The 144179-nt window shown below is 39.5% G+C and overlaps 1 protein-coding gene, 2 long non-coding RNA genes and 1 other non-coding gene across 8 annotated transcripts in view; 2 read left to right on the top strand and 2 right to left on the bottom strand.

Annotated features, from left to right (window-relative positions):
- Positions 1 to 18481, bottom strand: part of RUNX1T1 (RUNX1 partner transcriptional co-repressor 1) — a 142490-nt gene extending 124009 nt beyond the window's left edge. Inside the window, exon 1 of one of the 5 annotated variants that reach the window (XM_086695083.1) lies at positions 17965 to 18481. Coding sequence is in view for 2 of the 5 variants with exons in the window: in XM_086695085.1 (XP_086551211.1) it covers positions 10294 to 10363 (70 nt within the window). In the remaining 3 variants the exon portion in view is untranslated. Of the gene's footprint in view, positions 1 to 9972; positions 10185 to 10293; positions 11508 to 17964 lie in introns of those variants that run through there. The other 4 variants (XM_086695086.1, XM_086695085.1, XM_086695084.1 and 1 more) reach the window with 4 other exon arrangements.
- Positions 18482 to 60114: 41633 nt separating this feature from the next.
- On the top strand, positions 60115 to 99345 carry LOC147571996 (uncharacterized). Its single transcript, XR_015246719.1, has 4 exons — positions 60115 to 60435; positions 71928 to 72006; positions 78632 to 78751; positions 98265 to 99345. It is a non-coding gene; the product is annotated as an uncharacterized LOC147571996 (long non-coding RNA).
- A 2606-nt stretch (positions 99346 to 101951) lies between these two features.
- On the top strand, positions 101952 to 125797 carry LOC147571995 (uncharacterized). The gene is made up of 5 exons (XR_015246739.1): positions 101952 to 102130; positions 107802 to 107971; positions 112459 to 113277; positions 115813 to 115936; positions 125486 to 125797. It is a non-coding gene; the product is annotated as an uncharacterized LOC147571995 (long non-coding RNA).
- Positions 107719 to 107825, bottom strand: LOC112859823 (U6 spliceosomal RNA). The gene has a single exon (XR_003223555.1). It is a non-coding gene; the product is annotated as a U6 spliceosomal RNA (small nuclear RNA).
- Positions 125798 to 144179: the final 18382 nt, after the last annotated feature.

The following is a 144179-nucleotide window of genomic DNA, read 5'->3' as shown; positions in this document are numbered from 1 at the left end:
CACATAATGTTCTGCTCCCGGCTTTTCCCACTTGACAATATATCTCAGGAATGATTCCACATCAACACATGTAAGTTGGTCTCATTTTTTTTAAACACTATAGATTGATTTTTATGCTGAAGTCCTTTTCTGACTGCCGGTGATTAATTCTTATCAAGCACAGTTGACAACAGAGGAAAAAAGTCTTACAAAATTCCACTCCGAGAGATTTTATAACAAAACCACAAACTCCAAATTTGGTTAAAGTTCAAAAAGTAAAAAGAGAACTACCAGTATGTTTTCAAATTAAATGATTCTGGACAAAACAAGGTGAAAGACCCCGAAGTAACATTATCTTGATGAACCCAGACCTAAAAGTGCTGAAATTGGTAGATTTTTGTTTTTGTTTCTCTCTTTTTTTAAATGTTTATTTATTTTTGAGACAGCGAGTGGGGGAGGGGCACGGGGGGGGGGGGGCAGAGGATCTGAAGTAGGCTCCGTGCTGACAGCACAGAGCCCGATGAAGAGCTTGAACCCATGAACCATGAGATCATGACCTGAGCCAAAGTAGGATGTTCAACCGACTGAGCCACCCAGGCTCCCCGTTGTTTCTTTCAATAACTAAAATCCCTTAAACAGGGAAGATGATTTGCAAGCAACTTAATCTTAAGGATTCAATACTGCCCTTTCACATGCAAAAGGGATTCCTCTACTTTTCCCATGTGGGGCCTCTATTTTCAAACAAAAAATTGTGGTCCTTCATATAATAGTATTGTGTTTACTATCTGCTGGTCAGAAAGCACATAAAGACAAGTTTCTAGTAACTCAGTAAAGTTTTAACACGTTTTTGTTCTTTTAAAGTGTTTCTGAAAATGTTATCGCATGAAATTATTTGGTCTACAGACGATTGGGGTACTGAATGAATGAATGTGGGTTCAAATAACTGTCAAGTAATGAGGGTTGAAATAACTCACTTCCCCTCCCAGGGAGTGTGTCCCCACAAAGTTTGGGGCACACTGGTTTGTGAGCATGCTTCGGCTCTTTCAGGGCCTCTTCCTGACTCCTTCCTCTGTTTCCCTGTCTTTTCTCCTCTATGTAACATTACAGTTGAATGAAGTTTCACAAATTATCCTGCAAATACAAGTTTGGTGTTCGAGAAATGTCAAATAGGTAGGTTGCTGTGCTAGAAAGTTAAGAGTCTGACCCAACCCACCTCACCACTTCTTATAACCCCGCATGGCCCAGAGGTACCTACAAAACGGAAGGGATCTCAGAACGGATTAAAATTCATGCAAGAAGCCAAAGCACAGGAGGGAGCTAAGTCCCAGAGAGATCAATAAACATCCTCCATGCGACAGCCACTTTGGAAGGAACACCTATCACTTCACAGCCCTGTCACCATTTTCCACAAGGGGCTAGACCACAGTATTCCCTGGGGCAGGGATACACCCCTGGGCTCTGAGTCTTCTCTCTGGAGGCTGAGACTCTGAGTCACATGACACTCAGTGTCTGTGAGGAGTAGAGAAGCTTCTCCTTAAACCACCGGAGTGATTCTAAATTCTGGCCAGAGAAATGCACTGGACACATAATGCAAGTTCTCTAAATCCACCCCTATATCCAAGTTCTAATGATTATTCCTTTGCAATGCCTCATCCATCTGCCTCCTCCTGTGTCCTACAGACCCAATCCTGATCATCCTGCTACAACATCTAAAATCTGAGTTGCTGCCACCGGCTTCCTGGCTGGTTCGCCTCCAGTCATTCCTCCACTCTGATCCGTCCGACTGGTCACTGTCGAACCAGCTCTTGAGAAACGCGACCTCACCCGGGTCCATGGTTTCGCCTTACCTAGCAGGACTTTTTGTTTTGTTTTTACTTTGGCTTTTGTGAGATCTACTTCCCCATGGCACCCTTTGTCCAAAAGAAGTCCAGCCAGAGAAATCTAACATATAGAGCAATTTGTTGTGAAAGCAGAATTTTTCTGGTTTCACGGTGCTAAGACAAATAAAAGGGTCTGAACCCGGGCCGGGCAGCTTTCGCGCCCCGTCCCACCCCGAGGACACAGTTTTAAAAACTTCTGGCTTGCTCGGAAGATAAAGCTTAAATCAAAATGCTTCACACCCAAGACATTTATGATCTGTTTATTTCCCAATCATCACCCATGGGTCCTTTTTGACACAGCCACGTTCTTTAATTTATTCTCTCTCCAGCCCCACTTACCCCACCCCGTTAGTCCTCCGAAAGCCTCTCCCACATCTGGGTTTCTGTACTCCACATCCCTACTTTGTAACCGCTCAGAATTCCATTGTGATGACTTCACTTTGATAAATCCTGTTTTAAGACAAGGTGAAATTCCAACTCGCCCCCTCCCCCCCCCCAAAAAAAAAATCTCATTTACTGGTGCATTTAATCGGTTAAGTCATGAAGGCTCACCAACTTAGGTAGCAGTTTTCTTTGACCTGAGTGGGTCTATCTTCAGTGGGACGTGAGCACGCACTGAGTTTCATGTACACCCACTCATGGATACCTACCACCTCGTTTTGCACATAGCAGGCATCCATTCAATATTTAGCAATTTATTACTCCCAACTGACAAGCCAGAGTGAATTTTTAATTTTCTTTCAGATACTCTAAAAGGGGTCATTAATAGGACTCCCCAAAGAGCCTATGTGTTTCTTTAAAAATAGGAAAATTTGGGAGCCCCTGGGCGGCTCAGTCAGTTGAATGTCCCACCCTTGATTTCAGCCTAAGTCGTGATCTCAGGATTCGTGAGATCAAGCCCCGAGTCGGGCTCTGCGCTGACAGCATGGAGCCTGCTCGGGATTCTCTCTTTCCCTCTCTCCCTCTCTCTCTCTCTCTCTCTCTGCCCCTCCCCCACTCATGAAACCTCTCTCTCTCAAAATAAATAAACAGTTTTTTAAAAAAATAGGAGAATTAGGTTTAATGGGTTGCTCATTTTGCTGCTCTTTCATTTATATTGTCCTCTGATATTTTATACCTGCTGCCTCTAGCCAAATCCAGGCTCACTTTTGGACAAGTCGACGGAGACTGATCACATCTATGTTCCATTTAGACCTGAATGGACCTACCTATCCTTATTCAATAAAAGGATGAGAATTTATGGTCCATGTTTGCTTCCCATCAGAGGTCAAACCCACATATGGCCAAATCCTCATTTCTAAATAAACCCAGCTATGGCCAAATCCTCATTTCTAAATAAACCCAGCTAGAGATGAGAATGAGAATGTGTGACAGGTACGCAAAAGGTAGTTGAGAATACTTGTCTGACACGTGGTAAAAGTTACAGAATCCTAAACGTCACTTAAAAAGAACACTTTCACGGGAAACAAGGATTACTATGTCAGTCTGATAAACACCACATTTCCAGTCCCAATATCATCTGCTGTTCTTCCCAGCTGTGTTTGCTCATCACTGTGTACATAACATATGCATAGATTCAGGAAATAAACTAGCAGTCTTTCATGACCTGTCTTACAGCTCACATCTTCCTAGATCCTGAGGTTAGGGAACGGGGCACAGTACATCTCGTTTTAAGCACACAGACCAACCAACTTTCTAAGACTTTGCATTTGAGGTGCAACTTGCACCACACGTGCAGCATCCACTGGGGGATGACCTTCCAGGTGCTGGTACTCGGTCTGCCCAACCGGATGTGCATTTGCAATGCTCTCTGCGACGCTGCTGTGCTGGTTCCCTGGCACCACAACTGTACCCCAGCATTTGCAGGTCCCACGACCTACCTTCTTTCCTAAGATCTCTCCGATCCCCTACCTGAGTGGCACAGGGGCGCTCCCCACAAGGTCTGGTGGCAAAGACTTCTCAAATACTCTTCATAATAGCATCAGACAGCTAGTTTTCCCTCCCCGTGCTCTACCGACCACCTCTAGCCCATCGCTGCGCTCGCACTGTTTCCTCTCCTATGATTAGCAGCCACCCAGCTCTTGTGCTTCTTTAGACAAACTGCCATGACATCTCATGACATTTTCTCTATTATTTCTCTGATGCAATGACCAATCCAGTCAAGTGAGGTACCAACCAAGAGCTCATACTTTTAAGGCATTCTCCTTGGTGGCCAAAAGAAGAAAAGCAAAATCACTTCGATTTGGCCTCCCACTGAACTCCGAATGCCAACACAAAAGTCTTCTACAACCAGCGAAGCGAAAGTAATTCGCGTGGCTTCCATTGCTAACAAACTTCCAAGTCTTGCCAATTGCAGATATTCCTAGTAAGCAGCAGAAGTTTCTACTGCCATCCTGGATGATGACAAAGTGCTCTCCTTCATCAAATCGTAAGTACGGGAATGCCATAGCTCCTAAGTTCCAAAGAAATCCAGCCCAGTTCCCTCATTGACAATTTCACAGATTAGGCTTAAACTTCTAATAATGCCTAAACTGTTGAAAAACTAAAGCAGGAAATCAAAGTGTTATTGGTAATAACTGGGCATTTAAAACCAATAGCAGACTGTTTCTTCAGACAATACAAATAAGGTAACTTCAGTCTTAGTTAAGAACTGATTCCTAACCAAATGATAATGTGCCCTTGTTCATTTAAGGAAGCTGTTACTTACCAAATTCTCTCCAAAAATGGTTTATAGAGGTCACTTTCTAAATTTCCAAGTGACTTAAGTCCACACCTTGAGACAGCAGGATACGGCGCATGCCTAGTAAGCACAACTAATCACCACCATGGTTTAGCTCCTAGCCCCTCACTCCTGCCGCCAAGCACCAAGTTCATCTTGTCCAGCAGCCATGAGGTAAAAGCATAAAGGCTGTTCTCCTTGAGCAAAACCTGAAATATTTAATTCCTTCTCACCGCATAAACAGACTCATTCCTCCATCATTCACCTCTTAAAAAGGTAGAGTAACAACTAAAATTTTACACAGTCATCTGAGATCCAGGATGGCTGTGGAAAAAATGTCTCCCTGTGCTCAATGCCACTTCTTTTCAATGGAGAAGAGCAAGGAGATAATGATGTTCTACACTGATTCTATTTCCCAGCCATATGGAGAGGAGATGCGCCCCCAGCTCCAAATGAAAAATTAAGAAATTTTTTCATTCACCTAACCATGGGAAATTCTTAAAAGCCTCCTCTCAGCATCACACACAAACTCATACATGAGAGAGTTGAGAAGCCTAAGGAACACTGAATCTGCCCTTCATCTTACTTCTGAAGAATTCACCTGAAGGCTGGAATGCATCCCAGGCTACACAGCAAAACAGTGACTGAGCTGGAAAGGGAAATCCAGTTTACCCATCCATCAGGGGAATGTATACACCATATCTTTCTTTTTATAATACAGAGCGTTTTACAGCACACAAGTATAGCTGCACACTCCAAATAGTGCAGAATCCCTCTCCTCTTAAGAAATGACTGGGAAGTTGGACCCGCCAAGTAGAAGATGTAGAGATCAAAATACAGTATGACCAAGTGTGATGGGCCAAGCCTCGGGGATGAGGGACATTGGGCAGAAGAGAGCTCCAGAGATCAATAAAGGGAATAACAACCTGATTCCTCTTGGCTTTGGTGTGGTGAAGGATGAGGGAACACAATTTAGTAAGGGAAAAGCCTGGATTAGGAGGTACTGAGGGATACAGACTGGCAAACACTTGGGCATATCCAAGGATGTCTATCAGCTAGTAGCCAACTCTGATTCCTAGGCTGGGGTGAGGGCATAAGAAAACAATGGGTGCACAGATCGTGGCTGCTGAGAAGCATATTAAGCCATGTAGTCAGAAAATAAGCCTCTAATTATTCAAACTTGGGAACAAAGCAGGTGATAAAGTTGGGAGACACAAGAAAATCTCGGGTTTCCATATTAAGGCAAAAGGTCTAGCCGGAAGAGCCACTAAGACATTTCCCAAGTGTTCGAAATGAAGTGATAGGCTGGTTTGTAATTGACTTAAAGTCAGTAATGACAACGTATGGGAAGGTTAACTCCAGGCTCACAGCAGATCTCTAATGTTTGTCAGTTCTTCTCTCTCCCAAGACCAACAACTAGGTGGTTGGTCAGTGCACACTCAGAAGTGGTCTAGGACCCAGCTGTTGAAAAATTAATGAATCTAGTCAATCACATTCCCTAAGGTACTTAGAGCTGCTGCGACTGTGGGACAAATGGGAAATTTCTACATCTGTGTCCTCATCCGACAAGATCTATATTCAAAAGGCCCTATTCACTCAACTGGTGATTTGCTTTAGAGAGCTTGACCAATGTGAAATCTCCAAAACAAATGCCTGCTTTATTCCCTCAGGAATTGTATTATAAGGTAATCTCAATTAGAGCTACCAAAGCAGTTTTTGTTTTGTTTTGTTTTGTTTGTAAGTAGATCCCTCACAGTCAGTGAAATTGCTAGTGGTTCTCAGCAGCACTGACCGTTTTCAACTCTGGCAAACAGGAGGGTCTCATGCCTTCAACCTCAACCATGGCGCATTGCTTTATCAGTGGCTCCGATGTAAGAGCCACTTTATAAAGCATGACCATTCTGAAGAGTCACAAGAAGCTTCCCCCTGTTGACGCCTTACAAGGTACAGAGGCTTCAACGCCGAAGGTGGCTTCAGCACAAAACAACTCGTTACAAGATCACATCCCTAACGCAGACACGTTTCTTTCTTATACTGATATGTGATTCGATACCATTTCTTGAGAGGGGCAAAGAACTTGGTGCTGTACCAGGGAATACACCCCCATGGCTGCCCAGGTCTCTGAAAGATTTGCCACACTTTGGCATCCAACTGGAAATGACATTTCTTAAAAGCATTATTCTTTGGCTGGTTACATACATGTGATCACAGGTACACACACTCAACACCTCTCCTACCTCTTCTTTGGAGTAGGCATTGCAGAAGAAACGCCGCCTTTGTTAATAGCCATCCTACTACTGTGTCCCCATGTCCGTCTTCCCCTTAATCCATTCTGGAGATACTCTGAGCTTAACTGTGAAGAGTGTGTCTGGCCATTCAAGTGTCAAGCCATAGCTCTAACTGATCCTATGGAATGATCACGTCTCCACCTGGACCAATTTCTCTAGCCTCAAGTCAAGCCAAGAGCAGTTGTGGACAGAGTCAATACTGAACCCGATCCAAATGTCATCAGTCTCCCTCCTACCTTAATTCTCTATGCCCAGTTTTACATGGAGAGCAATGCCATTCGTTTTCTTACTAAAGGGATGAAGTATTATTTTTATTATGATTATTTAAGATGTGTGAGGGTTTTCTTAATTAATATTAGATGATTTAAAAAGAACTTGTCTCTCCTAGAAATGTCACTGGTAGAATGCATCCAATTTTTCTCTAATGTGGTGCTTTCCCTGTCCATAAAACTTATTTGATTAGCAGTACTATAGAAGCTAAAGCTTTTGTATGCAGGCACTCAAGCATAATTTAATCATTTTATTTAAGCATGAAAAAAATGATTCTGAAAGCCCTGTTAGGTAAAATATCCCTGATTAGTTTAAACTTACATTTGCAGGTATATTAAAGGTGAAATAAATCACAGAATGCTCAGTATGCAACGGAATAGTGTTAACTTTGTTATAACAGCCAGCAGCAAGTTAAAAATTGTAGTACTGGAAAATGTAAGGAACAGATATCTCAACTTAAATAACTATATTTAAGCAGATTATTTAAAAACAAATTTTGTTTTGTGTGAACCCTTTTTATATTACCAGGATTTTCACCTATGGAAACCTCTTTCACAGTCAAACAAGATAAGGTCCTAATTGCATAATACCATTTATCTGCTGAGGCTAAAAGTGCCAACAAATGAAAATGCACATGAGGCAAGAGATTGTCAGAATAGAAAATTGTCTTTTTTTTTTTAATTTTTTTTTTGTTTTTTTGTTTTTAAATAACCCACTCACACTAACAAAAGACTGCAGTAGCTTCCAAATTATAGGCTGTTATTTTTAGTGGAAGTGGCTCAATATTCATATTGGAGCAGATGCAGCGGTTTAACAAAACAGCTCTTCAAATCCTGCACAAATTGAAAACAGGAAAACTGATTGCATTTTCTCTTATCACTTTCCTTTTCTGAATTGACACTTTTGGCCTTCTGAAAATTTACACATGGCTTTCATCTCAACAGCACCTGCTGATCAAATAGAAACCTAACATTTTCATGAAAATGGTATAAAGGACTAGTTTTGTTCTAAACACTGCAAAGGGCATCAGTCACCTACTTGATGGCAACAATTGCTGTGTATAAAGCATATTCACGATAGTTTTATATTTTCATTGAACTTTTTAAAAAATACGTTAAGTCCCTTCTGCTTTTTTCCCCATATTCACTTCTGTATGACTCAAATTTCTTTGACTCAGTTTTGCCTAATACTTAGTTGTGTTATGCAAAGACTATGTGAAGTGTATAAAAGGACAGATACTAAGAAGATAACGAAAATACTTACTATTTTCTCTGCCTCTGCTTGGAATATACACATATTTGTTTTTACTTATTACGGTCTACACCATGTATATGGGCATAAAATACATATACATCCCATTTTCGCTTTTGTACCCCCAAAAGAAAAGAGGAAACAAAAAAGTCGAAGTCAGGCCCTATTTTGGAAGGGGTCTTACATATTCTTTTATAGATACAGATTTAGCAGGTGCTCTAATGTCTGAGTGCCCCGGACTGGGGCAGCACAGTTAATACCCAAGCACAAGCTGGTAAACACCTACGTGATGTGACCAACTGCTCCCTGGAGTTATCTGAGACCAGGTAAAGATCAATCTTGAAAATGGGTATCCTTATATGTACTATGTGCAAAATTAATAGCTGGGCTGCAGCTCAGATTTTTAAACAAAAGTGTTCCACATGTTTCTCTGTGACACCCCATTCTGGGTAAAATTAAAGGTGCTCGTGAGACATGCTACCTGTCGGTTTCTTAGCCAAAAGAGCTCTACCCCTTCTGAAGGATTCCGTGTTGTCCATTCCCATTCTGCCTGGGTGATAAGGTAACCTGAAGGCAGAAATGACATACGGTAATGTATGTGCCACTCTGGCCAGTTGGTCTGTGAATTTCAGTGTTTCATCATGCTCACTGAGGCAACAGCAAACCTGAAATGTCAATATGCTCAGTCAATGGAAGTGAAATAATGGGTCTCTATTGTCTTACCCAATCGATCTGCCGCCTTCAACAAGGAAACATGCCCCCCCTGGCTTTAAACAAATTTTAATTAGGCTTTTAGTTACTGGATCATATTTACCTATGAAAACACCTATGTTGATGATGTGTAGGAGGCAAACGATAATTTCTTCACTTTTATCCATTTTAAGAACATTACAAAGTTGATACCGTAATTTTTTGAGAGACACTCTTGAGTCAATAAAACATTTTTTCACTCTTCTTTTTTTAAACCCACTCCAAGGAAAAAACTCCGTGTTTCAAATCCAAAATACAAATCTACCTAACAGAGTCAGAATGATGTTTTTTTTTCCTCTAAACCATGTTGAAACCACACCATAAAATCAACCAATTGCATATTAAAAGTAGCCTTCATTCCCTTTGCTCACTCATTCAAGTAGGCACCACCGTTAACATCAATCCAACACCCATTCAAAACAAGTCACACAAAACCAAACACGAAGGATCAATTCCAAAAGCCACTACCCTTTTTGCTCAGTTTATCAATCCTAAAACGAGGGGGTACGTGAAACTCCAGTTAAAATAAGGGAGATGGTAATGACAGCGGGGAGGGGTGGGGGATGAAGAGAGAATAAGACATTTAAGTCGTTCAGTTTCGCCTAAGTTCCACGGCCCTTCCCTGCACCACAAGAGAGACAGGCTCACCTTAAAATAAAAATTAAAATAAACTAATCAAGTTGTTAAGCAGCTTTTTTCTCTCCCCTCCTCATCTAAAGGCTTCAGCATTCAGTCAATAAATAATCTATTGTTCCCCCTTTATCGAGTCTCTTTAAACCTATTCAGACTGGCAAAACTAAACCCAATTAAAGATAAGGCTCTCCGGTAATCTCACCTCGGTGAGTCCTGTCTGGATAGCAGAGGTGATGGGAGATAGCGTCCAGGCCAGGACTGATGCCTCCTCCTCAACCCCACACAACAAAAGGCAGATTTCTCTTTCTCCCTCTGCTAATCTTTAAATGTAAATTCTCTCCGCCAGCTAAGAGGAGCGACAGATAACATGTTACATCTTCACTTCTCCTGGTCTTATCGACTTCTGAATCATTTGGAAAGGGAGAGAGGGAAAGAGAAAAGCAGCTTCCCCGCTCCCCCCACCCCCCCCTTCCCACCCCTCCTTCCTCCCCGCTCGCCTCCCCTCCCCGTTCACGGAGATTACCTTCTGGCAAAGGAGCGCAGGAGAGGCGGCCGCAGCCGAGGCGGCACCCAGACCGCGGCTTTGTATTCATTAAACACACATCGGAGCTTATCAGAAGTAAAAGGCTTGTCAGGATGGCACATTGTGTGTGAGTGAGTGTGTGAGCGCAGGAGGGAGAGGAGAGAAGCCAACGTGCATCAGGGTGATTACAATATCAGCAGGGCCCAGATGGAAGCAGGAAAATAAACAGAGGGTGCGTGTGAGACGGAGCGGGAGAGGGAGGAAAAGTGGGAGAGAGAGGGAGCGACGGAGAGGGGAAAGACACAGGCTGGAGGGAAGAAACCAAAAGGGATGGAGGGGGTGGCGGCTCAGGCCCCAGGATGGGGGGGGTGGCCAGTGGGCACAAGGTGCCCCAACGATGGCTGAGGGTGACAGCCAGCGCTGGGGGTTGCCTACAATCCCCAAAACTGCCCCCTCCTCCCAGAAAAAGGGAGGAATGCAGACTAGCAAACTGCATCGCCCAGGTTCCAGGGCCAGACTGTGACCGTTCTGGAGGTTCTGTCAAGGTCAGAAGGGATCAAGAGTCCTCTTTTTGGCAGAGCATAACAATGAGACATTCACCACCTCACCTCCATTCGAATTGCCACAATTTGCAAAACAAACCTATTTGAGCCCTCACAGCAGTTACTGCCGTCTTCCAGACCAACCTCAAGTGGAAGTTCTTGTCCCTTTCTTTGCGGGCCCCAGCACTCCTAAATTCCAGCCCTCCCCTACCCATGCCAATGGAGATGGACACAGATCTGAAATGTCTTTCCCTGGGCTTGAAAGTGTCCCAGCAGAAGACTTGTGCAGCCAGCATCCCTGTGATAAGAAGGACCACTTGTGATTGGTAGCTACAGGTGACTTAGACACCTGCTCCACCTCCAGAAATTGTGTTGGGGGAGGGGGTTCCCTATGTATACATCTGAGAGTCTATTTTGGAGGTGGGAATTTGAAATTGAGGCAATCAATCTCAGCCTGAGCTGCTTCACAGCTCTTCACCCACCCAGAGCCCGAGAATCAATCAGAGAACAAGCAAGAGCTAATGTTCCTCCGTCAGACCAGAGTTCACCCTCCACCCCAGCAGGGTCAGGAGGGAGATACACCTGAGTAGTCCCATGGGAGCCCCTTTTCACTTTTAAATGCACCCATCAGACAATCTGAACATCTGATCAGATCCTTAATGGAGTGCAGATAATGCAGCAAAGAAGGTTATTTTATTGGGGGAAGGGGGCGTATTTGGTTGTGTTGTATTTCAAGGCACTGAAGCTTGGTTAAGAAGCTCTCACTACAGTATGAAGAGAGCAAGTTCAGAATGAAGGAGCCAATAAACTGCATAATTATGCATGACATACACCGTAACCCCAGCCGCAGTGAAACTCCGGGTTATAACATAGCTTATATACGGATCTGGATAGAAAGGGACAAAACGGTAGCAGGGAGGGAAGCATAAGGCTACTTAGTAGAGAAAAACACAGAAAAGGAAGACAGTCTCTTAGAGACAAATTTGAGAAGAGGCATTGTTTCATCACCACTCCCCTGCAGAACACTTTGCCAAAAACCAGTTTCATGTGTGGTGGACCCCACCCCCACCCAACCCCATGCGCCCACCCCAAGAAAAGAATTAAGAAAAAATTTGACAGGTAAGGCAAAGTGAAAATAAGCTGGACATAGGTGGGGGGAAGGGCACGTGTGAAAAATCTTGTCATGCAATGAATGTCAGATAAAAAGGGGTCTGCCACAATCCTCCAGTAATCCAATAATGTGGAAAACCTCGTGGTTATCACTGAGACGAGAACAAGGTAATATTTCTCCATAAATCTTCAAAAAGTGGCCAGGTTCAGTAGTTAGAGAGGGGTGCAAGTGTAGGAAGTAAGCCATTTGGCAGGGCACCTTACAAAATCAAGTGAACTTTAAATGGGTGAAAATTGGTCATTCTGACATGTTTTAAGTTGAATAACAGATTTCTGGAGTATCATTTGAGTTCTCATAAAAGCTCACATTTCACCTTTTCTCTAGCTGTTACAGAAAACTGCATTCAGAATAACCAGACGCAATCACACATACCTTCCTCTTTATAACATTTTAGTTAGATCAATTTGGACACAGCCGACATGCAAATACCCGTAAAACCAACACAACTCTAGGAAGAAGACAAATACAACTTACAAATGCCCACTACATTTTTACAAGCTCCTGGGGGGACAAAATGCTATTTAGAAGAACAAAACAATGCACTCCTAGTTTCAAACCCAGAAAAGGCTTACTTTTTTTTTTTTTTTTTTAAGCATCCAAACACGAAAGGCAGGAAGAAAACTGTGCAAAACCTAATCTGCCAATGTTCTTATTCTGTACATGCACAGCACTCCTAGTACCACCTTGTTTGTTCATTGACTTTTGGCTCACAGTTCTAGAAAAGATCAACCAATTCTCAAATGGGAAGAATCCATGACTCTCTTCCAAAGCAAATACTTTGCTGCAAAGCGTTCAATTAAAAAAAAAAAAAAAAAAAAAAAAAAAAAAAAGAAGAAGAACGCCATACAATAATCAAGAAGCATAATCACAGAATCAGCGTACAACAGAAAGTGGTTCCTATAATCACAGCTGTCTTAAAGTCCAAGCTGGAGACCAGAAATCTTAATTTCAACTAGTTCTTTTCTTAATAATAGGTTACCTTCCTATAAGAGCAAGAAGTCCATCTGCCCCAGGCAGATAAGTTTGGGAGCATTAATTCAGATAAAAATCTAGCATTTTCTTTCTTTCTTTGAGTATGTGAATTCTAGTGTGCTATAATGTGAGAATTCCAACATATGACCATTATGGCATAATATCTCATTGCTCAGCTTGTCATTATTTCATTTGTAATTCTTATGTTAATTATGTTCATAATTACTATAAACAGATGTGGTAGACATTCATGTGACCTTTCATTGCAGAACGCATTCCTCACTTGTTTTGCTTTAATTTCTCATGGATGTGAAACAGAAATGCAGATAAAAGAAAAAAAGCTTTCTAATGTTCTAATGTCTTACGCACCTAAGTTAAAACAAAACCTCCCTTCTTCATCTGCATTTCAACACATTAGAATATTCTTAACATTTAAGCTGCTTTACAGCACATTTTTAAATTGTACACTGAACCTCACTGGTACTCACTAAATTGTAGCTGGGGATGGCAAACAAAGGCTAGCATCCATGCCTAAGTTGTTTGTCCTTTTTATTTTTATTTTTTTTTGAATATCAAAGGTTAATGCAGAATTGTGCTTCAAAACCAAGTGCCTAGCAGCTACATACCGATTTATTCACTCATAACTCAACCATCACCCTCTTTACATAAAACGCATTTACAATAAAATCAGTATGGATTTCATTAGCTGAAAACCTCCTCGAATTTCATTTCTTTGGCCCTAATCTATAATTAGTGTGGACAGACAGGTGCAAACCCTTCTCTTCTACAGATGGCCACTGGAAATGGTGCAAAGTAGCTCCTTCTGTTTAAACAACACAGAGATAACCTGCTCTGTCTTATCACTTACAATTACCTCCATTAAACTGAACTAATGTTTGCTTTAATAAAATGTTCACTGTTCTTTAAACATTATTTAGGAACTCTTATATTAATGGCTGTAAAAAAGTGAAGTTGGAAGGTGTCTCTTTGGGTAATAATAACTTATTCTGGATAAAATATTCCCAGTGATGGATAATACCAGGTTCACAAAGGTGTTTCAGTGGATTTAACGTTGTTCATTATTTTGCATAAATAGGGTCAAATATGATACTTTTAAAAGGCACTTAAGTGACAATTTAACAAGTGCGGGGTGAGGGGGGGGGACACATTTTTCCTCAAGTTTAGACGTATGACAGATTTAATTTTTTTCTTACAGATTTTAACTTGCTAGTAAAGAACATAACTTAAAATCCTGGGTTGCTTTCAAAGGATATTTATGTTCACTTTATTTTATGTATTTAACTTCTGATCGATGACTCTGAAAGTTGTATTAAGTTTATCATTTTTAAGCCACGTGTAAAAAATTAACTATGACTATAAGTGCACTCTGTAAGCACATGGTTAAAAATTACTCCGTTCCATAATAAATCACTTGTATGAAGCCAGAGATCACGTCTCCCTGCTTCTGCTATCAATAAAGCCTGCGGATCACTATATGAGGAATAAGGTGTCCATAAAACAAAAGAACTTTTAAACACCCAAACAGCAATAAATAGCTTTTCTCACTGAACTTACATAACTTACAGTAATAGACTCCAGTAAAATGCAACTGACTCGGGGTTTTTTTCACATGCAAATCCTGCAGGTGCCAATTTTTCAGACTGCTTTGCTATGAAGAGCTATGTTGCCTGCATAAAACCTCAATGAAGAAGGCTCCGTATTCAGTGCCTGTCAGCTGATGTTCATATCAAAGAAGTGAGAAACAGGATTTGACAGTGAAGAATGTCCTAAACTGACAACCACTGGCCAGCATTCCTATTGGAAGCATTTCTTTCTCGTGATCCCTTTTCAATGTTTAAAAAAAAAAAAAAAAATGAGTCTTTTTTTTGGCTAAGCTTCTATTTTCCAATAAAATAAATGATAATGGCATCTTACGTTTGTGTATTTCTTTGCAATTTTGAAAGGCTCTTTTCTCTGCAAACATGAAGACTAACCCCCTCGATGGGAGAGCTCATCATCCAATGCTGGCATTAAAAGCAAGATTTCACTTTTCTTCAGGAAGGACAAATTGTGAAAATATTAAAAAGCTGCAGTGCTGTGGCTGCAACCACACACTGCCCTACCCTCTCCAGCAACTTCCAATTGAATAGTGCAGTTTGCATTGTATTGCAAGTATAATGCCTCTTGTTAGGAAGGTCCTTTAAGAATCGTTTTTGAAAAATCAAATTAATAGCAAGTGTTAGTGGGTCACAGAGACCACGCTGACAAAGGAAAATATCATTTCAAAGACTTCTGGGCTGCTTTGAGTTGTCCAAACATTAAGGAAAAAATAGACCATTTTCCCCATTGCTTTTATTAGGTATGAACTGGACTAGGTGTGGAGAAATACACACTCAAATGCTCCCACTCAATATTTAGCTTTCCACATAAAGTGCTGTCTAAATGGTTTACAACAAAATTATTAATGCTTAAACAAAGGCTTTTAATATAAAGTTCTTCTCTTAGCATAAATCTTAGGTAAAGTCGGTTTTTAACATGCACCCAGAATGAGCCTGATTCCTGGGTTACTGGGTTGGAATTTTCTCTTTTGAAAGAATAAACCAAAGAAATACCAAATGTTAAATACAGTACAAGTAAATCAATGATAGTCTTCAAGTTCCTCAGCATCCATCCTGGCTGTAAGAAAAGCCTGGGTCAAACTAAGATTCCCTGATGAATCCTGGGTGAGATGATCAGACCTCCCTTAAAAAATAACAACCACTAAAAAAAAGGAAAGGAAACCAGACAGCCCTATCTATGCTATTTGAAAGCCCCTGTAATGTTAATACCAAATTAGACTTTCAGGAGAAATCAGGGGGAAAATCCACAGAAGTATGAATTTGCTTCTGTTTGTCCACATCACAGCTGACATAAACACCCAGGTTGGGGCTATGATGGTTTAAGAAACAATGGTGTTTGTTGACCTTTTCTAAGGAACTGTGTGACAGGAGAAACTGGGCAACAGCAGAATACTCACATGGTCAAGGCAAAACACAGCGATAAACTAAAAGGAGGCCCCCAACACTAACAAACCGTTTATCACAGAGAAGCTGGTCAATTTGTATTCTAGTGAGTGTGGGCTCACTGGGCACAGAACCAGTTCCACTCCTGTTTTATGCAAAGGGAGGGGGAAGATAATAAAAGCCACTGAGTGCACTTAAAAAGCATACAGATGTTTAAAAGGAGACTAGGAGAGGGGGAAAAAAAAACAAAACACAAAAACCTGTAAAACAGATTTCAGTTCACACAGAAGGTAGAAAGAAAATGCTTTGGTCAGCAACCCGACCTTTATCAGGGGATAAATCAATTTGCAGCAGCTGTGGACAGCCATTTATACACAGGCCCTGGGCAGATTAATTAAGGGAAGCGAAGTTAAAAATTCAAGGGGGCTCAGAGTTACATTAAGCACATGAAGTTGGTCTGAAGTGGCCTCTCCAGCTCTCCTGGTCCTCACTCCCTCGCCCTGGCCTCAGTGACTAGTCGTGCAGGACCCTCTCCACAAGGAATACTAGCTATTCCTTAAAGCGACATTCTGCAGGTTCCCTCAGGGAGCAGCAGCCAGGCTGGGGCAAGCTGGGATTTGAGGTGCCCAATCTTTAAAAAAAAAAAAAAAAAAGGCTACGTTCTAAAGACTTCTCCCCTCTGCTCAGCAAGGAATAAGGAGATCGAGGGCTGCGAGGCTCCCCAGGCAAACCCTGCAAGCTGAAAGGCCTGGGGCGGAGGGGGTGGATACTATTTTTAGTAACAGTCTTGGTTCACATCCTACTTCCCGGCATCCCAGCACTCAAACTTTTCCAAGGGTTGACCGTCCTTACCAAGGGGAAAAAAAAAAAAAGGAAGAAAAGGAAGAAGAAAAGAAAATAAAGAAAGGAAAGGAAAAAAAAAGGAGGGGGTGTTCAAAAAATGGACTTAAGCGCTTTGGGCCGACACAACCGTCTCTGCTTAAGGCGTCCTGGCCAGCGCAAAGTCCGCCCCGGGAGAGGGGTCTGGGCGCGCCAACCAACCCAGTCCTTTAAGGTTCGCGGAGAGCGGTTGGCGGCGGGGCCCGGGCGCCTCACCAGACCGGCTTCTGGAAAACGAAAGGAATTCGCGGACGCGGCTCCCCGTCTGCGCTCCGCTGGGCAGCAGCCGCCCGGCACAAAGCTCTGCGCCCCGCTCGGGAGCCGCGAGGCCGAGTCGGGGATGCGAGGGGAGCCCCCCGCAAAGGGCGAGTGGCGAGGGCCCCAAGCGGAGGTCAAGGCAGGTGCGACGCTGCCCAGCGATCGCCGGCGATGGAGCCCCGGACCCGTCCGGGTGAGAGATGCCCGGTCGGGAGACTCCGCCCGCCCCCTACCCGGGGGCTTCCGGCTCGAGCACCCCAAACGCCCAGTAGTAACAGGGAAAGTTCTCAGGCGGGCGCAGGGCGCCCAGATGCCGCTAAAAACACCCGGACCACAGTCGCAGCCGGGTCTCAAAGTTAACACTCTGCCTCTCCTGCTCTTAGAGCTAAGTTTTCCACCATCGAAACATGCCTGTCCCTTCTAGTTAAAACCCCCCACGACGCTGGTTCAGGGCCACCTGCCAAACGCACCGTGGGCACCTTGACCAGTTGTTCTGTCCGGGGGTGGGGGGTGGGAGCTACGCAACATCTTCCTGCTTACATGCCGCTATGATGGAGGGGAAAGAAAAAAATATTTGTAAAAAAGACTGCGCGGGGAATCAAAGAGCGAAAATTGCATCCTTAGCTGACCCGTGAAGTTCAGTGTCATCTCCAACTGGAATCACCCACGATGTTCCCCTCGGCCCCGTGTGTAGTCCTACCCTAGCTGAGCGACAAGCACAGCCTGCAGCCTCTCGGCCGAATAATCCAAATGAAGATGACGGTCATCAGAATAATAATTAACCGTAATAGCCGGGGGCCCGTCCCCGCCGCCCGCCAGCCGGCCCAGCCCTCCCGCGGGCACTTACACTGCACTGGGCTGGAGAGTCCCACCATCCGCCACGGGCTCCGAGCTGCAAATAAAACTTCCCGTCGTCTCGGCCGGCCCGCGGGGCGAGGGGGCGAGGGCGCGGCGTTCCTTCCCCAGCGAGGCCAGAGTGTCCGCGGCCACTCGCCCACGCGCGCTCGCCTCGAGGCCGCGGAGTCGCCGGCGGAGCGCCTGCGGCCGTTCGGCGCTGCGCACTGTGAGCTGCGGTGCAAAAAGCCCGGGGTCGGGGACGCCAGCCAAACGCAGCCTCCACGCAGAACCCAAGACTTGCGGAGCTCCGCTCCCCTCCTCCCGCCTCCCTCCCTCCCTCCGCTTTTCTGTTGTTGCTGCTGTGGCAGACAAATGTGATGTGGGGCGCAGGGAATTGCCACTGTCACAGGCGGCGTCTGCGTCTGCCTCGCCCGCCCTCGCTCACTCTCGAGGAAGGCGACGCATTTATCTGCAGGGCGGCCGGGCGTCCGCCGGGGAGCAGGAGCGCCGCGCGCTGTGCGCAGAGAGCGCCCGCACCAGGCCGGCCCCGGCGCGCGCCCGCGCCCCGGGCGCCGCGGCCGCTCGGGAGGGAGGCGGCGGCGCGGCCGCTACCAGGTGCAGGGGGGAGGGCCCGCGGCGGGGTGGGGGGGGAAGTGGAGGTGGGAGACATCTGTGTCGTGCAGGGGTCACGGAGGTCAAGTATATGTTAACAATGGGCAGGCCCGGCTCGCTAGGGCGCGCGGGCGGGCGGCCTCCCTCCCAGCCTCGCCCTCTCCTGTGCAGGCTGGACGTGAGGCTGGCTCCCTAATGATGCCTTCCCGGGCCGCCTGCTCTCCGGCGGCCCGAGTGCCCTGCAGTAACCCAAGACGACCACTTTCCCCGGCCATCTGGAGCGCTCCTGGCTGCCCTGCCTGCGTCTCATCACTGGCTGGAGAGACAGCTCTGCTAGAAATCAAGCCACTCTCAGATCTCCTCTCTAATCCCCTTCTGTTAGCTGATTTCCAGACTGACTATTTGCCTTCGCATTAGATAATAGCCTTAGAGAAAACAATTATCATTTTCTTTTTTTTTCCTCTTTGTTTTTCTACTTCTCCCATAGTATACCGTTTAGAGGGGCCTCTTTCTATCTCACGTTTTGGTTGGATGTGTCCCCCTCCCCCAGACATTAATATCAATACTTGGGGGGGGGGGAGGGGAGAGAGTCCCAGAGGAAAAGATAGGGTGAAAGAATTTCAGATATTTCCAGAGTAAATAAATAATCTCTCAGTGAACAGGGCTGACAATTTGTTTGTACAGAGCAAAAAAGGGCTTGAATGATAATGAAAATATTAATATGTAGGTCAAATATGATCAGATAATGGCTTGCAATAAGTAAAATGAAATCTTTTAAAATTATTATGGAACGGTGCCACTACTGCAAATGTTATTATATTTAGTGCAACAATTTGAAATCCTACCCTAAACCATGTTCTTTTCCCAACTGGCCTACATCAATGTAGATTGTCCAATGTGCATGTTTCTAAATCTCATCTTTACAAAGGAAAAAAAAAAAATGCTTAAGATAGAGTCAGAGTGGCCTGATGCAGAGGGAACTGATGAGACATTCCTGGATGTTATTTTTTAAAGTGGTGCTCCAAATGTGTAATAGTGAGTAATATCCCTTCCCCCATCCTTTTAAACCCAGCTGGAGCTTCCAATTCTGAAGTCTTTTTAGACTCTACTAATTTTTAACAATTCATTTCCAGAAAACACTCATTGTTCATTCTGCCCTCTCCTTGGGACATTTGACTAATGAATTATAATGGATTAATGAATTGTAATGTTAAGTCTTGGTATTTGATATTATGATGCTGTTAATTTGAATCTCAAATTTTATCAAGTTGGACATTCTATATGAACTTCTGCATTACAGCTTTTTTTTTCACCCCTTGCAAATCTGAACCCCATTAATAATCTTAAGATATAAAATTTACATACACTACTGTAACACCTTTGTGTAGGAAATTATGTCAAAGCTTACTTATATTTTCTGTAGAGAAGCAAAAATATTTTGATATTTTATTATCCTATTACTTGTGTTCTTTCTTCTGCCCAAGTTGAAAATGAATGATTTGGATTCTGGAACAGTACATTTATCCTTATTAATAAAACATCTGAATCAGGAATGGTTCTTGTGAAATAGTGTTACTTCTAGAATCATATTTTAAAATTTAGAATTAAAGTAAATCAACAAGTTTTAGGATGTGAAAGATAGGGGAGAAATAAAATATACATATCATGCCATGCTTTTCTTCTCCCTGTAAATTGTGCCAGTGTAGGTGTGAAATTATAATAGAAATATTAAACTTCAAAATCAATGGACAGTAACTCATAGGAAATCAAAGCAGAGTTTTACATTTCCAGGCTAGATGCACAACACCGGGGTGTATATTTAAATCATGTTTTATAGGATTCTACAAGTCTTATAGGATCTTCCTTTATGCCAGTCATACCCCTGGAAAAACAGTAATCATTGATCTAGTTATATTTCTTTTTTTTTTTTAAAGAAATACCAATGTTTTCTACTCATTGATGTATTTGGCTTTACATCAGTAGGATATTTCACTAAATCTGAGGGTTTGTTGTTGTTTTTTTTTAATTCTGATAACAGCAGCTGAAGAACACACATCCTTGAGCTGATACAGAATGACGCAGTATATTCCTTAATCCCACTTCCCACACCCTTTACAAGCCTGTGTTCTACAAAACGTATAACATATTTTTCTAGAAGGTTTATCCTTGTATTATCTCCTAATTCCTTTATTTGGAGCAAATAAGTAACTATGGGGACCAGCTCGAGCATGTGGTGATTCTTAAATTGCAAAATCCAGGAAAATAAAACATCTTAAATGAAAAGGAAGGAGTTCATTGATATCTGTGGCGGGAGGGTGTGAATTACCTGGAAACAGTACAGGTCCACTAAAGATTTGCTTACTCTAGCCTTGGAGTAGGCGATACACATGATATAATATTCACAATACAAGAAACTATTAACTGATACATTTTTTTGAAACCAATTTGAGGAGACAGGGATCAGTATTAAGTCTTCCTATCTGCCACTCACAAAAGAGATCAAGTTTCTGTACCTTCAAGAGTGTTTAATTTGCTGCCCCCCCAAAATCATAAAAATAATTTTACAAAAAAAGATTATTTAGAAAAACAGACACCTACTAACCCTAATGAAACCATTAAATTGAAAAACAAAATGCACAATAATGTGTTCAACTGTAAAAAAGTCCTTTCTAGCAATTTTCTTTTTCTCACACTTTGGAACATTTTTTTCTCACATCATTAAATTTTCATTATTGTAAAGGTACCAAGTTCTTTCAATTTGCAGATTTTTTTTTCAGGAATGTTACCTAAAGGATGCTTTTTGTTTTCCCTTAGGCCAATCCTAAAAAAAAAAAAAAAAAAAAAAAAAAAAAAAAAGCTGAGGGCTTTCAATACACAATTCAGATGAGTGCTTATTACCTTCTTTAGAGATGTGTGATTCAACTCTCACAAAAAAAAAAAAATCCTATGCAAAATGTTAACAAGTACTTAATTAGCCCTTTTAAATTTTTTTCTTATAGATCTTAAAGTTTAAATGACTTCCAAGCTGTGATTTTCCGTACCTTGAAAAAGTCCTCCTGTTTGCATAGGTTGATGAAAATCCTTAATTGCCATGTTGCTTATTTCTAACAAAAAATTATTCTTCTATTTGTGAAAAAAATAGAGTATGATAAACATCAAGAATGGCAAGCAATAATTACATTTCCATAAATTTAGAACCTACCCACTCTTTGCCATATCTCTCCTTTTTCCTGTGTAATTCTATGTAGTTTACTTCCTTGAGCTTTGCATGGACAAGTTTTATTCCAAATCTTTTCAATTTTGGTGTTTAAATTGTTTAGGGTCTCATTTTAGGACACAGACAACAAATAAAAGAATAAACTTCAGGGATCCTTTTATTTTATTCTATAGTATAGGAATTAAGTCACATATCCTTACTATGCACTCAGTGTACATTATAAATACATTCGTGCTTGGGACGCTTTTAACCTAAGATGACAAGCAGACTTTTTTATGGAAAATGTATAAGTTAAACCAAAAATGGCTCTCATCATCCCTTCAAATAAACTGATTATTTGGTCTGACTTAGTTGCAAGCCTACAGACGATGAGTTTGATTTTTATTTATAATGGCTACGTATTCAGATTGTCATGTGTGTGTTTCTGTAGTGCTTTAAGACCAGTCTGCGCCCAAAAAGCCAAAGTTGCAGAATTTCAGTTATTTATTTAATTTGCAAAGTGAAGTTTATTTAACTTTGGAAATTTTCACAAAATAATTCATATCAGTGCTTCTTAAGTGAGTTGTACTCTTTAAATATTTAAATATTTGTATTTATCAGATTTTGACACACTAAAGGGGAGGAACGCATTTACTGCATATGAAAACACACATGCCATACATACATAAGCATTTTTCCATGCATAACTATCTATAATCTAGTAATTATCTCACGTGAGGTTTCGTAACTAATCCATGAAAAATAATGATGCCCCATAAAAATCTTATTCACGTGTTTCTAATTTGAATATTTTCCACCCCCATTTTTGAAGGTTGGTTTTTTAAATATCATAAGCCAGAATAAAATCGTATATCACTTCTCCCCTGCTGAAATTCTATATTCTCCATTTTTTCATGGACTGTGCCCAGAGAACTTATTTTTCCTCTTTTGCTGTATTTTTTTTTAAATTGGTGGTTACTCTGTATGATTCTCAATTAGGTGTGTATTACTGTGATCTAACTGCACAGGAGTCTTCGTTTTGTTCACTGAACAGTGCGTGGCACAAACTAGGTGCTCAACAAATATTTGTTGAATGAATGGATAAGATTTAAGTTTCATTACTTAGACGTCTTATCTACGTGAGTCAAAACACCACCAACTAGAGTCCTTTTTCACTGAATTATTATTAACCTAAGATTTTAACATTACCAATATTTTACATGAAGAAAATGTGGGCAACCAAAGAAAAAGGTCTTCCGTGTTGTTTTTTTTATGTGTATTTTGATACTGCTTGAAATAATGGGAAGTTTGATGTGAAACATATACATGCTTGTGTGTTTTTAACTGTTTACAAAATTCATGTAGATTCTGCAATAAACCACAAATATTTCTGAAATTTCAGTTTCCTTTCTACAATAAACTAGAACATACTAAAAAATACTATGGAAAGGAAACTGAAGCTAGAGGAATCCTAGAGATCAGTGACTCTTTCCTTCTAACCTCTTATAGGAGTTGAACTACGATGTATTCTTCAGTATATGCATTAATATGCAGTCAAAATTCACAAGCTGGTTCCTTTGTCTGGGGCATGTTCTCATTCTTTCACTTAATTATTGTATCATTGATAATTTATATAATCCAGACTGTTTAAATGGTATTTATATTTAGTAAAGAGTCATTTTTATATGCATATTTATGCCCTAGTTTTTCAGGATCACTGTATCTATGTCCACATTAAATCTACCCTTTAAAAGATGCATATGTTACAGTGTTTTAATCATCTTATTTTTCCTAATCCTTTAAAAACATCAACCTACGCCATAGAACACTCCAGTCATATGGGTCTGATGAATCCCATATCACCTCCTAAGACTGTTTTCATGCGGGAATCACTACATCACTGTAGTACATTCACCTCTAGGGAGAAAAACAGCAGCCAGCTGGCTCTCAGCACAGCAGTGAGAAGAGAAGAAATTTTTGGCCAACAAATCTGTAGCAAATATAAACTGCTGTTAATCATGTTTGGCATGAAGTTGTTTTGAAATGTTCGTACTTTTTTCTCAACAGGGCTGGCCACCAACTGAGAGACCCCCAGTGTCTCAGTAGAAGATGCTCGAAAGGGGGTCTCCATGGTCTGGGACCAATGAGATTCCCCTGCCTAAGTTCCCCCTAGATTTTATCTGTGCCTTGAGGAAATTATTTGATTCATGTACCCTTTACATTAGGTACCTGTAAAACCACAGGATTAGTGATGTCAACAACCCTGTTTGCCCTATATGCCTTGCCATTTGGTCCAACTTTCTTGAAGGGGGAAAATATTTACAAGATACAAACTTTTTCTTTGTTTTGATTTAATATGTTTTCAGAGGAAAAAAGTCACTTCTTTATTTTTGACTAAATATTCCTCATTTAATATTTTTATAACAAAAGCCTGTACGTATATACAATTATTTACAGTCTTATACATCTCATGGAAACTATACATTCTTTCAAACAGGAAAGGGCAAAGATATATATTTTTGACCAATGCATGTCAAATTTTAATGTCCTAAGCATCTGGGGAATTGTATTAAATTGCGGAATCTGGGTCAGTGGGTCCAGGGTGAGGCCTCAGATTCTGCATCTCTAACAAGCTGCCGGATAATGCCAATGATGCTGGCCCACACAGTCAGGAGCAAGGCTGCAGAGATTACTAGATGCACTGAGAACATCATACCTCACCATCCTCCTTATACACACAGAGCCTCACTTTTAAAGTTGGCACGAAAAGGGGCGCCTGGGTGGCGCAGTCGGTTGGGCGTCCGACTTCAGCCAGGTCACGATCTCGCGGTCCGTGGGTTCGAGCCCCGCGTCGGGCTCTGGGCTGATGGCTCAGAGCCTGGAGCCTGTTTCCGATTCTGTGTCTCCCTCTCTCTCTGCCCCTCCCCCGTTCATGCTCTGTCTCTCTCTGTCCCAAAAATAAATAAACGTTGAAAAAAAAATTTTAATAAAAAAAAAAAATAATAAAGTTGGCACGAAAGTCCACAGCATTCATGTGCTCACAAAATATACAGAGCATCATCCAGGACTCTGACTTCATGACAGGAGAAAAGCATCCTCATGTGTGAATAGGTTCCTCACATCCATCCCTGTTCTTCAGGTACCTGCAAACAACAGAGGCCCCTCATCAGATAGTCATAAACTAAGTAGTCACAAAACTGTATAAACAAACCTGGAAGCTCTTGAAAAGTTGAGCCGTTAGTGGGTAATATGGTTAGGTCACTTGTGACTCCTCCCTAAGGGGTCAGGGATAGCCATCCCTTGCCTGGGATTATATCTGCCTAGTGCAATGTCTAACTCAGAAAAGGTACTATAAACTAATGAATTCAAGGTGTGCAACTTATTACAATTTCCTTGTACACAGCCGTGAGCCGTTTCAATCCCCCTTTTCCTTTGGGTACACAAAGGGTCTTCACTCAGCCCGAGTCGTCTCAGCTCACCCACTTATAAAAGTAGTTAACTTCATCCTATTGACATGTTATGACAATCATGCCACAGTGCACTGGTTTAGCTGAAATATCTAATACTTTCAAAGTTGAATGACAGTTGAAGACTAATAAAAACAGAGAAATGTATATAGTTTTCATAAATGCAATCATGCAGACATTTCCATTTCTAAGCCTTCCCCTTGGGCCTTATAGGGCAGTTTTGCACATCGGGAAGAAGTCTAGGCCAGGTTAATTTCTTGTGATTCATTCCGAGCCTTTTGAGCTGGAGGAGGTTCCACTGAAAGTTCTTGAACAACTTATGTTCACTCTACCAGAATGCCACTTCCTTCGCCTTAAACGACGACAATGACAAAAACGACAGTTCTGGTAACCGGGAACTCTCGGTAGCAAGTCGTGGCTGCAAATCGGAACGAATCCATACTGTTCCCACCTCTTGCTACTGCCTCTAATACAGGAGGAGGATTTCTGCTTTTTTCTGAACAATAGATTTTAATCAAGAAGACTTATTAAAGACAGTTTTCATTCTTGTGATTACATTTCCAGTTCCAGAGACCTCTGCATTTCCACATGCACCACATATTTTCATAAATAGTCCACAATTCCCTTGGAGCTCTTTGGCATTCCAGTTTCCTCTAACCTCTTCTTAACATCTTCGCATGCATTTGTGTGTTCCATGCGTTCCTACACAGTCAGGATAACGTATTGCTTCGTACAGGTATTGTGTTAGAAAGCAGCTTCAAAGCATTCCCGCTCTCTGGGAATCAAGACTTTTAAAGGAACAAAGACAAATTAAGCTCAGTAACATATGTCTAACAAAAGATCTAGATATCTTACAGAAGTACTTAGAGTGGCAGGGTAAACAACCAGGCTGAGTTTGCTTTGAAGTTTAAATCATTGTTATTTTAATAGAGTGGGAAATTCATTTAGATAGTCGAATCTGATAGTTACCCAATTAAAGCTCTTTTTGTCTATGTTAATGTAATTTTAAATTTTTAGTTTTTGAAACCACACTTGCCAAAGAATTATTTGAAGATAGAAGCTGCTTCAGCAGTTGTCTTTTACAGGCACCTCATGAGTGACAGTAACTTGTTGATTAGACCGGTGTGTTATATAAAATTGTAAGCCAGCATCTTAATTTGATCAAGGTGCAAAGAACAGCAGTGCATTCAGCTTATTGCATTTAGTTTATGGGGATTCACTCTAAGGATATACAGGGAAATGTGGAAGGCAGGAAACTACACCCAAGCCTCACGGGAGAGAATACTCTCTAGAAGGATGTCTCTTGTTCTTCCTCTGCAACCTACCCTCTGCCCCGTTGACCCCTTGCCTAAATGTTATGAACTCATCATGACGCAGTGCTTTTCACCCCTCTTCAACTGCAGCTTTCACTACCAACCGATTCCCAACTGGTATCTTCGTCCTCTGTATTCACAGATTCTGCTCACTGGTTGCTTTGACTATTCTGTTTTCTAATAACTCGTGGCTTCTACTTATGGTCATGTCTGTGTCTTTCAACTTGGGTCCTGTTAGCTAACACACATTCTTCTGAAATGTAGAGTGAGATAGACAAAGAGAGGCAGACGGGAGGACTGATGGAATTGGTCAACCATGGGCTGTACTGTGGAGCCAGATGACTTCATTGGCTGGAGCCCATCTCGGGTCCAATCAGCTACGGTCAGGGCGGCAAGGTCCAGGGGACAACGTTCTTTAGAAGGAAATATACTGGACTCCTTCTAATACAGCCAAATAACATTAGGGGCTTTTGAGAACAAATAGGGTTATTTTAAACTAACTGTAGATATTTGCCTGATGGGAGCAAGGGGGAAAATGTAAATTAACACTGAGGACTAATTCTGAAATGAGTATCTTAGGAATTCTGACCATTCCTGGAAGGTTTTCGAGTTTGTATCCTGGTGTTCAGAATTTCCCCTTTAAAGACGGTCTGACATAAAAAGAGACCTTTGGCTTAGCAGTCTATGAGACCCGGAACTGGATTGCTTTTCTCCCACCGGTAAGCTGGGTGGCCTTAAGTTCCCGCGTCCTCACCTGGAAGTGCTTACCTCTCCAGGATGTCTATTCATCGTGCATTCCGTATTTCCCCAAGATAGATGTGAGCGGGTATCCAGTCTCGGTGTGAAGGATGGTGGGTTTTTAAAGTCATTTGCTGCTTCTTTTTAGGGAAGGGAAACCTAAATGCTTTGCCTTTGGGCTTCTTTGCTCAATACATGGGATAGGAAATACAACGTAATTTTCATCTGCCATCTCTCTCCTTCCTGCACTGTTATCAAGAGCCGATTCTTTTTTATTGGCCATGATATTACCATGGCTATTAACCATGATATTAACCATGATATTACTATTGTTGTTGTTATTGTTATGATCATTATTATTAGACTTTGAGATGGGAAATGTAAATGATATATAAGTGATGGGAGCAGAGGAAAGACATAGGTAGAAAAACATACAGTTTATACAGTGCATTTTGGTTACAATTTTCACTTTTTTAAGCCATTTACTCCAAAAATTAATGGTACATACTACATACACATCACTGTGCTAACAGTTGATAAAATGGAGAGCTGTATATAATAGATTTATGGTCACTTTGAATGGAACAGTTTTTTTTTTGTAAAAATATGTATTTATCCCCATGTGCATATACAATAAAAAAATATATGGAGGCGCCTGGATGGCTCAGTGGGTTGAGCGTCCAACTTTGGATCAAGTCATGACCTCACGGTTCATGGGCTTGAGCCCCGCGTCGGGCTCTGTGCTGACAGCTCAGAGCCTGGAGCCTGCTTTGGATTCTGTGCCTCCCTCTCTCTGCCCCTCCCCTGCTCACACTCTGTCTCTCTCTCTCAAAAATAAATGTAAAAAAAAAAAAAAAATTAAAAAAATATATGTAGTTACATGTACACTTACACATGTATATACTTAAAAATACCTAAATATATTCATAAGCCTAAACATAAACAGAATACGTGATTTTTTTTCACATCTGCAGTTTCTTTAAATCAAATTACATCTGACTTCTAATCCTCATCCCAACAGGTAGATGGGACATACAGGTGAGGGGGATTTTATTTCTCACTCCGTGTATTCTGCAGAAGTCTCTGAACCTTACTGAGAAAACATTTGAAGAAGCTAGTTCATTCTCTCATTCACACTGGTATCACTGAGGTTTCTCTCAGTCACACTGGCTTCTTGAAGTCCACAACTTGACACTGAGACCTTCCCGAGGGAACAAAAATATTTGCAAAGGTGGTGAACGCCCCCTCCCATCAGTTCATACTAGGTGCCGGGCTCTGTTCTAAATAGCACTTTCCAGGTATTACCTCATTCACTCCTAAAACAACAGTGCAAGAGAGGTACTATTATATCCCCAGGAAAATGAGCCCAGAGCTGGAGTAGCTGGTCTAAGTCCTCACGGCTCATAAATGGCAGAAGCAGGATTTGAACCCTGGTGGTCTGGGTTAACATAAGTCTGGTCCAGTCTCAAGGGTCTTGCCAGGGTTTCCTTTACTGCTTTAGAAGTCACAGTTCAACTCTCCGGGGTCAGGAGTTGTAAACACCATTGCAAATCTTGTTTCTCTTCCCCTAAACTTCTCAGGAAATTTCCAAGGGTAGAAAAAAAAATTAAAGAGAGTCTTCAAGTTCAGTTCCACAGAGATACAATTCTAAGAGCAAGACCCATGTGAAATCAAATGGCCAAGGACCGTGGCAGTCCGCTGAAATACGAGCTCTTTCTGCAGGATCACCAGTCTCCACGCTGGAACCTGAAGGAACTGTCTCCTCTTCCTTCAGGGAGTTGGCAGAATGCTGGTAAAACAACCACCGCTAACTAGTGGCTGCAAACCGGGGCAGAAAAAAAAGTCAAAGTTATTCCAGTGGAGGGAACAACATCTGCTCTTTCTGGTGGCCTTCTTAAGTCGGGGCGGGGGGGACCCCTGAGTTAGGGTTTAGAGTTACTTCCACTCTCAGGAAGGGAGGGAGGAGGGAGGAAGGAGGAGGGAGGGAGGAAGGAGGGAAGGAAGGAGGGAAGGAAAGAGGGAGGAAAGGAGGGAGGGAAGGAGAGGAGGGAGGGAAAGAGGGAGGGAAGGAGGGAATGTAAGGAAGGAAGGAAGGAAAAAAGGAAGGGAGGAAGGAAGGAGGGAGCAAAGAAGGAAGGAAGGAAGGAAGGGAGGTAGGAGGGAGGGAAGGAAGGAGGGAGGGAGGGAAGGAAAGAGAGAGGGAAGGAGGGAAGGGAGGAAGGAGGAAGGAAGGAAGGAGGGAAGGAGGAAGGAGGGAGGGAGGGAAGGAAGGAGGGAATGGAAGGGAGGAAGGAAGGAAGGAGCAAGGAAGGGAGGAAGGAAGGAAGGGAGGAAGAAAAAGAAAAGAAAAAGGAACAAAAAAGTCAAAGGAAAAAGGTTCAACTGCTCTCTGCTCAGGTGTTTAGAAAAAAATAGCAGAGAAAGGCCATAATGTGAGGGTTGTGTCTCCAGGTTCCCAGCCACCACACCTCCTGAGGGGGCCATTTGCCAGCATGCTGCACCCAAGGTGAGGATGTTTGAACTCTGAAGTCCTCCCCTCAGTAGGAGGAAACTCACCTTCAAAGCACTTACTTCCCCTCTAGAGAAAGCCATTCTGACTGCCTTAATCATCTCCCTTTGTTCTCCCTAACTGCCCAAGACAACTGCAGAAAGGGTCTAGGTCCTGTTTTCCCCTGGGCTGTGCCCTGCTCTTTCACTCACAAATGTTAGGCTTTAGGCCCCTGGATCCGACCTAACTGCTAACTGCGTGAACTAGGTACAGGGGAGAAACATGGAGGATGTATAGCCCACGTTGGTGCATGCTTAGGATTCGGTTGGTTTTTCTGTTTGTATTACTTCTCAATCACTACAATGTTACTTACTTTCCATAAAGTAGCAAATCTATTCCCTGTCTGCTGTTACTATTCTAGAACTGCTTCTTCCAGGGAAAAAAAAGTTAAGAGACTCAAATATCCTCAGAGATGTTACCTAGCATTTAGTCTCTTGAAAATGTACATATTAGCACTTAGAAATATAACATATTAAAAAAAAAAAAGATTAGCTGTCTAATTACAGATTTCACACATAATCTGTCAATTGGCTAAATATGTGCTGACTGTCATTAAGCTGTTCAGTGAAAGATGGGTAGAGGGCTGGCCTGCTGCTTCTCTCAGAAGTATGAGTTGTCTTTTAAAAGAGAAATTTTTGAGTAATATCCATATTCTCACTTTTCAAGGCGGCTTGTTAGCTCCCAATTCAACTTTCTTTTGAGCTGCTAATTTACGCTATGATGGTATTTGATTTATTTAAAAAAAAAAAAAAACCAACAAACTCACTGGCCCCCTTTCAGATTTATTAAATCAAAATCTGAAGCAATTGACTTTTGCAACTTCTTTCTTTTTTTTATTAAATTTTTTTTTCAATCTTTATTTATTTTTGAGAGAGAGAGAGAGAGAGAGAGAGAGAGAGCAAGCATAAGCAGGGGAGGAACAGAGAGAGAGAGAGGGAGGCACAGTACCTGAAACAGGTTTCAGGCTCTGAGCTGTCAGCACAGAGTCGGACATGGGGCTTGAACTCATGAACCATGAGATCATGACCTGAGCTGAAGTCGGACTGAGTCACCCAGGCGCCCGAAAATTTATTTCTAGTATCTCTTGCAGTGAATCCTTTGCTACAAGCATAGTATTCCTCCATTGGAAGCCTCTGAAATGTGAACCGTGGTCTTCAAGATCTGGTCCTGTCATTGGCCAACAGTGTAATCTGAGGTCACTCTTTTCATCTTTCTGGCTCTTAATTTTTGTGTCTGTAAAGTGATACAGTTGCTCTAGATCATCTCTAAACTCTTTCCCAAATCTATGTCCTGTGATGAGTCTATGTAGGACAATTCAAAAGCTTATGTCTCTGAGTCAGTTTGAGATTTGATAATAATAATGTACATTTTAACAGCCCCTCCACATCTTAAAATGCTTCCCCTTTATATATCTCACCTGAACCTGATAGTGTCGAAGATAGAAAGTGCAAGGATTACCCTGGTCATTTTACAGATGATAAAACAGGTTCAGGAAAATAAACATAAAATAAAATAAAATAAAATAAAATAAAATAAAATAAAATAAAATAAAATAAAATAAAATAAAATAAAATAAAATAAAATAAAATAAAATAAAATAAAATAAATTCTGGTGCCAGACCAGAATCTTGGTGTTCAGATAAATTACACCGTTTCATATTTACATGCATTTTTATCCGACCACAATCAAAATAACAATATAAAACCATAATGATCAAAAGTTCACTTTTGTCTCACGTGTTTCCAGGAACACTTGTAAAAACACAATTTTTAAAACTTTTTTTTTTTTTCAACGTTTTTTATTTATTTTTGGGACAGAGAGAGACAGAGCATGAACGGGGGAGGGGCAGAGAGAGAGGAAGACACAGAATCGGAAACAGGCTCCAGGCTCCGAGCCATCAGCCCGGAGCCCGACGCGGGGCTCGAACTCACGGACCGCGAGATCGTGACCTGGCTGAAGTCGGACGCCTAACCGACTGCGCCACCCAGGCGCCCCAAAACACAATTTTTAAAAAGTGGTGGTTATGTTTACAATATTGGCTTAAAGTTTTAAAATTCAGATTATGAGTTTTTCTTAACCACCACCCTCCCATCCCTTTGCCTATTCTTTGGCAACAAAGATAATATCATGTGCTTACCGAAATAGTTTCCCATTTTTTCCAGACCCACAGCTAAACTACATTTCCCAAGCTTGTTATAGACGGATTGGGACCTCAGGACTGAATTTTGGCTAAGGGAATATGAGTACGAGGGATGTACATCACTCCCAGAGGGCATCTGTTAACACTCCCTATGTTCCATCATCCATTCTTTTTCCTGATTCTGTGGTGACTTTGGAGGCCACAAGGGGAGGATAGCATGACTGTCACATGAAACAATTTGGCTCCTTCAAGGAATATAAGGAGCATTGCCCTACATTCCCAGTCCCAAACCCATCAATCCCATTGGACCATATCATCAGAGTTAAACTAGTAACTGTTAAAACTACTGAGATTTTGAGGGAGTTTGTTATAGCAGTTGAGCTATTCTGATTAGTAACCCTTTCATTTTAATGTTTATTTATTTTTGAGAGAGAGAGAGAGAGAGAGAGAGAGACCATGAATGTGGGAGGTGCAGAGAGAGAAACACACACAGAATCTGAAGCAGGCTCCAGGCTCTGAGCTGTCAGCACAGAGCCTGATGTGGGGCTTGAATTCACAAATGGTGAGATCATGACCTGAGCTGAAGTCAGCCGCTTAACCGATTGAGCCACCCAGGCGCCCCCAAAACACTCTTAAATTATGTATATTGTCTTTTTGAAAAAAAATTTTTTTAAAGATTTTATTTTTAAGTGACCTCTATGTCCAAGGTGGGGCTCAAACTCAGAACCCCGAGATCAGGAGTTGCATACTCCACCGACTGAGCCAGCCAGGCACCCCTGTATGTTGTTTTTCTACTTTTTTCTACTTATTTATTTACTTGTTTGTCTGTTTGTTTGTTTATTTGGGTATAGGTGACACACAATGTTACATTAGTTTCAGAGGTGCAATATGATCATTTGTGTCGCCTTAGAAGTGGTTTCTCTGCAAATTACACATCATCATTGACTCACTTACCTCCTCCCAAGGCAAAACAAATACCTTAGAACATTTCTTCAAGGATATTGTATACTATTGCTTTTGAATTTTAATATCCTCTCTATCTCTATCTGTATCTCTAGTACCTAGGTCTAGACAGAGATAGAAATATCTAGGCATAGATACTCAGGTCTTGGTAGAGATAGAGAGAGAGATGTAGAATATATATGTGCACACACAGAATACATGAACACATTTATACATATAAGCCCACAGACCTTATTGTTGGTTTATGTAATGAATATTCATTTTAGATTTGTCCACATATTTATCACTTTCATTGTTCTTTTATTCATTTCCATGACTGCAACCTTCTCTCTAATTTTCCTTCTGCCTAAAGAACATCCTTTGGAATTTTTTTTTAATGTTTATTTATTTTTGAGAGAGACAATGAGATGGGAGTGTGAGCAGGAGGGGCAGAGAGAGAGGGAGACACAGAATCCAATGCAGGTTCTAGGCTCTGAGCTATCAGCACAGAGCCCAACCCGGGGCTTGAACTCATGGACTGTGAGATCATGACCTGACCCAAAGTAGGATGCTTAACCAACCAAGCCACCTAGGTACCCCTGAGATGATGATGATGATGATGATGATGATGATGATGATTATAGGTCTACTGGTAGCAAAATGTATCTGCATTTCTGTTTTGTTTTGTTTTGTTTTGGTCAGGAAGTTTGTTTTTTCTCCCCAGCTTTATTGAGAAACAATTGACACATAACATCATGTAAATCTAAGGTAGAAGGGGCACCTGGGTGGCTCAGTCGGTAAAGCATGTGACTCTTTGATCTTGGGGTCATGAGTTTAAGCCCCATGTTGGGAGTAGAGCTTACTTAAAAAAAAAGAAAAGTGTACAGTGTGTTTGAAACATTTATAAATTGCAAAATGATTACCACCTTAGTATAAGGTATCACCTCCATCCTTTTACATAGTTACTATTTCTTTCTTGTGGTGAGAACATTCGAGATGACTCTCTTGGAAAAAAATCAAGTATTACTTGCTATACAGTATTACCAGCCATCATCACCAAGTTGTAGATTAGATCTCCAAACTTATTAGTCTTAAAACTGGAAGTTTGTTCCCTTTGACCGGTATGTTCCCATTTTTCTCACCCTCAACCCTGGTAGCCATTACTTGACTCTCTGTTAAAACTGAGTTTGTGTCTTTTAGCTTCCACCTGTAAGTGGTATTAGACAATATTTGTCTTTCTCTGACTTATTTAGCATAATGCCCTCAAGTTCTATCCAAGTTGTTACAGACAGCAGAATTTCCTCTTTTCTCACGGCTGAATAATATCTCGTTGTATGTGTGTACTACATCTTGTTTTCCATTTGTCCGTCGGTAAACACTTGGGTTTCCATATTTTGGTGAGTGTGACTGCTGTTGCAATGGGAGCACAGATCTTTTTCTAAGATCCTGATTTCAATTTCTTTGGATATATCCATGAGATCGTGACTTGAGCCGAGAGTCAGATGCTCAACCAACTGAGCCACCCAGGTGCCCCTCTCATTGTGATTTTGATTTGCATTTCCCTGATGACCCTGGGTATTAATGATGTGAAGCATGTTTTTGTATGTTGGCATTTGTATGTCTTCTTTGGAAAACTTTATTTAGTTTCTCTGCCCATTTTTTAAATTGGGGTATTGGTGTTTTTTGTATTGTATTTTGCTTGTTTTTCTTTTTCTTTCTTTCTTTCTTTCTTTCTTCTTCTTCTTCTTTTTTTTTTTTTGCTATTGAGTTATATTTGTTCTTTATATATTTTGGATATGAATCCTTAATCAGATATATGATTTACAAATCTCTCATTGAGTAGATTGCCTTTTCATTTTGTTGATTGTTTCTTTGTTGGGTAGAAGCTTTTTAGCTTGATGTATTCCCACTTGTTTATTTTTGGTTTCAACCTCTGTTCTTGAAGACTATAGAATTCCAGATTGGCACTTATTTTCTTTCATATATTTCTTTCCTTTTAATATATTCCTCTCACCTTTGACTTTCTTCGTTGCTGTTAGAAATCAACTCTCAACTGGTCTTTTCTCTCTGGCTACTTCTAGAAGTGTTCTCTTTGTCTTTCTCAATTTCCTTCCTTCCTCCTTTATTTCTTCTGCTGTTTTTATGCTTTCTGTTGTCCTTCCCCCACCCCCTTCTTCTTTTTTTCTTAAACTTCCTTTCTTTCCTTAATTTTGGATGTACATAAGCATGGATTTCTTCTTGTGTTTCCTACTTGAGATTTGTTAGACTTTTTGAATGTGCAGTTTCATTTCTTTCATTGGTCTTGAAAGATTCTCAGCCAGTACTTTGAAAATTATCGTTTCTTTTGCATGTTCTCTGTCTTACTTGGCTTTGGTTTTCCAAACAAATGTGTGTTAAAATGTTTTATTTCATTTTATTTAGGATTACACCTAAAGTATGTTACACTTTCATAGCATTCTCTGTCAACATTCCCTCTTCTGTATTATCCTTTCTTTCGACTTTCCATCTTTTCTTCTGGATAATAGCTTCTGATTGACCTTCCATTTCATCAATTCTCTCTTTAAGCTGTTTCTTACCTGTTGTAAAGCCCATTGATTGAGTTATTTTCTATTTACGATTCTTTCAAAATTTGTCTATAACACTTCAGTTTCTAGTTATATGTCAACATTTTCCATTTGAACTTTAATTGTATAATAAACGTGGTTGTTTTATGGTCTGTGCCTGATAATTTAGTGTCAGAAGTTGTTTTATGTCTCTTTCTGCTTATTATTTTACTGATTCTTGTTTGCATTCTTTTCTTTTCTCATGAGATTAGTTATTTTTGATTGTGTGATGAATGTTGTATTTGAAAACCAATTAGTAGAAATTATTTTGGACCAAGATGATCTTATCTTTCCCCAGAAAGGATTTTCATTCATTCCTATTAGTCACTGAGAGGCACCCGTCTGGGATCACCTTAATCCAGTTTAAGGATTTAGCATTTTCTCATCTCTTAAAACCTTGCTGTAGACAGTCAGAGAGCTACTTTGCTTCTGATTTATCCTTGTACTGGGAAGGCTCAGCCTTTGAGGTCAAAGTGAGTGTGCTAAGTTCCCAACCTTGATGGGCCCTGGACTACAACCAGTTTTATGAGCCAAAAGTTCACCTTGGACTTTCTGTTGACTTTTCTTGACTGACAAATTCGCACAGGATGAAAGCAGCCTCAAATGTCAGGTTTACTCTCTGAAGTAAGGTAGTAAGGTTCATCTTTTCTAAAATTTTAATCTGGCATGACTTGACTCTTGTTAGATCATGACGATTGATATAAGAAGTGGTATAGCTTGGGGGCACCTGGGTGGCTCAGTCAGTTAAGCATCAGACTTCAGCTCAGGCCATGATCTCACAGTCCGTGAGTTCGAGCCCTGCATCAGGCTCTGTGCTGACAGCTCAGAGCCTGGAGCCTGCTTTGGATTCGGTGTCTCCCTCTCTCTCTGCCCCTCCCCCACTCACACTCTGTCTCTCTCTCTCTCTCTCTCTCTGTCAAAAATAAATAAACATCAAAAAAATTAAAAAAAAAAAAGACGTGGTGTGGCTTAAAATGAACTCAGTTCTACCTTAGGCTGTGCCCTTATCTATACTTTCATGCTTTCCTCCAAAATTTGAGCCTTATGTAAATTTTTCTATGCATATTTCTAAGACCAATTTCAGGTCATTTTGTCATCTATCTTAATATCTATTAAAATAACATTAGAGGAGAGTATCTATTCATGGTGGATTTGAGATCAACAGTACTAACCAGAGGCACAATGATGGAGTGGTCGAGTGAGACTGGCATCAGAGAGACATGTATTTTACCTTAGCTTGACCATCTGACTGCTTGTGACCTTGGACAGGTTGCTTATTCTCTCTAAACCATAGTTCGTCTTTCATAAGGGCAAGTGAAGTCCAGTTTGCCAGACTCCTAGATGGTACTTGTGCTGCCGAAGTGCATTTCACTGACTTCAAGACTGGAAGGATGCGTTTGTGCTTCATAATCTTAAGAATATCTCAGAGTAAGAGCCTATTGGTTTAGCTATTATTTTACATTCTAAATTTAAGTGACTATTGAATCCTTCACAAGACCCAGATATGGATCTTCTATTGTAGTTTGAAATAGCCTTATTGGTTGGGTGTATAGGTAATGAGTTCCTTAAAAAGAGGTATAAAGGGGCTACACGCAAACAGAAATACCTGGCACTTAAGATGGATTGAATGACTGGGGCGCCTGGGTGGCTCAGTCGGTTAAGAATCCCACTTCAGCTCAGGTCACGATCTCACGGTTTGTGAGTTCGAGCCCTGCATTGGGAACTCCGGCTCACTGCTGTCAGCGCAGAGCCCTCTTCGGATCCACTCCCTCTGTCCCACCCCTGCTCCCACTCAAGCTCTCTCTCTCAAAAATAAATAAAACATCAAAAAGAGAGAGAGAGAGAGAGAGAGAGATGGATTAAAAGACTTAAAAGTTAACGGGTTTATATTTATTTCAAAAATCAGTCTTCGATTAAGGTCTTCTAGTGAATGTTAAGATGACTTAAGTTGCTCAAATTAACAGAAAATCTGATTCCTGTAATAGAGTAAGTCTTATGATTAAAGGGGGAAAAAAAAAAGAGTAAAAGGGCTATAGTTTCTTCCCTAAGTTTTTTGAGATAGTTAAGATGCAAACATTTATTTGTGCAGAGAAGCCGAAGTTACGAAGTTACAGATAGAGTTAAATGTAAGGGAGGAGTTCCATTTCAGAAGGAAGACTGTTTCTACTTTGTCATCTTTAGTTACAGCCTCTCTACAACAAAAGAACTGCCAAAAATTCTTGGGAACACCATTCCCGACTGAATAACCAGTAGGAAACAGAGCTCCATCCAAGGGAAGTAGTATCATAGGCTGCTGAGTCAAAGCCTTTCCTCTTAATTTTGTACCTGGGGTCTTTTCACACTTAAACCTCCACTCGCATTATGGTCCCTGACTCCAAGAAGCTCAAAGAGGACGTTCTGCCACACAGGATTTTTAAGATCGCTTATTTTCCCTCCCTTGCCCAACGCTCGCACACGTTTACGAAGCCACGGAAGCCTTCATCTAATACACAAATTCTACAAAATTCCCTAAAACACTTTATCCACACGTCCCCTCCCCCTCCACCCCCCCCCCCCCCAACTCTTCCTCTCTCTCACACGCACTTCTTTTCCATTTGGCTTGGAACCTCAACCAGGAAGCTAGGACGGCATTAGATACCATTTTAGAGTAACTTTGATGGTGAAATTAGTACTGTTGTTTTGGGTGGGAAGAGGCACCACCATGGCTGCGGGTGTGGCTATGACCTGGGAAGTTGTTGTTTCCTCCTGATTATCTGCTCCCAAACACAAGACTCTCCTGGTCCTCTGGCCTTGCTGAGATGTAGACAAGAAGCCTAAGAATCGTGCCCTGTTCGCGGATTCCTTATGCTTAATGTTGGTGATAGCCCAGGACTAGGAACCTGTGCTATCTATTCCTTAAGTCCTATTTCATGACTCACTTAACGAATTTGCTGAGCAGTTTCTTTGTTACGCATGCTTTGTTAAGATCTGAAGACGTGGTGTTAAACAGGACAAATTCATATTCTCATGGAATTGAACGTTTAAATAGAGGTTGGCAAGCTTTCTCTGTAGAGATCGAGAGGGCAAATATGTTCACCCATGGAGCCCTTACAGTCTCCGTCACAGCTACTCAGCTCCCCTCACGGGGACACAAAGGCGGTTGCAGACAACACAGAAGTGAGTGAGCGAGCTTGTGTTCTGACAACATCGCATGGACGGGCTCTGAAATTCGAGTCTTACATAACTTCCATGTGTCACAAAGTATCATTCTTGTACAGGGTGGGAGAGCATACCAGGGGCCCACCTGGATTGAGGGGTAGTAGCTGATGTTTGGGCTGAGGTGGAAAGGATGAATGGGAGTCAGTTGACTCATCCACTGCTCTGTGGCTTAGAAGCACTTTCTAAGAAACTTCTGTGGCAGAATGTAGGTTTTCAGTTTCTTGGTCCACCTCTCTACAATCCACTCAGACCTGTTGCCCCCTGTCTGTGCCTCACGGAATCTGGCTTTCTTCTCTTGTGTTGTTTTCTTTGCCAGAAAACGGCATTAATGTGTAAGATTTTGAATCACAGTTGGGACTTGAATAAAACCAGTTATCACGGCCTTTTAGATTTACAACATATTCTGAGGGACCATGAAATAATAAAGCTAAATTAGGAGTTGCACCCTGTAGAATACCAAAGATGCTAAATCTGATAATTTTTCTGTATACTTAGAACACTGGTCTCATGTGTTGTTGTTGTTTTTAATTTTTTTTTTTTTTGGTTTTGTTTTGTCAGCTGTTATTTGTCAGGTTATTAGCAGAAACTAATATGTGAAATGGGGAATTACTCTAACGCAGACCAAAGACACAAAATCCACACTAGACTACCTTTAAACCAATATTCAGGGGGAAATATGCTCATTTATTTTAATTCCCCCAGTGTTAGTGCTATATGCCATAGGCTTCCTGCCCACCTTAAAAACTGAGCATAATGAATCCTGGGGCAGGGAAATGAATCGACTTCATGGTTAGCATGAGTCTCCTAAAGTGCCTCTTGTGTCTACTTTTCATGACAGGGCTAGCTGCTTTTTGGCAATCAGCAAACTGCAGAAACAATTCTATCCAAAGTGAGTCATCGCTCCGGTGACCAGAAACGGGACTCTCCCTTGGGAGTCTCCTTCAGTTGTTGTGTGTGTTTCTTGCTGTTGTTGTGTTGGATCCTTTGAAATCATGCTTTTATGCGAAAATGCCACTGATCATTTTAGTCTTCAGACGATGCAGACGGGGCATGTGTCCTGGAAAGCCTTAGCCGCTGTCAGGCTAATCTGAAACTCGGCAACCTCAGTGAGGTGATTCTACTGAACACAACTGCTGGGCAGACAGAATCAGACACCGACCACAAATACCTATTTGCAAACAGTATGTCTTAACTTGTGGCACCTTAACCAGGCATCGTGATAGGCACTTAGGTATATTAGCTAATGAATCTTTACGACAAAATATCAAGGCAGAGGGTTATTGAAATGTAGTCATGAAGAGCAGAGACAGGGTTCGAGACCACCTAGTTGTGTCGGGCGGCAGTTTTGTGACCTTGGGCAGTAATTTAATGCTCTGTGCCTCAGTTTCTTCATCCGTACAGTAGGGGAGCTCAGGTGCGAAGTGTTCCCCTGACTTGCCCACACCCACAAAGGTAGTCAGAGAACTGAGATTTGAACTCAGTCCGCCTCAAGAGTCCTTGTGCTTCACAGCTATGTTATTTTCTCCCTCACTATCCCCCATGCTATTATTATCTATAATTAATGGTCTCAGCACAAGCCAAAGGAAATCCTTGCCAGGCACACAATGTGGGGTGTGTGCACATGGCCACAGGGAATTATTTTTAGTCACAATCACAGACAGGAAGAAAAACCACTGTGAGGATGAGGAACTTTGGATACAAAGTTATCAAGATCTACAACCTACACATTGGTTACCAAAAATTACCCCTCTCTCCCCTCCACAACCCACACCACATACCAGGGGACTAGGTGATTAAAATAGATTTGTGCCGAATAATTTATTGTTCATGAGAGCTTTTCCCTGAAGTGGAACCACAACAACAAACGCTTCGGATTTTAACTCAGAACTCTTAATCCGGACCCACTGACACCTAGAATACATTTGATCGGGTGTAGCGTTCATGAAGTCCTAGAAGATGAGTACCGTGTTTGGAGGTGTATAATTTCCTGTGTTTTTCTCAGGAGAGAAGCTATGATCACCATTAGTCCTTCTAGTCCAGTCACAGTTGTGGTTCCTCAGGAAGCCTGGGTAGCAGCTGGTTCATATGAGGTCCCTCCTTACTTTCTCTGCTTCCTGACTCTACTCCTGTGCCTGCTCATTCAAGAGGGCAGAGACATTTCATTTAGGATAAAAGTATCCAATACATATGCTCCATGTGTAATAAGCAGTTAGGGAGTGTTAGTTAAATCTAGATTGAAATGATGTTAGGATGTAGTTCAGGAGTTGGTCAACTGTCGCTGTTTACAACCTGTTTTTGTAAATAAAGTTTTATTGGAACACAGCCATACTCATACTCACTAATTTACATATTGCTTGTGCCCACTTTCCTACTACAAGGGCACACTTGAGTAGTTTTGACAGAGCTCATGGGCCTCGAGGTCTAAAATATTTACTATCTGGCCCTTTCCAGAAAATGCTTGCCAACCTCTGATGTAGTTGAAAGAATCTTGGCATCATAGTCAGGGTGAGCTTGAGGTCTGGCGCTTCTATTATGTGTATGACCTTGCACAAATCATTTAATTTTTAACCTCAGTTTTTCAGGTACAACAGGGGGATAACTCCCAGTCACTTCTTCTGCTTTCCACAGCTCTTATCATCAAGATCAAACACATTAATGAATGCAAGTGTTAAATGTGCATTATTTGTTTTATTAGAAGTAAGATCATCATCCGTAGGTTGTCCACACATGGTGACACATTATTTCTCAGAAAGGGGCAGAGAAAAATAATTTTGAAAAAGCAAACACAACAGCAAACACATACGATGCCACACAATTGTTACTCTTTGTGGAATTTCTCCCCAAAGCAACGGATGATTTCGTGTTAAGGTTTAGGGAGGAAAAACAAATGTTTCCTGAATAAATTGCCAAAAACTGAAATACTAAATAGAAATAACAAGCCCTAAATACATTTTCTCATTCAAATGTCTGTTCAGTTGAGATTTTGTCCTTGATTTTAGGCCTTGCTGTTCATGGTCAGAGACAAGGAAAGGCTGAGATAGTGTGGCTTATAAAATACGAGGAGGGTGAAATAGTAGAACTTTTCAGCTTTTGAATTTTAAAAGGCATCTTATATTTGTGACTATCTTTAACGAATGCTTGAAATTGAAAAAGAAAATGGTGTGGCCTCATGTACCAGTTTTTGTGAAAAAGGAATGATTGGTTTATCCATGATCTCATGTATCCGCTCAATAGCTGCTTAAGTTAAAGGAAAGTTTTGAATTTTCCTGAAAAAAAATTAAATAGTACCCTCTCTTCCCATAACTCAAGGATTACTAGAGAAATTTTAAAAAGTACTTTTTCTCTGTAGTGAATGATAGCATGATATAGTCTTTTAGTTTCATTGAAATAAATGAGTGGTGTTATTTCTCAATTATTTAGTTTTATTAATGATATGATATAGTTTTGAACCAAATAATGCTTTAAGTTACCTGCTTCTTCCCTGTTAGAAGAGTGGTACAAGAAGACCAAATCAGGGGGAGGGAATTCACCTCTGGGCAGTAAAGAGTTAGTAATCAAGGAGTTGACAGGGTGCTTGCAGATTTAAGCATTGCTTTTTTTTTTTTTTTTTTAAGTTTATTTATTTATTTTGAGATAGACAGAGTCAAACAGAGGAGGGGCAGAGAGAGGGGGACAGAGGATCTGAAGCGGGCTCTGTGCTGACAGCAGATAGCCTGATGCTGGGCTTGAACTCACAAACTGTGAGGTCGTGACCTGGGCCGAAGTTGGACGCTTAACGCCCGAGCCACCCAGGTGCTCCAAGACTTAAGCATTTCTGAAACAAATTCTACAAATATGAGCTAGATTACAACCAGATTGCAACTAAGTTAAAGCTAAATGCAAATACACAAAATAATTTTGATGTGATTACCAATTTCTACTTTCACCTGGAAGGGGGACCAATGTAACATACTGGGAAGAGACTGGGCTTGGCTCTTGTCTCCATCTTGAGAAATTTACCTATTGGAAGATAATAATATGTCATGAAGAACCTAAGGGAGGGGGTGCCCGGGTGGCTCAGTCAGTTAAGCTTCCAACTTCGGCTCAGGTCATGGTCTCACGGTTCATGGCTTCGGGCCCTGCGTCTGTCTCTGTGCTAACAGTTCAGAGCCTGGAATCTGCTTTGAATTCTGTGTCTCCTTCTCTCACTGCCCCTCCCCTGCTCGCATTCTGTCTCTCTCTCTCTCTCAAAAAATAAAATAAAATGTTAAAAAAAAAAAAAAAAAACAACCCAAGAATAGAAGGGAGGATTGGAGAACTACTCTCACATCTGACAAGTCTGAAGTCAGTACTTGAGGAGCAGAGAGCAGGACTCGACTGACAGCGTCCACGCCCTGCAGTGGGAACAAATTCCAGACGCTTTTCTCTGTCCTCACATTACTTGGTTCAAATGCAAGCCCCCGGAGAATGACTAGATACAGCTTGGCTTGCATGTCTAACCCTTGCACGTCTAACTAGGGGTAAGGCAGAACACTTTGATGGCCGCGCTCTGAGAGACAGCTAGACTCCGAAGGGGGCTGCTAGTGAAAGAAAACGATGTGGAGGTGGGGTCTCCAAAACAGTAACAGACACAGTCCTGCCTGCCTCCTCAGGTTGTTAAAGTATCAAATATGGCAACATATGTAAACTGTGCATCACAGAGGGTTCTACTTTAAAACAATGGCTGAAAAGTGGCCTCAATCTAGCCTCTTTTAACCAGCAGAAGGTGATGAAACATACCACCAAAGTGGGGAAAGAGACTTACACTCCCTTCAACTCAAGGCATAGCTAGATTTTGTTGCCTGGAACGGAAGCCACTCGAGCACAGCTAGAAAAGCATTCCTTACCATACTCTGTATCTGTCCCAGTGCCCCAAATCCATGCTGGATTCAACTAGACTATGTACGTACACAGCCACCCTCTTCTGGCTGAGTGCTGACTTCACGAAGACCGCAGTCGTGGTTTCCACCACCACTGCCATCTTCCCGCAGTCATTTAGAAATAGGAAGTCCCCCAGAACAACTGGGTGGGACGAAGGGGTCATGGGAACCTGGGACACAACTCTGAGAGACGGTGACCATTTGTTGCATTTTGTTGAGTTAGGAAATCGAGTTTTCCTGTAAGCAAGGCACTGTAAGCAATGGCGGAGGCGGAACACTCATAGTCCCACAAATTAGGAATTGTAGATTTTCTTCTGCTCCATCAACTTACAGCATCAGAGAATCAGGCAGTGGAAATGGAAGAGTGACAATCACCAGAAATCAGGGTGTAGAGAACATTAGCCAGTCTGTACTCCAACTATATAGGTCAGTAACGACGGCTTGACCAGCAGCAGGCAGAAAGCAGGGGGAACCAATTATTTGTTTTGTACCTACTGGATCTGGGAAGCTCTCCTTTCATTAACAACACATGAGGGTAAAGAATTGTGACCGTGGCCTGTGAAAACCGTTACAGAACCAGGCAGAGTTGACTTTTAGGACTGGTGAGGCGTTGTACTGAAAGTACTTTATGACTGGGGGGAAACATTGAGTACAAAAAGGGAAGCTAATCCAGAGAAAACAGCGGCAGAGCGGGCGTCTGAAAATGACCTATTGAAGGATCCCGAGGACATTTTAGAACATGGTTTGGCCTGAACGAAAAGCTCTGTATCCTATATAAATATGCAGTTTGCGCAGCAGGATCCCCTTCATACAATGTCGACATTTATAACCGATCTGTCTGCTCTGCTCTCTCTAGCTTTGGTTCCTGGGCAGGTGCTTCAGGACCCCTGCTTCCCCTCTTTCTAGCCATTCTTACCCCAGGCTCTGTGTAGGATTTTATTGGGTTGACTACCAGCACCCTTCAAGTGGTTCCATATGCCAACCCTGGCGTAACTACCCTTTCCGCTGATCCTTCACTGAGGGTTCCAAGTCTTTTCAGACTTTTAATCTGGGTTCCTGTGTCTTTTCCCCCTTGGCTGCTCGTGGCCTAATAGCCTTTCTTCCCCCCGTGGCTCTGTTTCATAGCCCTGCTCGAAAGCAGACGCTCTGGCTCCTTCCGCAGCGAACACTGCCAGTTTCATGGCATTTTCTTGCTGCTTTTGGCTGTAACTCTCAACTTTCCAAGGCCCAATTGTAAGACACCATGTGGGACAGACCCAAGAGGAGGGATGTGGTGGGTGGGGGAAGGGCATGTTGTGTAGCACACGTGAAACGAGACAGAATTTATTCTCAAGGCACAAGTCACATTTTTCTATCAGCTTGGTTTTTGCACAATTCAGATGTCAATTGATTAGAGCGAACACTTTCCCTGTGGGATGGGAAGAGTAGTTTTCAGTGGAGATTGTCCTTTTAAGGAATGAAATTCGAGGGGCCCCGCTTTCGGCAAACGCTCTGTCTTTAATCTTTGCTTCTGTTTACCTTCCAGTCGAGAGGCAAGCGGCCACCTCCCTGCACATCACCTTCCAGTTGTTTCCAACGGCCTCTGCAGTGCCCGCACTGTGTCCCTGATTTCCCATTTAGAAGGTGGACCGTTTAACTGTGAGAACAGGATACCCTTTTAATACACACATTTCCCTTTTTCCCTCTCCCCTCCCCCATAGGCAAAGTCCTCCCCAATGAAAGAGGCCCGGTGGATGGGTCGGTAATTTGAAAAATGAACATCAACTGACCAGGTCAGCTCTAAGAAGTAAGGGGGAGTACCCGCTGACTCTTTACTGCAAAGCAAAATGGAGTGAGAGTGTAGATCACCGCCGAAAGCACTGAGGAGGGTCAAGACGGAGAGCAGTGGTCAGCCTGCGTGATGTTAGGTGCACCCCTTCTCTGGGTAATAGCTTCATACCAGTGTTCTCAAGTGCAATGATTTTGCCTCTCCAGGGATGTTTGACAATGTCGGGAGGCATTTTTATCTGTCACAGGGGGGTATGGTACTACCATCTAGTGGGTAGAGGGCCAGTGGTGTTGCCAAATGCCCTATAATGCACAGAACAGCCCCCCGTAACAGAGAATTTTCACCCCAAATGTTCTTAGTGGTGAAGTTGATACACCCTCTTTGCCTACAGCCGTTTGCAACTATGATCAGGTCCTGAGAGACTTTATTGTTAGTCGCTTGGGAATAATGAATTAGATCATTTATCACTCACCCCTTAAGCCTAGAACAAAGCCAATTCTAAAGAGCAAAAAGTAAGTCATTTAACTTCTCGGTGGCCCAGTATATTTCTGACATTCTGTCATATTACTCCTTGGAGCCTACAGTGTCTCCTCTTGGTTTTCTGAAGTCAAAAGTACCTTCTAAGTTGATCCACTCAGATCCCATCTGGAAAGGAAAGAAAGAGACGTATAGCATCTCAGTTGTGTCTGTAACTCTCAACTTTCCAAGGCCCAATTGTAAGACACCATGTGGGACAGACCCAAGAGGAGGGATGTGGTGGGTGGGGGAAGGGTATGTTGTGTAGAACACGTGAAACGAGACTGAATTTATTCTCAAGGCACAAGTCACATTTTTCTATCAGTTTGGTTTTTGCACAATTCAGATGTCGATTGATTAAAGCGAACACTTCCCCTGTGGGATGGGAAGAATATTTTTCAGTGGATATTGTCCTGCTATAACCCAGTATGTCTATACTATGTCTGATACATACACACACACACACACACACACACACACACACACACACACGTGTGTGTATATGTTATATACTTTCTTCACTTCCCTGCCCCCACCCTGCCCCACAGACCTCATTCTCACCCTTATCTTCACCTCTGGCCATTGTTTTTCAATACTGTGTCCCACAAAGCAGACAGAGCCCCTTTCTGAGGTTGGTTCCAAAAAGAAGAAAACCTTTCAAAGGGACAGCGTGTGACATTTTAAGTCAGTCAGTCATCCCAGGTACAGAAACTCACAGGCTACGTGTTGTTCAGTATTAATGTGATTTCATTGTAATACCATGGCCAGTATTTTACCTTTACCATCTCAGTTCTTAATTAGGCAGAGGTACTATAAAAAAAATAGGAGAGACGATGTTTATAAATCCTTTTGAGACTTAAAAGGGTATTATTTAGAAATAAATATCCTTTGTAATTATTTTTATGGTTTCTACAACTAGGTCTAGTTTGTGGCTCTCTAACCCAAGGAGGGGATAGTGGGGCATCTGCTCTGAGTAAACAGAAGTTCACTGGATAAGCTACCAAGGTTATTGGTACATGGTGAGCAAAATCATCAGGTGGCAGGGTCTGCTTATCCTCTAGCCAAGACTCAGTGAATGCCATGACTTAGAACAAGATCTGCCTCCAGAGTACACATGTTCCCTGGAATTTGATTTTCCTTTATTTATTTGCCTATATTGAGAATTTCCTACTTTATGAACATAAGGGAAAGGAAGCAAAAATAATATGAAAACAGAGAGGGAGACAAACCATGAGAGAATCTTAAATACAGAGAACAAACTGAGGGTGGAGAGGGGGGGGATGGGCTAAATGGGTGATGGGCACTAAGGAGGACACTTGTCTGGATGAGCACTGGGTATTATACGACAGTGATGAATCGCTAAATTCTATTCCTGAAATCATGATTACACCACATGTTAACTGACCTGGATTTAAATTTTAAAAAATTAAAAATTAAAAAAAACAAAAATGAATTTCCTATTTTAATAATTAAGATACTGACGGTATAGGGCTGATAACTTAAATGTGTATATTTTATCATGACCTTTTTTATTCAAACTTGAGGTGAAGCACAGTAGCTCTGACCTCAGGATAAACTTGTTGGGGGGGGGTCCCATGCCCTAGGGTAAGTAATACCTCACTTCCTCCTCTCCCCCCGAAACTACATTCACCCCTGTTCCATCATCCTCCCGACCAGGTATTATGTAGGTAGGTGTGTTCACACTCAACAGTTGCCAAATGAATGAAATCAATCTCTACAAGCCACCCGCCCCCAACAAATATGCAATTAACTTACATCTATAGACTCACTGTAGTTTAGAATTACTATTTTGCTTTGATTTTGTTGCTCACAGTAAGTCTCTTCTTTGATAAGCAATAAGAGCTCAGATGAGACTATGTAGTGTAATGGAAATAACATTGGATGGGGAGATGACAATCTATCTCTGCTTGGTTATTCTCTAGCTCTGTGACCTCGGACAAGCCGTTTTACTTTGTGCCTTAGTCTCCTCATCTGTAGCATGGGTGAGATGGCCTCAAAAACTTCTACAGTGTTTCCAGATCCAAAACTCAAAAATCTATGACTTTGAGCAGGAGATGAAATGTAAGTTTCACAGAGATATGACAGATATTTATAACTATTGTTTCTTATAGAAGAAAACACTGCACAAGCCCTCAGTTATGTAGTATATCTAATTCATAGACACACACACACACACACACACACACACACACACACAATCCCAGATCTTGAGACAATTGGTTTCACTTAAATGTTCATCCATTTCTATGCCCTCCCCCAGCTCCACACCCATATTATGTTTATGACATAGTTTGAAGCTATTTGCCATGTGTCCACTAATGAAAATTTACAGAGGAGAGTGCTTTCTAGAATCTTACCCATTATGATTATGAAAATAAATTCTTCGGTTGTATAAAAAGACGCAAAAATAATGTGAGTTTTCCACGAGAAACTTCAAAGTCTGATGGAGGAAGAAGGCAGGATGTGGTTCTATTTGTTTAAAAGTGTTTAACTTTTTAGGTCCAAGGAGTGATATGAATACCAAAAGGAATGATTTCCAGGAGGAAGAGAAACTTTTGATGGTTGGCCTAATAAAATAAAACTACACATTAGTGAAACTGAATTCAAAGATGATTCCAACGCTGCTGCACACAGATGAGCCCTGTATCTGGATCGCATCCAAGCCCAACGGCTGCGCGCACTGTAACTACCATGTGTTATCTGCAAACCAGATCGTTTCTGTGCGGTAAAGACCAGCCAGCTTTCTTGGCCAAGCTGCTGCCATAAAACACACTACTGATTTGGTTTCTCGTGTTTTTTAAGGATATTACACTTTAATGCACGGTATACGTTGGGTCTCAAATTGTCCAGAGCGCTTGTCGCAAATGACTGGTTGATGAACGTTTTGCCAGAATCGGGTCACATTTTGTCAGGTTGTTTTGTGTCACTGCAAATCATTGCTTTACGATGAGGACACTTTTTTTTTTTTTTTTTTAACTTTAAATCTTATGTAAAAGAATACAAAGCGCAGTTAAACATTCTCATCAGGAATAATCTGCCTTTAACAATTTACATGCATCAGCTGCCTTTTGATATCGGCTGTGAAAAGCAAAAGCATCATGGGATCTCTTAAAAGAACCGGAAAACTAAATGTCAGAACTGCATTTTTTGCACTGGGCTAGAGAGATTCCCGCCTTGTATAAAATACCTACATTCCAACACCTAGTGTTTGCTTTGGAGACTTACAAAGAGTTAATACAGCTTGTTTGGCATCAGATATCGGTATAATGGGCTTTTACTGAAGTAATTAAAATTTGTTTATAATTAATACAGATGAATTGGTTTCTGCACAATAATAGTTAGGAGATTAACAAAGGCCACATTTTGGCAACAAGACTACATTCTTTTCCAAGTGCTGTGGGACCTTATCCAATGAATGTCTGTCCAATCCGGCTGATTCTTCAGAGATGCCATATGGCACGGCTATGCATTATGACTTTTTTTTTCTAAAAGGCAGCCATATGACATAACTGATCTTTAAAACGTTGTCAGAAGGCATTACCTGGGTAGGCTTCGAGCTGCTTTCCAAAAACTTAGCAAGCACAGGGGCTATTAATTATGAGCAAAAGAAATGTGCACGCGCACACTGGAAACTTGGCCTTCTTTCCTCTCTGGTCACAGCTGATCATGTCTCAAGCCGTCCTAACTGGGGAAGTAAGGAGTCTTCTTTTTCTCTCTCTCTCTCTCTCTCTTTTTTAAACTTAACAAAAGTGAAAAAAATTTTTCTTTAAAACACATTTTCATTATAAAATGTCTGTGTACTTGACCCTAACAGGCAAGTACCTGGCCACCTGTATGTCACTATATTTACTGATTTTCAACAACAACAACAACAACAACAATGCTATTTACAGCTAAAAATTTTAAAACAATGTTTAGGGTACCATGACTGAAAGAGAAAGAATTTTCTAGCTGTGGTGGCAGTTGATTTCTAGCTGACATCTACACCCTCTGTGTTCAATTTTGGATGGCAGAAAATGTAAATAGCTCAAATATTTTCTTTCTGATTTCCTCAGAAAATTAGTTTGTGCAAGGGGGAAACATCCATTTTAAACTTTCCATTTTCGTATGTGTGCTAAGAACAAGTTGATGCATTAGTTTCCATTTATAAATACCCTACTGAAATTTGCAGAATGGAGGGGGAGAAACAGGGAATCGAGAGGAAGTCAATTAAATCAGTGGGGTCCACGCAGCTAGGGCACCAGTGAGAACGTAAGTAAGTAAGACTGGGTGCTTACTCCCGCTAACCTACTGCTGCCATCTATCTATTCTGATATCATTTACTGGACCTCTCCATTTGCATCTCAAATTCAAGGTGAATTGAACTTGGACCCCCCTCAGTCTTTCTCTATCTCTATAAACAGCAACTCCATCCTTTTGGCAAATGAGTCCGAAAACCTTGCAGCCACCTTCGATGCCTTCTTCCTTCTCACCCCCGTCCAATCCACCAGCAGATTCTGTGAGCTCTAACCTCGAAACGTATTCTAACTTACCTTATTCCCCGCTACTTCCCCTGCTAGAAGCCTAGTCCTGGGCACTGCCATCTTTTCCCTCTGCCATTGTGCTAGTCTCCTGTTTCTCTGGTTCTGCCCCTCCACGCCTACAGTCTGTTTCTGTGACAGCAGCCCCAGTGACCTTGTCAAAGTAAATGTCAGACCATGTCAGTTCCCTGATCAAACTCCTCCCTCCACTGGCTTCCTAGCTCATTTTGAATAAAAGCCCTCACCAGGGCCTCCCAAACTGAGTCTCTTGTTTCTTTTCTAAACTCACCCCTACACTCTGCCTTGGCTCACCCCTGCTCCACACTCACTGGCCTCCAAAAGAGCATGGCGTAAGCATGCACCTTCTGCCTCAGGGCTTCTGCACCTACTATCTATTCTTTCAGTGATGTTTTGGGGTGGGGTCCAGCTGGCTTGTGAGAGTCAATGTTAAATTGTCATAGACTATGCCAGCCAGTTGTTAAGCCAGTGGTAGCTGGAAACCAGCCGAGGTGGAAATATTTACACCAAGGAAATCGGCAAACTCTAAAAATCAGATCTCCTCATCCCATGGAGAATCTGTTGTTAAACCCTGACCAGAATCCCACTGTATTCTCTCCTCCTGGAGTGTTGCTCCTTTTCTTCCTCACCTTCTTTAGGTCTCCACGCAAGACCTTGGAAGTGAGCCACTCTCAACTCCCTAGCTCTTATCTCTTCATTATTTTTCTCATTAACTGCTAATTTTGTAATTTTCGTATTTATTTATTTATATTTTATTGTCGGTCTGTGCAATAGATATGGAATGAATGCGCAAATTAATTGATTAACGATCAATATATCCTCTACTCTGCCAATAGCCAGATCATATCCATCAGAATTCTCCCTTACCATATATTGCCTGAAGTGCTAGTTTTTAAAACTATTTATTTCGACATAATTGATTTTATTTGAAATAATCTTAATCTCATAGAAGAGTTGCAAGAATAGTATTAAAAAAAACCTTGTACATCCTTCACTCAAATTCAATAGCTATTAACATTTTGCCACTTTTGATCTATGTTTCTTTCTAATGATCTATTCATCTAATTAAAAAAATTTTTTTTAATCTTTATTTTTTTATTTTTGAGAGAGAGACAGAGTGTGAGCAGGGGAGGAGCAGAGAGAGAGGGAGACACAGAATCCGAAGCAGGCTCCAGGCCCTGAGCTGTCAGCACAGTGCCCGATGCGGGACTCAAACTCACGAACCGTGAGATCACCACCTGAGCCGAAGTCAGATGCTCAACCGACTGAGCCACCCAGGCGCCCCTAATTTTTTGTTTTTAACCAGAATCACTTGAGGTATTTTGCCCACTTTATGAACATCTACCCATAAATGCTTTAGGTAGAATGTCCTCAGAAAAAGGCATATATATATATATATATATATATATATATACATATACACACACACACACACACACACATATATATATATATATATATATATAAAACCACAGAATTATGGTCAACTTCAGGAAATTTAATACTTACATATTTAATATAAACTCCATATTTAAATTTTGCCAATCATTCCCCAAATGTTCTTGTAACAATTTCTTCTCTCCAGTCCAGCAACGGAAGTTGTGTTCAGTTTTGTCTCTTTCTTCTTAAAATGGGACCCACACAAGATAGTCCTGAAACAGCTTCTCAGTTTTTATTTTTTTTGGTCTCTTGTGACCTTTTGGAAGAGTATAGGTCAGTCATCAATATAGACTGTCCTTCAGTTTAGGTTTGTCTGATATGTCCTCTCGATTAGATTCAGGTTATGCATTTTTAGCAGAAATACTGCATACGAGACATCATGACCTTCTTAGTGCCTCACACCAGGAGGCATACAGTAGCAATTTGTCCCCTTACTGATGACACTTTGATTGATTAGTTAATGTCTTGTCTGCGGGTTTCTTCACTATGAAGTTATCATTTTTCTCTTTGACAAATTTTTTTAACGTTTATTCATTTTAGGGAGACAGAGTGTGAGCAGGGGAGGGGCAGAGAGAGAGGGAGACACAGAATCCGAAGCGGGCTCCAGGCTCTGAGCTGTCGGCAGAGACCCCAACGTGGAACTCGAACTCACAGACCGTGAGATCATGACCTGAGCTGAAGTTGGACGCTTAACCAACGGAGCCACCCAGGTGCCCCATCATTTTTCTCTTTGTAACTAATAACTAACTTATAGAAAGATATTTTAAAGCTGTATAAATATCTTACACCTCTTCAAACTCCCATCCAGTTGTTTTACAATCTTTTGATGATTCTTGCGTTAATAAATTATCATTAGGATAAATGCAAAATAGTGATATATGTACATATATATACACACACACATATATATACACACACACACACATATATATATATATATATATATATATATATACATATATAAAGTTTATTTTGAGAGACAGAGAGAGAAAACTGGGGAGGGGCAGAGGCAGAGGGAGAGAGAGAATCCCAAGCAGACTTCGCACTCTCAGCGTGAAGCCCGATGCAGGGCTCAAACTCATGAACCGTGACATCGCGACCCAAGCTGAAACCAAGAGTTGGATGCTTAACTGACTGAGTCACCCAGGTGACCCAAAATAATAATTTTTTAAGTTATTTTTTTCTGGGGCACCTGGCTGACTCGGTTGGTAGAGCACATGACACTTCATCTTGGAGTCATGAGTTTAAGTCCCTGGTTGGGTGTAGAGTTTACTTTAAAAAGAAAGGTAAAAATCTCTTTTTTCTTCTGCTTCCATTATTTGGCATTTTACCACAAAGAAGACCTTTCCTTTTTCCTTTATTTATTATCAGTAAGAACGAATGGATTCTTACTTTATTTGATGGGTTCCAATCTATTATTGCCATTATTTATTTTGATCTAAAGTTGTCCTAGATGTGGTTGGTGGGAGCCCCTTAAAATTGGATCATGTGTCCCTTTGACATGTCCCATCTTTCTTTGGAGCACATTTTAGTATAACAAGATTTTTTAGGCTAATGTTGTGCTTTGCTGCCCTCACCCTGGAATCAGCCATTTTCAAAGGAATCTTGGTTCCTTTTATCCAGAGAATGGTACTTATTAACCAAGATAGGAGCCCTGGGTGTTTTCATTGTTACCAAGGTGTCATTCTTCTAAGTCTTTTTAGCAGACAGAACTTGGGGGAAAAGGAATTGTATATGAATCATATGTGTGTATGTACATGTAAATATATATATATATACACATATACACACAATTACACATATATACACATATATACACACACAATTACATATATATACACATACACATATGTTATATGTATGTAAATCACCAATATTTTTGGAACACACATTTTATGTGTGTGTGTGTGTGTGTGTGTGTGTGTGTGTAATGTGTGTGTATAAAATCATGAGTTAATGGTCTCTAATTCCAAATTAAGACCAAAGGGTTCTTCTTTATTTTCCATCACTGCGTATTTGTATCTCTCATAGTAAAAACCCTCTCTTTTAAGAATATTAACAATCTTAGTCTTTTGGTCAATCCTACAATACATAATAAAAAGAGTTTCAGAGTCACTACACCCATGCTTGTCTAGAAACAAAAATAAATCTTCTAAGTAGATTCCAAGGTTTGCTTAAAGTTCTTTTTGGCTTTTATAACGAAGATTTATAATTAAAGTACTGTGTTCAAAAGCTACTCAGATTATGTGTTTTTAAAAACTCCTTCAGGGCCGCCTGGGTGGCTCAGTCGGTTGAGCATCCGACTTCAGCTCAGGTCACGATCTCGCGGTCCGTGAGTTCGAGCCCCGCGTCGGGCTCTGGGCTGATGGCTCAGAGCCTGGAGCCTGCTTCCGATTCTGTGTCTCCCTCTCTCTCTGCCCCTCCCCCGTTCATGGTCTGGCTCTCTCTGTCTCAAAAATAAATAAATGTTAAAAAAAAAAATTTAAAAAAAAAAAAAAAAAAAAAAAAAAAAAATAAAAACTCCTTCAAGGTGGTTATATTGTTTATTTGAAATATAGTTGGGGTCTCTTGTTTTTGTGTGTATACAGTTTGGCATTGTTCCCCTCTCACCGTTGTTGGTTTAATTTTACATATTGAATATGTAAAACATCAATATGGCTCTAAAAGTCAAAACTGTACACAAAGGGTACTTGGAGAACTGGGGGTGTCTTTACTGTCCCTGTCACCCCATTCCCAACCACCCTTTGTGAGAAATCAGTTTCACTAGTTTCTGACTTATCCTTCCTGGGGTTTTGGGGTTTGTTTGCAAAAATAAACAAATGGGTACTTTTTTTCATTCTTTCTTCTTCCGTAAACAAAAGACAGCATGCTCCATGTACACTTTTTCACATTTTTCATTTTTTTGAAACAACACACACTAGAAATCACTCCAAGTCAGTTCACATAGGTCTTCTTCACTCTTTTTTTTATAACAACTGTATGATACTCCATGGTCTGTATGAATGATAGTTTACTCAAGCAATCTACTATTTATAGGTATGTGATGGCTTCTCATATTTTGCAATTATAAGCAATGCTATAATGATGAAGCACCAGATTTCCAGAGTTTGATTTTCTTATTTTAAGATCATTGATAACATGTGCAGAAGCTAAACCACGACTCCGACACTTATATTGCACTGTGAGTGTAATGCCCGGTTACACTATGCACTATGAAGACCTTAGAAAACAACAGCATCTACTCCCCGTGCAAGAGAGTGTGCATGGGTGTGTGGGTGTGAGTGGGGAACAACAGAGGCGGGATTGGGGGGCAGAACTAGGGCAGCTGGAAAGGCAGATTTCTTCTACTTCCGAGCTGAATTTAAGCCTGGTTTACGCTAGGTGTTTCATTCATTCAACAAACGCTTATAGGAAACTTGCCTTTTGCTAGGCATTCTTCAAAGCTCTGGAACACAGCAGTGGACAAGACGGACAAAGGTACTTTGGTTGCGGTTACCAGACTTACGGTTACCACAGGTGGGGGCGGGGCAGGAGTGGGTTCCTGGGTGAAGGTAGTCAAAAGGTACAAACTTCCAGGTATAAGTAAGGACCAGGAAATAGCATGTACTACATGATGTCTACAGTTAACACGGCTGTATGGTATGTTTGAAAGTTGTTGAAACTAGATCCCAAGGGTTCTCATCAAGGGAAAAAAAAATACTTGCTTCTTTCTTCCTTTCTTCCTCCCTCCCTCCCTCCTTTCTTTCTTCTTCCCTCTCTTCCTCTTTTTCTCTTTCTTTCTTTCTTCCTTTCTTATATATATATGAGATGATGGATGTTAACTAAGCTTACTGTGGTAATCATTTCACAACATATGATGGCCGAATCACTGCGCTACACATCTTAAACTTACAGTGTCGCATGTCAATTGTATCTCAATAAATTGGAGGGGACAAAAAGAGACAAAAACTGTGGCCTAATGGAGTTTGCATTCTGCTGTGGACACAAACAATAAATGAATACACCAACTGATAAACACATAATTTCAGAGCTGATCTATATGAAAAAGACAAAGTGACTCAGAGGAGGGAAGGAAACATTATTTTAGGTAGGGTGTCAGAGAATACCTTCTGTAGAGGTAAACTGAGCAGAGATAGGAGTGTTGTGAAAAAAAATATAAACAAACAAGCAACTTTGAACAAAAGTTTTGAAAAAGATTATTCCAGGCAGAGAAAACAACCAGAACAAAGGCACTGAAGGTGGGAATGCTCTCTGCTCTTAGTGGCTTCCAGGAACCTGAACTCAAATGAAGGAGAAGAGGGGTCTATGAGGAGGCAGGTGAATGATCATTTAGGGTAAGGATTTGGGTTTTGTTCTAGAAATATTGGCAAACCGTGTTTTTAAATGATCACCCTGGGTATCACGTGGAGAAATCTGCAAGGGGCAGAAGTGGACGCAGAGGTGAGGTCACTGTAGGTGAAAGATGGTGGCCTGGGGGTGCCTGGGTGGCTGGGTCAGTTAAGCGTCCGACTCCGCCTCGGGTCATGACCTCATGGTTTGTAAGTTCGAGCCTCGAATCGGGCTCTGTGCTGTCAGAGCACAGTCCTCTTCGAATCCTCTGTCCCCCTCTCTCTCTGCCCCTACCTTGCTCACATCCTCTGTCAAAAACAAGTAAAAACATTAAAAAAAAAAATTTTTTTTAAATATGGTGGCTGGGACTAGGGTGGGTACTGTGTGGGTAGTGAGAAATAATGATATTTAAGATAAACTTGTAAGGTAGAGCTCATGGAGAACTTGCTAATGGCTGGTGGAGGGGAAGAGAGAGAAATTAAAGACGACTTAGATTTTATCTCACCAAGCCTAGGTAGGGAATGATACAACTGTGTTCTTTTACAAGCCCTCGGGAGGTACAGCCCAGTCTCATAGATGTAGGTCATCACCGTGCTTGTTCATTAAAGCCTTGTCAATTTATTCCATCCTTGCCAGAGATAAAGAATTTTCTGAAAAGAGAGGCAAACATGTGAGCCATGAGCATCGACAGAAGAAAATCCTTCCCCAAATGAGCTATGCCAAAATCCAGGCCGCTTTGTAATGACTGAGGAATTAATTCATTCACTCTTATGTTTTTCCCCCCCTTTAGCCAATGAGTATTGACTGCCTGCTACATAGCAGGCCCTGTGCTGGGTGCATGTTGGGGGATATACTATCACAGATGTGGACCTGCCCCCAGACAGGTTAAGTCATCCTCCCAGCATAGTGGCGGTCAAATACCGGGAATTACAAACACTGGTTAATTCCAGTATCTGACCTACACTGCTCTCCATCTGTATTAATCTGAGATTTAGCATCTGATGGCAAAGAAATGTAAGGAATCAATTGATACTAAATGAGGGAAAGTATTTTTTTGCGGGTGGTGGTGATATTTGCTGTAACTGAAAACTGTTGCATTTCTAAGCATTATTTTGTGGAACTTACTAAGATTAAGAGTCCTCAAATTGATAAGCATTTTATGAAGGTTGGCCATGCTTTCTTCAGTATTTAACCTAAAAAAAAAAAAGAGGTGCAAATAAAAAAAAATTTAGGATGAGATTTTTTAAAAAAGACCTAACTGACCAGTAATAACCATTCCTGGTAAAGGCTTAGAAGATATTAAAATTCCTTGCTTTCGCAACAAATATTTAGTGTGGTTACAATAATTGAAAAGGCATGCCAGATTGCCTTCGAATATAAAAAGTTAGTGCTCATTGATATAGATGTTGATTCCACCATATATGTTCAGTTTGGGCTGTATGCAGGGCAGATCCTGGACTAAAGCAGCAGTTCTCAAAGTGTGGTTTTTGGATTAACAACATCAGCCTCACCTAGGAACGTGTTAGAGATGCATACTTTGGGGCCTCATCCTAGGGCTAGTATATCAGAAATTTGGGGAAGGGGGATGTAAGGGGGTGGCAATCTATGTTATAATAAACCCTCCAGGTAGTTTTGATACTTGATAAAGCTTGAGAATCACCAGACTAAAGGATGCATTTTCCATTCATTCGTTCAGCACATTTTCCTCGATTACTTACTATGTACCTGGTACTTTCCTAGGTACTAGGATATGGCAGGAAATAAGGCAAACTAGGTCCCTCCTGTCAAGGAGTAAGCATATTAGAACAGCTGGGACTAAATGGCGAAACACAAACTGCTTTAAATATTCAGAACAGAGGAAATTTAATACAGGAATTGGTTACACAGGAAACGGAAGAACTGTGAAGGCAACAGGCCCTGAGAGCGAGGCAGTCCAGAGATTAGCAACAGCAAGAAGTCGCTGTTACCCCTGGGCTGGAGCACAAAGGGAGATGGTGTTATCAGAGCTCAGGGGTCCAGGGCACCTGGCAGGTCTGCGGATAGGCAGCTGGAGGCACAGCGCAGGCAAGTGTCGCTTCAGACCCCAGGCCACCTGGGCAGAGAGGGATGGGGAAATATATCTTGACTTTTTTCTTCTTTCCACTGTCCCACCGGTTACTTCTAATTTTCTGAGCCCTGTAGGAAACCTGCTGGCAAAGGGGGCTGGCCTGTGCAGCCTGCAGGGGACGGCCTGGCAATACTGAGCGGAACAGAGAAGGCTGGAGAGCCAGGAGGACAAACAGCACAGCATTAGGGCACACACGTTCTAGGGGATTTAGAGTATTGCCCCCAATCCTCTGCCTAGGCTGTTCCTTGCACCTGTAATTGGCAGATGAAAGTTGAGAAATATTTTAAACTTGCGCAATATAGGAGAAGTCGGAGCAAATTAAAAACAAGGAGTACGGCAGGGAAAATAAAAGTTCCAATTTATTTTTTTTCTGTCATTGTAATACATTTGTATTCTCTTCTAAATGAATGAGATATTTAGCATGAAAAGATGTTCATGTGCAAATAGAATAGGTGGATTAATTATACCACATTTCCTATCAATTCATTTTTTAATACTGACTACAGTGATTTAAGCTTTCAAAAAGCTAAGCGCTCACACAAATCATGTCTCCAGAGACTGTGTGCTTTGTGCTGATCAATAATTATTCTGTTAATTATGGAGATATAGGGAAAATTAGGCCATTTATAATTCTGCATGCATAAGAACAACTCTTCAAAGCTGAAAATACCTTTCTGTTTAGGTTGGCTTAATGCTCTGGAAGATGATTAGACCACATCCTCAATTAATCTTTTGGCAAGTACAATTTTCTTATTTTTCTACCAAGCTTATTTTGCTTTGGGAAGACTAAAAACTAAAAATCACTATCAGCCCAAATATATATTTTTTCTCCTGTTGGGTTTCTCCCAACCTTTAAGACCTTTTCTGTGAAGGGATCTTTGATTCATCGAGTATTTAGTGCAGGCATCTCTGGTGCAAAATACTGTAGGGGGTAAAAATACTTTTCATAAGAATGAAGCTTGTACAGAGAGCAGTCTCCAAGCCTGGGTGTGAACAGTCTGCCGGCCAGATAGGCTGTACCTGTTAGATTTGTGACCTGGTTTTAATTAAATTATCTGAGTCCATTTCTTTCTTGGTAAAATGGGACTCATCATATCCATCTCACAAAAAGCTATGAGAATTTAAAAATGATATATATTTCTATAGGTCTGATGCTGTGTCTGGAATACAGTGAGTGAGTACACTTATAACAATAAGTGTTAGTTTCCTTCCTAAATATTCTGCATACTTTCCCTCTCCCTAGATAATTCTTTTTTTTTTTTTTTTTAATTTTTTAATGTTTATTTATTTTTGAGAGAGGGAGAGAGAGAGGTGAGGGGAGCAGAGAGAGAGGGAGACACAGAATCTGAAGCAGGCTCTAGGCTCTGAGCTGTGAGCACAGAGCCCGACCCGGGGCTCGAACCCAAGAACCGTGAGATCATGACCTGAGCTGAAGTCAGACACTCAACTGACTGAGCCACCCAGGCACCCCTGATAATGTCATTCTTTTATATTTGTTCTTTAATACCACCGAGCTCCCTCTGTACCTTTCTCACGGTCTTCCTATATTTTTCAACATCAGAATAGTTGACTGCCATTGGCAGTCATTGTGGAGAGAAAAATCTCTCTAGCTCACTCATATTGTACTTTGACATTGACTTTATTCATTCAAAGTATTTATTGAGGCTCTGTGTTCCAAGCACTCTTCCGATGGGTCCAAAGTTCTCCTAAAACAGACAAGATGTTTTCTCACTCAATTAGAAAGGTGTTTCAAGAACCATCTACTAAGTGTATATGACATGCCAAGTTTGTTCTAGCAGTGAGAATACAACAGGGGACAAACAAGTCTTTGCCCTCATGAAGCTGAAAAATTAGCAAAGACCAACCGATCGATTAATAGCCAATGCTAAAATACGCCGTGTAGCGATAAGAACTTGGAAGACAAATAAAGCAGGGTGAGGGCACTAGGGATGGCACGTGAAAACACGACTCTTAGGCAGAAAGCAGAATGAACAGGGGGAGTAAGCACCCCGAGCGTTGGCAAGACGAGAGGCTGTGGGCAGTGGAGAGGCCAAGTGCCATGACGAAATGCCAGGACACGGCTGGAAAAGAAGTGTGGAAAGAAGGGTGAGTAAGGAGCACAATGAGGACTGAGAGGCAGTGGGGCCAGTTCCAATTGGGCCGTGTGAACCAACATGAGCACTCTTCATCTTGTGAGAGATGAGGGGCGTTTCTGACTTATTTTCTAAGGAGCCCTCCGGCTGCCTGGTGGAAGAAGGTCTACAAGAGGGAGGCATGGAAGCAGAGAGGTGGCTCTCGGGGAACAGAACTGTGGCTCTGCTTTAGTAGTGTTGAAAGAAATGAGGAAGGTGCGGGTTCTGAATATATTTTCAAGATGTAGCCAATGGGATTTGCTGAAAATTGTAGATGGAGGGTGAGAGGAAGACAGAAGGCAGGGATGCCTTCAAGGGTTTTAATTTGAGCAATTGGAGAAAATCCCTTGCAGAGTGTAAACTCTGGTGGGGGAGGAAGGCACTGAACCAGTAAACCTACTGGAATGGCATTGACTAACCTGATGGGTGGTGGTGAAGGTGGGTCAGGCGGCCAGCGACACTTCTACAGAAAGTAGTATTTAGTCTGGGACCTGAAGGATGAGTGAGAGGTAGCGGGGGGAAGAGGAGAGTCTTCAGGGGGAGGGGAGGCAGTGGAGGGCACAGATGTCAACATATGCGGAGACCCTGACACAGACAAGAGCTTTATAACCATCTGACTGTAGAGTAGACTCAAGGGGGACCTAGCCTGGTTTGTTCATTTGTATCTCTTCTACCGACGCACAACTTTTGCCCAAGTCCACATATACCAAAGGTCTTTTGTTTGTTTGTTTCTCATTCAGGAAAATTCCAGTTTTAGCTTCTGGTTGTATAGCTGTCTTATGTTAAAAACCAGTAATTTTTACTTTGAGAAATTAAAAACAAATAAAGTTCAGAAAACAACAAAACACTCGCATGCCCATCATGCAGAATCAATAGCTAGTAACTAAATTGGTTTCCAGTCTTTCTTATTTTTAAGTTGTAATATTTTTTTTTTTTAGGATGTTAAAGATGTAAGTAGAATTAACATATAATGCTATATTCATTTCAGGCATACAGTATAATATGCATACAGTATAATGATTCAACAAGTCTATAAATCACTCAGTCCTCATCAAGATCCATATACTCTTAATTCCCTTTGTCTATTTTACCCATTCCATCCATGTCTTCCTGGCAACCACCGGTTTGTTTTCTGTATTTAAGCTTGTTTTTTTTTGTTTATCTCCATTTGTTTGTTTTGTTTCTTACATTGATTTCTTGGTTTACTCTTTATTTATTGACTTCTTAATACAGAATCTGTTTCTTAATATAGAATCGGTTTTCTCTCCTTACGCTTGCCACACATGGATCCATTCCGTTCCCCCGTGGACATTTGTCATTTAATATTTTTACTGTTATGATTCTATAAATGCTATTCACAACTGACCATAGGGTAAATCATATGTATTTTTCCTTTCCTGTACACTTTTGCTTTCCCTGAAGTTAATAACTACCCTTTTGTTTTGATTGTTTGCCTGATTTTTTTGTATATCTAATCACAAATCTGATCGCAGACTCTCATCCTGTTGCCTGAACTCATGGTTCAGGCACTTCAGATATTCTATCCATTTAATCTTCTGCTGGAATGACATCGGAGACCTTGGCCTGCTTCAGTCCTGGCTGGGGGTGTCCGCGTCTCGTGTAGAAGTGGTCTTCTGGGACCTCCTTCCACCACTATCCTAGGAGTTCCTTTCTCCTCCCTCCTCCTGTGGGTACCTGTCTCCCTGAACCTGATGTCCTCTTTGCTTTTGTTGTTGCTGTTGTTGTTGTTTTACTGCCTCGTTTGGATACTGCTAATCCTTAGTAGCACTGTGAGAAAGAAGGCACGAGCGACACATTTTTGATACCTTCTATGCTTTATTCTAGCCATTCGCTTGTTCCAGTTATCTGGGTGCCTCTTGCTATGCTGGAGGCTCTGTGAGGGCAGGGACTCTCCATTCTTCTTAGCGGTCCTCCGGGGCCAAGCCCAGCTCAACAATTAAATATAAGAACAAATTGGTGAAGTTTATAACATGTATGCTGGGTCCATCAGTATCATATGTTTGAAAACAAGTTGTGAAACTTAAATTATCATAGAGGCATTTCCAAATACTTGTACACATGGCATCGGGTTGACCAACTATACGGATACTTGAGCTTTTTGGCATTCATGTGGATGTTTGATGTTTAATAGTCCTCTAGGCCCATTGTCAGATCTTATTTTGGGGTTGAAAATTTCCATTTAGGTGCGTCTAATATATATCAATATATCTACACATATCTATATCTAAAATTAAAAAATAAAAATAGATTATATAAAATAAACACATAAGGAGTGCCTGGGTGGCTCAGTCAGTTAAGCTTCCGACTTCAGCTCAGGTCATGATCTCATGGTTCATGAGTTCAAGCCCTGCGTCGGGCTCTGTGCTGACAGCTCAGTGCCTGGAGCCTGCTTCAGATTTTCTCTCTCTCTCTCTCTCTCTCTGCCTCTTTTCCACTCATGCTCTCCCTCAAAAATAAGTATTAAAAAGAATAAAAAATAAAATAAAATAAACAAACAAAATGTAATTACATATATGCAATTAATATATAAAAATATAAATACAAAATATGTTACATAAAATTATATCATATAATGTAATTATATAGTATTAATACAATATAAAAAATATATGCAATTTTATATAAATGAATCAATGCCATTTCTGTTACTTTTTTACTGTTTTATTGTGGTAAAAAAATATATATGACAAAATTTGCATCTAATACTATTTTGAAGATCAGTCTTTAATGTAGAAGTTCGTGAATCTATGACTACCTGTGTCTGATAGGACTAATGAGGAACTCAGACCGAAATTCACAGGGCAATAATGGGGAAAAGATCTGTGCTTTTAAGAGTTTAGAAAGTTTTTTCCGATGTAAAGTCAGTATAAATCTGTGTTGCATAAAGTAATTGCATATGGTCAGGATGGGATACTACTAGATAAGAGTTAAAGCAATTATATATGTTATATGTTATATGTTACAAACCGAATAGAATTGTAATAGTAACCAAAAATTATTGGGCTATTAGTATCTGCTGACACAATGCTAAGTGTTTTACATATATTAAGTTTTTTTGCAAAAAAATTAGTTCTCATACAAATAGTGAATTAAATAGTACTGTTTTCCCCCTTTTTATATATGTGGCATTAGGCAAAAAGTACAAAGTTATGTAATATTAACTGGTCTGGCCAGGAGGTGAACCAAGGCAGTCACTCTAGAAACTGGACGACTCACTGCTAGGCCCTCCTGTCTGTACTGGAATCAATCTTCGCACTTTTGGAACGAGACCTTGATTTAGATTCAGAGTGTATTCAGTTTATTATTCAATTTAGAGTTGAGTTCTTATCTCAGCTATATCACTCACTAACTTTTTAAACTTGGCTTCAATCCACATGACCTCACACCAAAGGAACAGGGACAAATAATATCGATTTATGCTGAAAATTACATGTGGCAGTAAAGGATAGCCCGTTGTTTTTTTCCCTTAGGACTTTGAAATTCATCTCAGCATAAAAGATATCGTTCTATACCCAAGCACTAGTATGCCTAGGAAGACAGTATTCGAAATAAGAATTGACCATCAAAATCAGGAGAGCACCCCTGTCCTTTCAAAACTAGCATATATTAACTTTTTGCAGGAGTCGAGAGATACAAGATTCACAGACATCCAATTAACAGTCTAACAGGACAGAAACAGTTACAAAATTAATTACCTATGATTATCACACAAAAGGAGGTGATTACATTACTTGAGTGACAAAAAGGGAAGTGTTCAGCGAAGACACAAAAGCACCAGTGGAAATAAACTGATAAAAACAAGGTTACCCATGGTTCACATAGAAATAGCACGCTTTAGTTTCTGTGTTCACAGTAACATTAAAATGACGTGCTTTCCATTTTCTTAGGCATCAGTACATCTTTTCAAGGAACATATAGTTATCATTAAACCTTTGTTTTGCTTTTCCCTCGCTACATCTTATAAACATCCATCACTAGAGAAAAGTATAAAAGAAACAATCTAGTGGCAACTGAATCACATCAGAGGCATAATTAATATCTTCCCAACTCCTGCTAGTTCATTCAGATTCAGCTTAGAACCCTTTTCCTCACAAGCTTTGTTTAGCCTCCTTGATTATTAGGTGCCTCGTAAAATTATGTTCTCGGAGCACCCTGTATTTCCAGAGGAATTAAAATCATATACAGTTGCTCGCTTAATGTTTTGTCATACGGCCTGGAAGCTTGCTCCATAACCATGCGCCATATTGACTTAGTCAATGCCCTGGCCGGTGCCTGGCATCCCGAACACTCTAAAAACTTAGTTCTGTACTTGACACTTTACGCTAATTTGATGTACACCTTTTCTTGTCTCAGTCTCCTTTCCCCACTAACCTCCAGACCCTCGCATAGAGCACTTACTCTTAATACTCTTCAAAAAAACAAAAGGGAGAGAGTAAATCAGGAAAAGCTTTCATCTTTAGACACTGCCTCATCACTGACACAGTACCTTCCTCAAAAACATGTCACCTCCAAGCAAGTTTCTCGTCACTATATCACATTTACCAAGGGTCAGTCACGGGAAGAAGTCTATCATTGCTGTCAGCTTTTTATATTGTATTTTGCAAGTCTAGTACTCCAGAGGTTTCTTCATAGTATTTTCTCTGTAAATAAAGTGCATGGTCACTGGGTGGCCCATGTGACTTGGTTATTTTTTTCATTGGGTCCCTACTGATATTTGAAGGTAAATAAAGATATGGAATTCAGACTTGTGGCAAAGTCATACAGTAAAGAAATAATTAGAAAAAATGTTAAAATTTCTTTGCTCCCTCTTTAGCAAGGGAGAAATTAAAGAGTTGTCTGCCTTTGTTTTTGTCACTTTCTTCCCTCTCATTTTCTCTTGAGCTTGTTTTCATCAGGCTGTTATCCATTTCACTCCAGTTCAAGAACTCTTGTCAAATCACTAATGACTTCTGGCATTACCAGATTCCGCGTTCAATTCTCAGTCTTTATTTTACCTGAACTTCTTGGCCTGTGGCACAAATAATTCCTGAACCACTCTCTTTACCTAGCTTTGGGCCACCCCTAAGATATGGTGAACAGACCCCTTTTGGACCTCTTTCTTATGTACAAGATCTATTTGCCCAAGTGCCTAACTTTTCTACTTACAGATTATGTTTAAAACTGAACTCATGGTTTTCTCTCTGAAGTCTGCTCCTCTGTCGTGCTCTCCACCTCAGTTAGTCATAAACCTCAGAGTCACCCTTTGCTCCTCTCTTTTTTATTTAGCCTTATCTCAGCAAAGCCTGTTGTGTCTATTTGCAACACCTGTTTTTTGAATGTATTCTTTGATTACTACTTCCAGAATGCTCCTTGGTCCACACCAATGTCCTCTCTTATGCAAGGCTGTAGTCACTTCCTAACCGATCCTAATCCCCCTTTCTTCACCCACTACCCACCCCCACCTCCTCAGTCTATTCTCACAGCAACCAGAATGATCCTTTATACGTATAACTCATATTTTACTCCCGATTCAAAAATATTGTCATGGCTTCCTCCGAATAAAATCCAAGTGCTAACAATGACTTAGAAGGCCCTGTGTGATCTGACATCTATCTACCATTCTGACCTGAATTGTACGACTCTCATTGTTCTTCTTGTTTCGGACACATCAGACTCGCTCACATCTCAAAGCCTTCACATTTGTTCTTTCTGCTGGAATGCTCAGCTATTCCGAGGGCCCGCTCTCTCACTTCATTTAGATCCCTGCTCAAACATTACTTTCGTATCTAAAATAGCATCTCCTTGTCATTCTCTAGCCCCTCAGCAGCTTTAATCATCTTCACAGTATTTATTAATGCTTGATACTATGTTATTCTCTCTAATATGTTTGTTTGATGGTTGCCCATTTCCCCGATTAAATGTCAGCCCCATGACAGCAAAGGTTTTATTTTGTTCCCTGCATCCTCAGTGCCTAGAACAGAGTCTTGCAACAGAGTAGGTACCAAATAGTATTTACTGAATGCATAGATGAGGAAATATATAGAATGCTAGGAGTGGTGGTCATGTAATATACTTAAAGTACCGAAGAAATTGTCAGTGTTTTCATTCAACAGACCTATTCTGAGTGTCTATTATCTGTGACACTGTGCTGAGCAATAAAGCATGAAAAAAGATTCCTGTCCTCTGAGTTCTCATGGAGTCCATAGTGGTAAATATGGAAACATACCAGTCACTTTAGAAACAGGGACACAGTGTTCCCATTGAGATTTCTTATACTGGCCTTTCAGTTTTGTCCCATTGGTCATACTGGAATTACAGATTTTCAAGATACATTGGTCCCCTCATAGTCAACTAGGATGAAACCAGTCATTTGATTTCGTCCCCAGATGAAAGCAATTCCACTTGAAGGTCCCCTTGTGATTCCATTCAGGGTGGAGGCCGTGTCTAAAAAAATAAAGCCTTTGGAATATATCTGAGTTGTGTCAATAGTTCAGGTAGTCTTAAAACTTGATTTATTTATAAGCATTTTCTTTAGAAACAGATTTATCCACATCCATTTACTCTGCTATCATAGGGTTAACAGGTGTCACGATATTTATCTTAGAGATTAAAAAATGGTCAGGCAAATGCTTCCATATAACATCTACGTGAGGATAGTTTATATAGTTGTCACACCTGCTGTCTTAGTCATTTTGGGCTGTTCTAACAAAATATCAGTCTGGGTGGCCTACAAATCAGAAATTTATTTCTCATAGTTCTAGAGGCTGAGAAGTTCAAGATCGAGATGACAGTTGATTTGCTTCCTTGTAAGGACTCTTCCTGCCTTGCAGATGTCTGTCTTCTCGCTGTGTCCTCATATGGCATTTGCTCAATGCATGCCACCTAAGGGATGCGGAAAGAGAGACAGAAAGAGAAAAAAGAAGAGAGAGAGGCAGAAGGAGAGAAAGGAAGAGAGAGAGGCATAAGGAGAGGGAGAGGGAGAGAGAGAGATCTTCCTCTTCTTGTAAGGCCAATAATCCCATCACAAAGGTCCCAACTTTATGACCTATTCTTACCTTAATTACCTTCCAAAGGCCCCATCTCCAAACACCATCACATTGGGGGTTAAGGACTCAACATGTGGCTTTTGGAGGGACCCAGGCATTCAGTCCATAACATCATTTAGCACAATAAATGATGTTTATTGTATTAAGTAGAAATTACTGGTGTGCTGGTTGATGGGGAAGAGGCAGGAAGACAGGATCTGGAGACCCAGGAATTGCTGGGAATAGTGAGGGTTGAGGTCTGTCTAGGCTCCATGGGTTCAGAGCCCAGGGAAAGGATTCTAGAGTGGTCTAGCACAGGAAATCATGATAAGGCAGAGGGTAAGAATTCAGAGAGATAGCAGATAGCAGCACAGAAGACAGAAGGAGATGTGTTTTTGAAGCAAAGGTAATTAGTACCTGATGCAGCATAACCTTTATATGCAGCCTGCCTGCAGGCAGGGAAGTCCGTCCTCCAAGCGGCCAGTTGGGTTCCTGAGAGTAGAAGCTACTAAGTCACATAAAGGATGAGTTGTACATTACACTGGCTGGAGTGCAGGTCTGGGAACAGAAGTAAGGGCAAAAATGGACAGTTCTTACCTACGCTATAGCTGACTAGATAGCAGTTTATTTATTATATTTTCAAGCAACACCCATACTCTCAAATTCCACCAGCATCTCAAACATCCCAGCCATTAACCCCGAGCCTAAAACTATCTCGTAGGGAAAAACACTATGCTCAAGACCCAGGAACCAGGGGAAGGAAAAGATTTATGATGTGTCTCCTCTTTTCTTATTTCTTTTGACTTATTAATAAACTATAGAGAAAATCGGCCTCATCTTTGTCTATTCTACAATTCCTGCAGATTAGGAATGTGGTTTTAAGCAAACTATTAATTTTAACACAATTATATTTCAATAAAGCATTCTTGATTTCCCATGGAGTTTATTACAGTGGGGGGTTTACTTGAATTAAAAATAGTTTTGTGGCACCATTTGTCGCACTTTATAGTAGACTGAATTACACAATAGCAAGCAAACAGAGTGAGAGAGATCTGAAAAGTAATTTATCCACTCCGTGTTTGAATTCCTTCTGTAGTATCCTTGTCGCATTCTTCCCCATCCTGTGCTTGAACACCTCCAGTAATAGAGAACTCACTGTCTTCAAGGGCAGTTCATTTCATTTTTTTGGACAGTCCTGAATTTTACCAAGTTCTTTCTTATCCTGAGCCAAAATTTATCTGGAGCATTGGCCTAAAGTCAGTCCTGCCTCATGGCAGAGGTGCTAACATCACCCTACGTGCTAACTTGGATGTGCTTTTCTCCTACTCAGCTGCTTCCTCAATTTCCCAGTTTTCCTTTATTTTTGCTTCTTATTTTCTTTATTTTTGAGTTAAAGAAAAAAATGAGATGGAATTTTTGGACTATTTAGAAATGAATGATACTGATAGTATAAGCTGTGCCCTAAGATAATATAAATCATACACTAAGAGTTACTTGGGAAAATAAAAAGCCTTAAATGAATTTATTATTAAAAGGCAGAGATCAAAAATACATGGGTTAAGTATTAGACTCAGGAAACTAAATACAATCTAACAAAATATATCTAAGCAAGTAGAAGACAGAAATGAATGAAGATAAAAACAGAACTTAGTGACATAGAAAACAAAATGAATATTAGATTTGATCAATAATATCAGAGCTTTTTTTTAGATCAATACAATAGAAAACAAAATCTTTTTGTAGGCGTGTTAAAAGATAATGAGAGTGTGTGTGAGAGAAAACACAAGAGACATTAGTTAAAGACCGATAAGAGTTAGTATATTGTATGATTGGAGGAACGATTATAGAAAAAATGAAATGGTTAATCAAATATCTAATACTTAAGTAAATAACAGATCTTTATAAATGTTACCTGGCCATCACATCAAAGATGTGTTGTATTGTTTAAATTCTAAAGGGGCACCTGAATGACTCTGTCAGTTCAGTATCTGGCTTCAGCTTAGGTCATGATCTCCCATTTTGGGAGTTCAAGCCTCAAATCAGGCTGGCTGCTGTCAGCCTGTCCCCCTCTCTTTGTCGCTCCCCCGCATGCACTCTCCCAAAAATAAATATTAAAAAAATTTTTTTAAGTAAAAAAACCCTAAATTCTAAAGACGTAGAAGAGCATTGGAAAATATGGAAAACTGGCTAATAGAGTCCATGTGCATTACATAATCCTAACAAAGTCTAGATAAGGATAGTTCAATTAAAGATCAATATCCTTATTATTATAGAGGCAGAAATATTAAATAAAATTAATTAAATGCAGCAGTATATTAAAAGACTTAACATTATGATCAAGTAGAACATATTTCTAGAATATAAGATTGTTGAATATGCGTAATAGACTATCCACATTAACAGAATGAAGAATGATATACATATTAGGTAAAAGGAAACAAAAGGCTAAATCTTAAAAGAAAAACAATAAAACCCTCTAAAAGTATTATTTTTATGAACTTTGCAGAGAAAGGTACAGCTTTGTAAGACACAAAACCCAGGAGATAAAAAAAGAAAATATTCATAGATGTAAGTAAGCACAATTTAAGATCACTAATCATTAGGGAAATGCAAATCAAAGCCACAATGAAATATCACTTTACATGGATCAGACTGGCTTTATCAAAAAAGAGAAATAATGGTGAGATTGTGGAGGAAAGGAAACCCTTGTGCACTGTTGGTGGGAATGTAAATTGGTGAAAAACAGTATGGAGGTTCCTCAAAAAAAATTAAAAATAGAACTGCCATGTGATTCAGCAATTCTATGTCTGGGTATTTATTCAGAGAAAATGAAAACACCAATTTGAGGAGGTTTATGCACCCCTATGTTTATTGCAGCGTTATTTACAATAGCCAAGATATGGAAGCAACATAAGGGTCTATCAGTAGATGAATGGATGAAGAAGATGTGGTGTGTGTATATATAATATATATATAATATATATTATACACACACACACACACACACACACACACACACACACACACTGGAATGTTATTCAGTCACAAAAATAGTGAAATCTTGCCATTTGCCACAACATGAATGGACAAGAGAGTATTATGCGAAGTCAGACAGACAGGAAAAGGCATATTCCATATGGTTGTAATTATATGTGGGATCTAAAAAACAAAACAAACAAGCAAACAAACAAAGCAAAACAGAAGCAGACTCATAGATACAGGAAACAAACTGTTGGCTACCAGAGCAGGGACGATTGGGTGGGGGGTTGGGGGGGGGGTGGATGAAATAACTGAAGAGGATTAGGAAGAACAGCCTTTCAGTTATAAAATAAATGAGTCATGAGAATGTGAGGTACAAGATAGGGACTATGGTCAATAATATGGTAATAACTTTGTATGATGACAGACAGTAGCTAGACTTATTATGGAGATCATTTCATAATCTGAAAGAGTACTGAATCACTGTGATGTACACCTGAAACCAATAGGATACTGATGTCAATTATACTTTAGTAATAGTAATTAAAAAAAAACAACGTTTTATATATGTTGACCTTGGATCCAGTGACTTTGCGAAACTTACTCAATGATTCTGAAATTACCTTTTGGCATTTTTAGATCTTCTGTGATAAAGCAGTATCATTCTTTTCTTCCCCACCACATAAAAATAAATCTTTTGCAAGAGTTGTGTAATAGATCAAGAGAAAACATTTTTCCAACTTATACAAGTGGCAAGGTTAGTGTCCATAATATATAAAGAACATTTATGAATCAATAAGAAAAAATAACCAAAATTGGTTAACTGAGAATTTATGTAGAAATAAACACTACATATGTATTATAAACACATAAAAAGTTGCTCAAGCTCAGTGGAAACCAAGGAAATATAAATTAAAGTAACAATTTTGCAGGTACACTTTCTCATCCTTCGTAGGCATAGAGTTAACTGTTGTCAGAGCCTTAATATAATTGATAATTGTATGTGTCACTGGTAAGAGTATATATTGGAACAACTGTAGATGCTTATATGTTCTTGACCTAGAAATTCCATCTCTAGAAATCTGTTGTGAAAAAATATTTCCACATGTACATAAACATTGCAGCATCGGTTACAGCAGAAAAATATAAGGCACAATATAAAGGTGAACGATTAAATAAATTGTGATTCCTCTATACTATGGAAACTGATGCAATCGTTAAAAGTAATGAAATAGATACATGGAGAGATGGATGGAATTATAACAACAACAAAGGATAGTATGCACATTATGTTCATATTAATGCCGAATATATATGCAAATGTACACAAAATAACTGGAAGGATATGAATTAATGTAGCGAATATTTAGTGAATACTTACATTTACTAGTGATTGTTCTAAGGTACTGGTTTTATGGCAGTGACAAAAGAGGTAGATACCCACTACTTTGTTTATCTCTAGGGTACTGGACTGAGTACTGAAGAGGGACTTCCACTGTTATTCTACATGTTATTGGATTGTTTGAATTTCTTCTCGATTGGTATGTATTCATATGCTACTTTTATTTCTTTTTTTTCAATATATGAAATTTATTGTCAAATTGGTTTCCCTACAACACCCAGGGCTCATCCCAAAAGGTGCCCTCCTCTATACCCATCACCCTCCCTTCCACCCCCCATCAACCCTCAGTTTGTTTTCAGTTTTTAAGGAGTCTAACATATAAGATAAAAACGAGATAAAAACTAAATTCACATGTAGTCCTTATCCATTTGAATCTTCTAAGTCCATTGGCATGAAATTGAATAATTTGGTAATTATTGATAATTACATATTTAGATACTTTTGCATTCATATTTGCTGATTTATCTACCAGCAAGGGACTAAAATAGTGTTTATACACATACTAAAATTTTTAGGGTTAATATGTAGATTGCTTTCATCCAAACTGTGAAGGGAAACAATTGCAGCCACATCTAGAAATTGCTATCTGAAAGGCCGTATGGTGTTAGCAAACTTCAAAGAAACTCTTCATTTCTTTAGCTAGGGCATATATGGCAGCCAAAAAAAAAAAAAAAAAAAAAAAAAAAAAATATATATATATATATATATATATATATATATTTTGTGGGTGATACTTTAATTTGAGGAGGAAGAAAGAGCTTGCACAACTAATTTGAGATAAATCATTTTAAGCAGATGCATATTCATTCAAAACAAGTAATTATACCTGTGTTTATACAACATTTATAATTTATCTAGTTTCTTTGAGAATGATGTGCTCTGTCTCAGTTTATAGACTTAGTTTTATAGCCAATATTCTGCAGAATATGGTGTAACTTGCACTTCTAAGGCCTTTCTGTTTCCTTGTGTCAGTCATTATTAATCTGAATTGTTGAAGTAGGTATAAATAAGTCTAAAGGAAAAGGGAAGTTCTTCTTTGTCCCTATTGAGTTTGAGGTAGTCAGTTCGTAGGCTCTAGAACTCAGAAAAGTGGCTAAGAGGTGATATAACAATTTGGGAGTCTCTGATACCAAAATGGTAGCTGAAGCCTGATCATGAACGCAACACATAGCCGAGGAAGATAGTCCGAGGAAGATAGTGAGCAGAACAAGTTGATGATGAAAGCTGGGGATGTTAGAAGAAGGTGCATCCAGTAAAAGACAGAATCAGGAAAGAGGGGTGTCACCGACAATAGGAAGGAACATTGAAGTTGGTATCTACCTCTATGTATCTTTTAGATTGTTTCCATATCCTCTGAGTCATTACTTAGATATAAAAAGGTTCTGATGCAACTGTGCTAATCATATAACTGAGTCTCAACTCTTGGCTTATGTGTTTTGCTTGGTGGTATTTTATGATTCAATGAACTACTTGGTCAATTTGATAGCAACTAAAAATTAAAGAGGTTTAATTTACCTGTTTATGTAGTCACTTCAGTGTCCTACTTTTCTGTTGTTTTTTTTCTTTTAAGGATACCTGATGACTGTCACCTATCATATCTTCTAACTGAGCTATTCATTGTATATACATATCCTTCCTTAGTACAGATTTTGTGCTCTATTTGGCTGATGTCAAATTTTGGTTTGTATCATCTGCTTCCTAAGGAGATTAAAAAAAAATCCTAACGTTAAATATGTTGCTAACATTGATATAACTAAATCAATAAAGACACTAATATTTCCTGTATGCTATGCTGGTTTTAAAGGTGAGAAGAATTTGAAATGCTGATATGCTTCAGAATGGTAATATTAGGGGTGGTGGAATAATTCAGTTAAAATTAATTCAATTAGACACTTTTTTTTCAGAAAAGTGGGGTTATATTTTTTTTACAAGCTGATTTATGTGGTTTCAACAGAAATGATGAAATTAATCAAATGCTAAGTTTACTCTTTTTTTCATGCTACATAGATTCATTTGGTCTACAAAGGTTGTTTGGTTGAATTTACACAACTTTAGCAATGTGTGCATTAAAGCTGCATTTCCCCCGAATAAAGAGCTGATTTCTCAGGCCCTAAAACACACCAGGAGTTAAATACCACTTATCCAGTCAAATAAGAGGTATTTTTGAAGCATTACAAAAGGAGAGAATAGACAAATATTATGGTCCAATGATTCTGATAAATACAAACGATCCAAAACCTTCAATCCGAGAATCAAGTATAAGCAATGCCCAGTTTTCCTGAACTCCCTGGAGAAGAAATAATGGAAATAATTGTAATGCTGGAGAAAAGCTTAGCAAAAAGAGTCTAGCTAGGCTTCCTGTGCAAACTCTTGCAAAGACCAAAAAAAAAAAAAAAAAAAAAAAAAAAAAATCGCCGAATCTCACACATGGTGAATGCTGGAAGTTCTGATTGCTTATCTGAGCTCTCCAACCTTTGGCTACCTGCCCACCTTCAGGGCAGACCCTGTCATCCTTGGCATGAAACAGAATGAGGTGATCTGAACCTAGGAGTCTATTTCTTCCCTAGATGCATGTGTACGATTCCTATTAATTTTAATGAGAATTATGTTTGCACATCGAGGCAGGATAAATCCCTTTGGGAGGAATCTTGCCCTTGGATGCGAACGCGTAATTTCCATTAAAGGGACAAAACCCCAGGGGAACCATACATGGGCACCCGAGGGCAAGCTTTGACCCTCTGCATAAAAAACACTGCACAAATCACCGGGTCATCTTAAACATGTAGATGCCAAAAACATAAGAGGTAAGTGAGCATTTATTTAAGCCTGAATTTTCTATTCGGTTGCTGTGGATTTGTCAGAGAACTACCTTTAAAGTGTGATAATATAAAGAGGAGAGGCCACAAAACAACAGACTCTAGTCAGAATCAGGATATTATTAAAGAACAGTAACCAACATAAGGTGAATAGTATTTTTTTCTTTTTAAGAAATAATACAATTGGAACGAAAGAGCGAATGAAAACTGTGTTCATGAAGAAAGTAACCTACTTCACATACTCTTGCTTCTAAAAGAGACGTTGAAGATTATGGACAATTTAAATCTTTTCATCAGCGAATCTGGTGTGAAAACTTTTTAAGTGGCCCTAATATATAATGAATAATCTCAGGGCAGAGATCTGTTTGAAGGAGATATGATTGATGGTCTATCATTCCTAATTCACTGTTTATACTGGTAGCGAGCCTACTGGGAAAATACCTCATTCATCAGGGTATTAGTGAATTCAACCAACGTATGGCACCTTCATTTTAACAAACTAAAGGAGAAAAGCTAAATGGGGGAAATTGACAACCATCTCTGATTCTATGATAATGCAATTAGGCTGCTCCTCTCCAGAGCTTTTGCTAATTCACAAAACAGCTTCAGTCGGCAGGTCATAAATATATGATCATTTTTCACACTTTGAAAAGTAATGATGCCTTGACATGAATCAATAAATCTTGGTGAAGTCCTTTATACTTTTTATGTTCAGCATGCAAGTCAGTTTTAAAACTCATGTGTATTAAATCTGACTTGCTATCCAGCCTGTGTTTACATAATCTAATTTAACAAAGTCTCAAATAAACGTGTAAATGAAGTGTTTATAGTAAGCACAAGGAAAGTTTCCCTTTCATTGAGAAAGTGTGATATGGTGCATCAAACTATTTTAATTTGCACCCTGAAATACCCATATTTGCAAATGTGCCACATACAGAGAGCTGTTGCTCTTAAAATTTGGTAGTTTCTATATTGAGCTTTGCATGTTATGCTCAATAGATGAATAAAAAAAATTCTACTGCATATGACACAGTGTGTAATACATTATTTATCTAAAATGGATCCATTGCAAAACATCCAGAAAGCATTAATAACCATCTTCCAGGCCCCCCCCAAAAAAAATGTTTGTTCATCTTTCTAAAACAATTGCATAAAAATGTGTGGCAAACATATATACACGTATTAAGTAGGAAACACTCACAGCAGCACAACATTTTTCTAACAATCATAGTTCTGCACGCTCTATGGGGAATAGGAAGATGGACAGGCTAATGAATACAGCAGGTAGCAAGCAGTTGAGGTTTGCTTAAGAATGAATTATCAAACAGCTACAAATTGCCAATTTAAAGAGGTTATACCATACAGTACATAGCATTTTATTTTTTATTCCTGGAATGGTTGACAATTTTCCTGGATGAAAACTGAAATGATACTAAATCATAAATGTACCTGCTGTGCTGTCATTCCCATTAAACTCCCCCTTTGTTTTGTTTATTCACTGTTCATGGTTGCAAAAAATGATGTGCTTTATCACTGGGGTGGACAAAGCAGCACTTTCATCAAAGACCTGGGTGACAATATATTTTTAAATTAAAAAGAAAACAATCGGCGCTTGGCTCGTGAGTCTTTCACAGTCATTTGGAATTGCTGATGAAAATAAATATTACGTAGAAAATTGTTTTTGAAGTGTTCATGCATTCTGCTTCATCTTCATTATTTGATATTTGCTATGATGAGTAATTGATATGATAGACTATCTATAAATAGACTGTGTCTTCACAAGACAACATGGAGGGGGTGATGTGACTTCGATCCCACTGATGGAAATTTCCATTTTGTCTTGTGCCTGGTAAGTCTAGCCTTAAGCATACATATTCCCCACAGGCACTGTCGTACTGAGCGAAAGCGGGCAACGGTTAACACACATTATAGGTTCTTAAAAACTTGAGTTTTTGAAAACCAGATCATCAAATCACAAACCCTGTCATCGGGATACTTTGGCACTGGGTGTGAAGTGTAAGTGATGAATCACTGAATTCTACTTCTGAGGCCGAGATTACACTAGATGTTCACTAACTGGGATTTAAATGACAACTTGAGACAAACAAACAAAAAGTACACTTTGGGAAAGCCATCCTGAGAACTCCCTTCAAATGTTCATAGACACCACCTGGCACTTGACTACTAATATCAGGGAAAGATTTACATCCTTCAGATCCGCGCACAACACGTTGAGCTCTCTTGCATCGCTCGTTATAGTGGATCCTGGTTTGATGTGGGGTGAAATGGGCTGTTTCCTCCAAAATAACCACCTTTACTTCAAAACAGGCTGTGAAAAGGGATGCAAAACCACCTCAAAAATTATTGGACCGGATCCTGTGTCTCGCCCTCTAATTCTGACCGTGAGTCTGCTGGAGGCCTGGCATCCATTTTATGAAGGTTCTTGCGAGGAAAATATTTGGATTAATGATATAATTTAGTGACAATTTAGTGACAGTAGGTCTGACCTCAGCTGAGTGACAATAGAATTGAAAAAGTCAACCAGTGGGGGAGAAGCCACCGTGGCTGTTGGGGCAGCAGCAGGGAGGCTGCGGGGGTCACTCTGATTGGCATTGTCACTTTCCCCATTCATCAAGCAAGGCCAGACTTCCCGAATCATTTACCAGATGGGGCAGCTCGTCAGTTTAAACACCTGATATGAAGCCATCCGTCATCTGATAACACGATCGTTGGGCTGCAGCTGGCTGGGTGCTCTGCAGCCCGAGCGCACATGTGATGGACTGAAGCCAGGGAGGCAGGCTTAGCCGGGTTGCCCTCCCTTGATAGGATTTGCAGTCCTCCACTGGACCATGGAACAGGTGGAGGCTGAGAGAGAATGAAAAAATTACCATGTGTTGCAGGGATTAGAGCCTTACACACTCACCACTCCACTTGAATACCAATCAAAGCCAGACACCCCAACTGGAGTCAGGCTAACTTCAGGCCTGGCCATACAACAGAGAGCGAGAAGAGACGCAGAAAAACCTGGAAACCCTGGTTTCCTGCAGTGAAGAACGACTTTTCACATGGGTAACCTGCCTCATTTTTTTTTTTTCCCCAAACCCAATGGCCAGAGATGAGATTTGTCGCTAAAATTCAACTTTCTTTTTCTTTTCCTTCCTCAAAAAATAAATAAACAAATAAACAAACAAACAAAACAAGCATCTTGAGCATTTTTAAAAGGGGGGGGAGAAAGAGTAATCTCTAGGGAATCATCACAGATCCTGTTATTTTGTGCTCACCATGGAGAGAACTAATGGAACAAAGAAATCAGACAAAGGGACAAATTACGCGCACTTACGCTGAGAGTGTTTACTGCATGTGAAATATAATTACGCTGATTTAAAACGTTCACTGCTTAAATGGGCGTGAGCTTGCTGGAGTAAGGACCAACCCCTCAATGGAGAACGGGGCTTGTGCTAAATTCCAAGGTGGCACGGCAAATCGGGCCGTGCACAAGGGTGGCCTCATTTCTCACCCTGGTGGACCACTCTGTGAAGCCGTCCCTTTTTTGGTGAAAATCGAAATCCCTCAATTGGAGAGTCTATCACTGAGATAACAAGTTAACTAGCGAAGACTTAATCCTCTTATGGCTGTAGGGGAGTAATATAAAGAAGTTTATTCTGCTTAGCATATGACACCCCTCATTGTCATAATTCCTAGTGAGGGTCTCTTCCAGCTTATTTCCTGCTCTTCATCAGCAGTGAACAAGCTCGCTCGCTCTCTCTGTCTCAGATGACCGACTTGGCGTGTCCGCCCGAAGCGACTTTGTGCGTCCAAGCAACCTCTCCACGGACATGATTTTGCAGCTGTGAGGGGGTGGGGCCATTTCTGAGGCCCAGTCTCCATGTAGTTTTCACTTCCTTGTTTCACGTTTGCTGTTCAAGGTACGTTGTCTCTTGCCCTGAGACGCACCATGGAAGCGCCTGTCTGCTCCGACTTGGATGGGACCTTTAGACGATTATTTAAACATATATGAAGACAGAAAAAAACACGAAACCCACAGGACAGCCAATCTCCTAAAGCCGTGTGAGAAGTTTTACTTTCTTCTTTCTTCACTCATATTTATAGTTAAGTTTTATGCCCAAATAGTGAACGGAGAATGTCACAAAGATGTTACTGAGCAGAAATAGGGAACGACGAGTAAGAATTTAAGGAGCATATGTGGTTCAGAGAGAGAACGTGGAGAGGAAAGAGCGGAGGTTGGAAGTCAGACCGACCTGTGTGCAGACCTTAGTATTGCTGGGATTTGCTAGGTAGCTTCAGACGAATTATCTTCTTTGAACTAGAACGTTTTGATCTGTGAAAAGTGGTTATTTAATATACTTTTTGTATCGCTCATGTTTAGCCATTGCAGTCTCTGTACAGTGGTATATCACCGTGCTTTTAATTCTCATGCGTATGGTTTTTTACTTGTTTTCATTAATGGTTTCCATTATTAAATATCTTTCTCAGTTATCTTAACAGTTAAACACAGTACTGAATTTAAATAGTTAACAGTGCTCCACACGCAGGGGGATCTCTATTAATAATAGCTGCTATTTTGCTCTATACACATTGTATGAATAACAATGAGACAATTTATCCGTAATAGGCAGCAAAACTTTTGCAGTTTTAGTTCAGTAACACTCATTAAGGGTTTACTTTGTGCCACTTGTCATGCCTGGGATTAGAAACATAAAAAGACACTTACGGGCACCTGGGTGGCTCAGTCTGTTAAGCGTCCAACGCTTGATTTCGGCTCAGGTCGTGATCTCATGGTCGTGAGACTGAACCCCACGTCAGGCTCCACGCTGAGCACGGAGCCTGCTTAAGATTCTGTCTCCGTCTGTCCCTCTTTCTCACTGGTGGACTCTCTCTCTCTCTCTTTAAAAAAAAAAAAAAAGACACTTAAGACATAGTGCTTCTCCTTCAGGCATCTAAGCCAAGGAGGTTAAAGTTACACAAGGAAAACTTCTTTTCACGGTACACTTTTATTGCTTTTAAAGGTCCGATCAGCCCTTGTAGAACTTAAATCACAAATTCTTCCCCACATATTGGTGTAACACATAAAATGGGCCTAACACTGCTTGGGTCAACATAAAAAATTTTCACATCTTGAGCATATATTAGAAAAGAGACGGTTTAATGATTAAAATAGTATATTCTTTTGGTCTGCGGTTCATAACGATTAACTTTACAAACACTTGAAAACGTAAAAATGCAGTCTACTGTGCGAGGCACAAAGAATGCGGAGTTAAATAAGGTGGAGTTTTGCAATTAGCTGAGGTGACAGACATAAAGATAATTGTTATATGATATGAAATATGCTATAAAAGATTTGTAATAAATGCAAGGAGAAAGCAGAGTGAAAATAATTAATTTTGTGTAGGGCATATGGTCATCAGGGAAATCTTTGTAGGGGAAATAATATTTGAATAATGAGTAGGATTGAAAAGAGGCAAAGTTCATTCTAGGCTGAGAGACTAGCACAAAGGCCCTGGGGGACTTCTAACAATGCAAAGAGCATTTCGTTTATTCATTCAACAAATGTTTCAAAACAAATATTTATCGACTTTTATACAAATGGCCCTGTGAATTTACACTTTGAAGCACTCCTTAGTTCCAAATACACAGCGATGATAGATAAAATTTTTAAAGTAAAATTTAAAAAGATACAGCTGTACTAAAAACAATAAAGTAAAGCAAGTGTCTCTGTGGAACAGATACAACATAGAAACGATTGGTGGTCGGCAGAGGCACAGATGAGGGAACAGGCCCGACTCTCTCTGGGCACAAAGCCTGGTAGTTGATGCTTGTGGAGTAAATTGCTCCCTGTGAGGTTGGTAGAAAGAAGAACCAAGCTCACTAATTGAAATCAGGGCTGGGTGAGAAGCCACTCTCTTGTGAAAGGGGGAAAAAAAATCTGGGCTCATATGAAACTGTGGAAGACAGAAGAAAAAAAAACACAGGCTTGTGACCAGAAAAGGAATTGAGCCCCCAGATGACTTTGTGACAGCAACTGCTTTATAGTATCTAGTCTTCAATGTAAGTTGTGGCCTTCGGGCATCTTGGTGGCTTGAGCGGTTAAGTACCTGACTCCTGGTTTCGGCTTGAGTCGTGATCTCATGGTTTGTGAGTCGGAACCCCGCGTTGGGCTCCAGGCTGACAGCTCAGAGCCTGCTTAGGATTCTCTTTCTCTCTCTGCCCCTCCCCTGCTCATTCTCTCTGTCAAAATAAATAAATAAAAACTCAAAGAAATAAAAAAGATGTGGCTTTGATATGAGGGATTTGGGGGACAGAGTAAAAGCACCACAAAACTAGACATAGAGGAATAAACAGAGAAAGGAATCCTGGAGACCACTGATGGCTCCTGAAACCCCAGGGAGAAGGAAAAAAAAAAAAACCCCTATTATTAAAAAAGTAGTCAAGAAAATAAAAACCTTGTATATTAATTCAGTACATAAGAGTTAATGTAGTAGGACAACCTGATAAGTAGCTTAAAATAAATATGCTTAGGATGTTCAGGGAGATGACTAAAGGAATAACATCCATAAAGAACAAAGAAATAATTAAATAAAACCCAGGATAAAAGGAAACAAAAAAAGAGCTGGATATGAAAAAGAGTTAGTTAAAAATTCTGAAAATGAATACGATAGGCAGTGAAATTAAAAACTCTACAGGTGGAAAACACTCTGAAGTTTTTTTTTTTTTTAATGTTTATTTATTTTTGAGAGAGAGAGAGAGACAGAGTGTGAGCAGAGGAAGGTGGAGAGAGAGGGAGACACAGAATCTGAAGCAGGCTCCAGGCTCTGAGCTGTCAGCACACAGCCTGACGTGGGGCTCAAACTCACGAACTATGAGATCATGACCTCAGCTAAAGTCAGATGCTTAAAGACCAAGCTACCCAGATGCCCCTGAATACACTCTAGGTTAGACACAGGCAAGGAAGAATTAGTAAATTGGAAGAGAGTAATAAATAATTCACCCAGAAAACAGTGGTGTTAGAGATGAGAAGTATATATATGAAAGAATATTTAAGAACCTGGAGAATACAAGGAGAGGCTCCTGTATACATCTAACAACAGTTGCAGAAAGAAAAGAATACATTGCAGCAAATGCAAAGGAAGAATAACTCTCAGAGAAAAACTTCTCAGAAACAGTATATGTCAGAGATGCACCAATATAATCAGTTTAGGAAAAATAACTACCAACATAGAATTTTATACCTAATTGAATTATCATTTAATATTGAGGTCAAAATGAAGACATTTCAGGCATACAAAGACTAAGAGAGATTGCAACAATCAGATACCAAAACAACCACCAAGCAGGAGGGATAATTTTGAGCCAAAATTTGAGCAAATGAGTAAATTCAATAATATACTAATTGGAAAATACAATGTATGTGTGTACAAAATATAAAATAGGGGTGGTTAATGTGTAGCCAGAGTTAAGGGCTTTGTGATCTGAGCAAAAATAATTTTGAATAATTTCAGACTTAAAAAAATTTTATTTTATTTTTAAAAAATGTTTATGTATTTTGAGAAAGAGAGAGAGAGCACAAGGGGGTGAGGGGCAGAAAGATAGAGAATCTTTATTTGAGAGAACTCATGCTGAATGTGGAAGCTTACATGGGGCTCAATCCCATGATGGCGAGATCATGACCTGAGCCGCTATCAAGAGTTGGATGCTTAGGGGCGCCTGGGTGGCTCAGTCGGTTAAGCCTCCGACTTCGACTCAGGTCACGATCTTGCGGTCCATGAGTTCAAGCCCCACGTCGGGCTCTGGGCTGACAGCTCAGAGCCTGGAGCCTGCTTCCGATTCTGTGTCTCCCTCTCTCTCTGCCCCTCCCCCATTCATGCTCTGTCTCTCTCTGTCTCAAAAATAAATAAACGTTAAAAAAAAAATTAAAAAAAAAAAGAGTTGGATGCTTAACTGACTGAGCCACCCAGGCACCCCAATTTTAGACTTACAAGAAAAAAATTCCATTGCTGCTCAGAGTGAGTAGGCCCTTTTTCAGAAGTAGCCTATATTCAATAACTGGTTGATGTGGGAATACAAAAGTCTGGTTTATTTGCCCCAGAATTGGACAACTCTGAAGTGTCATCCAACTTCATAACACTTCATGGGATCTGCTGAGGTCTATGCTACAAATGCATCTCACTTCAACTTTCCTCCTGCCCTGTGCTGCTTTCCTTTCTACTTATAGAACTTCTCAAAAACTCTTCGGCATGCAAATCTCTGTCTCTGAGTCTGTTTCCAGGGAGCCTGACATAGGACCATTGGGGATGGGAAGTGGTCCCAGGAAGCAGACTCTACAATGGGAAATTAAAGCTGGATTACTTCCTGACCAGCTGACAGTGAGAACTCCGTCACTGCTGGTCCGTGGAGTCCTGATATCTCCAGGCTGATGTAGCAGTGAAAGAATTAAATTTCTTTCCGGTGATGACCCTGGATTTGATACTAGTAGAAAAGAACACACTGGCAAGAATAATATCTCAGGAGTTAAGAGATTTAAGGGAAGTAGTAAGTAACTATCTGGACCATGGAACTAGATGGCTTTTGCCATCAGCGAGAAGAAAGCACAGTGCTTGGTAGGCCTTCTTGCATTCTGGAGGAAGCGTATTTCACACTTGAGAAAATTGCTGTGATTTATTTACCAAGTCGGGCCCAGGAAGGAAAAGGTTCTGCAGCAGGTCTAGGCTGTGGGGCAAGCGGTCTGGCCACATGGACCACTTAACCTTCATATAACCTTGCAAGTCCAATGGTATTAAAGCTGTCTGTGGTACGAAAAGTCTCTCGAATTTAAGGCAAGCCCCAATAGGAAATCACAACCAAGATTCCTAAGTTTTCAGAGGGAGGCCATGACCTCTGCCGAAGTGAAACTATACTCCACTTTAAAAATAGCCCCTGGAGTGTTCCTGAGTCCTGATGAGAAGAAGCATCTGATCATGGAAACTCAAATAACCAAGTGATCAGAGCTGACTCTTATGAGCTGTGTTCTGTAAGAGCCATCATGATATAAGGTCAGGAAGGTTCCGTGCAATCCATTAATAATGTGGAAAGAGGATCAGACAAGATTGGGGCCAGAACTACAGGAAGCCTTCAACAGCACGTGGCCCAGGACTCCGTATCATCCGCTATGTATGGCTACACGGTGGGGGGGAAGGAGAAGAAAGGTGAGGAAGAAGGAGAAAGGTCAAGCATAAGTTAGGGATGAATTGACTTTCTATGTGGGTTAAAGTTAAAAGTGGACTATTCAGGAGTGGCCCTAAAAGAGCGTTGTGTGAGGAGATCCTCCCAATGGGAAGAGCTTTGAGTGGAACATCTGTTTCGTGTGGAAAGTGAAGTAACGCAACAAAGAGTATACATGGACTTATGAACAGTGATGAATGGTTTGGCTAGTTGCCCAGGAACCTGGGAGGACGGAGACTGGAGGGTCGAGGAGAAGGAATTCGGGAGAAGAAGCATGTGCCTGGACTTAGGGAAACTGGCATGAGTATCTTTACATGACAATTAGTATGGAACAGAGAATATCCAACATGAAAGAGAGGAACCAGCAGCCAGAATGACTCAGCGATTTTGTTTTGGCCAGAAGCTGTCGTCATTAGCTAATCCATTGCTGCAACAGTGGGCTTCTGAATGGAGCAGCCATAGGGGCAGGGATAGAGTCCATGCAAATGGACTCCCACCCGCCAAACTTGATCCAGCTACTGCTATGGCCAAGGTGTAATCTGCCACCACAGCGACCAAAGCTGAGCCCATTTTTGCGCTATGTCTTAAAGAGACCAACTTGCTTTTTGATTACATGGGTCCCTATCTTGCCTAGGAGGGGCAGCATTTCATTTTGGCTAGAATTGACATATCTTCTGGGTAGAGTTTATCCTTCCTGTCCTTAGATTCTCAGATGATATAGATTGTCTAATTCGGTGAAACAGTATCACACAAATCGCCTCACAACAATGCATCCATTTTGTAGCAAGTGTGGGTGTAGCACATGGGATCCGTGGGATCCATGATCCTATCGCATTCTGCCCCTCCCAAAAGCTGGTAAAGCAATGAACAGTATTGCCAAATATTTTTCCTTGTATGGATATGTATTATAACTTGTGATATCTCTGTTTTATTGCCATTTGTAGCAACTCTTCTATGAACATTCGTGTACAGGTCTTTATGTAGACATTTGTTTTTGTTTCTCAAGGGTAAAGGCCTAGAAGTGTAATCGCTGGGTTTTAGGGTAGGTAAATATTTAACTTTATATGGAACTACCAAATTGTTTTCCAAAGCAGCTGTACTATTTTACATTCCTAAGAACAATGTACAAAAGTTCCAGTTACTTCATACTTTTCTAGGATTTGGTCTGGTCTGTTTTTGTTTTTGTTTTTAATTGTCATTCTAGTAGAGATACAGTGCCTTTTCATTGTGTTTTTAATTTGTACTTCTGTAATGAATGATGGTGTTGAGCATCATTTTATGTGCATATTTGCTATCCACACTTCTTGAATGAACTGTCTGTTCAAATCTTTTGACTATTGAAGACATTTTTTGGTCTACTTATCAGTGAATTGTAGGAGTTCTTCATATATTCTAGATTTAAGTCGTTGATCAGATATTTATTTTTCAAATATTTTCTCAGTTTGTGTCTTCTATTTTTCTTTTCTTTTTAAAAAATTATTTATTTTTTTGAGAGAGAGAGAGAGAGAGAGAGAGAGAGAGCATGAGCAAGAGAGGGGCAGAGAGAGAGGGAGAAAGAGAATCCCAAGTAGGCTTTACACTGTCAGCATAGAGCCCAAGGTGGGGCTTGATCCCATGAACTGTGAGATCATGACCTGAGCCCAAATCAAGAGTCTAATGTTAGCTGACTGAGCCAACCAGGCACCCCAATCTTCTAATTTTCTTAGCAGTGTATTTTGAAAAGTAGTTTTAAATTTTGAGGAATTCCAATTTATCCATTTTTTTTTTTTTATGATTTGCATTTTTTGTGCAAACTAAGAAATTATTGCCTAACCTAACATACATTTTTCTCCTGTGTTTTCTTCCAGAAGTTTTATGGTTTTAGGTTATACATTTAGGACTATAATCCTTTTTAAGCTAAATATTTTGTATGGTATTAAGTAAGGGTTTAAGTTCACTTTTTTTGGCATATAGATGTTCTATTACCATTTGTTAAAAACAATATTATTTCTCCATAAAGAGATTAACTTATGTATATAGATAATTTTGTGTATCTTATTATACATCTTATGTATATAGATGACCTAAAACAATTAAAAAAATAAATAATAAACTGTGTTATATTAGTACAGTTTTAGATTTACAGAATAATTGAACAGATTGTACATAGACTTCCATATACCTACCTACTCCTACCCCTTGTGTACATGCAGAGTTTGGTTTATTATTAACATTTTGCTTTAATGTGGTATATTTGTTATAATGAATGAACCAATATTGATTTTTTTTTTTTTTATCTTGAGAGAGTATGCATGAGCAGGGGAGAGGCAGAGAGAGAGGGAGAGAGTATCTTAAGCAGGTTCCATACCCAGCACAGAGCCTGACATAAGTCTTGATGGCACAACCATGAGATCATGACCTGAGCCAAAATCAGGAGTCAGACTGAGCCACCCAGGCACCCCAATATATTATTATTAAGTATAGTTGATAGTTATGTTAAGATCCTCTCTTTGTGTTGTACAGTTCTCTGGGATTTGAATTAATAAATAACTTCAAGTAATTATTAATTATTTAAAAACAATTTGCATAATGACATATATTCATCACTATAGTTTCATTTATGCCATCTGTATATCTTCTTTGGTGAAGTGTCTATTCTGATCGCTTACCCATCTTTTAAACTGGGTGGCTTTGTTTTCTAATTATTGTTCAGTTTAGAAAGTTCTCTGTATATTCTGAATACAAGTCCCTTTCTGGATATAATGTTTTACAAATATTTTCTCTAATATCTTCACCATTTCTTAGCTGAAGTTTTTAACTAAGTTCTTAAAGGTCTTAAACTAAGTTTTTCTGTCAAAAATTTAAAGTAACTACTAAAAGAAATGAAATCAATAGCTTCCAAATCATATAGAAACTAAACAGCATTAGAAAGTATTAATGATCCATAAGTGGAAGAATGTTAGAGAAAAAATGCAAATACAAAATATTAATTGGAAAGCAAAAAATGGAAAAAATAGAAATACGGCCAAGTATGTCAATCACAAGTATAAACATATTCAACTCTCTTATTAAAAGAGTCTAGTCTAGTATCAAAGTCCAGTCTCAAACTAGACTAAAAATGTGTTACTGAGAACATATAGAAGAATTAATAATCAAGAAATGGAACAAATAGTTGAGTATGTACTCTGAAAATCATAACCAAAATAAAGTTATTCTAGAAATATTAATATCAGACCAAAGAGAATATAGCATGCATTCCTGAAATGCAAAAATGATTTCCCACCAGAAACAAGTGCATTCACACAACACATCATATTTCCAGATTAAAGAGGAAAAAAATGTAAATATATGAATGGACACATAAGCATTTGACAAAATTCAACATTTAAGTATAGTCAAATAATAGGCCGTAGTTAAAATCAATTAACTAGAGAGAAAAGCATTCCAACATGGATATATTTTGCAAATGTGATGTTGAACAAAAATGTTCTAAAATAACATCTATTATCTGATACCATTTATATAAGGTGTAATTACTTATTAAATCAGTATCATCCTGTATACGGATATATGATCTATTATATTAAAAAAGTATAAAAATATCTTCAGGAAAAATAAACATTGTATTCATAATAGCTTTTACCTCTGGAAGGGGGAGAGTATTCAGAAGGTTTGAGCTTTATTTGTGATATATGCAATCAAAAGCAGAGGCAAAACAACAAGTAGTATTTATTGAATTCCCAATTTTGAAGACATTTTCTAGGCACTGAAGATACTGGGATGAGTGGGTCATGACCTCTGTTTTCAAAGTACTCTCATTTCAGGAGAGGGACATAGTTGCACCTAAAATGGAGACTCTAAGGAAGGCCCTCGTTGATTTTCATCTGAATTACCCCAACAATAATTCTGTTAAAAGCTCCACATACGTCCGCTTGAGAGATCTGGGTAGCATATAGGGGCATTCCTAATACAACTGCACATAAAGCATCCACTTGTTGTTCATGTTAGGAGAAAAATATAAATCTTAAGTTTACTTCCTAGTAAAAGATAGTACATTGTGTAGAGTGCTTCATGAGACCATCAGTCCAGCGATAACAGACCAGATCATTCCTTCCCTGTCCCCTCTTCGAATCCAGGCAAACGCCCTGGTATTCAGTACAAAAAGTTTCCCTAGTGAAGTTAGCCTATAACTGGCTTGTAACTGTAAGAGAATTAAGTTGAGAACCAGAGAAGAAGGCAGGACGGATAGGAGCTGGGAACAGAATCCAGGAGGCAGAAATGGAGACAGGATCAATGATACTCAGCACTGGGAGAGATTCCCATTCACAGGACTGTAAGGTAAAAAAAGAGAAAAAGAAAAAGAAAAAGAAAAAAAGAGAAAAAAAAATCATTGTAAACCTCTTCATGCCACATATAAAGAAAATCTACCTCTTTATCTAGTGAAACATCGATTCTTTCTCATAGTTAATTGCTCTAAATTAAATAAAATGTTTCTCAGAAACAAGATGAAATACATTTAGATATTTTCCTATACATTTGGAATGCTCTAAAAAGCCATTTACAGCCCTTAAAATGATTGGCTCCATTTCTACTTCCTGTTCTGTAAATGAACCAGAATCAATAAAATATTTTATGGTTCTGAATATATTTAGTAAAATGGTTCCTCCCAAACAACACATACTTATGCCTAATATTCAAATTTATTTTATGTTCAACCTACTTAAAATGAAATGTAAGCTGCAATGAGGACCCAGGTAGTGATATAAATACAAAGAGTAGATGGGCCATCTCTAATATATTTCAGAACAGGTTTTCTAGTATTGACTCAACATTCAACATACCTGAACAAAGAAGTTATACGTAACTTCCTTTTGCAAGATAATTAAGAATTAAAGTACAAGTGAAGGTATGTTTTAGTCAATTACCTCCGGAATTTTCAAAAAAAGGTATATGTTTGTTTATAATGATAAGCAGAAAAATTCTGAAGCCAAATATTTTACTTTTGGTAGTCCAAAGTTATGCTTTTTAATCTTAGAAGATGATTATGCCTTTTAATCATGGAAGAAATTTCAAGAAAGCTGGTGGTGGGGGGGTAATATAGATGAAAAAATAGCAAATGGCTTGTGATCCATGGTAAAAAAAAAAAGTCTTTCAACAAGCATACAATATTTGAAGAAGTCTAAGTGAAATTTTTATGTGTTTTTCTTTTTAATGTAGAGTAACATAGGTATAGAGGGCAGTGTAATTAGTTACCTTTTAAATAAAATTTATCAGATAAATATTTCTTATGTATTTGGTGGGTCTTAAAAATCCATGTATGGACTCAAATGAAAGGTTACAGAATTTGGGATTGTTTGGTCTGGATATTAGAAGGATAAAGGATTACTATCAGAAGAACATTCTCTATCTCCACAGAGGACAAAGCAAGAGGAAATGAGCTTAAACTGTTTTTTTGTTTGTTTGTTTTTTTTCAACATTTATTTATTTTTGGGACAGAGAGAGACACAGCATGAACGGGGGAGGGGCAGAGAGAGAGGGAGACACAGAATCAGAAACAGGCTCCAGGCTCTGAGCCATCAGCCCAGAGCCCGACGCAGGGCTCGAACCCACGGACCGTGAGATCATGACCTGGCTGAAGTCGGACGCTTAACCGACTGCACCACCCAGGCGCCCTGAGCTTAAACTGTTTTAAAAGAAGGTGAGTCAACATGGCTATACCTTCAAGATCATTCTGACTGAGTTCACCAGTTAACAGAGTTCCACCTAAATGACTGATTGGATCAATTCAGCAAACAATCCATCAGCTAGTTATTTTGGCAAAGAATGCAAATGCAAAGCCTTTGATTAGAAGGAAGTACTCCTTTAATTAAACATTAGGACATAAATTCAAGTAAGATTATAGACTCTATCCCTAAAGGTCTTTCAAATTAAAGTAGACAGCTCTATAGATTGAATGGTTTAATCAGTCAATGAATATTTATTTAGTACCTACTTCATTCTTAACATTGAACTATTGAAAACAAGGGACTTAGATAAGAGAATCAATTGAAATAACGGACAGTCTGTTACAGAATGAGTTTTGTCCCCCCAAAAGATATGTCAAAGTTTTCATCCCCAGTACCTGTGAATGTGACCTTCTTTGGAAAGAGGGTCTTTGCAGCTGTAATTAGACTAAGATGACATCTTAAGGCTAGGCCCCAATCCAATATAACTGGTGTCTTTATAAGAAGAGAAGACAGAGACAAAGAGGGAAGGTGGCCATATGAAGACAAGAAGGAGAAGGCCATATAAATATGAAGACAGAAACTGGAGGCATGCACGTATAAGACAGAATGCCAAAGATGATTGGCATCCCCCAGGAGCTAGGAAATAGGCAAGGAAAAGATTCTTTCTCAGAAAAAACCAATCTGGCTGACACTTGGACTTTGAACTTCTAGCCTTCCAGAACTGTGGGATAATAAATTGCTGTTGTTTTAAGCCACCCGGTTTGTGGTACTTTGCTATGGCGGCTCTAGGAAATGAATACACAGTTTTTTTGTTTTTAAGTTTGCTCATTTGTCTGTAAATGTGGCTAGTATTTTTGGGATTTTTTTGTTTTTACAGCTTATTTATTTATTTTTAGAGAGAGAGAGAGAGAGCGCAAGTGGGGAAGGGGCAGAGAGAGAGAGAGAGAGAGGGAGACAGACATGTGGGGCTCAAACTCATGAACCATGAGATATTGACCTGAGTCGAAGTCAGACCCACTTAACCAACTGAACCCACCCAGGCATCCCAGTGAATACAGTTTTAAATTACTTTTTCTGTTACATTAAAATACAGTATAATCTGTTATTTTATTTTAAAAAATGTTTAATGGTTATTGATTTTTGAGAGAGAGAGAGAGAGAGAGAATGAGCAGGGGAAGGGCAGAGAGAGAGGGAGACACAGAATCTGAAGCAGCCTCCAGGCTCTGAGCTGTCAGCACAGAGCCCAGTGCAGGGCTCAAACTCACGAGCCATGAGATCATGACCTGAGCCAAAGTCAGATGCTTAACCGACTGAGCCACCCAGGCACCCCAAGTATAATCTTTTATAAGTCATTGACTTATTCTTTTTTTGAACTGATTTTTAAAAACCAGCTTTATTGGCATATAGTTCACATATGATACCATTTACCCATTTGATAATATTAATAATAAATATTATTTAATAAATATTGGTCTGGAAACTAAAACTACTGGAAGAAAACATAGGTGAAAATCTTTTCGATATTGGTCTGGCAATGGTTTTTTTGAATATGGCAACAAAACACCGACCACAAAAGCAAAAATAAATAAGGTTGCATCAAACTAAAAAGCTTTTGCACAAGAAAGGAAACAATCGACAGAGTAAAGAGACAATGCATGGAATGGGAGAAAATATTTGCAAACCATACATCTGATAAGGAGTTCATATACAAATATATAAGGAGCTAAAACAATGCAGTAGCAAGGAAATAAATAACCCAGTGAAAAAAATGGGCGAAGGACCTGAATAGACAGTTTTCAAAAGAATATATATAATGGCCAAGAGGTATATAAAAAGGCATTCAATATCACTGATCACAAGGAAAGGCAAATCCAAATCACAATGAGTCATCACCCCATGCCTCTTCAAATGGCTTTTTCAAAAATATAAACAACAACAAAACAAAAAACCAAGTGTTGGTGACAATGTGGGGGAGAAAAAGAATCCTTGTGCACTGTTAGTAGGAATTGGTACTTTCATTTTGGAAAACAGTATGGAGGTTCCTCAAAAGATTAAAAATATAGCTATTGCATGATCTGGCAACCCAACCTCCCAGTATATTCTAAAGGGAATGAAATTGGTATCTGGAAGAGATATGTTCAATGCAGCATTATTCATAATAGACGTGAAATGGTCTACCTAAGCATTGACATATGAATGGATCAAGAAAATGTGGTATGTATAGAGATGGAATATTATTCAGCCTTAAAAAACAAAGAAAGCTTGCCATTTATGACAACAAGGATGAGACCAGAGAGCATTATGCTAAAGGGAAATAAGCCGGACACAGAAATACAAGTACTGCATGATCTCACTTACTTGTGGAATCTGAAAAAGTCGAATTCATCCAAACAGAGAACAGAATGGTGGTAATCAGGGATGGGGGGGTGGGGAGAAATGGAGAAAAGTTCATCAGAGAATGTAAAGTTTCAGGTTTGCAAAATGAATACATTCTGGAGATCTAACATACAGTGTGATGGCTGCACTTAATTATACTGTTTTGTTTACTTAAAATTTGCTAAGAGAGTAGATTTTAACTTTTCTCTCACACTCACAGAAAGCTCTGTGATGTGATGAACATGTTAATTATTTCGATTGTGGTAATCATTTTATAATGTATATGTATATTATTTTATTTTTTTAATTTTTTTTAACGTTTATTTATTTTTGAGACAGAGAGAGACAGAGCATGAACAGGGGAGGGTCAGAAGAGAGGGAGACACAGAATCGGAAACAGGCTCCAGGCTCTGAGCAGTCAGCACAGAGCCCGACTCGGGGCTCAAACTCACATACCGTGAGATCGTGACCTGAGCCGAAATCGGACGCTTAACCGACTGAGCCACCCAGGCGCCCCTGTATATGTATTTTAAAACATCACACTGTACACCTTAAAAAAAGTATACAGCTAAGTAGATTTTAGTATATTGACAAAATTGTGCAACTATCACCACAATCTAAGTTTAAACATTTTAAAAATCATTTTTTAAGTTTATTTATTTATTTTCAGAGAGAGAGAGAGAGAGAGAGAGAGACCGAGCATGGGGGAGGGACAGAGAGGAAGAATTCCAAGCAGGCTCTGCACTGTGCAGAGTTGCTTAACCGACTGAGCCACCCGGACGGTCCCTAAATTTAGAATATTTTTAATATCCCCGTGCTTCCTCATTCCTCTCCTCCAGTCACTGGAAACAAGTCTACTTTCTGTCTCTGTGGCTTTTACCTATTCTGGAAATTTCACGTAAATGGAATCCTATTTGGTTTTTCGTTACTGGCTTCTTTCAATTAGCCAAACGTGTTCCAGACTTACCCGTACCGTCACATGTATCAGCACTTTAGTTTTTATTTCCAAACGACATTCTCCTGTATGGAAACACAACTTTTGTTTCCTCATTCATCAATTAACGAACACTGAATTTGTTTCCCCCTTTTGGCTGTTGTGAATAATGCCGGTACGAACATTTGTGCGAGCGTTTGCGGGGACGTGGGTTTCATTTCTCTTGGGTATAGGCCTGGAAGTAGATTGCCAGGTCCTGTGGTAACTCTTTGTTGAGCCTTTTGAAGAAGTGAAAACTGTTTTTCTAAAGTGGCATTTCATATTTTCACCAGCAAATACAAGAATTCTAAATATGTTCTGAGTATTATCTTGCACATTCCTTATAGCAACCCACGAGGTGGGTACTGTTTATTGCCACCTTGTAGGGCAGAGTACATGGAGGTATAGACCGGTTGAGTAAATCATCCAGCCTCACAATTTCCTCAGACCCCTTCTGAATGAGTAGGTTTCTGAAACTCCCTCTCTACGTCCCCCCACCCATTCTCCAGGACAAAACAGCCTCTTCTTCTCAATACATCTTTTGAAGGCATCTCGGCTGTTCGTTCTCTGAACACTATGTCGTAAAGAGGATTCTGGGTGAGAGGGTACCACTGTCCACGACAGTGTTCGAGGCAGGAAGACGGGGAAGTGTTCCAGGGCAGACATGGGAATATGAGGTCCCAAATTGCTTTTATTTTTTCCTCTTGACTTTGTTTTATTCGGACATTTTGTAAGACTCAGAAGATAATGTATTTCTTCAAGACAGTAAGGTTGACTTCTCACTGGATCTAGGAGGAAACCATGCCGCCAGACCAGCATGAGCAAGATCCATGATACTTACCTGACCAAACTATGAATTAAGTAGTATTCCTTAGGGGTTTGTGTGGGTTGGAATAACAAGGAAAGCAATTCATTTCTAACATTATGAAAACAAAGAGTAAACAGATACCGTGTCTATCTTCAAAGGCTAGTGAAAATGGAAGCAACGGTGATTTCCATCCTGATGTGAATGACCATGTAGCTTGAAGTACGGTAAAGTCTCTTAGGATTCCTTTAGCAGTACGCGTTTATAGTTTTTCTAAGAATGCTGTAGCAAATTACCGCTAACTCCAGTAGCTTAGAGTAACAGAAATTTATTCTCTCACAAGAGACTAGAAGTCCAGAAATAAGGTGTCAGCAGGATATGTTGTCTCTCTTCTCACTTCTGGTGGTTGTGGGTCATCCCAGCCATGCCTTAGCTTGCAGCAGCATGACTTTACTCTCTGCCTCCATCATGACAAGGAACCTTCTTCCTTATGTGTATCTGTGTCTTCACATGATGTTTCTTCTCCTGCACGACTCTTTCTGGATCTCTTTTTTCTCTTCTGTCTCTCTCTCTCTCTCTTTTTTTTTTTTTTTTTTGAGAGAGAGAGACAGAGAGAGAGAGAGAGGGAGCAAACACGGGAGGGGCAGAGGAAGAAGGAGAGGGAGTCTTAAGCAGGCTCCACGTCTAGCATGGAGCTTAACGCTCACTACCGTGAGATCATGACCTGAGCCGAAATCAAGAGTTTCTGACTTAGCCACCCAGGCACCCCTGTGTCTCTTCTTTTCTAATATGGACACCAGTCAGATTGGAATAAGGGTCCATCCTACTCCAGAGTGACCTCATCTGAATATGTATCTTAATTACATCTGCAAGGATTTGGACCTATTTCCAAATAAGGTCACACTCACAGGTACCAGGAGTTGGATTTTCAACCTATCTTTTAGGGAGGACACAATTCAACCCACAACACAGTAGATTAGTGTCAATAATTTACTCCACTGGGACTAGTACTCCAGTAGTACATTCCACTAGTATTCGTTCCTGATGATCTTTTGGACTTAGGTATTTGTAGTATGATTAAAAGGCACTGCTAAGGTATTATGGCAAATATTGATCATTATACATTCCAATCCCTATAAATTCCTATCTCCTTTGAATTTTTTTAATGTTTATTTCTGAGAGAGAGAGAGACAGAGCATGAGCAGGGGAGGGCCAGAGAGAGAGGGAGACACAGAGTCGGAAGCAGGCTCCAGGCTCTGAGCTGTCAGCACAGAGCCCCATGCAGGGCTTGAACCCACGAACCGTGAGATCATGACCTGAGCCGAAGTCGGATGCTCAACCGACTGAGCCACCCACGCACCCCCCCCCATCTCCTTTGAACTAGAGGCAACCAATTTTTAACGTTTATTTATTTTTGGGACAGAGAAAGACAGAGCATGAACGGGGGAGGGGCAGAGAGAGAGGGAGACACAGAATCGGAAACAGGCTCCAGGCTCCGAGCCATCAGCCCAGAGCCGGGGCTCGAACTCACGGACCGCGAGATCGTGACCTGGCTGAAGTCGGAAGCTTAACCGACTGCGCCACCCAGGCGCCCCAAGAGGCAACCAATTTTTAAAATTCTGATTCTGATAATTCTGCCTTCACTCAGTGTATTTGTGGGAACTTCTATTTCAAAAGTGACGTAAGGGATAGTAAATTATTCCAAATCATGGCATGTGTTTATTCTTTGAAGAGGTAGTATGCTGTGGTGAAGAAAGTAGCTAGACCTAGTTGGCTAAAAACTGGGTTTTAAACTTACTGGTGAAGTGACATTGTTCAGCTATAGCTATTTGCTCCAAGCAGAGGAGAACTGGAAAGTCTTGTCTGCAGAGTCATGCTCAGTGAGTCTCAACCATAAAGTTTCACTGTTAAAATGCAGAAAGCTGGTCTGTCTTCATCTCCTGGTCCGTCCACTGACCGGCAGTGGCCAGGACACATCACCATTTGAATCCGGTGACCCTGTATGAAGAGAAGTGTTTGATCTAAGAGTCCCTGAGAGGTAGTGCCTGACAGAATTTCGCGGGTCTCCGGGTCCAAGAGGAAGTCTCCCTTCCTTGGTGTCTCTCAATTCTCATAGATCCTTTTGCCACCACGGTGTGTTTTCAGTCAATCAAATCTCTTTACCTGTATGCACAGCCATTATTTCCAAAGTTGCCATGGCAGGGGTGCTCTGACACACACCGGGCCCAGGAACACCTATCCTTCTGATCTCTCTATGCCTTCTGGAGAGTAGAGCAAGCATTGCCTCCGTTGCCTTTTGCAGATGGTTCGGGGAGGGGGTTAGAATGTGGGGCTGGTGGCCAACCTCCCAGATGTGAATTGTCTCCATCCCATCCTGCAAGGAGGTCGGACAGTTTACTTACCCACCCCGTGCTTCAGTGTGCTCAGCTGTAGAAGGTGGTAATAATAGTACCTACCTCATGCGTTGCCATAAGGAATGTGCAAGATAATACTCAGAACATTTCCTGGCTCTGCTCCGCAAATGCTTACAAATACAGCAATTTATAGTAATTGTTGTAATCACAGCTCAACCTCCGCTCTTCTCTATTTTTCTTCTCTTACCCCCAGATCTCCATTCTTAGGTCCTTCTGTGTTTGACCCTCAACTTGAGATTGGAGAACCACAGGACTGGATTCTGGGTACCCAAGTCCAGCCAGCATTATCGTTGCCTGTTTTACCACAGTTGGCTCCTAACCCACCTCGTTACCTATCTTGACCTCCTGTGATTCTTTTTCCACAAAGGAGAGTCATTTTCTAAAACATGAAGCACATCATACTATATCTCTGCTTAAAATCCTCCAGTGGCTTCCCAACATATTTTGTTTGTTTTGTTTGTTTTTGGTTTCAGGAGTAGAGTTCAGTGATTTGTCACTTGCATATGGCACCAAGTGCTCATCACAAGTGCCCTCCTTAATACCTATCACCCATCTAGCCCATCTGCCACCCACTTCCCTCCAGCAACCTTCAGTTTGTTCTCTATGGTTAAGAGTCTCTTGTGGTTTGTTTCCCTTTCTTCTCCCTGCCCCCTTCCCATATGTTCATCTGTTTTGTTTCTCAAATTCTACATGTGAGTAAAATCATACGGTATTTGTCTTTCTGATTGACTTATTTCACTCAGCATAATACATTCTAGCGCCACCCACCTCATTGCAAATGGCAAGATTTCATTTTTTTTGATGGCTGAGTAATATTTCACTATCGATATCGATAATGATATAGATATATACAACATCTTCTTTATCCATTCATCACCCAATAGACACTGAACTGTTTCCGTAGTTTGGCTATTGTAGATAATGCTGCTATAAACATTGGGGCGCATGTACCCCACTGAATCTTTATTTTTGTATTCTTTGGGTAAATACCTAAATGTGCAATTGCTGGATCATAGCAATTTAGTTTTTTTAGGAACCTCCATAGTGTTTCCCACAGTGGTTGCCTCAGTTTGCATTCCCACCGACAGTACAAGAGCATTTCCCTTTCTCCCCATCCTCCCCGACACCTGTTGTTTCTTGTGTTGTTAATTTTAGCCATTCTGACAGGTGTGAGGTGGTATCTCATCCAATGCATTTAAACTCTCAACTTCTCACCTTTGTTTACAGATCCTTATGCATCTGGCCTCTTCAGTCATTGGGACCTCATGTCACCTGAGCGTTCCAAGCTCACTGTATCTAAGTACACTTGTGACAGCTCTCCTGTCTGCCTAGAAGGCTCACCCTCATGCCACTTCCTGTCACCTCATCTTAAGAGGCCTTTCGTGGCCTACTAATTCAAAATTCACATCCTGTCAAATCAACCTACTGAAATTCTCTTCATTGCACATATCACCTTCAGTGCTTTCCTTCCGCTTATTTATTTGTACTGCTTACCTCTCCTCATTTGAATGTAAGCTCAGTTAGAATAGTAGCTTTCCTTGTCCTGTTTAGTGTTCTATTTCCTTCACCCAGAACAGTTCCTGGCACATAGTAGTTACTCAGTAAAGTTGGTTGTTAGATTAATACTAATACTAACATTACTTTCTGTCTCAGTAGATGCACATTCTTTCCAAAGGAAACTCCATCTTTTTATGGGAATGGTGACATTTACTTACCACACACCTTATTATTTAGATTAGATACAAAAAACAGTCTTGCCCTTAGTATAAGGACAGGTTTTTTTTGTTAATGAATAGCCCCTACAGGTGGAGAACAATCATGGTAAGTGGGCAAGGGTGATGAGGCATGTAAGGTCACATACCCAAATGTCCCATACTGAAGAAATTTTCCTAAAGCACCATTACATCATCTTTTTAAGCAATGAATATTTCGTGTTCTATTCCATACTACCTAATTTTTGTTTTAATTTATAATTTCTCTAAAAAAGTTCAGGTAAAAATAACATTCTGGGATGATAAACTAAATTGTTAGTAGCACAAAGTAATTATTCAATTAATATTAATTAATTTTCTTTTATTATCTTCCATTCCAGAGACCATGCCTTTGAGAAACAGTGAGACATCAGTCAACGTGGTACATTTGTACATGGATAGAGAAAGTCTGGAATAAATTAGCAGCATCAATAACTTCTGGCAAAGGGATGAGATAAGCACATGAAGAGATACTTCAAATTTTTGTTCTACTTACTTCTGTGTAGTTTGGATTTTTAAAAAAAAACTTAAAAAAAATCTCCATGCGGTCCTTATGTTATTAAAAACAAACTAACGGAAGCAAGGAAATAAAAGGATGAAAATTCCACACTTTTTCATTAAAGTAAACATGAGGAAATTTGGAGAAATTTTAGAGTGATACAAGACAATAGTTTAAGAAATGACTATGTTTTGAATTGGCACCGACATCAGTTTTTCGTTTCTAAAGTGCAGCTCTGAGGATTAAAAAAAATAAACAACTTGCTGTTCATAGCAGCCACAGTTTATTTGGAAAAAAAGATCTAAAAATATAGCTAATTAGTAAGTTATTTATAGCATATTAAGATGAGTAGAAGAAATGATTAATTTCTGTAATAATATTTTGGTTGTGACTATCAGAACATCAAGTGGCTTAACTGAAACGGCAAAAGAAAAATTCCACAAATGAGAACATTTTAGAACTAAAGGAAATTAGTTGCAAGTAAAGGTTTGACTGTGTTCAGACAGTTGTATGTTTTCCAGTGTGTGCTTGGATTAAGTAATGCACGTGAAAACCAACAACATGACAGTGGGATTGTATCATTTTCTTAACAGTTTTATCTAATGTTGTCACGTTTTAGCATTTTAATTTTATTATTTAATTATTTTTTAATTTTTAATCTTTATTTTTGAGAGAGACAGACAGAGCGAGAGAGAGGGAGAGGCAGTGTGAGCAGGGGAGAAACAGAGAGAGGGAAACACAGAATCTGAAGCAGGCTCCAGGCTCTGAGCTGTCAGCACAGAGTCCGACACTGAGCTCGAACTCGCAAACCGCGAGTTCATGACCTGAGTCAAAGTCCAACGCTTAACCGACTGAGCCACCCAGGAGCCCCTGGAATTTAGCATTTTTTAAATACATGAAAAATTTAAGAATTTGCATTTATTTTTATGTTGCTTATTTTTGTCTTACTTTTGTAATCAAATAACTTATACTAAAATTAACACATAAGAATTGAGGATAAAATTATCTATCTCACATGCTTTGTCTTTATTCTTTTTCTTTTATTGTCTTAATTTTTGTTCTAATTTTTCACTTTGTTTTTATGTTTTCAAGCCACGCTTTTCTCTTTTTGTCCTTTTCTTTATGCTACTTCTAGTAATTATACTTTTTAAAAAGTGAGATGGATCATTTTGGGGATGAGTAAAACATTCCAATTTGGGATTCGATTCCAAATTTCCAATGAACGTGTGTAGAAAAATATTCAGGTTATTTTTTCAATTTGAATACAGTAATCTATGTGGAAACCTAATGGGGACAGATGCTCTGAAAAATGGTTACATTTACATTCAAGATTAGAGTCTCCTGAAGAATAGAAAATAAAAGATCTTTGTGAAGCATTTCAAAATCAAAGACAAAGCAGAAATCATGCAATTAGATATAGGAAAGCATATGAAGATGTTCAAGTTCAATAATACAGTCTGGTTAAAATTAAAGAGAAGGAAAGTATGATCAATAAAGCTTAAGTGTATAATTCAGCCATCAATTTCTATCTTGTTTCCAAATTTCAAATTGCTAATAAAATTATTATGATATCATTATCACAATGTTAAGTAATTACAAACCCCACAAATTATATATAAAAATGATTATTAAAATATGTAATAATAAAGTCATTATTCTTGTGTGTAGGTAAAATATAATGATTGCTTTTTGAATTCAGGGTATAATAAATGTCATGGTGTGATCAATGATAGTACAGGATCAAAGTTTGAGATGAGGTCAATAAAACCACAAACAACCTTACATTATTTTCAGTGGATTTCTACACACGATGACAAAACAGCTGTGCTTCAAGCCTGCCTTTACAACAAATTATGAATAGGCATGAAAACAATGACAATTACTGTAGCTATAAAAGGATCCATGGCCCATAGATGTTTAAATTGTTCCATATCACTTAGGTTGATATATAAAATCTCGTGTTATCAAGAGGGCAGTAAAATTAGCCCTACTATCATAGATGAGTTAATACTTGGAATGTTTAAATGATGTGCCCAAGTCAAATAACCAGCTATTAAATAAAGAAGAAAGGGCATGTAAGTCTACTCCATGAGGCAACTGAGGAGATAAGATGTTGCATAAGCCGTAAAGTTTGGAGGCATCTCTAACTTTTAATAAATGTTAAATAAAAGAAATATATGCAAAACGGTTAATAACCAAATGAGATTGAAAGGCTCATAATGAAAACCAGCTACTCTGTTTTCTACCTTCCCCACCCCTTTTGACACCCCTTCCCTGACCACTTCCTGCTCCAGGTACCGTTCCCCAAAAGCAACTACTTTTAATTATTTAGCTGTTTCTTCTGTTAGTTACACTAAGGCTCAACAGTATAAAAAAAAACAAGTAACCGAAATAATGCATATAGCAACCAACTCTATTACCAAGTCTTAAATGTTTCAGAAACACAGAAACTTAGTGCCATCAGTGAGAATATCAACGGTCATTTTATAGAAGTGCTAATCAATAGATTTTTGTGAGAGGAAATGATGGACAACAGACCTTTTTTGTATATAGGATTTTGTGGTCAGCTCTTTTTATTTTCACTGAAGACAAAAGTCATCTCTATAATATCATGGTATTCAGAGAGAATTATGTTGGCGTATGCTTTGAGTAGGATGGTCTCAACAGCAAAGTAGCATCTGCCCAATAAAATGTTCCCTTGAAGCATCCTTTGGCAATCTTTGTCTTGGCAAAGGCAGTCCTCTGGTCATGTTACCTGGCGTTGGTCTTTTGAGGACAACAGAGTTAGTGGATGCAGGCTCTGAACCCAGCCTTTGTACATGCCTCGTGATGGGCAGGGACTGGATGAAATCTGTTCACAGAGAGCTGTCAGTTGTCCGGTGGGTACCTATGGGATCTATCAAGCATCACAGCAAATTCTGCCTTATACTGTCAATGCTTTACGTTATCTCCAAAGTTGCATCTTTCTTTAACTAGTATCTGGTGGGATAGAGATAGCCTTTCAGAGGCTAGGTGTTATCTCCTATAAGCTGTCGTATTTTTATTGCTTGCCTTGAAATGTTAAGGGGCAAGAAGTATGAAGAAGCCGTCATTTATTATTTTTATGACAATATATTAAACTGGATTATTAATGCCCATCTTATTTTCATAATCATATGCTAAAAAATGGATTGTCAAGGTGTAGATACACCCAGAGATCATGGAATTTAAAAAAAGGAGATTCCTTCATCTCAGATGCTACTCCTGAAGTGTCCAACTATTTCCTTCCCTGTACTGAAGTGGAACAAGGAAAGCTAGACCTGCTTAAATGATGCTATAAAGACTGCTTAAGTAATTGGATACATTGTCAGTGGCTGTCAGGAAGAAGGTCGTAGAATACCACACTCAGTGGCTCTTTATCTGGGTTCAGCGATAAATGCCAGCTCAGTTCACTCAGTCAGCTTGCCTCCCTAATGATATGCTGAAGCATTAAAAATGGATTTCTTCTTTGTCAATAGTACATCATGTATATCTAAAATGAGTGGCAGTTTTCCACTCTAATTTGGTCCTTAGAATTTTCTTTTTCTTTCTCTCTCTCTCTCTCTCTCTCTCTTTTTTTTTAGGAAGTTGGTACATGAACTTGGTTTGTGACACAGCTATAGCTCTACAGATTTTCAGTTTTGAAAAGTAGAGGGGTATCACAGAAAGATGAGTAGCCAGAATCTTTGGGTGAGTACTTGGCTATTAACAACTGTGGAAACCAGTTAATTAGTCATTTCTCTGCAGCTCAGTTTCCTCAGCTGTACGTGTGCAATTAAAATATCTTCCTGATGGTGCTGTGAGGATTAAATAGAATAATGTAGGTACAAAACACAGTAGGTCCTCAGAATATGCTTATCTGATTCTAGATAATAATGCTTTTAAAAATAAAAAAAAATGATTCTCTGATGTTCAGTTGACATTTTCCTGGTTGAAAATGATCTATGTAAATTAGATCTAAACAATAACAATGGTTGGAGGCTATGGACCAACAGGAACACTCATTTAATGCTGATGAGAGTGAAAATCGGTTCAATCACTTTGGAAATATTCTGCTATTACCTAAAGAATGTGACTAGCACGGAGTCCAGTAGTTCTAATCTTAGTTATACTTCCTCAGCCAGAGATATTCTTGTTATATGTACCTGGAGACATAATTTAAACATGATTTTAGGAGCACTGTTTGTAGCAGAAAGAAAACTATAAACAATCCACATATCTCTGAACAACAGATTGACAAACAGTAGAATGAATAAGCTTTTTAAAGGGGAACTTCATGTGTTTAAAGCAACATGAAAGGATCTCACAAACATAATATTAATCCAAAAGGCAAGTTAGAAAGATATACAATGTATACAGTGTTCCATTTTATATAAAGTGCAACAACACACAAAACCAAAACAGCATAGTTTAGACTATCTATCTATCTATCTATCTATCTATCTATCTATCTAATCATCTATCATGTATCTATGCATCTATGATGAAACCGTACAGCAAAACAAGGGAATGCTTAATATAAGGTTTAGGATAGTGATTACTTTTGGTAGGGAAGGAAGGTGATGCAACTGGGAAGAGATACCAAGGTCACTTCTTAACAAACTGGTTTCAGTCCTTTTTTAAAAAATCTGCAATTGCCTCTCTTTTACTTTCATTTTTAAAAAAGCCTTACTTTTTAAGAGCAGTTTTAGGTTCACAGTAAAATTGAAAGGAAGTTTCAGAGATTCCCCAGGTAGTTTTTGCTTCCACACATGGATAGCCTCTTCGTTATCAACATCTCTCACCAAAATGGTACATTGGCTACAATTGTTAAATCTATATCAACACATCATAATCATCGAGAGTCCACAGTTTACATTGTGGTTCATTTTTGATGTTGCACATTCTATGGATTTGGGCAAATGTACAATGACATGTATTCACCATCACTGTATCATACAGAGTACTTTTCCTTCCCTAAAAATTTTCTGTGCCTTTCTTGCTTATCCCTTTCTGTCCCTCACTCCCCCAAATCCTGGCAAACACTGATCATTTCACTGTCTTCATAGTTTTTCTGACCTTTTCCAGAATGTCATACAGTTGGGACCATACTGTATGTAGCCTTTCCAGCTTGGTTTTTTTTTAATCTATGTAATATGCATTTAAGTTTCTTCTGTGTCTTTTTATGGTTTCAGAGCTCATTTTTTTCTAGTATTGAATAATATTCCATTGTCTGGTTGTACCACCTTTTATTTATTCACTTACCTACTGAAAAATATCTTGGTTGCTTCTAAGTGTTGGCAGTTATGAGCGAAACTGTTACAAACATCTATACCTTTGTATGGACTTAAGTTTTCATTTCCTTTGAGTAAATGCCAAGGACTATGATGGCTGGATTGTATAGTAAGTGTATGATTGCTTTTGTAAGAAACTAGCAAACTGTCTTCCAAAGTGGTTGTGCTGTTTTGCATTTCTACCAGTGGTGAATGAGAGTTACTCCACATCCCCGCCAGCATGTGGTGTTGTCAATTTAATCTATTTTAGTTTTTCTGTTAACAAATTAGCACAAAGTGGAAGGTTTAAGACAATTGAAATTTATTCTCTCTCCATTCTGGCAGTCAGAAGTCCAAAATCTATGTATCAGCAGAGTTCTTTCCTTCTGGAGGCTTTAAAAAAAATTTTTTTTTAATGTTTATTTATTTTTGAGAGAGAGAGAGAAACCCCGAGCATGAGCGAGCATGAGCGGGGGGAGAGGCAGAGAGAGAGGAGAGTGGGAAGGGGGAAAGAGAGAGGAGAGTGGGGGGGGGCAGAGAGAAGGAGAATGGGGGAGCAAAGAGAGAGGAGGGTGGGAGGGAGGGGCAGAGAGAGAGAGGAGAGTGGGGGGGAGGGGTAGAGAGAGAATTGGAAGCAGGTTCCAGGCTCTGAGCTGTCAGCACAGAACCCAGTGCAGGGCTCGAACCCACAAACTGGGAGATCATGACCTGAGCCAAAGTTTGATGCCTAACCGACTGAGCCACCCAGGCACCCCATCCTACTGGAGGCTTTAAGAGAGATCTGTCCCATGCCTCTCTTTTAGCGCTGGTGGTAATTCTTGGCATTGCTTAGCTGGTGTGTGCCTCAACCCAATCTCTGTCTCCATTTTCACATGGTCTTCTCTGAAAGTCTATATTCTCCTTTTCTGTCTTTCACGAAGACATATGTCATTGAATTTAGGGTCCACTCAACTCCAGGATGATCTCCTCTCAAGATCCTTAGCTTAATTAATCACATTTGCCAAGACCCTTTCTAAAATAGTCCCATTTACAGGTTCTAGGTAAATGTATCTCTTTGAGCGTCCATTATTCAACCCACTACAGTAGTTGTACATTTTATTGTTATTCCGTGAGTATAACAGACATGTTGATTCCTTTGGGTGTTTGATATATTTTTCAACAAAAGTAAATATGCTTAAAATAAAAAAGCGAAAAAAAGAAAATAGAGAAAAAATGTTCTAATGCCAATTGTGTGATTACGTTGTCTTCCCAAGTTGACAGCATAAAATAGAATTTTCTCAGTAAAGAAGTATTTTCCTAACATTTTGAAGTAAAATATGTTGTTTATATATTCATATTTATATACATGTATATACATATTACATATTGAATTCTCAATAGAGTCAATTTCGAAATGTACTGAAGCTGAGTTTTCTATTCCTACATATATCCTATTAGAAATAACATTAAGCCTGATGTTATGCTTGAGATTCTTTTTAATTTTGACGGTTAAAGTTCTGGATTCAAAGAATAAAGCATTAAATAAAAATTTTAAGTTGATTTATGAGTAGTTTCTTCTGATACCATTGGGCACTTCATGAAAGAGGAAAAAGAAAGGATCATCTAAAAGCAAAAGGTTCATCCTGACTGATAGCATAAGAAATACATGGCTATCATATTGACCACTAATTTCTAAAATATTAATAACCCATGTTGGAAGTGATGTGAATATACAGTCACCTTTTTCATTACTGGGAGGAGTGTGGTTTATCATCATCTTTCCAGAATGAAACTTGGCAGTGTATATCAGGAAGCTTACAAGTATTTTTATGCCCTTTGACCTAATAATCTACTTATAGGAGTTTCTATTGAAGAAATAAGCAAATATTCGTCTAGATTTATACAAACATATTTAATAGAGGATCATTAACCATAGTATAAAACTGGAAATAACTTAATTTTCCAGAAATAGGATGAGTAGTCACTACCCTTTCCAGTTTCTATTACCATGTAGAAAACTGTCCCCCGACCGAGTGGCCTAAAATAAAAATACGTTATTACATCTCACGATTTTGTGTTCGAAGCGCACAGTTAGATTGTACTGTCTCTGCTCCATCATGTCTGAGGCTTCAGGGGGGTTCACCTAAAAGCTAGGAGCCGAATGGAAGAGCTGGGCGTGTCTCTTTCTCTCTACAACATCTACACGTACCTAGTTTGGGCTTCTCCATACCCGGGTGGGCTCAGCATAGCTGGCCATTCACGCGGCAACGCAAGAGTTCACTACTGCGTTTTACAAGAGGAAAAAACGGAAACTTTGGTTTCTCATGGCTTGCTTGGAATCTGGAAGAGCGTCTGTCACTTCCACCATATTCTCCTGGTCAAAGCAGTTAGAGAGCCTATCCATATTCATGGGGAGGGGACACAGGCCCTAACTTCTGATGGAAGGAACGTCAAAGAATGTGTGTCAGTCTTCAAATTTTCGCATTTGACGATAAAATCGCAACCAGTTAAAAGTATTGCACTGCTAGTTGTTGGAAAACAAAGAGGGTAATCATTCTGAAGAATATGTCTTGGTTGTAATTATAAGAGAAATCAGCTGATTTCCAAGGAAATTCCAAAATAAGAAAAATACTTTGCATAATGGTGTGATCTCTGAACCAAAATAAAAATCTTCTATGGTAGCTCCTTTGAAGATGGGTGTGTATTTGCATGCGATGTTTTGAGAAGTTTATGCAAGTTGTGAACATTTTTATAGCTTTATTCTTGTGAATATCAGAAACAATTGAACTTCACATGACATCAAAGTCAAAAAGAAATTGGTGACACAAATTAGTTGCAGACAGAAGAAATGGTGACAGGTCTCTAGGGACATCTGCAGCCTAAAGATATGGGAAGAAATGCAAAGACTCAGTAAAGGAAAAAACACCAAAAAATGATGAAAAAAGACAAAAGGGGAAAAGTTTGAAGCATATTTTAAGAAGAAAAAATGTCAGGGGCTCCTGGGTGGCTCAGTTGTGTCCAACTTGGGCTCAGGTCATGATTTTGCAGAGTTCAGTCCCCGAGTTGGGTTCTGTGCTGACAGCACAGAGCCTGGAGGCCGCTTCAGATTTTGTGTTTCCCTCTCTCTGCCCCTCTCCCACTCGTGCTCTGTCTGTCTCTCCAAATAAATAAATAAATAAATAAATAAATATTAAAAAGAAGAAGAAGAAAAATATCAGCATTTACAAGGAAATAAGTGAGATTTGTAACTACTCGAAACTTGTAACACCACTATTTGGCATTTATTGAAGGTGACAAATTAAAGGCATTGCTTTTTCAGAGGTGTCTGTAGAAACAAAATGTTGAAGACAAGAAATATCGAAACAAACGGAGTCATGATTAGAGTAATGGTCAAGGAAATTATGGAATAGCAATGTATGAGAATATTATATGACCATAAGATTAAAAAATTGAAAGACTAAGAAAGACTGCATCATAAAGCTAATTGAAAATATATAATATAAAAGTGTCAGCATGCTAGAGTTAACATTTTGTGAAAAATACAAGTGGTAAAAACTGGTATCCAGCTCAGACACGAAAATCTAACAGGGTCTACGGATAGCTGTTACTTGGTAGGTTTGCTTAGTGTTGCAAATCTTACATTATTATGTAAGGGAGTGGTAAACCACTGTTGCTAAATATAGGACAGCAGAGCTGGAAATTCAAAGACTCTTTATGTTTCCTTTTTTAAGGATCAAACGATTTATGTTTTTAAAGATTATTTTAAAATATAAGGAGAAAAGGGGGACGGAAAGCTGTATGCATGTGAAATTATGAGAAACCAGTTTTATAAACTCCTCCTCATCCTTCTGCAATTATGGTTTTGCCAACTACGGTAATATAGTCATAAACCAACACTGATCTTTTTAAAGACGTGAGGTTCTGTTTAGTATCCTTACGCCCCAGAGCCGCACAATTATGGCCCTTCCTTTACACGCAATGAGAAAGAGGGGCTGTTTACTTTTTAATTTACTTTTTATTATTTACTTATTTATTCATTTATTTATTTTAAATATGGAACACTTCACGAACTTGTGTGTCACCCTTGCGCCGCGGCCATGCTAATCTTCTCTGTATCCTTCCAATTTTAGTGTATGTGCCGCCAAAGTGAGCCCAGGAAGAGCTGTTTACACGCTATTTCTGTAATGCATGGCCAGGGTTAAACCAGGTCCACAGAAATGTACTTTTCATCATGATAACTTGTGAATATGAAAAATTACTTGAAGGCATTTTTTTTCCCCCTTCTACCTTGGAAGAGCAAGTAAGGAAGAATGCAAGTATTAGTTGCCCCATTTTAATTCAGAAGCGTATTTAAGACGTGGGATCTGAGCGTCATGAAACTTGTAAATACTTGCCTCAGTAGACTGTGTTCCAACAGACAGTGCAAAATCATGCCTGTCTCTTCCTTGACTCAGAGGGTAGTTAATGTCCCGTAATAGTGACAAGGACAAAGGTTGCAGGGCATGGATGAAAGGAATTTTACTAATAGTTCAGTTTCTAGGGACCCCAGAGATACAGTCCAACTGTAATTTAGGAGGTCTAGCAACAGTAAATTATTTGTTCAAGGCTCAAAGCTATTCAGTGAGTCAGGGCTTTGGCTGTGCTATCAGGCGTCCCATCTGCTGCATCAGGTCACCTTGGTCCACATCCCTGGCCTGGCTCTGCCCAGTACCTGTGGTCCCAGAAGGTTGGTTGCCTGAGACAGTGCCCTGGGGTCTCTGGCTCCTCCCATCATTTCCATTTGTAAGTAACTTATGTCCTCACATTGTGATATCAAAATATTTTCTTGGAATATAAGGCTAATGTGTGTAGACTAGTCACCCTATCTTTTGTGTCCTAATATGGTGGTTCTGAACGTTTAGCGTGCATCCCGGTCATCTTGAGGGCTTGGCGAAAGAGAGATGGCCAGGCCTCGCTGCCAGGCCTTCTGATTCAGTAGATGTAAGGAGGTGGGAGGGTGGTGGGGCTGAGAATTTGCATTTTTAACAAATTTTCACATAATGCTGATACTGCTGGTTAAGGGACTGTATCTTGAAAGCCAGGGCTCTTCTAAAACATTTTTTGTGTCATTGTGTTCATGGCAGATTTTGTGTTATCTATATACCGTAGGAATTATGGATGTTTCCTAATCCTTCCACACCCTTTTGCTGGATGCACACTGAACTTCTGAGCCCAATCATAAGAAGACTGGCCAACCTTCACCTGGTGGCGTGTGTGGAGCTCCTGATGCTAACTGAGATAAATCCTGCCTCTACCATCCAGCACCTTTCATGTTTAGGCTAAAATTGCCCCCTCCAGAGATTGCTTAGCCCAATAGATTAGAAAATCCTTGGCACGATGTCATGATCTAATGAGATTACTCTTTAACCTTCAATTTCCAGTAACATTCCAAATGCTAGGGAACTATTAAAGCCACAGTGTAATCATAAAATGTATACTAATGATCTCTCAGGGACAAATGTATTTGGAGTAGGAGCCATTAGATCTAGAATAAGAATTCTAGATACATTGTTTTGATTCATGCTAAGAATTTGTGGTTTATCCTTCACATGGGTTTCTACATTCCTTTCCCCATATATCATATTTTAAATGAAAAAAATCAGTATCACAGTATTGGATTTTCCAAAGAGTTCACAATTACCACCAGTAGTTAGATAATAGTATTTTGGATGTTCGAGAATTACTAGTAGAGGTCAGCTGAAGGGAAAAGAGAATAACTGCAAAACTAGCCAAATAAGAGCCTCACCTGAAGTACCCGCATCATTTTTCTCTACTCTCGTCTCTGCTTTGGGATGAAGGTTGAGTTCCGGAAGAGGATTAAAATATCTTGTGGCTAGGGGTGCCTGGGTGGCTCAGTCAGTTAATTGGCCTTATCAGGTCATGATCTCACGTCTTGTAGATTCGAGCCCGGCATCGGGCTCTGTGATGACAGCTCAGAGCCTGGAGCCTGGTTCAGATTCTGTCTCTGTCTCTGTCTCTCTCTCTCAAAAAATAAATAAACATTAAAAAATTAAAAAAAATCTTGTGGCTTCATCGAGATGATGTAAATAAGGCACATCCTAGCACGTATTAGAACTTCCATATCTGCCCCACCACCCAACTCTACGATATTCTCCTTTGTGTGGAGTAAAGGCACGTGGCTAAAAGAAAAGTTATTCATGCATTCTACTTAGGCACATAGTTCCCTGCTGCCTGGCTAGCCTAGAAAGGAGTCTAATTTGCTGATGATCACAATTAGGAGGGAATGATCCATTACATTACCTTTAATGAGCTGCAGAAGGTCACTTGGTTATGGATGGTCCCATGCAAAGGTTGTGGTTCAGGGTGATAGGAAATCCCTGACAGTGTCTTCCTGACATTTGTGCAGTGGCCATAACAAAGGAAGGATTGCTAGTTTGTAGTCATTGGAATGCCTAAACTTCACTGCATCTTTCCATTTGGACAAGCTTTAGTGTTACTACCTCAAGTGCTTAATAATTTATATACAGAGCTTATGTAACTGGCAGTTATGATGCACAGCATTAACTTAGAAGTGGTCTCGTAGTTGAAGGGATGATAGAGTTTCCACATTTATTATATTTCCTCTCCCTTGATTTTAAGGGTACATTTAAACTTCTGCCAGTAAATTCAGGAGCTCTGAAAACCAATTAATGATTTAGTTAAAAAGTCTGCAGCAGAACGTATTAGACCGACTTGTCTCTGAGAGCGAGGAAGACATTTCTATGGGGAAATTTCCACTTTGAGACATATTAATATTTTTATTTGTATTAAATTTTTTTGATGTTTATTTATTTTGGAGGGAGAGAGAGAGCGTGAGGGGGGAGGGGCAGAGAGAGGGAGACACAGAATTGGAAGCAGGCTCCAGGCTCTGAGCTGTCAGCACAGAGACTGATGCGGGGCTCGAACTCACGAACCGTGAGATCATGACCTGAGCAGAAGTCGGACACTCAACCGACTGAGCCACCCAGGTTCCTGTAGACACATGAATATTTTTAAACATCGATGAAATATAAGCCTTTCAAGAAGATGAAACAAGAGGAAGGCAAATATAGAATATTTGCTTTATCATGCACTGAAGGGGTACTTAACTGATGATATGAACTTGGCTCTGTTGTATTATTCTAGTCGAGCAATAAATAGAACGTTAAGGTTTATACAGCATTCAGTAAACTGTAACAGAATGTGCTTGAAAGGCTTCTGATTTTTCAAAGACAAGTCGTTTATTTTGTAAAAGCAAATAAAAATGAAACTAGAAAAACATGTCGTTTCTCAAACCGTACCTGTAGTGTAAGAAAGGTTATTGGATTAACTAAAGGCATTTTTGAACTCGTGACTGAAAACCCTAGCTTTCCTTATGCCCAAGTAGAAAATATCTGTATGTTTAAAACATGGATGGCTGGGGAATGTTCCAAGGGGAATGGTAGCAGGGGAAAAATAAGGTCCGAGTCTGGAAAGTGAGTCCATTTGGATGTCACTTCGATAAAGGCATAAATCCCTGAGAACCTCTCCATTTAAGAGGATAAACATATCACAGGTGAAGAACACTCACCTAATGATTTCAAGCTCACAGCAATCTTCTCTACACCATTATCATAAATTGCTGGCTTGGCAAAGGAGACATAACTAAGGAATTCATTGTTTGAAGCAACTCTTTTGACAGAGTTTCTTTCCCGGTTCGTATTTATATGTGTGCGGCTGCCCCTATTTGTATCTTTGACAACGCGGCTTCATTTTCATTCAGTGTGGTTTTTCTTATCATGGATATTTTACCATTGAACGTCCAGTTATTTTTCCTAAGTTCTGTCTACAAAGGGAAAACAGAATGTAGAGGTGCATGGTTAAAAAAAAAAAAAAAAACTTGTGGTTTGGGCACAGTCGCACGGTCTCCCTTCATGTGGGTACAAACACTTTAGCCAGGGCTAATTGTGGGCTAGTCACATCCTCAGAATTAAGTGTCTAATTGTTCCCACAATGGTCTTGGTCTAATTCTGGCTGCAATTAGCTACAGGTGCAATGTTTGCACCTGCAGCTAATAGAGGGCTTAAACTACCCAAAACAAGTTGCCTGAGCAAAGTTAGGGCCCTTGCCTTCCAGGTCCCCAAACCCTTGAAGCAGCCTGTGTTTTTATCCCAAAGATACTGTTTCGCAAACATCCTTTATTGTGCTAGAACTTCCCTTGGTCTATCATCCTTTGCATTTTGTGTCACAGTGTATCATTTCTCCCCACGAGAACAGAGTAGATCTGGGCATTTATATATATATTTTTCACGGAAACAAAATCTTTGTTAAATAGTTCCTGAAAAGAACAGATGTTGCCCATTATCTGAGTGCAAAGCCTCGTTTCTGCAAAGAGCAGATCAAGGAGTAAAGAAAAGGGTTTTTTTTGATGGCAAAGAGCCACGACTGGGGCACCAGCCATCAAAGGCGCCCCTTCATTATCAATATAAATTTATATAAAATTTAGCAAGTGAAAACAAGACAGGGACTCGCATAAACATCTGGTTCACAACAGCAGTATTTTTGCCCATAGACTCATTTTTAATAGCCCAGGTGTATTTGCTAATTTACAGTTAGTACCCGAGGAACGTAGCACCTACTCGCCAGGCACATTTTTCTGAATGAAGCAGACGATATTGAAGCAGTGGCTCGTGGGTCATTTATACCGTTTTAGCCACGGAAATTTTACTTTGTTTTCTTTTTCATCTCTCCCCGTGCCGCCTTCCCCGTCCCATTTCCTCTACTTGGAAGAGGGCTAATACGCCATTCTCATTGTTCTTCCTGGGAGTGCTGTACATCTGGGTCGGACTTCCTAATGAAATGGTGGCCTTTCTGATGAGTCCAGCTGGTCAGTGACATGGCGTGGCCCTGTTTTGAGATGAACGCAGCGTGGAGTCAAGGGAGAGAGACGGTCGGCGCTTCCTTGAAGGCTGGGCCGTGGGGAAGAAGGCCTCACAGAACAATTGGCCAAGGCGTGGCCCAATGATTAGCAGGTGCTGCCCTCTCTGCCCTTGGCTGTGTTTCCTGGCCAGCGAAGAAGCTTGTATCAACACGCTTGGAACGGATGAAGACATGGATGTTTCCCAATTGTTTGACTTCTAACCTTCCTGGGTGACCTGCATGTCACTAGCTGAGAGGCCACAGCAGAGCCCGGATGGGGCCTCCCGGCTTCTAGGGTGGATTGCCAACTAACGAATAAGGCCATTTGATGCCGGTCTCGAGGTTAGAAGTCAACAGTCAGGATTTTCACAACATCATCTCTTAAAGACGTTACTAAGTGGACACACATCATCCTTACAACTCCTGGAACTCAGAGAGGAAACCGTCTGACTTTGGAGCTGTTGCCAATGATGGCTTCAACGGGATTTTTGTAATATTCGAGTAGAGTGACACCAGAAATTTTTACAGATCCTCAAAATCTTCGAAAGGCATTTAAGTAGTTGTGGCTACATTAAATCTTCTTGAAGAAGTAAATATCTTTTAAAGTATGACATTGAATTGGGATATGGGCACGGACACAGCTGATGCTATAAGTTTCTCTTCAGAAGTAAATTAGTGTCATTTCTTATGGTAAGTGTCGAATATCTCTGTGATGCACCGTATTACATATATAACGTTAAACTTTATAACATAAATGGACACTTCCAAGGGATTCAGTGTGCTAGCAGTTTTAACATTATGTATTTCGTGTATTAATTTCAAAATCTGGCCAACTCAATCAAAAAATGCTAGCTAAGTGCCTTAATCCTGCAAACTTTGATGAGTCCTGGGTTTTAATTCTGGCTTCCTACGGTGAGACAAGTAATTCTGCCAGATACATTTTCCATCCCTATTGCTAAAAGCACCTCTAAGGGATTTTGCTTCTCTATGTATGAAATGTGAGTCCATGGGCTGATCTTCCTGAAGGAACACCAGGAGTTGGTGAAACCATTTATGTACCTTTGTGGTTCATTTATACACACTTTTCTCACTTTGAAGAAATGTTGAAAAACTAGAGATGGAGATGATCGTTATTAGTATGTAAACAATGATTTAAAAAGCTTTCTTTCTCCAGTGATAGCTTGGTAGCTCATATCTGGAATTTGCTGCTTAGGCTAAGACTTTCTAAAAAGTTCAAATCAATAGCTGTGACATCTTCAAGGATTCCAGTTTTCTTCTGATAATGTTCTCCTCATGTCATATTTTGGAAGAATACCATTACGATATTTAAAAAGTGAAGGGTATACTTTTCAATTGGCTATTATGTTCCCGTATTTCTAACTGTAGATACAGCAGATGTAGCGGACCCTGTGGAGTGCTGCCCAGATTCTCCCTTCAGGAACAAGGCTCTCATCCCCTCAGCTGCCGGGAGCGTTGGCATAGCTCATATGCCAACACAGGAGATCAAGACGTGGCCTAATTAGCCTAGTTTACTCTTAGCTGAGTCACTTCCTAGCAATCACCCTCTGCCAAAGATGACTGCCTTCCCTAACACTGTCGTCTCTCTCTAGGGGCAGCACACATTCAGTGAGGGGGTGATGCAAGGGTAAAATGGCCTTACCCTTTTGCCTCATTGGAGACAAATCGGAAGGCCTATCCAGCTGCAGAGTTCTTTGGGGGACTGGCTGAGATCTTGGTTCCAACTTTTTTTTCTTTAACTTTTTTTGCTACCAAATCCTGCTTTCCTCATTCTTTTTATCAGTTCTGAGAATACTCCCGATAAAAATACTGGCCTCCAATTTTTAATTTGGAGGCTTGAGCTCTCAAGGAACTCAAAACAGCATAGGAACACAAAGTCCAAGAGAGTATACTATGCAGAAGACACTTCCTGAAACTTCCTTTCTCTTTTGCAAACACTGCTCTTTTACTGTGTGTGTGTGTGTGTGTGTGTGTGTGTGTGTGTGTGTGTGTGTTTTCCTTAAAGCCTGTATACTCAGGATCCACAGATGGGCCATTTTAGTAGAACTTCTGTTAATATATTTCTAAATCTTTTAGTGCTAAACCAAGCACCTAATACTAATTCTTTTAGGCTATTGCTAGGCCATGAGATTATCGCCCAGAACAGACTTGGAAACAGCATGCGTTGAGAGCTGAGGAGTTAATGGGGAAGACCATCTTAGTGAGCACACACTAAACCATCTGCAAAACTTCACATCTCAGAATGCAAGTGACCGGGTGACTGCACTTTCTAAACACAAAGGGAAATGTTTCAAAAGTCAGGCGCCAAGAATGATTTGTTTTGCACTTAGTAAATCCCTTACAAAGCAGTCAGATATATGGATTGATCTCCTGGAAGGTTTGCCCCTCTGTCATGAGTATGCGGATATATGGCCCTGGGGGATTCTTCCATTTCCTGGGAAGATAAATGGTAGATGGTATTACCAAAGCTTGGCATTTACAAGTTTTGGGGAGATAATTTGGGACTTTCTGAAGGCTAGTTTGGGGGATGTTATAAAGAGGTTACAAGGCAGAAATACGAAATAAAGATGGACAGAAGGCAGAGAGAAGAACAGGAAAGGATTTTTTTCCTAGTTTTTGGTCACACTGGCCCTCTCATTCTGTAATTCCGTCACTCGTTCATTTATTCATTCATCCATTCATTTAATATATGCTAAGCTGGGCTAAAAATATTAGATGTTCAGACTGGCACTCTTTTATAGGAGCATGTGCTGACAGTGCCTAAGTTTCAGAATCTGACCAGCTTAACTTAACAAAACGCAGATGTCTAAGTGCCTCATTCCTACAAATGTCTACCATCTCTCTACGAGTAAGACACTGGAAAGGTACAAATTTTGTGAAAACTGGTGGTGCCCTGGCAAGCTTTCTTGCAGGGAATATTTGACTTACAGTGGGCACTCAGTCAAGCACTATGACACAGCAAGAGAGCTTCAGGAGAGTAGTTTGCTAGACCATTTCTGAGCAGTACGGGTGGTGGGGGGCAGTACAGGGTGGAAGACCTACAGATTCAGGTATTGTTTTGGCAACCTCTCACCTGTGAACAGCTACATTGGTGTGCAAAGAAAGCAAATGTTGCCTTCACCCACAGTCAGGAGACTTTTGTGATCCATTTCTGTTGCCCTTACTTGGACTTTGGTGACCTCAGCAACTTCACTGTCATCCTTCAAGGTTCATTGTCATGGAGGCAGCGGTGGCAGTAGAAGTTCTGGAAAGCCATCAAATTTACTCACTGATCGCATCCACAGGACCTGCACTTTGTTAAACAATGCGCATAGAATGATGAGCAAGTCAGGTACGTTTCCTGCTCTCCAGTGGAGATGATATGTTACTGTTGAAGAGAATTAGGTGAAGCAAGAACACGGGCCAGTGCATGGCTGTATACACATTTGCTTGTAGAGCTCTTGTCAGATTTTGTATGGGCACATTTTTTGCTACTTAGGACAGGGTTTGATAATGTCAGGGGAATTGCAGTTTGGTCGGGGCGGGGGAGGGATTACATTTTCGAGACAATATAGTAGCTCTGTGATATGTGTGAGGTACATGGCTCATATTGATATTTTGTGTTCTAAGTATAGAGAGAGGGATCTGTATGGACTTGTTGAAGTTTGAAGCTTAATATCAGACCAGAAAGTTGGAGGGCATGGCCCAATAAATTATCTTTCGTTACATAGCAGGTGTCTCAGCACTTTGTGTATTGCCAATCTTGGGTGAGAAGTCACTGAAGACTACAGGACCATGAAATAAAGGCCATGGCTACTCTTGGCAACAGGGACCCCTGGGAGTAGATTTGTTGGTGTATTCTGGGAGAAGATGCACCCCTGTTGGTGTCCCAGGAACTGCCAAGAAACCATGTTTCCACTGGTAGGCAAGTTCAAAGGGTTAACTTTAACTAGGGGAGTCGTCACCACCTGAGGCATTTTTCATCAAATCGACCTGGCTTCGTAGAATTCTGTGAACTCCTTAACAGGCAAGAATCCTTCCTAAGGCTCTTTGGGACATTGCCCTTGAGTCGAAGAGAAAAAGGTTATAAGTGCCTCTACCAATATTCCAAGACCAAGGTAGTATTGCTGATAGAACTATGGTCCTGTACAAAACTACATAAACATTATTGTGACACTTTATGCACCATTTTTTTAAAAAAGGTATTTAAATTTGTTCTATTTATGAGTTAATGAATTTGTTCTATTCACTGTTAGCCTATTACTTATACCTACTCTTTAGGAGGCTTGTATAAAGATAGCTGATAGATTCATAAAGTTTTTAAAATACTGTGTATTATTGGTTGTTGAATATAATCTCCAGGGAACCTTGGTTTATAAGCTTATGAGTTACATGAGACAGCGCATGCTACTTAAGTAGTCAATTTGTATTCTTTGATGAGAATGATTTTTGACTTTGATGGCTTGACATATAAATAGGAGGAGGTATTATTATTAATCCTTTCCCCATAAGGATCCTTCTATCTGATTGCGTTCAATAATGGTCCATGAAATTAACTCATCTTAGAGCTATGGAGAGAGCAGAAAGAAGTAGAAAACTAGTGAGATCACAAGTATGCAGCTAATCACAAATCTTCTTTGGTAACCAGTTAGAACTCAAAAAGGATAGCATCATAAGAAACGAAAGAGCATCTGGTAACTGGAAATCTAATATTAGCCATTTCTCAGGAGAGTTGCTAAATTTAACTGGTGAGCTAAGGAGTGAATTTGAATATATGTATCTAGTATTTCTTGTGGTCAATAGTACTTTTAGGAAGCGAGTGACACCTATGATACTTAACAGTTATAAGAAAAACCAAATAAGCATCTTGAGTAGAAGTGTAATATATTTACATTGAGATGTAGTTACTCAGATTTTAAATCTTCCTAGAAACCAATCAGAGAATGGTCAATTTAGGCATGCCTTGAAAGGAATATTAAATTGAATTGGGAACTTAGCGTACCTTTTTTGAGAGACACTAACAGAAAATTCTCTGTTATTATTAGAAGTTGATTTCCCTTAAGGTAACCTCTCGAGTTTTTAATGTGTATGAGTATGATTTGCATCAATTTACTTTCATGAATCTGGATTTTCTGTCAAAGCAGCCATCAAAACAAAATGAATCATCTCTCTTATTTAGCCAGAAGGTAACTTTTGCCACTTATTTTTTTTGGCTCATAACTCTGAGCCAGATAACATTGACCTTGACCACTATAAGTTCAATGACTATGGTCGGTGCATATAAGGCTTGCTTCACATAAATATTGATGCCATGTATTAGAACGTGCTTACCTGGTTTACCTAAATGTTTAATATAAATAGGGACCCATATGCCAGTTTTCGTAGAGATAGTATAATGCAGTGATTAAGAGCATGGGCTTTGGACCAGATCTATCTATCTATCTATTTTTACTTTGTGGAATTTATTTATTTTTTAAAATTCCAGTCCAATTAACACACAGTGTCATGTTAGTTTCAGTTGTACAATGTATACAATGGAATGTTACTCAGCCATAAAATAATAATGAAATCCGACCATTTGGATCACACACATTTAAACCTGAATCACATTTCTACCACTTACCAACTGAATGACTTAGGGGAAATTATTTAACTTCTAAGTCATAGTTAGACCCATATTACAGAGAGCTGTCAGTAGGATTGAGTGAAATGTCTACATAGAACTTGGCATAGAAACTGGCACACAAGAAAGTTATCATCTGCTGAATATACTTGGATTGGATCATTCTTATTAAAACTCTAATGTGGTCATATCCACATGGCATTTTATAGGGCTAACAAAGAAATTTTTTGATAAGAGACTAAAATTATATATATATTATATATATAATATATATTATATATATCAGCTAATCTCAGTTAATTTAGGAATAAATATATTTATACAAATGTATTTGGATGATATGTGTATTATTGCAAAATATTTATTATGGTGTATTTCTCTTGTCAGTACAGCTCTTAAAAATGAGCCCAAAGTTATTTAGTTATTTATTTTTTATGTTAGTATGAATTCATCCTTTGTCCCTAAATCCAGTTCTGTTTTTCCAACTTGCATTTCCTAGTTAGGCTTCTCACTGTGATTTACTCCAGACTGATTGTTTCCGGTGTCAGTACTGATCTAACCACTGGGAGGTCTCAGCATTATTGTTCTGAGTTTAGACTTCAAAAGATAGATAGATCTCTGCTCAGCCACATGGAGCTCATCAACTGACTTCTTTCCCTATTTGTTTTAGCAAAAGTCTTTGTGTGGAGCTCCAGGGTGGCTCAGTTGGTTAAGTGTCTTACTCTTGATTTCGGCTCAGGTCATGATCTTACCGTTTGTGGGATCGAGCCCTGTGTCAGGCTGTGTGTGCTGACAGCATGGAGACTGCTTGGTATTCTCTCTCTCTCTCTCTCTCTCTCTCTCTCTCTCTCTCTCTGCCCCTCCTCATTTCGTACTGCTCTCTCTGTTTCTCCCTCTCTCAAAATAAATAAATAAACTTAAAAAAAAGTCTTCATGTCCCAAGCAAGAATGAGGCATGCTATGATCGGTTAAGTTTTCTTACCTTTTATCCATTTATTTGTTGAATTATTACTGTGTGCTAGTTACTGTGTTAGGCTCTGGGAAGGTAATGGCAAATCTGACATGATCCCTCAATTAGAGCTCTCAGGTGGAAAGAGACAAGCGAACACACAATTAGAAGACACAGTGTAAATCATTTCCCTCCAGTCTTGGTGTAGGGTTAACATGGTCCTGAAAAGGCTTTCTGAAAGAAATGATCTCAAAGCCAAAACCTGTAAGATGAATTAGCCCGACTCAGAGTACAGTGAGGGGTGGAAAAGAACAGTCCATATATGGAAACTAGCACGTGCAAAGGTCAGGGAACAAAGGGAGGCTGGTTTGCTCTGGAATTACAAGTAGAAAAGGCTGGAGTGCAGGGTTCAAGGGTGGGAATGTAAGCAGGCACCGTATGGTCATCCCCTATGCAAAAACAAAAACAACAACAACACAAAACCCCATCACAACAGACACTTCACCAGTGATTTTAAAACAAGATCTGATTCTTTAGAAGTGAAATGTCTATCTCCTTGCTCTTTGATATCCAACCCAACAGCTTAGTTACATGGGTGCTCTCCTCAGAGTCCACGCACCCTCTTCTGTTAGACATTCAGTATCCATGAGACCAATTCCAGAAGCCTCACTATAGCCTAATTGGTAACCCTAGAGTTCAGGACCAGCTACACATTTTTGTGGCCGTCACAAGGATCTCTGCAGTGGGCTAGATCTACCCTGTCTGCCCTAGAGCGACCGTCTTTCTGCCCAGATCATGGGAAATAGATACCAAAATCATTTGCTAAGCTAGTATCTGTTGATAATGACACAATTGCATTTCTGCACAGACGCACACATGGGGAAGACAACCAAGCAGCGTCCTGGCTCAGTGCTCTGTGCTTCGGCGGGTGGGCTCCAACTGCCCAGCCAAGATGTTTAGCACATTTTGACCCCTCTTCCTAGTAGGGGAAGAATTATAATTATGGAAATAATGGGCATTTTTAAGACTTTTTCTAGCCTTGATTGAACTATACTTAGGGTAGCATGAACTTTTTCTGACGGTGCTTCTCCGAAAGGTGAATCTTAGGGTTGTGATTATAAGAATAAACCCTGACCACCAATTTTAGCACCTGGTCCATGAAAAGTCAGGTATTTTTTATACCGAGAGTATTTCTAAAGCAAAACAGCAAGTATAAAGGCACTTTTGAAGAACACATCAGCAGTTGGTATAGCCTAGATTTAGCCTAGTATAATGTGATGCAGAGATACAGTGTATATATGGAAGTTTCCTAATTAAATTACACTTTATCTGGAACTCAGGAGGCAAATTGGCCAACTATGAACGCGAAGCGACTAGAAGGCAGAGGCCAAATAGGGATTGGGGAAGTTTTCCATTTGCTCCGCTATGATCTCCTACCTCTCTACCAGTTCATACTGAAAGAGGAAAACAGTAATGGTTACCTCAGCTGCTTTTTCTGTTTGTTCTATGAAATGTGAAGTCTGGGGCTTCCTGCCTCGGTATTTTATATGTTTTTTCATCCCCGGCCCAACATAATGACTGTCGGAGAAGTTGTTCCAATGGAATGGGATAATGTGTGCACAAAAGGCTGACAGTGTTAAAATGTTATACGAGTACGTGTCGTATTCGTTTTGCTAGCTTCTGTGTGAGGACACGTTAGGAAGCATTGTGGTGAAGTGATTAAGAGTGTGGGTCTGGGGTCTCAGCTCTCCCACCCTGCCACTGTGCTGTACTGGGCAAGTCATTTGCTTCATGGGACTTGACTTCCCTCTGTAAAATGGAAAGAATAACAGACCTTAGCCCTGGAGGCTGTAAGTAATTTCGACCGAAGTTCAGCATGTGAGCGGAGGGGTGGTGAGAGACGAAGCACTCTTAACTCCCACGTCCAACCAGCCTCTCCAGACCTGGGTTTCCTTGGCTGACATCGATAGTAACACTTAGGAGTGTTGTGAGAATTAAATGAGACAGTAGCTATGTCAATGGTTAGACAAAGTGACATGTGACAACTGTGGTGTCTTTTGAGGAAAGCTGTGGCTTTAGCAGCTTAGGGGGCAGTGCCCCTAGCTTGGTGAGCGGTGTGAAATAGCACCCCTGAGTGGACATCATCCCGTGGTGTCCTTGACGTGTTGCACTGGAGGAGATGGCAGTGGGGAGCCAAGACATCATCGTGAGCCCTCGGTGTTGAGTTTGGACCAGGAGCCCTTTATCAAGGTCCATTCGCTTCTCCAGTAGGCAACTCTTTTACACTAAGACCAGAGAAGACTAGATCAAGAGTAAGCAGACACTTGCAGCTTCTGGAGGAATCTTTTTCCTCCTCCGTTTCCTCATACCCTTTTATTGAAATTTAGGGCAGCAGGAAGTGGGGGACTTTCCCATCCACTATTGCCTGTCGGCTAAATCTCTGCAGACTGTAACTGTAATGAAGGCACTTTGATGACACCTGCGATGTCAGTGGGACCCGAGTAACTCTCTGGGCTCATAGGCAGAGAAGCGGACACCAGGGCCAATCAGTCATTCATTTGACAGGTATTTATTTAGCACCTATTATGTGCTGGGTCTTTTAGCAGGAGCAGGGCATACAGCAGTGAATACAAAGACAAACATCCTTAACCTTCTGAAGCTTACATTTTAGAGGGAAAGATAGACTATGAAGAACAACTACAACAACAAAATAACTGAGTACAGCAGCTGGTATTAAGGGCCATGAAGGAAAACGAAGCAAGGAAGATGATGGAGCATGGGGGGTTCAGTCCTCACAGAACGCTAAGACTAAAGTATTTGCCATGTTTATTTTATGTCTGCTTGACGGTAGAGTCATGATGAAAGAATCAAGAGACAGCAGTTGGTACTGTTGGTGTCAGGAACTGGATCTTCTTCCAGTCAGGGTGGGAATTCTATATTCAACACTAGAGACAGACGAAGCCAGGGATTCTGCCCTTGAAACATAGTTATTACTTAGCGTTAGAGATAGTTTTCTTCTGGGTTCTGTCTTAGGCTCCAAATTTGGTCCCTCATCTTTACTTGATCTCCTCTGCGTTATGCTGTCATCTTGAATGGTGTTCGAGGCTAGCGCACATGTATATTGTGAGTAACATAAAGCTTCTCCTCCATAATCACGTTACGTAACTAACCGCGAAAGCTTGATTTCTGTTATTTGAGACAATAGGAACTGGGTCATGAGCAATGAGATAAAATTCAAATCGCCATTTAGCACACTATTTCAGCATCTTTTCTTACTCTGCTTTTTTTTTTTTTAAACATTTTTTTTTTCAACGTTTATTTATTTTTGGTACGAGAGAGACAGAGCATGAACGGGGGAGGGGCAGAGAGAGAGGGAGACACAGAATCGGAAACAGGCTCCAGGCTCCGAGCCATCAGCCCAGAGCCCGACACGGGGCTCGAACTCACGAACCGCGAGATCGTGACCTGGCTGAAGTCGGACGCTTAACCGACTGCGCCACCCAGGCGCCCCACTCTGCTTTTTTTTAATGAGAAATGCCAATAGATACTTTTATTGGTCTGAATTTTGCTTCTTTTACTTTTCTTTCCCTCCTCTCTCCAATAGGGGCTAATAAGTAGTAAAGTAACCAACTCTGAGTTTTCTAAATAAAGAAGGAGGCTAAGAAAGTGGGAATAAGAATGTTTCACTAAGGAACACTCAAACTTTAAATCATAAAGAGTTAACTGCTCTCCCTAACTTATGACTGGCTCCTTCAGTAATGTGGCTCATTGTATATTGTGCTTTTCTTTAACTGTCTGAATTTTATGAAGCTGATGTAATCTTTGGTACTAATTGCCAGTACTTTAAGAAAAGATTGTTGCTATAAGAGAATGTCATCATTTCATTTTTCCTAATAGTACTTCATGCCCCATGTTACATGTGCACATAACACAGAATCAAAACACACACTGGAAACATTACAAAAAGTTTCCCACTAGAGTAGAGTGGCTGTGTAGAAGTGAAAAATACCTACACTCAAAACGGAAATGATTTATGACCATGGGGAACTGAGTTTTGGGCGGGCCACAAAGGATTTGGTAACCCAAATAGTGTCTAGAAAGTCTACACATTTGGGAAATATTAGTGAGATTTTTATCGTGCCCTTTTGCTAGTTTGTTGAACAAACGCTCTGTCACTGAAGAAAATAAAAATTTAGAATTTGTTTAAACAGAGTGAGCTCTTCACAAATAACCTTTTGAATTAAAAAAAAGCATTCACTTTAATGGCAAAATTCTAGTCTTTAATGGTACAGTTTTTGAATTCATTTCAGTTTCTGGGCCATTTAAAAAAATTTTTTTTCTGAAGTAACATTCATTGTGTCATCATCTTTTACAAGTTGAGTACTTGGTTGTAAAAGCTTTTGTGTGTGTGTGTGTATGTATGTGTGTGTTTTAAGAAAGAACAAAATCTATGTAATATCTTATTAATCTTTACTAATTTCATGTGAAATAAGAAGTTAGATATCTTTTTAATTTCTGTTTTTATAAGGATGAAAAGTTAAAAGTCATCAGCTGCAGTCTGGCAACTTAATTCCACTTTATTCTTTTTATCTTACTTTAAAAATTCCCTGAACATAGAAAATAATGTTTAAAAATTTTCATGTTTCAAGATTCTCTCTTTTTTAAAGTGTTTTATTTATTTTTGAGAGAGACAGAGAGACAGACAGACAGACAGAACACGAGTGGGGGAGGGGCAGAGAAAGAGGGAGACACAGAATCCGAAGCAGGTTCCAGGCCCTGAGCTGTCAACACAGAGCCCGATGCGGGGCTCGAACTCACAAACCATGAGATCACGACCTGAGCTGAAGTTGGACACTTAACCTGCTGAGCCACCCACACGCCCCTCAAGATTCTCTTAATTATGTTTTTCCTGTTAATAAACACTTGACTGTCAGTTCTTGGAGGTCAAGGACTATACTATACTCACATTGTCATCATTACTAGGTTCTTTGTAGGTTTCAATGCACACAAGTTGGATCTCTAGAGGACTTATTCAATCCTACAGAACAACAGGGTGGCAAAAGTAAATGAGTGTCATTCCAGTCTAAGCCAAAAGGATACTTGCTAGAGTACTGTAGAATATTCCATAATTCATATAGCTACGTAGTTTATGAAGGTAACTGATTGATATAATAGTTCTTTAAAGAAAATTATTTAATCTATTTTTTTTAAGTTTTATGTTCTCTAGAATTGTAGTGTCCAAATTTTTATTTATGCATCCATATTAAGAATTTTTAGGCATCCATTCCCAATAATAAATAAATATTGATGCATACTACTTATGTAATTATAACCACTCATTTATACATATTTCTTTACACATGTATATAATTATGTACATTTTGAAACATATAATTTATAAATTAGAAAAAAATACAGTGAGGATGCAAAAGATAGATAGTATCTCAGGGTGAAATGTAAATTTAGGCAGAGTTTCTCATTAGTGTCATGGAGTTAGGACATACATTAAGTAGTCCTGTCAATAAGTTGGAATACCTGAATCTCTTCTTGTCAAATCTGCTTAGGTGGCCATTGTCTATACCTTGCTATGGAGCAGATGGTAAGATCGATCATGCTAGGGGTAAAGGAGTGTTAACTCTGTCAGTTTCTTAATTTTGCTTGTACTTGGAAAACTAGCAAGTGTTTCGGTTTCTTGTTTTCACCTTGCACTTTTGGGAAGAAGCCACTTGTCCATTTTTGTGAGGATTTGTTTAATTAATTAAATAATATGATCTATCAACCAGCTTATTGGTACCTACCAAGACTGTAGTATGTTGCAGTATGTTTTAAAAGCAAGCACAGTCTCCCCCAACCTTACTAAGAATATCTAGTATAGCAGATGGGAAACTTGACCTTCTGAATCAAATGACTAAGGAGAGGGATCAAGGGACGGCTCCAGTGATAGCCACATATGGAATATAGTAAAACTTAGTGGATCTCTTATTTATAGATTAAAAACAAATATAAACAGGGGCCCTATTATGTTTTTCTGGACCCAAGTGATTTATATTGTGCGCTCCTTCCCAAACTTTGGGATCATGTAGCCTATGTAAAAATATTCTATCGTGACATACTCCAACATATATTTATTTTTTTAGAAAAATGCACATCATATTGTGACAGAATATACACGGTTATTACAAACCTATGAAAATATGAAAATATTTGAAAATATAATGTTTAAATTAAAGAGGATGAGATAAAATATACTTCAGAAGATGCTGTCATGTTGCCTTTTCCTACCATTGTGGCTTGTTTTGTGCACACCATTTTGGAAACTACTCTTCTAGGGACTGAAGACCTGTCAGTGGAAATTTATACTTTGTTTTTAAGTAAGAGAGAAGAAATATGAATGACCCAGGAAAAAGAAGTGACCACAGTAAGTAACCTTTTTAAGACATTCCTCTTTTCCTAACTTCCCAGAAGCGATCACACTTAGAAATGGGAGTTAAATCCTCCAATTCTCGTGGTTCTGTCCTTATGTGAGTTCTCAACCCGCCCCTGGGCTCTTATCACAGCCCAGAACCTCAAGTTTAATGAACAAATGCTCTACCTAAGAGATACAGTTTTATCTTCAAATCTGTCACTTCAGATGAAAAGCAGGCCCCTGAATCTTTGAGCTAAGGAAGAGGGTCATTCTGTTAGGGTCGAGTGGTAACATGGAAAGTATGTCCTATTGAGAGATCACGTTCTCTGTTTTCTGAAGCATAAACTGTGGTGGTAACTGAACAGGTAGTACTTTTCAGTGTTTGCAAATTTTACTAAAACGTCAGGTATACATAGTATCTATAGACTCATGTGTCTGTTCAAAAGTGAGCTTATTTTGTTCTTATTTTATATTTAACCCACTAAATGATGTACCTATTTTTTCCCTTTCTGGTATAAATTTAATTTGCTATAGTAATGCCTACATTTGCTAGAAGTGATTATATTAATTAATTCAAAAGCTGAAAGTTATTTTCTTTATTCTGTTGCATAAATAAATGATTGAATGCCACTGCTTTTGGATAAGCATGGTCAAATGATAATTGTGTTCATAGTTTTGGAATCAATTTTCTATTACTCTAATTTGTTACAATGCTTTTGTATGTGCAATAGTCTCTCGTTAAATCAGGCATTCCTTAAATGGTATTAATTAACATGTGTAAAATCTACCTTGAAAACTCCTTTAATTTTACAAATTATACTACTTCATGACAGTAGCCCTGGAGCTTCATCAAGTCTCCGATTTCTAAATAATTTTGAAGTAAAAAGGATTTTTAATTAAAAAAAACCCAAAGTTCTTTTCACAATCGTATTTGGCAGGAAAACATTGCATCATAGACTTTTAAGTGCCGCCTGGATGGTTTCATAAGAGTAGTTTTATCCATCCAGCCTGTAGTGTGCCTATTAAGTGCTCAATCTGGTTAGTAGGGCAAGGTCTCTACTTATAAGTAGGAGACACTTCATCAGGAGTTACTATGATACAAGTAAATGTAATGTTGTCAATAGAACAATGTCCTACTGACATCCAGAGGGTAGAACCTTGAGATAGAAGTGGAAGAAGATGTCAAAGAGACCTTCACAGAGGAGCAAACATTTCAGCTTGACCTTGAGGTCTGTGGGCTGAAAGACATATCTGGTAGGGGAGATTTCAGTATCATTACTATGGAGATCAATAGACTGTTTGGGGAACAGGGAAGTTTGTTCAGTGAGGTTAGCACATGGGATTCAGTGAAGGTAGAGAAAGAATAATAGAAGGTAAGGCCAAGGATACAGTTCAGGGTCATAGTCTGAATTTGAGAGTAGACAATGACAAATTGGACAATGACAATGGACAATGGCAATGACAAATTATCTAGTACAGGGCAGGAAAGACAGTTTATACTGATGAAGAGTGGCTGTTGGGAACCCTCCTATTAAGGGCCCTTTTGGATTCAGGAGGAAAACTTATGGCTACAATCCATTATGACAGAGGTGAGGAAAAGGGGTCTGTGATTTTGCAGATACAAATCTAAGGTTTCCAAGCAAAGGATGGACATAACTAAATCTGTAATTCGAAGAACAAAACAAACAAAACAGTTCTCTGGTATCAGTAGAGAAGATGGATTAGAGTGAAAGGAAGTCAGAGTTTAGTTTGAAGGTCTTTGTAATAATTCAGATATGCGATGATCAGACATGAGTTCGAGCAGTGATAAAAAAATGGAAAAGAGTGGCATGGCAGAAACACAAGGGCAGAACAAACTTCTTAAGACTGATTGGATCTGGAGGGTGAAAGAAAAAGAAAAGTCTAAGACTCAGTCAGTATTTAGTTTGTGGATTTGAGTGACTGTGGAATCAGCCATTTATTGCTGCATACCAAACAACTCTCGCATTCAGTGGCTTAAATAACAAGCATTTCATAACCTTGTGAATCTGTAGGTCTAGTGAAGTTCCCCTGATGCAGTTTGGGCTTATTGATGGGGCTTTCTTCAGGCAGAGGCGGCTAGGGAAGCTATACTTAGCATTGCAGATTTGGGGGGCTGCTGGGGCAATTCTCCTTGACGTGTCTCTCTCATCGTCCTTGTCCCAACGTGTTAGTGTGATACCGTGATCTCTAGTAAGAGATGTATATTTGGTCTTCATCCCCTATTTGGCACAGAGCTTCTAAAAGCCTTGAAATTTCCTAGGTGGTGAGAGCCATAAAGGTGTTTTTTATTATGTTAATGAGGTAACTTTTGGACCACATCTAAGTATGGGGACTGTTGCCAGGAGGACCAACCATGTGTTTGGAGGGTTGAAACTTTCAGTCCCAGTCCCCCGAACCTTTCAGGAGAGAGAGGGGCTGGAGGTTGAATTAATCACCAATGGCCAATGGTTTAATCAATCATGCCTATGAAATGAATCCTCCATAAATCCCCCAAAGGATGAGATTTGGAGAGTTTCCAGGTGGGTGAACACATGGAGATGCATGGAGAGTAGCACACCTGGAGAGAGCATGGAAGCTCTGCACATACCTTTCCCACATACCTTGCCCTATGTATTGTCCATCTGGCTATTCCTGAGTTATATATATATATATGTGTGTGTGTGTGTGTGTGTGTGTGTGTGTATAATATTTTTATTATATAGAATATAAATATATTTTGTATAATAAATATATATAAATATATATCATATAAATATATATTTATATTTTGTATTTATTTATATCTTTATATTTTATATAAATTTTATATAAATTTTATTTATATTTTTATTTATATTACATATATTTATTTGTATATATTTATAAATGTTTGTTTATATATTTATAAATATTATAATTATATATAATAATATAATATATATATATTTATTTATATATAATTATATATTACATATATTTTATACTATTATAATATATAATTATATATAATTATAATATATTATGTATTTATTTATATTTTATATTTTATATGAATATATTTATATATTTATTAATATATTTATATTTTATATATATTTTATAATAAACCAGTGATCTGCTAAATAAAATGTTTCTCTGGATGCTGTGAGCTCCTCTAGCAAATTAATTGAACCGAAGGAGGGTTTGTTGGAATCTCGATCTACAGCCAGTCAGTCAGAAGCACAGGTGACAAGCTGGACCTGTGGTTGGCATCTGAAGTAGGAGCAGTCTTGAAGGACTGAGCCCTTAATCTGTGGGATCTGATGCCATCGCTGGGTATATAGTATCAGCATCGAATTGAATTGTAGGATACTCAGCTAGTGTTGGTGAATTGCTTGGTGGTATGGGGAAACTTCCTTGCACACACTGGAATTGGTGATCAAGGTTTTAATTGGGTGTCAGAATTTGAGTTGGGGTATATTTTTCTTATTAAATGGCAGAGCTACAAGAGGGCACAAGGAATAACATGAAGCTTCTTAGATTCTAGGTTCAGAAATGATGTTTCATCATTTCTTGCCACAGGCCACTGACCCAAGGAAGTGGCATGGCTAAGCCCAAAGTCAAGGGACAAGAAAGTTTACTCCACCTACAATGAGGCCATGAGAAGAGTGTTGATGTTAGGATGGGAAAAAATTGGGAACAACAATGCAATCTACCACATTGTGGTGCCATCATGCTTTTAAATGAAAAAATAGTTTTGGAAAAAATCTTTATAAAGAAGAAAATGCTATATTTTGTTGTATTATATTTGTGGTTATGAATGAATGAGCTTAGAGCCAGAAAGATCAGCCAAAGGGCAATTAAGCTTAAATTAGCCTGTTTTTAATGAAGAACTATAACTCTCTAGGTTGTTTGCACTGGAATGCTTCCAGGAAGCCCCCCTGCAAATTATTTTCAGTCACTAAATATCAGAAGAGGAGGTATGGGAATTTAGTCTGCAGTGAGAAAACCATTAAGAGGAAATTCTCAAGTTCTCCAGTTGAAATTTATTTATTTGGTGAAATAACAGTAAAGTCACGGTTAATTTGGTCAAAGTTGCAAATCTGTGCTATCTTAAGGTTATGAAAATCCCAATTGCTTTGTTTTTTTAAAAAAATATTCAGAATACGGAGACTCGGTTCCTTAGTATGTTTAGGGTTTCTAATAACACAGTGGATGATAATTTGAAGAAATAAAAAAAGGACAATGTCAATGAAGTACATATAGTTTATGTTGTATCTCTTCATACTACAAATATGCATCCTGACACTTCACTTAAGAATTAGAGATATTGCTGAAATTTAAGAACTTGTGTGGTTGGGCAATTCCCTTTCTACCAGGATTGCTTTTGTGCTTGGTTAACATGCCCTCTGAAAGTCGGTGATATAAAAAGTAGTGTAATACCATGGGCCAAGGGTATGGGGCACGTGAAAATGTGTTGCAGGTGAAAATGCCATTAAATTCCTTAGCATTTTATTATATCTATATCTTCATCCATGTCTATTTAATCTGATAATTATAAAATAGAATACTTAACAAAAAAGTGTTCAAGACCTATATGAGGAAAACTGTAAAACACAGTGTAGATTTCAAATAATGGACATGGTTAACCATGGTTTTGGACTGAAAGACTCATCATCAGTAAAAATGTCAGTTCTCTCTAAGTTAATTTATAAATTCAATGCAATCTCTATAAAAACACCATCATGTTTTGTTATGGACCCAGACAATTTGATTATAAAATTTATTTGGAAGAGCATAAAAAGCAAGAACATCCAGGAAAACCCTGAAAAATAGGAGCAATGAGGGGGAACCAAGCCTACCAGATTAAATATATTTTAAAGCCTCTATAATTAAAGCAATATATGTTGTCTCATGAATATAGACAGATAAATTAATATAACATGTTATAAAATTCAGAAATAGGCTCAACATTGCATATGGAAAATTAGTATACAATAAAGTGCTATCTCAAATTAGTCATGAAAGAATGGAATTTTCATTAAGTGGAGTTGAGATAAGTAGATAGCCAGACAAAAAAATCAGATTGGATCTAATTCTCATACCATCTTTCATGCTACAGTCATATGGATTAAGAGGTGTAATTGTAAGTAATTAACTCCCATAAATACAAAAAGGAAACATGAGGATTTCATCTATAATCTGGGAATGGGTTAAACTTCCCTGGTTATGACCCAGAATCCAAAGCGAAAAAAGGAAAAGATTGATACACATTATTACATACAATGCAATCAATTGATCAACCCAAGAAAGAAGCAAAAACTTTTGCATGGCATACAAAAAATAAAACATAAAGGATGACAAAGTGAAAAAGAAACTGAACTCACTTCACAGTCAAAAAGTTAATAGTCCTAGTAAAATAAGAGATTCTGAACAAATAAAGATGAAAAACCCCAGAACTTAATAGAGACGTGGGCCAGAAAAGAAGTACAATTAATTTTTGGACATATGAAAAGATATTCAACTTTACTCAGAATAAGAGAAATGCCAATTAGGAAAAAAAAATCCAAAAATTGACAGCATACGCTGTTGGGGAGGCTGTAGGGAAAAGGCACTCTTTTTCTGTAGGAAGAAGAATAATCTCATATATTATTCATGGGAATCTGGCAATATCTAGCACACTCCCATGTACATTTATCATCTGACCCGGATATCCCCCTTCTAGAAACATATTCCAAAGGTATGTAGAAAAATACAAGAGACATATGCAGGAAAATATTAATTATTATACTATTTGCGATAGCAATGGAAATATCCTAAATGTGTATCATAACTAGGGCCAGTTGAATAAACCATGCACATCCACACGGTGGAATACTGTGCATCTGTTAAAAGATAAAGAGCATATATATAAACTGTTACGAAGTGATATTCAGGATACGGTAAATGAAAAAAGAAACAAGATAGAGAAAAGTACATACAGCATTCTGCTCTGTGTCTCTGAATATTTGTAAATGTATATATATTTTCTTCAATTTAAGAGTGTAAAAATAAACCATCAAATCAACCCAATAATTACCTCTAAAGGGAGAAAGGGAACGTGGGAGAAAGGACAGGAAAGGAAAAGTGTCTACTCTGAATTTACCCTGTTTGATTGATCTAATTTTTGAACTATATTTTATGTGAATATATGACAAAGTTAAATTAAAATGAAGATAAAAAGGAGTCTTTAAAATTTAAAAGCAAGATTAAACAAATAAACCGAACTGTGTACTGAGCTGATGGCTTAATGAAGACCTAAGAAATTGCTTCAAATAACTTTAAAATTCAGTAACTTGCCTATATATCTTTATCCTTAGTGGAATATATCCTAAGGATATCCCAATCAAAAAATTAAAAAAAATCTTAAATGGTTGTTAGTAATCTTATGGTTATTGTTATTCTGAAACTATTATGTATGTAACATATAAATCAAGTAAGCAACTTAAGAAAATTTGAATAACAAAAAAAAACAAACAAACAAACCCTTTCTGTCCATTAAAAAGACCTGGAAACAATTTCCAGTCTAGAGACGTGAATACCTGGAGTGCTCATATCACAGCCTAAAATGGGCTTCAAAATGGGCTTATTGGACAAATTGTTGATTCCAAGCTGAGCACCGGAAGGCATAAGGTGAAGCTGAAACAGCTTGAAGTAGTAGAAAACAAGGATGCTACCAAAGACAATGGGGGTTGTGTCATAAAACTCAGGACCTTGGAAGAGGCTTGCAGTAGACAAAAAAGGGACAATTTAAGGTATCCATGAGAATAATAACTACAATAAAACAGCCTCCCTCCCGTGACATTTGAAAATAAAATATTGCCACCTCCTAAAAAAAAAAACAAAAACATCAAACTGAATCAGATCAGGTCTCTACCAATTTACAGAAAATTCAAAGGGCCAATGAATACACTAAGTGATGCTATAGGGATAGAATCAGTAAATTTTAGCATGAACGCAACTCTACAAGACAAAAGACAAAGATTCTCACATTCTTTTTTTTAAAAAAATATTTATTTATTTATTTTGGCGGGGGGGGGGAAGAGGCAGAGAGAGAGAGAGAGAGAGAGGGAGAGAGAATCCTAAGCAGGCTCCACACTGTCAGCACAGAGTCCAATACTGAGCTTGATCCCATGAACTCTAAGATCATGACCTGAGTCGAAATCAAGAGTTGGATGCTTAACTGAGCCACTCAGGCACTCCCCAAAGACCAAGATTCTTTAAAAAAAAAAAAAAAAAGAAAAAAAGAATGACATATAGACTAAAATGGACTTAGGAGTACATATCAATTAAATGAAAATTATGGACCTTGTTTGAATTCCAGTTAGAATAGGGAAACTGTGAAAATAATTCATAAGAAGCAAAGTTGGAGGAAGTTCAAACACAGACTGCATATTTAATGTCAATAAGGAATTATTGTTAATTTTTAGGTGTAGATAATGGTATTGCAGTTGTTTAAGAAAATAAAATCTGCAATCTGTATGAATGAAATGATATATCTGACATTTGCTTCAAGATAACCCAGTGAGGGGAGAAACGAAAAGTTAAGGGCGAAAGGAGAGTTGATTGCTAGAACTGGGGGAGAGGAACATGGGGATTTATTGTGCTGTTCTCTCTACTTTTGTGCACATATATATGTATATATATATATATATATACACACACACATATGTATATATACATATATAGATAGTTTATTTATTTTGAGAGAGAGAGAGTGGGGGAGAGGCAAAGAGAGAGAGAGAGAATCCCAAGAAGACTCTGCCCTGTTAGTACAGAGCCAGACGTGGGGCTCAGTCCCATGAACCGTGAGATCATGACCTGAGCCAAAGTCAAGAGTCTGAAGCTTAACCAACTGAGTCACCCAGGTGCCCCAACTTTTGTATATATTAAAATCATCCATAATAAAATGTTAAAGAAAGAGAGAAAATGCCATTAAAATGCTCCTCTCCCAATTACTGCCAGATTATATAAGTCTGATGACCATATTTTAGGATTTTCCAAATACCTCAGCAGACAACAAACTGACAAGATGGCCTTCAGCTCAAACTGACTTAGGTGCTACAAAATAATAAGATGGTTCAAATGTCTGTGAAGCTTCAAATAATACTGCCTGGGTTTTGTAGAATATCTTATGTGAACCCTGTTTAATTTTTTTTTTTTTACATTTATCTATTTTTGAGAGACAGAGTGAGACAGAGCACAAGCAAGTGAGGGGCAGACAGAGAAGGAGACACAGAATCTGAAGCAGACTCCAGGCTCCAAGCAAGCGTTCAGCACAGAGCCAGACGTGGGGCTCAAACCCACAAACCGTGAGATCATGACCTGAGCCAAAGTCAGTAGCTTAACCAACTGAGCCACCCAGGCGCCCCTATATGAATCCTGTTTAACATGACAAGTCAGTGTGATAGAATTTATAAGAATTCCCAGTATGTTACTGGGTCTCTGCCATTGAGACAAAGGTGATGAGAGGTGTTCACCCAGAGAGATGAATAATAATAAAAAAATAATAATGCTATTACTTAATTAATTATTGATTCAGGGAAGTGTGTGGTTATGATGATATGGTTAAGAGTAAAGACTTTGGATTTGGACAGACTATCCATGATTTGTCATTCATTATTTCTATTCACTATCTGGGTGAATTTCATTATCAGATTCCTCATCCCAAAATTAGGGCTAATATTGCTTACCTTGTAGGGATGCTATGACAGTTATGGAGCCTACACAGGTCCTGGTATATGAAGGTGTTCAGTCACTGCAATAATGAATATCATTGGTTGATGATTATTGTTGGAGAAGCTGAAGCAGAATCCCAAGCTCCAAAAAGGAAAGCAGAGGAAAATCTAATATTCTCTGTGGAAGATACATAATTTAGGGGTTATCAGTAACAAATGGAGGGCTTTTTTTGTGCCCACCTGGAGAAACTCCAAATTTCTTCTCTTCCAAGAAGCTCATACTTCCCAGGTAGGACATCTTGGAACCTGAGCAAATGACTGTCTGAGGAAGACATAATTTTGATGAAAATAGACAGCTTGCAGTGCAGCAGGTCTTAAATATTGGCCGTGAAAGACCTAGTCTATTGCCAAACCTCTAACCATGTATTCTTTGATTAAAGATGCCACTAGTAAGAAAATCTGACAACCTCGTATTTGTATTAATTCCTTTGCCTTATGTATCTATGTAAGATACATAAGGGCACACAGAACATATTTTAAACATATATAAAGAAGGAGAAGACAATATTATCAGATGTGCTCAGGGCTCATTTCACCCCTGAAGGATCTAGAAGGATGAGAGTCATGATTATAGTAGTGATTCAGAGAGATTACTGATGGCCATCTGGGTAAAGGATGCCTATGAATTCCAAGGGAATAAAATCAGAGAGGCAAATTAGATGTTTACAATATTCCAGAAAAGAGATTTTATGTATTCCTGGTGTGGTAATAGTAGCTGTGGTAAGGCAGTGAGAAATTCAAATTCAGGAGACACTTGGGAGAGAGAATTGATAGGACTTGGATAGAATTCATATAATTATATTGTCTGAAAAATTGTATTTTCCAAAAGTAATATGTATTTTACAGAGACTTAGATTTTTTTCTGCTTTCCTCTTTTGAGGTTGGAGCTCTTCAGTTTCTCAGACCATAATTGGTAAGACTTGAATATAATTCATAAAGATGAAAAAAAAACCTCTAATTTGAAGGGAGTGAACATTTTTCTACTTCTCAAGATGGAGCAGGGGTGGGAAAGCATATACTTTGATAGTAGACATGTTGATTTTGAGGTACACTTATGTTTGTTCTTTATCGCCCTAAGTATCCTGACCTCACTCACTGGTAAGTTGGATGTTGAAAACGGAGTGGGGAGAGGTTAGGCTGGAGACTGACCTGTGGTGTCCAGGTGGGGTTAGGGAAAACAAATCAAGAAATTGTAATGAGTGGCACGGAAGGGTGGGATTTGAGATGCACAGGGTTCCATATCCAAGAACACAAATCATAATTACATGGATCAAACATGCCCAATCAGGACTTCAGTAATAAGTATTCTGGGAAAGGCATGGTTTCTATTATTAGGTACAATCTGAATTCATAGAGGGGATCTAGATGAGGAAATTTAAGAGATTCTCAGTAGAGAATCAAGGGAAAGCTAGAGGGAATGGGGCAAATGAGCCAAGGAGGCCCAAGCCTACTTTCTGAAGTTCCTCCTAGTATTCCATTCCCTAGAGATGCCGATGGAAACACTGAGCTCAATGGCTAGAAGACAGGCCAATTCTTACCTGATCTCATTCAAAGGAAGTCAAGTAAAGGGACTATACACACAGAGCACATAAGCACTAGTTCACCGGGCTCACTGTACTAACAATCCCAGCGACACAAGCATAGACTATTTCCCAATCTTGCTAGTTAGTGTGAGTGAACCATGAATATATCCCGCCAGGCTGGGGTCTCACTTGCTTTTATTTTATTATTACTTACAAGGAGTAAGTAACTCAGTGATTAAAGAGGAGACTCGGAGGAAGGAAGAAATTGGAATCACAAAAGCAAACCGAGGTGGTTTCCAGGTCCTGGAGAATCTCTAATTCCAGTGTGAGGAGCTCTGATGATATATTCTAGTCAATGGGCATTGTTGAGGATTTCGATCGTGAGCATTTTACTATTTCTTGGAGCATATGCTTAAGAAATTATTGCTGAAGGAATATGAGGTTGCATATAGGGCTAACAGAAAGTCTTCTAAGAGGATTGTGAACAATGCAACACACCCGTAGACCATTGAGAGCTCTATGTAGCTGCAAATCAAGGTAGCACAAAAGTTCTGAGCAAAGTTGTTTGTAGAGCCAAGGGCAAAATTGCAATCAACGACAAGCCCTGGAAATAGAGGCCAAGGGGTGGAAATGACTACTGGTTATAGGCTGGTGTCTTGAGCTCATTGAAAGAAATTGCCTGGAGCTTTTATATGCAACATGACCTTTGGGCATGTACCCTGAGACCGTTTTTTGGTAAAACTACCTTATAAGGAGACCTTTGGGTGTTTAATTACTAGTCTAGGCTTTCAGAGGAATTTTTCAGTAGAGTCAACAGTGTTACAGTGAGGTTCTAGAAATGTGTCTCTTTCAAATAAACAATGTGTACTAACACATCTTTTGCATGTTCTAATGTTGAGAAGACCATGACATTATAGCATGCAGCACTGATTGCCTCAGCTCATGAAGAATAGAACAGCTGATGGTGTAAATAATCCCTAGACTTTGCTAGAACATCAATACTCAGTCATTTAACACAATTTCTGAACTTACCTTCCCTTGGAGGTACTAATAATCAGAGAAATGGAGGAAGAAGGAGCCAAAACAAAGAACACAAGCAGTTTAGAAACTAGAGCATTAGCCAAGTGACCGGCACATTGCTCCATAGTGACAACACACAGAAGGAGGTACTTGAACCTGTAACTCATTACAGTCAGATCATTTACTCTTCCGCAGACTTGGCTTCTGTCCATGCAACAATTAAGTCCAAGTATAAAAGTGAGGCAGTAATGGGCAAGAAGATGGGTGCCAGAAACTCTTAGACTGATGATAGGGTCACCCTTTAGATTTCAATGACCAAGCCTCTGTATGAAAGTCCTGTCGGCCATTGAAATCTAAGTACGTTTTCAGACCACTTAGAGACAAATGGCTTGATGATGAGAATCTCCAACAGGAAAGGTGAGAAGCACATACTGTAAGAAACCATCACAGCGACAATGAAAGGCATTCATCCAATGTTGTGTAACAAACAAAATGCAAGATATCTATAGTTACAAAAATTAGAGAGTTACTGTTCGTGGAGGAAGAACACTATGCAGTCAATAAATAATTGAAACTGTAGTTCCTCTTGGCTTCTACTGACCTTTCAGTCAGTAAAATGAATGTAGTTTAATTAAGCTTAAGATCTTCATCAGTTTGTTTAATTCTTTTGGAAGAGCTATTTGGGACTAATGTGTCTAGAACTACTATTGCCATTGGTGGGAGATCTGCCAGTTTCAGGACAGAAAGAATAGAATACGTAATTAGAGACAATGTATCCTGTTGGAAATCATTTCAAAGGTACTATCATTACCTTAAGGCTTTATATATAATGATAGGCTTTAAATTCAGACTGCCTAGGGGCGCCTGGGGGATCAGTCAGTTAAGCATCTGACTTCAGCTCAGGTCATGTTCTCGCGGTTCATGAGTTTAAGCCCTTCATCTGGCTCCGTGCTGACAGCTCAGAGCTTGGAGCATGCTTCAGATTCTGTGTCTCCCTCTCTCTCTCTCTCTGCCTCCCCCTCCCCCGCCCCAACCCCAGCTTATGCTCTGTCTCTGTCTCTCTCTCAAAGCTAAACATTAAAAAAAGTTAAATTCATACAGCCTAGAGATACTTGAAGGTATCTCTATTACTCTCTTACTTGATTTTTCAGTGCCTCAGTTAGCTCCTCTGTAAAAAGGGGATGATGATTGCCTCTTAGGATACCTGTGATGATTAAATAAGATAATACATGTGACATGCGTACAACCATTCTGGGCATATGGGGAAGTCTCCATATATATTAACTATTATTGTTGCATGATAATATTAATTCTAGGTTAGGGTGGGCATGGGTTAGAGAATAGGCGAGAATCACAGATTAGATGTACCTGCTAATGCTATGATACAATGTTGGCCAATGAGCCATTTTTCTCTTATATGAGTAGCCAAAGAATGACACTTGATTTCATCAAATCCATTTACTTTTTATTTTTTTATTCTTACTTTCTTGTTCTTGTCCTTTCTTCTTGTTCTTGTTCTTGTTCTTGTACTTGCTCTTCTTTTAAAGAGAGAGAAAGAGCACAAGCAGGGGAGAAGGGCAGAGGGGGAGAGAAAGAGAGAGAGAGAGAGAGAGAGAGAGAGTCTTAAGCAGACTCCATGCTTAGCACGAAGCCAGACACAGGGCTTGATCCCAGGACCCTGGGATCCTGACCTGAGCTGAAATTGAGTCGGATGCTCAACCAACTGAACCACCCAGGCACCCCCCAAATTCATTAAGTGTAGATTTTCCAGTGTCATAGCAATGAAGATAAATAAGTGAGTCTGGAAGAAATGTAAGACAAGTGTAAGACTAGGCAGAATCAGACACCTGTTAAGGAAGACTTCTGTGGGATGACTAAAGGAATACCTCATAGGAGTGAGAAAACTTTCATCTGCCCTCTCTAGAAGCCCTTTGATATTGGGCATCATGTCTTATTCCAAAAAGAATTCTCCATATATACTATGGTGTCTGGTTCACAATAGACACTCAATAATTGATGAATGAATGAATGAATGAATGAATAAATAATCAATAAGTGAGTGAACCAGACATTAAATTTTATGCAAATTCCAATTTATATGAATCCCAGTTGGAATTTTCTTTCTCTTATTCTTGAAGTGATAGGGTTGTGCCAATATGCTTTTAGGCCCCACAAGATCTTCATTTATAGTAAATATCTTAAATAAAAAGAATAATAAATTTCCTGAGAATTAAAGTCATTGTATAGAGCAGTGTGTCTCAAATTTTAACCTTTCTTTCTTTCTTTCTTTCTTTCTTTCTTTCTTTCTTTCTTTCTTTCTTTCTTTCTTCTTTCTTTCTTTCTTTCTTTCTCTTTCTCTTTCTCTCTTTCTTTCTTTTTTTTAAGTTTATTTATTTTGAGAGAGACAGAAACAGCACGAATGGGGTAGGGACAGAGAGAGAGGAAGACAGGGAATCTCAAGCAGGCTCAGTCCAAACATGGCACTCAAATCCACAAAACCATGACCTGAGGCAAAACTGAGGGTCAGATGCTCAACTGAGGGGCACACAAGTGCCCCTGAAACTTTAATATTTCTACTACTTACTTGATGATCTTATGAAACACAGATTCTCATTTGGTAGGTCTGGGAGAGACCTGAAATTCTGAGTTTCCATAAAGTTCTCATGTGATGCTGGCTGGTGCTTCAGTTTCGTGGACCACACAAGTCAAAAAGCAAAAGTTTAGATGGTTGTGGTGGATCTCCTCTCTCAGATTATAATAAAGAGGGAAGCATGTCTTTAGACCGATACAAATACATTGCTGTTTGGGTTGAGAGGAGATACGGATGACTCATGTTAATTTTTTAAAATATTTATTTATTTTTAGAGGGAGAGAGACAGTGGGGGAGGGGCAGAGGGCGAGGGAGAGAGAATCCCCGGCAGCGCTCCCATTGGGAGCTTGATCTCACAACCTTGAGATCACGACCTGAGCCAAAGTCAAGAGTCGGCTGCTCAACGGACTGGGTCACCCAGGTGCCCCTGATTCGTGTTATTTTAAAGGTTTTGTGAAAGACATGACATTTGGTCTTCAGTGGAAGGGTGGGTGGGATTTGTGACATTATTTAATAATTTGCAAACTATTTTTCACTTCACATTTTAATGATTATTTACAGAGATTTATAGACTCTTTGAAATCTCACAGTAATCCGAAGGAAAGCGGACATGGATTTTGAGCTTCATGTTACAGAACAGGAAAAAAGACTCAGAGGGACTGGTGATTCTCCTACCTAGTGAATAGCATTTCTGAGGCCAGTATGTAGGGCAGGCCTTCTAAATCATATTCGGTACTGTCGTTCAAGTGCGTCACTTTTCCTCTAAGTACATGAGGCTTAAGACTGTGATATGAACTTGTCACTCATGAAATGTGACGTTGCTTACTAGGACCTGAATAGTGAGGAAGCTCTAATGAACAGCATCAACATATGATACAATGAAGCTGTTAGAAAGGAAAGAAAAGAAAAGAAAGAAAAAAGCTATTTATCTTCTCACTTACCAACTATTTTCAATATACAAAGCCTCAGCTCAGAAGTTCTCATTAGGGTTAAAAGGGACAGAATCAACAAGGCTTGAATACATCCATTATTTTCCTATGGAACAGTATCCACAGAAATGTCAAGCAATATATCCAAGATCCGTGCAACCCGGAGTTTGTTAACAGATTTGATCTCCAGTCTTTATTCTATTGGTCTACACTAATACTCAGGCAGCTGTTTTAAAAATTTGAGGAGGTTTTGAACTTCCCTATCATACGTTTTTCCCTCTGAGCATTCATGAAGGTCAAAGGTATAAAGATAAATATGTCTGAGAAAACATCAAACATTAACAACGTATTAGTAAAGCATCATAGCTCAAGTATTTAGACGTTACTTAAATTTTAATAAATGCTTTCTTCAAAACCCTTTGTTCAGTTCTGATTGATCTTAAACAGCTTTGTCCCCGTAGAGACTTACCAGTGGAATGAGTAAAATGTAAATTTATATTTTAATTTTTCCCTGTGGTTCCAGGTAAAATTTTCCTAGAAAGTGAGAACAATTACATTGATTCTTACAGAGGCAAAACAATTCCCATGTCCTTTGCCCACTCCTAATTTTGGTTCATTGAGTTGCCCCTAGAAGACATGTCTGAAAAATAGCACATGTATATTAAAAACAGCCGGGGTGGAAGCTACAAGATCGGGCGTTCTCGGTGTAGTGGCCTATCCCACTCAAAAATATGTACTCCATCCTAACTTCTAATTGTCTGGTACTTTTCATTTGTACCAATTCCACTTTTGTGGGCCTGCATGTAAAAAATCATGCAAGCAGCTTCTTCAGAAGTTGAGAAAAATCTCCTATCCTTACAAATGCTCTCTCAAGCAACAGGGATGGTACCACAGGCTTTGAGACAGATGGTAGCCAATCCAAATTCAGTATGGTAAGCAGGCACCACTCAATAAAACTTTAATTGCTGCATATGGTATCTGCTAACTTGTTTAGAAAATGGATATGCAGCATTAGCTCAAAGCATTTAAATGGCCTCATAGCACTGGACAGCATGTTGGGTTGCCACCTGGAAGACCCGCATTTCATAGCAGATGTAACAGTAGAAGAATAAAGCTGGTGGTTGATAGTCCTGGAACGGAGATGACATAGTCAGCACCCAGCTGTTCCCCCCACCCGTGCTGACTCCCATTGCTTTGGTGTCACTGCCACCAAGTCCTGAAATCACTCATGTATTGTATTCTCCTCCCAAGGAGAGGCAGACAGAGGAAAAAACAAAAACAAAAACATGCACTAAGCTATACCATAAGGCTGAAATGGGAAGGGGTTCATGTCCCTACTACACCCTGGGAAATGTGGAAGATGCTTTAGAATGCAGTTCAGGGAGAAAAAAAAAAAAAAAAGGATAAAGATCTGGATGGAGAATGCCCGACATATGTGCAAATTTGTGCCAGAAGATGGGAGCCAAGACAGAAGAGAAGGTTCCTTCTGAGAGTGCTGAAGAGATCTTTGCAATTTATCATTTGCATTTGTCTTGCCTGGCAAACAATAAATAACACTTCACACATGCCAGGGAGGTCAGCTTATCGGTCCCTTGACTTCGGAGCCTGATAAGGAGTGAAACTTACCATTTCTCAAAACAGGGTCTCCTTAATCCCCTCCCAAGTTAGGTAGCGGAAGGAGTATAAGAGAAATAGAATCTCAAGATCTCAGTCTATTTAAAGACAGAGGATATTAAAGGAAGGAACAAAACTCATTGTTTTCCAGAAAGATCACGGAGGAATATTCACTTTTGAACATTAGTGCTTTGCGCTACCCCGCCCCAATCTAAATTAAGAAAACCCACAAATGCACTTCTCAGACACGCTATTGATTTCTGACCTGGAAATTCTTCTCCATCAAAAAGGTTTTGGTGCAGACTAGGGGTTTGGAGTAGCCTGGGTACTTCTCAGCTGCAATCTGCATAATGTTTAGTATTCAGTGAGTTAAAGCAGGCAATGAAAGGGAACTGTCAACGCAATCTAGAAGATATAAAGAAATGAAGGGGGGGGGGAGCCGTATGCTAATAATCCACTCAGTAATTAAGTGAAGATCGCTGCCAAGCGCCACTGCCACTTTCAAAGGGTAATTTGTACAGGAAATCATAGAGTCATTGTCAAATCATTTCAGGATAAAAGGAAAGTCATCAACTGAGATAAGATAAATGCTGGGTGTCTAGCAGCATGTGCCCTAGGAAATGCCTTTGCTTTTTAAATTTTTTTTCCTAAAAAAAAAAAAAAAACCTTGCAGAAGTGGGGCTAGAAAAACTTGACAGGTTGAAATGTACATTTACTATTAATAATAGGGGCAATCTATGCACGGATGCGTTTTTAAATAGGTTACTTGAACAAAAAATAGTAAAATAAATCAGTTAAGAGGACTTAACTTGTAACTAGTATACTGTGTATGATTTTTCTCCCCTCTTTCACCATGGAGAAATTTTCAATCGTTTCTCCTTTGCTTCCCTACTTTAGCTAAGTTATAGTATTTCGAAAGTAATATTAAACATCCTGTTCTCTCAGGAAGACAAAGCTTCAATCTCTGGAAAATTAAAAAAAAATAAGGGAAATTGGAGGATGAAAAAAACATGCCACTCCCATTACTTCCTTTTTATGCTGTTTTGATCTTGCTTTATCTCACAAGAAATATTGCAGAATTGACTCAGGAAGTTTGTTAGGTAGCTGTAGTCCTCTTTCTATATATAAAACAGGTTGTTTTTTAAAATGTTATTTTTATGGAAAAATCTCAACCAAATGAGACATGTATTCTGTTTGTCATTCAAATTTACATGCTCTCTCATCGACTAATTCTGGCTTAGTATTAGTCAAATGTCTATTTGTATTAGACAAACCTGTATTAGACAAATGTCTCCAAATTGATGCATGCATTTGTGGGTAGTTATTTCTACACAGCTAAATTGGTTCCTTGGATGAAATGTTTCACCCAAATATTTCCTTAAAACTGATGTCTTCTGTCTTACTGAAAGAAAAGTTTGTTTGCTCTAGGGAGCAAAATGTCGCAATGTTTGAGACTCACTCTTAATGGACTCCCCATTAGGGCACTGCTCCATCCAAAAAAGCATGGATGGGAAACTCAAAATAACAGACTTCATGGAATACCAGAACAAAAGAAATTTGTAAAGTTTGTTCTTTACATAAGAATTATGTAAATCTCTCTTTTTGTTTGATTGCTTGACAAACCTTTTTCAGATGAAACCATACCTTTCATAATATATGATGAATAAAGTTATCCATTTAACAAACATGTAAAGAGTAACTTCCTTTGTGCCAGGCATTATATTAAGACACTGACCCCACTAACAAAGAGGTTATTTCCAATGAGAGAAGCAAACAAATAACTGCTGAATTTGCACATTTTCATTCTCTAGACATTGTCTTTACGCATATCACTTTGCATCGCAGGATTTGTTATTTGGTTCTTAACTTAGAAGGACATTTGGCTAATTTTGTGTAGACTTCTAATGATTCCTTCAGAACAGTTATGAACCTATAAATGTGTCCTTCCTCCCTCTGTCCTTTGTCTTTCTCCCTCTCTCTTTGCTTTCCTTTCTTTCTTTGTCTCTCTCTTCTTGCCATTTATCTACCATCCACCAGCTGCTGTTATCCATCTATCTGCCCAATTTTGCAGCAACTACTATGTGATAGATGATGTGATATATGTCAGAATATAAAGCATTTGTGCCTTTGAAGTTACAAAGTAATGAATAAGTGGTGGAAAAGAGAATGTAAAACTAAGGAAAAC

This window comes from Puma concolor, chromosome F2, assembly GCF_028749965.1.
Source record: "Puma concolor isolate L17-30 chromosome F2, mPumCon1.1.hap2, whole genome shotgun sequence".
In the NCBI taxonomy this organism is placed as follows: Eukaryota; Metazoa; Chordata; class Mammalia; order Carnivora; family Felidae; genus Puma; species Puma concolor.
The sequence above is the reverse complement of the archived record's forward strand: the minus strand, read 5'-3'. Positions and strand labels throughout refer to the sequence as shown.